The following is a 118,589-nucleotide window of genomic DNA, read 5'->3' as shown; positions in this document are numbered from 1 at the left end:
ATTTAGGTTCTTTGACTTATTTCATTAGTGTTTTATAATTTTCACCTTACAGATCCTGAACATATTTTGTTAGATCTTTATCCATGCACCTTTTCTTGGAGTCATTATATGTGGTATTGAGTTTTTCATTTCAGTTTGCTCATTATCATTACTGTTATAGGGAAATATAATTAATTTTTATATGTTGACCTTGTATCCTGTGCCCTTGCTGGACTCAGTTATTAGTTCTAGCCGGTTTTTTTTTTTTTTTTGTAGATTCATCAGGATTTTCTTCATAAGCAATGTTATCAGTGAATAATGAACATCTTATTTCTTCCTTATGTGTATCCGTTTTATTTCCTTTTCCTGTCTTTGTTCTACTAGCTAGAATTTCCTGTACAATGTTGAATAGAAATGGTGAAAGAGCACACACTTGTTCTTTTTAAAATAAATTTATATATTTTTGGCTGCATTGGGTCTTCATTGCTGCACTCAGGCTTCTCCCTAGTTCTGGCGAGCGGGGGCTACTCTTCGTTGCAGTACACGGGCTTCTCATTGTAGTGGCTTCTCTTGTTGTGGAGCACTGGCTCTAGCATGCGGGTTTCAGTAGCTGTGGCACACGGGCTCAGTAGTTGTGGCTCACAGGCTCTAGAGCACAGGCTCAGTAGTTGTGGCACATGGGCTTAATTGCTCTGTGGCATGTGGGATCTTCCCAGACCAGGGCTCAAACCCATGTCTCCTGCATTAGCAGGTGGATTCTTAACTAGTGCGCCACCAGGGAAGCCCACTTGTCATGTTCTTAATTTTAAGGGGAAAGCGTTCAGTGTTGCTTGACCATTAAATAAGATGATAATGTGGGTTTTTATATAGATGTTTTTTATCTAGTTTGGAAGGTTTCCCTTCTCATTTGCTAAGAGCTTTCATTATGAATAGGTGTTGAATTTTGTCAGATGACTTTTCTACTTCAGTTGATGTGATCATATGACTTTTCTTCTGTAGCCTGTTGATATGATGGATTGTCTGACTGGATTTGAATGTTGAACCAGCCTTGTATTTCTGCAAAGTAATCCCTGCAGTCATGGAATATGGAATATAATGATATATATGTGTGTGTGTGTGTGTGTGTGTCTATATATACATACATTCCTTTTGCCAGTGTTTTGTTGAGAAATTTTATGTGTAAAATCATGAGCATATTGGTCTATATTTTATTTATTTATTTTTGTACTGTTATTGGTATCTGAGTAATACTGGCCTCCCAAAATGAACTAAGAAGTATTCCCCCACCCCGACTCCATCGCCCCCAACTTGGATGAGATTTTGTAGAATTGGTTTTATTTCTTCTCTAAATGTTTGGTAGAATTCTCTGGTGAAACCATTTGGGCCTGGAGATTCCTTTTAATGTAATTTATTAATTGCATCTCATGAGACTATGTAGGGATGTCATTAGTTCTCAAATATTGTAAAGTGAAGTCTCAAGTTGGATATCCTATAATAATTTAAGAACAAGATTATGCTTTAAATAATAGGGCTTGAACACTTTAAAGGACCATGGAGACCCCTTCAATTTAATGATTAGAAAACTGAGGTGCAGAGAAGTCAGGTGACCAGCCCAAGCCCATATTCTCAAGATAAGGGCAGATCCCATCTATTTCTCCTAACTTACTGGACTGCTGCCCATTATACTGCTTATAAAAGCCCTATCAAATTGGCATTGGGGATGTCATTATTTTCAAAAAACATGTTCTCCAGTTTTGATTATCCTTGCTTCCTTCAGGCATGGGTTATTTCGTATTTTGTAACTTAATTTCCAAGCACATCTTTAAATGTTTTCAATCACATCTTCTGTTTCTAATCTCTGTCCTGTTTTATTTCAGTCTCTGTTTTATCACATTCTATGCAAGTTAGAGATTTTTTTTTTATGGTCCTATATATATTGTCAGTTTTATATATATTCAGTTTGTGCTAAAAAGCAAACATCCTGCGTTTGGTGTATGCAGTTCTATATGTATCTGTTAGGTCAGATTTATTCATCTTGGTATATGAACCTAATAGAACCTAACCAATGTTATTCCTGCCTTATAAAAATTAATTACTGAGATAACATTAAAATATTCTAATTTGTTTATAGATTTAACTCTTTATTCTTATAGTAAAATTGTTTTATGTAAATTGAATTGATGTTTAAAATTGTGTACAAATTTTAAAGTATAATATGTCTTCCTGCTATTTTCTTCCTTATATCTATTTTTCAGATACAAATACACATTTTTGTGTTTTTGTTTAATAATTATAAGGTATATATTTTCCAAATTTTTATTTGCTTTATTCCTGTAACATATCTTCGAACTGTGACTTATAAACTGAATATTGCTGGATATTTTTCAACCCACTGAAAACTACTGACTACTAATTCATTTATTCCATATACATTTCCTGTGTGATGCATCTTCCTGTTGTGTGCTTATCTTTACTTCAGTTCTGTGTCTTATATACATTCTTTTAAAAATTTGTGTAGATTATTTACATTCTAAACTTCGCTTTTAGTTGGGAATGTATATACTCCTATTTTATTAATGTTTAAACTAAAAATTATAATGTCTTTAACACAAAAAAGTATAGAGTTAATACCATTACCCTCCTTTTGCACAATGTAAGGGATATTATTGAGTATCGCATGGTAGTTTTATTGTTCTCAACAAGGAGATGTTTTTCATGTTTTACACAGATAATGAATCAATTGTATTGATTCACAGGTGCATCCTTCTCTTGGATCTTCATTCCTTCTGTCACTGCAGACTTTTCACCTGGGATCACTTTTCCTCTGGCCTTAAATGTAACCTTAGGATTCATTTTGTGTGAGTTAGTTTTCTATTATGTTTCTCATATTTCGTGCTCTGTTTTGAAAAACACTTTTGTTGAGTATAGAAATCTATGTTGGTGGTTATTTCTTCAGCACCTTCACATGTCCTTCCACTATGTCCCTGACCCCACTATATGTTAGGTGTGAGTGGAGACGATTTATTTTGTGTTGATAGTTTCCTGGTGTTAAGGAACAGTACTTGAACCTGATACAAAGAACAACACATCCTAGAAATTATAACGGTTAGATGGGCTCAGTAATTAGATGGGGTTTTGAGTTGTTGGAATAATAAAAGGATGACAGTGTAGAATGCATTGGAGAAATAATATGTATCTGGTGACCAGGTTGATGGATTGTGACATAAACTGACTAGATGATTAACAACCCCATTTTCTCTTTCTGGATGCCTGGGAGGACAGCGTGTCTCCACTTTCTTTACAGTTAACTTTGGGACCATGTGAATGAGATGTGGCCAGTTGAATACAGGCAGAATTGATTGTGAATGTGTGTCTTAACTGTTCTTGCATTTGTGCACCATTCTGGGAATCTCCTCAGTGGTTCTAGATTTCACATCTCCCCAGGATTTAGTGCTCCCTTGCGTGCTGTAGGTTCAGGAGATGGGTTGATGGTGTTTTGATGTGGACAGGACCTGATGACCTGAAAAGCCTCTAAGCTTCAGGCTGGGCCATCTCCTGATAACATATTTGTACCTGGGTCTACCTGTCCTGAAGGTCAAGGGGAGGACAGGAGGGGGAGAGGGAGGCCCCAGTTACTGTGAACTAGATGACATGTCATCTTATGTCACAAACATGAAACCATATCAGCTCCACTCTCCACTTAGACCTGAGGGCAGTTAGTCCTGATGTTCTGAAGATCTGAATCATGTGGCCTTATTTGTAATGATGCAACTCTTTGGGCATCATGCCTACCTGTAGTTTAAGAAGCCCTCCTGGACTTCCCTGGTGGTCCAGTGGTTAGGACTCTGTGCTTCCATTGCAGAGGGCTCGGGTTCAATCCTTGGTCGGGCAACTAAGATCCTGCATGGCACTCGGCATAGCCAAAAAAAACAAAAAACAAAAAACCAAAAAAAAAGCTTCCTGCGGTGCTCTTTAAGAAATAATTACATATGCCAAGTAGTACATACAAATGTATGCTTTTATGTAAAGCGTTTAATCAATACCTATGAGGCTACTTGCCAAGTCAAGGAATCATTGCTTTTTCACAAATAACGCCAAGGATCCTGCAAAGAGGTATCCCTGACTTATCCTCCCAAGCCCTGTACGTGAAAGCATTGTGATGTTAATGCTAATGACAGTAATAATAATCGTTCTTATTTACTGAGCATGAACTATGAGATAGGCACTTTTTATGTAAATAACCATGAGGGACTTAGTATTTCCCATTGTAGTCGCAGTAGAGCCATGGTTCTTAAACTTGAATGAGCGGTACCAGGATTCCTTAAAGCAGAGAGTGCTGAGCCCCGTCCCCAGGGTTTCTGATTCTCTATGTCTGGGTGAGGCCCCAGAGCTTGCATTGCCAACAGGTTCCCAGGTCCTGCGGTGGCACGATTAGGGAGGGCGGGGCATTTCCCCCAGGCCTACGGAAATCTGGGCACTTTTCTTTAAAAGGAAGCGAAGCCCCGCCCCGTATTAGGATTCCTGAAGCTAAATTATTTCCCAGTCTCTTCCCGCGGTGTCGCTGGGCCGTCGCCATGGAGAAGGGAAATGGCGCACGCGGGTGGGCACAGGCTGGGCGTTAACTACATTACCCAAAAGCGGATGCCACCTGCGCTGCCGCCCCCAGCGGTGCCGCCCCCAGCGCCGGGCCAATCACGACCCAAGAGGGGGGCGTTTCCTGTGGCTTCGGGGCGGGACTTCCGGTCTCGCCGCAGGAGAACATCCGTCCGTGAGCTGGTGCTGGTTGGACGGCGACCACGTGGACTCGAGCGTTGCACTGGGGCCGCATCTCTAGGGCCGGACGGGGAAGGAGAGCGAGGTGCCGGGGACTATCTCCGCACCTTGTCCGAGCCGTGACGGCCCCAGCCCCGGCTCCTTCACCGTGACACTGTGTCCCCGTCCGTGGGACAGACGACTTTGCTCCTCGTGTTTGCCAGGCCCTACGGGACCTCACGTTTTCCCGGGTCTTCTCATGCGCTCTGTTGACAGGGCCCCCGAAGGCGGCGGCCTGGGCCTTTCGGGCGTTTGACATTTCATAGCGAGGTTCGGAGTGCGACACGCAGCCCGAGGTGACCCCGCCCAGGTCTCCCGCCTCTCAGGGCCCCATTCAGCCCACTGGGTCCCTTGGCGGTGGCAGGTGCGGCAGCACTGATGAATCCGGCGCAGGTGAGTGGAGGGTCACCCAGGGCCACACCCTCATTGTCCCCGCCCCTTGCGATAGCTGATGGTGGTGTCCTGGGACTTTGCCTTTCCTTCTCCCAGTTCTTGGTCGTGGAGTCTCTGGAGGGAGTCACTTGTGGCGCAGGGTACTGAATTCAGGCCAAGGATTATATGCATAGGTTCCTGTACTGGCAACCAAGGGAGTAAATATCAGAACGGTGTCCTAGTGCATGTGCAAATACTCGGTGAGACTGAGTTGGGAGTGATCAGGGAACAGAGCAGCTGGGCAGAAGTCTGGCCTGGAATGGCAGCCCGAGGAGCTAGACCTCCCTTCTGAAAGTTTGGACAGAAGGTGGAGGTGATTTAACACATAATTCATTGGAAAGCTTTCCTCTGGCTGCACAGTGGAGACTGTGGAAGTGAGGGAGGAGGCAGGGAGACCGGGGAGAAGGGTGAATGGACAGCCTTAAGGCCCAAGTCCTGGGAGCTTGTGGGGGAAGGCTGAGCCTAAGTGTAGTTGTGCCTCGGGGGTAGGCTCTGGATGACACCGGGAGGACTGGCTGGCAGGAGAGTGTTTGAGGCCTGTCATGCCATACTCAGCTGAGAGAGTATTTTGTCTGCCCACGTGCCTGGTTTTGCTCTGGGCTGGACACAGTAATCAGAGGGACGTGAGGAGAGAGCAGGCACTAGTGGTGCCAAGTCTGGTATCGCCTCTGAGCTGGGAGGCCGGGGAGGAGAGGGATGGGGTGGGGGGATTAGGTGAGTGGGTAGACTGGGGAGTCCTGTTGTCCGTGAGCTCAACTGTCCCCATCGTGGCAGGGCTGTGTGACCTTCGAGGATGTGTTCGTGTACTTCTCCCGGGAGGAGTGGGAGCTCCTTGAGGAAGCTCAGAGACTCCTGTACCGTGATGTGATGCTGGAGAACTTTGCACTTGTGTCATCACTGGGTAAGTCTCTGTTTTAGTTATGTGTTGCTACATGGCAAATTACTCCAAAGCTTAGTGCATTGGAAAGACAAACATTTATCTCACAGTTGGTTTCGGTCAGGAATCAGGCATATCCTGCTTGGGTACCCCTAGCTCAGGGTCTTTCATGACCTTGCTGGCAAGCTGCCCAGGGCTGCCATCTGATCTGAAAGCTCAACTGGTTAGACTAGTCATTTCCTTGTTGGCTGTTGGCCAGAGCCCTCCCACAGTTTCTTGCCATGTTGTCTTCTCCATAAGCAGGTCACAACAAGGCAGCTGATATCCAAGATAATGAGCAAGAAACAGCATCCAAGATAGAAACTGGTATTTTTATCACCTAATCTCGCAAGTGCCATCTCATCGTTTTTGCCATATTCTATTCATTAGAAAGTAATTTTTAGGTCCAGCCAACACTCAGCAGGAGGGAGTTAACAAGGACATGATTCCCAGTTTCCTGGGCTGGCTTTTGTTTTTCTCAAGGGGCAGTTCTCTCTGTCTCACAGTTCTGTCGTGGCACGGCTTCTTTCCTTGGTTCCCTGGGGTAAGTAGTGTGAGTATCAGGGCTGGGCGATATGCACCACCGCCTCCTTGCCCAGAGCAGCCCCAACCTGTACTGCCCCAAAGCTTTGAGATGAAGAATTGGGGGTGAGAAGTCTTGCAGTCTGCCCCTCTGCCCCAGAGATTCCAGATGACCTGGCCGGTCCTTGGCTAGGTGTCTGTCCAAATCCCTGGCCCAGGTTCTGCCTCCTTCCTCTAATTTTCCAGGGTCTGACATGGAATTGCAGGCACTGATATGGTTACTCCTTGTGGTGAACACTGAGCTCTTCCTGTAAGCCCTCTTCCAAGGTTCTTTTTTTAATATTTAATTATCTTCTCTGCAGAGAGTGTCTCCCTGGGTCAGTGCTGGCCACTCACCAGCTCTTCCTTCCCATTAGGACTTGCGGTTTCCAGGTCTCATGGAGCCACCCAGCTGGAGCCGGAGGGGAGCCCAGGGTGCCTGAGAAGGTAGACGCGGCTCCAGTCACAGCAGAGAATACCTGGAGGAGGCCTAGGCCTGGTGAGCGGAAGGTGCGGGAATCAGGGCTGGCTTCACTTTATTTTATTTTATTATTTATTTATTTATTTATATATATATATATATATTTTTTTTAATTTTTTATTTATTTATGGCTGTGTTGGGTCTTCATTTCTGTGCGAGGGCTCTCTCCAGTTGTGGCAAGCGGGGTGCCACCCTTCATCGCGGTGCGCTGGCCTCTCACTATCGCGGCCTCTCGTTGCCGAGCACAGGCTCCAGACGCGCAGGCTCAGCAATTGTGGCTCACGGGCTAGTTGCTCCGCGGCATGCGGGATCTTCCCAGACCAGGGCTCGAACCCGTGTCCCCTGCATTGGCAGGCAGACTCTCAACCACTGCGCCACCAGGGAAGCCCCTATTTATATTTTTATAAATTTATTTATTTTATTTATTTTTGGCTGTGTTGGGTCTTCGTTGCTGCGGCGAGCGGGGGCTACTCTTTGTTGTGGTGCACGGGCTTCTCCTTGCGGTGGCTTCTCTTGCTGTGGAGCACGGACTTCAGTAGTTGCAGCACGTGGGCTCAGTAGTTGTGGCTCGCAGGCTGTAGAGCGCAGGCTCAGTAGTTGTGGCGCACGGGCTTAGTTGCTCCGCGGCACGTGGGATCTTCCCGGACCAGGGCTCAAACCTGTGTCCCCTTCATTGGCAGGCGGATTCTTAACCACTGCGCCACCAGGGAAGCCCAGGGCTGGCTTCACTTTATACCAGCACTTTGTGCCGCGTCTACTAGTGTTTAGGTGGCCACACCAGTGGCGAACCTTATCCCACTTTTCCTTCCCCAATTTTGATGCCTTGCTCATTTGTCACTTTTACTCTGACCTTAGGTACCTGTTAGTCCCACCCCCCTTTCTAGTAGCACATCTTATCTGCTCTTCTCTTGCTGCTCCATGCGGCACTCTACAGCACTGGGTTTCTTTTAACGTGTCACAAGATGCGTACGTATCCTTAAATTTTCCCTGAACACTAAATGTTCTATCTGGCCAGATTTTTCTGGTCCTGGCTAGACCCTTTTTCATAGCACTCACCTGTCACAAGGAACCAGGAACCTTGCTGGGAGACCATTTGCAAGGTGTGATTCAGAGAGCATGCCTCTCCTGCTCACACTGTACCCCATCCTAGTATCCTCTCCTGCAAGGTTTCCTTCATTCTTTAAGCTTTAGAGGCCCACAGCACACAGCAGCCCTTCCTCATCCTGATTCTGGGTCCCCTGTGATGCCCATAGTCCCATAGACTAGTTGCCAGTTATCTCAGACACACATTTGTTACTGGATGGCATTTGCCACCAACTGAACATGCACTTCACCAGCATTCATCTTCCTTCAGGTTGTTGGCGTGGAGTGGAGGGTGTGGCTGCACCTTCTGAGCAGGGAGTTTCTGCGAGAGTGTCACACACGAGAACTCCCAAGGCACATCCTTCCACCCAAAAGGCTCACCCCTGTGACATGTGTGACCCAGTCTTGAAAGACATTTTTGCACCTGGCTGAGCCACAGGGAACACCATCTGGGCAGCACTCGTACTCCCAACATGTGAATCATGGAGGAGAGACTTCTGGTGTAGTTTAAACCTTTACTGGATGCAGAAGCAGCGGAGTGGAGTCTTCAGAAGGGAAAATCCAGGCCTCGTTTGTGAAGCGCTGCAGATCCAGTGTATCAGAGAAGGACTTCACTTGCAGGGAGGGTCGGAAGAAGTTCTTGGCCAGCTCTGGACTTGGCCAGCACCTGTCCCCTCACAGTGGGGAGAAGCCACACCGGAGTATTGGGAGGTTATTCTCTGCTGTCCTCACTAATAGGCCCTTTTGGGTGTTGGATTCCCGTTAGGCCAGAAAGCACAACCTCAGGCCATAAAGCTTCTTAGCTGCCCTCGTGGAGGGAATGTTGCTCCAGGGTCATTTGACTCTTGGACCCTCTGTTGGGGGCAAACCAGGAAACAATGAGGGCCATTAGAAATGCAGGAAGAACCCAGGGACAGTTTCCCACAAGGAGAGTTTCCTCCGGAGGATGAGCTCTGAACACAATGGTGTGAGGACAGATGATAATCTGCACTCAGGAGTTTTACTAGAGCAATCCTCCGGGAGATGCATGTCATGAACAGAACTCACATGGACCAGGTAAAGCTTCCATGATCTACGCAGGGAGGAATCTCTGCAAGTGTAAGAAATGTGGGAAAGGGTTTAACAAACGTTGACCTGCCTTTCTCAAGAGGGCAGACCTCGGTCAACTCATGAGGATTTATGCTTAGCAGAACCACGTGAGTGCTTCCACTGTGGGAAGGCCTTCAACTGCAGGTCAGAGCTCATGCAGCTACAGCAGATTCACACTAAGGAGAAGACTTATGAATGCAAAGAATGTGGGAAAGTCTCTTGTGTCAGGTCTGTTTTTGTCCCAAATAATATTTCCCACTCCAGAGAAAGTCACTTCGAGTGCGAAGTATGTGGGTAAACCTTTTTCGACAGCTGTTTTTTTCACTCATCACGTGAGGGTTCTCACAGGAGAGGATCCCTGAGTGCAATGAATGTGGAAAAGCCTTCATTCACCCTTTTCTATCTGGCCTAATAGGATCCACAATGGACAAAAACCCTTTGAGTGTAAGAATATCAGAGAGCCTTTCACGACAGCTCTTCCCTGACTCAACACGTGAAGCGTCACACTGAGGAGAAACCCCGTGAATATAGTGAATGTGGACAGTCCTTCAGCCTTCGTTCATCCCTCACCAAGCTGCGAAGTATTCATACTGGGTAGAAACCATATGAGCGTAAGAGATGGGGGAAAGCCTTTCACAAGTGGACTTATTGTGATATCAGAGAACTCATACTGGGGAAAGACCTTTCGAATGTAACTCCTAAGGAAAATCATCTGACCAGAGGAGACGTCTTACTCTGAGAAATTATACCAAAGAGAAACCGTGTAAGTGTCATTGCTGTGAGAAAATCTTCTGAGGCCAATCATCACTTATTGTCATCTAAAGAGTCATACTGGAAATGGACCCATCCTAGGACTTTGCACCTGAGAATTTATAAAGGAGAGAGAACCAGTGACTATTGTGCAATTTCAAAAATCTTCAGCTATAGTTCTACCCTTAGTATACACTGAAAAAGCAACCACAGGAATATTTAAAAGACAAAAACAAGGGAGGAAGAAGAAAAGAAGTAGATGTAACAGGAAGAGAAATGTATTTATGACTTCTTTCTTTCCTGACAAACTTGTGACAATTTATTGGTTGTTTTTTGTTGTTATTGGGTGGCAGGGGCGGAGCAGTGTTTGAGAGGTAAACACCTGAATTACTACATATGCACTCTTCTGCCATGCTGAGCTGGAGAGCTGGACACTTGAGAACAGCCCTGCAAATATTTATTTGTTACAAAATATTGTCTTATGTGAAGCCTTGAATTACGAAGCATTTAAAACTTAAAAGAAATTAGGATACTAAGAATGTTGTTTAAAATGAGATCTAAGGAGATAAGGACACACTTATGAATGGGTACATTTTACTGTACCGCTTAAAACCATTTAAGGCTTCATTTTTATTCTTATTTTTTAATTTATTCATTGATTAATTATTGAGATATAATTGACATATAACGGTGTGTAAGTTTAAGAATGTACAACATATTTATTCGATACATTTATATTGCAGTATGATTGCCATTGTAGCCTTAGCCTCTGTTGTGCCACAGAAGTATCATTTCTTCTAGTGGTGGGAACAAATAAGATCTTGTCTCTTGGCAAGTTTAATGTTTATAATGCTGTTTTGTTGTCTGTAATCCCTGTACTTTATATTACATCTCCAGGAATTATTAGTTGTAAGTAGGTACCCTTAAACATCATCATCTCTCCCATCCCCTCACCCACCCCCAGCCTTTGGTAACCATCATTCTACTGTTTTCCAGTTCAGTTTTTGGCTTTGTTTTGTTTTTTTAGATTCCACATATAAGGGATATTGTACGGTATTTGTCTTTCTCTGTCTGACATATCTCACTTAGCATAACATCCTCAAGGTCCATCTGTGTTGTTGAAAATGGCAGAATTTCCTTTTTTCTCAAGGCAGAGTAGTAGTATTCCATTGTAGGTATATATACATTTTTATCCATTCATCCATTGATGGACACTTAGGTTGTTTCCATATCCTGGCTATTGTGAACTACAATAAACATGGAAGTGCATATATCTCTTTAAAAACCTGTTTTTATTTCCTTTGGAGTTTGGAGTTGGGATTGATTGGGCTTGCAGCCTGTCTCCACCATGCCTATCCCCAACCACATGACCTTGGTCATGTCACTTATCCTTGGGGTTCAGTGTTCTTGTGTGTAAAATGGGAAGATGGACATTGAACTAAAGCTTAGGAAGCAAATTAGAAAGAAGGAAGAGCTTGATGTGGAGACCCCTGAATGATGCAGGACCCCCAGGCAGGGTCGGAGTCGGAGAAGAACATCTCCAGCAAAGGTAACAGCAGGTGTCAAGACAGACTGACAAGAGCATTGTCTGTGCAGGAACCAGTTGACAGTCACCGCAGCCGTAGAGGGGAGAGGGGTGGGCAGTGAAAGCAGGGCAGGGAGAGATGAGGAGTTGGGTTTTGTACTCATGCAGTTTGAGATGCGTGTCAGACATCTAAGAGGAAAGGTTGATCTAGTTGGATGTGCAGTCTGGAGTTCGGGGGTCATTCGTGTCTGCAGGTATGCGGTGCTAGTGCGTCCAGCACCAGGAACGTGTCTGACACCTGTGGTGGAGCAGTGAGGTTTACTGGTGTGCTGCAGTGTGGGTTACCACACCGTGGGAAATGTGGGGCCCTCAGTACGAAGATGTTAGTAACTTTTCTAGGCTCTGGGCTTGTGTTCAGTGATTTGGAGAAGAGTTTAAGGAAATGGAGCTTTGGTCTGAACTGGATGCTGTCAGGAAACGGGGTTGGTTTTATGATCAGATATCCTGAAATTTGTTATTTACAAGGCAGGGGAAGGCAGCGGCACTAAAGCAGCAGCTAGTGGAAGATGGAGCTGTCACTCATGTTACCCAGGAGAGGGGTCTATCTGGTTGTTTGCACAGGACTCTGGTTGTCTGTGCTCAGATATGATGATAGGGTGGTTTTGTCATTGTCTCATTTCATCATGGTCACCGAGTGGCCCTGACTGAGGTTGGTGTTCTGTGAACTTGTTTATATTGTAAAAAATAGTAAATAAAAACCTAGGTTAAATAGAGTCAGGAGGGAATTCCCTGGCGGTCCAGTGGTTAAGACTCGGCACTTTCATTGCCAGGGCCCGGGTTCCATCCCTGGTCTGGGAACTAAGATTCCACAAGCCATGTGGCACAGCACCAAAAAATAAAATAATAAAATAAAACATTAAAAAAAAAAAAAAGAGTCAGGAGACCAGCAGGGGAGATTCTCACACCCGGCAACTGACAGCAGAGCTCAACAGGAAGAAGAAAGACTCCTCCTCTTTCTTGGCAAGGACTCAGCCAGTGAAAAGCCCTCGACTCTTTCTTTACTACAGCCCTCCTAATTTACTTTTTCCCTCTATAAAAGTGTTCTCCTACCTTTGCTGTGCAGGTCCTTGCCTGGTGGCTCGCCATGGTTGCAGACTCCGAGTTACAATTCTCAGCTGACCCTGAGTAAGCCCATCTTTGCTGGAGCAATAGATGGCAGTCTTTCTTTTAGGTGAACAATATTCAACAGGAGAAACTCAGAGTTCAGAGGTGAGTGCCAGACCAGCAGCCTGGCCCCCAGGATCCCCCTGAACTCTGCTTTCCCCCTTCCAGTCATAACCCCTTCCATGGCATCTAATTTAAACCTGTAATACAGATCAGCACCACACACAGAGTTCTAGGCAGAGGGAACATCCTGTGCAGTGATGGGGGTGTGGGAGTGATCCTGGGGCACTTGAGAAATTGAAAGTTCAGTGTAGGGAACTCTGAGGCCAGGGCCTGGGGACTGGTCAGAGAGGCCTCTCAGAGCAGGTGAATTCTGAGTTGGGACAAGCTGAGGGCACAGATATCCCAGCAGACACCCTGTTCCAGGAGTGCCCAGCTGCTTGCAGAGCCTGAGTGGCACTAAGAGGTCCCCTTATGGTGACTGGGCTAGGGCAGAGCAAGGGACATGGGGTCAGCATAGGCAGCCAGAGGGAGGCACATGCAGGGCACACCCAGACACGCCGTGGGACATGTATAGACCAGGAGTGGACTCTACAGCACCATCACACATAGGACTCCCCAAAAATGAATCAGCAGATGTGCACACTCAGACACGTACGTGGGACACAAAATCCTATGCAGATGCACACACAAATTCCCACCAGGACACAAACAGAATAGAGAGGATATATTTATATTAACTAAAGACACACACATGAAAACAGACACAGACATAGAAAGGCACCCAGACACGTGTGCACACAAGTCCCGTACATACCAAGAACAGTGCTCACAGGGACATGCATGGGCAAAAGGCAGATGCACCCATTGGCACAAACATGTACGTGCAGACACAGGGGCACAAGCATGCAGAAAGATTATGGAGACACAGAGAAAGAAACTCCTGGACACACAGAAAGACTACACAGGAGAACACAGAGACAGCAGAAACAGGTACATTGAGAGAGGGCCACATGTACAGAGCCAAAGGTAGACACCTTTGCACAGCCACGTTGACAGATGCAGATGTACAAATGGTCATACATGTATAGGTATAGCCATCCAGAGAGAGACACACAAGAACTCACTCGGTCACATACACACACAATTACACAGGCGTTCCCAAATGCAGATAATCAGATCTGTACACATAGGAATGTAATAATGTTTAACACCTGCTCTTGAGAAGAAAGTGCACACAGATTACATAAGTTCATTACAAACTTTACTGATATAAAGGATGCGTAGCACACAATTTACAAATGATGATAATATATCCAACAGTCTCTATTGTAAATTCCACATGCCAATTAATTCTCACAGTGCTTTCATTAATTTCAGTTTTAACTCTTATGTGTCAAGATTACCATTAAATTTCAACATATGTATATATTACAACCAAGCAACTCCAATTCCAAGCGTATACCCATTAGAAATTAGGGCATTTTTTTTCTCCAAAATATATATACATGAAGGTTTATAACAACTTTATTGATAACAGCCAAGAGGTTGAAACAACTCACTCAACCATAAATGGGAACATGCTTAAACAAATTATGATCTGGTCACATGAATGAGGGTGTAAGAGTGTAGAATGTAGAAGATGAATAAAAAATGGGTGTCTGGTGATCAAATCAATGGATTGTGCTAGAAACTGGCTAGTTGTTCACCAATACTGTTTTCTCCTTCTGGGCACCTAAGAGGACAGTCATGTCCCAGCTTCCCTTACTTAATTTGGGACCATGCAAATAAATTTTGGCCAATGGAAATGGGCAGGAGTGATTGTGAATAATGTGTCTTCAGTTTATCTTCTCATTTATGCTCCTTCCTGGGGTTGCCTCTTTGGGCCTCACTGTTTCCAGTTTTCACACCTCCCCACGAATTATTGCTCCTTTGGGAGCTGAAGAGAAGGAGGACCAGACCTGGTGACCTTGAGCCACTAGATATCAGACTGGACCATGTCATGATCATACATTTGTACCTGGGTCTGCCTGCCCTGGGAGAGGGGAAGGCAGGAGGAGTTTGAGTCTTTGTTCTTGTGAATTAGACATGAACTATGATGTCATCTTGTGAAGTATACCATGATATGAAACTGTGTTAACCCACTGCCCACTTAAGCCTAAGAGCAATTAGTCTTGATAGTTCTACGTTTTCAATCATATGGTCTGTAAAAATGCATCCCTTTGACAACAGACTTACTTGTAGTTTTTGAAAATTTCCTTCATCTAATGTTTAAAAAAAAAAGTAGAATGAACCTACAGGTATACAGGTGTGCTCTATGCAAAATTTTTACCATTATCTGTAACGCTACTTGCTGACTCAGGGAGTGATTGTATTTTCTATTTTAAAAAACGTAATCAGTGATTCTGCAAAGAGGGGCCTCTGACATACTCCTATAGCTGTATATGTGAGAACCTTGTGGAGATGATGAATAATAACAATAATAGCTTGTGTGTATTTAGCACCAGGCCTTGTGCTAAGCATGTTTCATCTCAATTCCTATGAGGTAGGTTGTAGTATTTTCCCATTTTAGTTGTCGTACTTTGGGGGAGGGAGGTGGTCATGACTTTTAATAAGAGCTCCCACCTCTGGGGGGTTTCTGTGTCGGAAGGTGTAGGTTGGATCCGAGAACTTGCATTTTCAGTAAGTTCACAAGTGCTGCTGACCCAATTTTGGGTGGCAAGGAATAGGAGGACCATATGTTACTACCCGAAGACCGCAGGAGAGAGGGATATTAATTGTTCAATTTTTTTTTTTGGCCGGCCCGCGCGGCTTGCGGGATCTTAGTTCCCCCGACCAGGGGTCAAACCCGCGCCCCCTAACTGGAAGCGTGGAGTCCTAACCACTGGACCGCCAGGGAATTCCCTTCATCGTTCAATTTAAATCTCAGTCCCCAAAACTCAAGAGAGGTGAAGCAGTTCTCCCAGCATGAAAGAATGCTCCACCTGCTGGAGACGGCGGAGGACGCGGCGTTGTCACAGGTGACCACGGGAATCTGGGCGCGTCGCCTTTAAGAGGAGCTCTGGCCCTCCGCGACCAAATTTTTCGCCGACCTTCCTCCCTCCACCTAACTCCGCACCGCTGTCGGGGAGAGCCGGAAAGGGGACCCTTATCTGGTTGGATGGAGGACACAAACTCCTTTACCCAGAAGTCTGTGCCCGGCGCATCCGTGCTGCGCCAATGACAGTCCGGTAGATGGGCGTTTCCTGCCGCCCTTGCCGGCAGGGGCGGGACTTCCGGCGTCGCGGCCGTGACGTCTTCTGCTTGCGTCGGGGTTGTCTAGAGTGGCTGTGGAGGTTGGGAGGCCTGGCTGGGGTCCGCCTTCCTTGCGGCTCTTCGGAATCGAACAGGGAAGGACAGTAGAAAGGATAGGACCTCCCTCCGCGTCGTTGTTAGGCTCCATGGTCCCCGTCGTGGGACGGGCCGCCTTGCGCGGAGGTGTCAGTCGGGGCTGCGCTCTTCCCGAGGCCTTCGCACCCGCCCTCCGTCCTTGTCCGCTCCCGGAGGCGGCACCCTGAGCCTGAGCGCCTTATTACAAGGGGGAGCCTGGGGCCCGGAGTGCGACAGTCGTCCCGAGGCCACTCCGCCCAGTGTGGGGTGGGGGTTCGGCTGCTCCCGCAGAGCCCGCTCCAGTCGCCAGCTTCACGACCCGATTCTGCTCAGAGGATCCGATGGCGGCCGCGGCGCTTATGGACCGGGCTCAGGTGAGTGGAGGGTCCCTCAAGCCCTCACCGCCTCAGGTGTAGGGGATGGTGTGTTCTAGGGCTTTCAACACTTCGCCTTCATCGCTCCCTTCTCTTGAGTATAAAGGCGGTGAAGGGCGGTCCTTGACGGTGGATATGTAGCGAGGTTCCCATTCCCAGTGTTGATGGGGTGAGGCGTGAAATGGTTTCCAAGGCCCAGGAGCCAACTGGTACAAACACTTGGAGGTGAGAATGAATTAGGAGTGTTCAGGAAACCGCGGGTCTCTGTTATGTTTGGTGAGGATAGAGAGCAGGCAGTCAGGGATCAGGCCTGGAATGGCAGCCTGAGGAGCTGGGCCTCTTTTCTGGTGGTGGCGGGAGCTATGGAAGGTTTGTAACAGAGAAGGGAGGTGATCTGACATCGGTGTTAACAGGCTTCCTCTTGTAGCAGAGTGGAAAGATTGGGGAAGCCTGAGGGTGGGCAGGGAGACCAGGATGGAGTCTACTGCAATAGTCCAGGTGAGTGTTGATGGTGGGTGGACCAGAGTGGTGGCAGTGGGGGTTAGAGAGGTGTATGGATTTTGTATATGTTTTTAAACTAGGGTCGTTGGAGATTTTCTGATGAGACATAGTGAGATTCTGGGACTCTTCACCTGTCCCTCCCCCTGCACTATGAGTCTGGGGCCCTTAAAGAAGGGGTCCTTTCTAGCCCAGTATCCTGAATCTAAGCCAACAGTTAAATGAAGAGGTTCCTGCTTCTGGTAGCTAATGGGATGAGGACTGCAAGGGTGTATTATACCCAGGAACAGCATGTGCAAATGCTTGGAGGTAAGATTGAGTTGGGAGTCCTCAAGGAACCACAGGTTTTCATTATGTCTGTTGGGAAAAGGGCCAGGAGTCAGACAAGAATGGCAGGCTGAGGAGCTGGGCTTCTATTCTGAGGGTGTTGAAAGACATTGAAGATTTGGAGCAGAAGAGACATGCTCTTAATCGGATCTTAACAGGCTCCCTCTGGCTGCTGTCTAATTGAGAATGGAGTGTGGGTATGAGGGAGGAGCTTACTGCAATAGTCCACATAAGTGTTGATGGTGGCAAAGAAAGTGGAAACTGGGCCCTGAGGACTTGGCATCTTGCTCAGGCACTTGGGTGGCAGTGGTGCCTGTCATAAAGACATGAGTACTTCCTGGATACTGTATGCAGAGTGGCTTCAGGAGTGGGGGTTGCCTTGGAGGTGCATATGGTGTGCGTCAGAAGGTTGTCAGTGTTAATGGAGTGTGGTCCCAGATATGAGGAAAGTGTGGTTCAGAGTGATACATGTTGGGAGGAGTGTGACCTGATGGCCTTAAAGTTGTTTCTGGGTGGCATGTTCTTGAGGATGCCAGCAGGAGAGTGTTTGGTGCCCTTCATGCAAGACCCATAGCTTATATAATATATTTCTGCCGACCTGCCTGGTTCTGCTCTGGGCTGCACACAGCGATCAGAGGGACAGGAGCGAGCAGGCAATAGTGGTGTCAAGGCCTAGTATCGCCTCTGAATTGGGAGGCTGGGGAGGACCAGGGGGTGGGTAGGTTAATGGGTAGACTGGGGAGTCCTGTTGTCTGTGGGCTCAATTGTCCCCATCGTGGCAGGGCTGTGTGACCTTCGAGGATGTGTTCGTGTACTTCTCCCGGGAGGAGTGGGAGGTCCTTGAGGAAGCTCAGAGACTCCTGTACCGTGACGTGATGCTGGAGAACTTTGCACTTGTGGCCTCGTTGGGTAAGTCCCTGTTTCAGTTATCTATTGGTACATGGCAAATTACTCCAAAAGTTAGTGACTTAAAACAATTAAAATGCGTTATATAAGTTTCAGTGCATCAGGAACCTCGCTCGTCACAGCTTACCTGGGTGCTTTTGGCTCAGGGTCTCTCATGAGGTTTCAGTCAAGCTGTCAGCCAAACCTGTGTTCTCATCTGAAGGCCATTCTCAGGAAGAATCCACTTACAAACTCACTCATGTTTTGTGTTTCCAAGATGTAGTTTCTTGCGGCTTGTTGACCTGTGAGCGTTAGTTCCTCACTGGCTGTTGGTTAGAGGCCTCCCTTGGTTCCTTGTCATGGTGGCCTTTCTGTAGTGCACCTCATAACATGTAAGGTGCCTTTTCTGAGCAAGGGAGCAAACGAGAATGTCCAGGATGATAGCTGGTCTTTTTGTAACCTGACCTGGAGAAAATGATCTCATCATTTTTGCCCTATTCTGTTCCTTAGAAATGGGTCAATCAGTCCCGCCTACAGTCAAGGGAAACGGCCTACACAGGCGGGAATACTGGGAGGTAGGCATTCTTGGGGGCCATCGGAGAAGCTGCCTTCCACAGGCCCCCATGCCCGCTCCAGTGTCCTTGGGGTTTGCTTTTTCCCCACTTCCCTTGGGGCAGCTCTTTCAGTCCAGCCAGATCAGTGACTCTTCTCCTTCCTTTCTTTGGTTCCCAGAGTAGGTGCTGTGGGTGCCGAGGCTGGGCCGTGTGTGGTGTCCCCTCCCTCGCTGAGCAGTCCCGACACCTATGCCCAAAGCCTTTCAGGATCGGGTTAGGAGTTCAGGGCTCTTTCAGTCTGCTTCACAGATTCTGCCTGGCTTGGGCACTTCCAGATCCATGATGCCTCTGCGTCCATGTTCTGCCCCTATCCTCTGGCTGAGATTTCCTGGGGCATGACTATGCCAGGAATTGTAGGTACTGACATGGTCACTGCTTGTGGCAGACACAGGGATGTCCCGCCAAATCCTCCTTCAGGTTTTTCTCTCTCTCCTTTTTTAAAAACATTTTCTCTTCTTCTCTGTGGAATGGGTCTATCTGGGCCACCCATCTGCCCTATGATTTCTTTACAACTTCCATCTTCCTGATCACATGTAGTTGCCCAGGTGGAGAGGGACAGGAAGCCTCGGGTGCCTGACAGGGAGCCCTGACTCCAGCCACAGTGAGAGAGGCCAGAGAGGGCCTGGCCCTGCCGCATGGGAGCTGAAAGAGAGCCATCTTAGGGCTGGGTTCACATCGTACCGTCAACCTGCTTTGTGTTCACCAGTGTTTTCTTGCCAAGGCACATAGCAGTACCTCACTTCTCCCTTTCCTTCCCCATTCTCGGCACTTGACGTTTCTCTTCTGTCTTCCATCCCTTGGCTGTTTCCCCACCTCTCTGGCCTCCATGTCTCTCACTCATTCTCCTCTTCTCCGTCCGCAGTGCTCTGCAACATTGGCTACTATAATGTGTCATGAGTTGTGCACGTATCCGTACGTAGTCCTTAAGAACCAGCTACTTACTTGCAATCAGATTTTCCTGGGCCTGGACACAGCTTTCTGCACAAAGCTCACCTGACACAAGCAGCCGAGGCCCTGCTGAAACGCTTTTGTAGAGGAGTGAATTGGAGACCTCGCCTCTACTTCCAGTACTGTCCAACATCATTGTGTCTTTACCCATCGTTAGAGTTCCTTCGTACTGTGACCTTTAGAGGCCCAAGACCGACAGTGGGCCCTTCCTGATCCTGGCTCCCTCATCCTGCCAAAAGCCAGTGGACTCATTCATTGGTGTGTCACACATACATATGTGATGGAGTTGCTGCTTCCCACCAAAGTCAACATGTACTTCACTAGCATTTCTTTGCTTTCAGGTTGTTGGTGTGAATCAGACAATGAGGAGTCCCCTTCTGAGCAGAGCGTTTTTATAGAAGGAGTGTCAGAGGTCAGGACTCCTGAGTCATGTCCATTTATCCAGAAAGCCCAGCCGTGTGAGATATGTGACCCACTCTTGAAAGACAGTTTGCACCTGGCTGAACACCAGGGATCATGCCCTGCACAGAAACGGTACACATGTGACCCCTGTGGGCGAGGATTACTGTTCAATGAAAATTTTTATCAGCACCAGAAGCAATATAGTGGGAAGAATCCTGTCAGAAGGGGTGATGATGGGGCCTCACTTGTGAAGAGCTATGCTGTCCACATGTTAGGGAGACCTTTTACTTGCAGGGAGGAAGGGATGGACTTGCCAGATAGCTCTGGCCTGTTGCAGTACCAAAGCACTTACAATGGAATGAGTCCATGCAGAAGGGCTGAGTTCATGGAGCCTTTTCCACAAAGCTCCAGACTCGGGCGACACCAGGGAGACCATGATGAACTGATGCTTCTCAATTGCAGTGACAATGGAAAAGCCTTCCTGAACACCTTCACTCTCCTTGACAACCAGATAACTCAGGCTGAATTGCGAGCTTTTAGGTGCCTACCATGTGGAAATCTGTCCAAGGAGAAATCAGTTCTTATTCATCACACAAAAATTCATGGTGTAGAAACATCACATGTGTGTAGGGAATGTGGAAAGGCCTTCATTCACCTGTCTCACCTAAAAACCCACCAGAAATTTCACAATGGAAAAAGACAATATACATGCAGTGAATGTGGGAAGGCCTTCAGCCGCAAAGACACGCTTGTACAGCACCAGAGAGTCCACACTGGAGAAAGGTCTTATGACTGCAGCGAATGTGGAAAAGCCTACAGCAGAAGCTCCCACCTTGTTCAGCACCAGAGAATTCACACCGGAGAAAGGCCTTATAAGTGCAGTGAATGTGGAAAAGCCTTTAGCCGTAAAGACACACTTGTTCAGCACCAGAGATTTCATACTGGAGAAAGGCCTTATGAGTGCAGTGAATGTGGGAAATTCTTTAGCCAAAGCTCTCACCTTATTGAGCACTGGAGAATTCACACTGGGGCAAGGCCTTACGAGTGCATAGAATGTGGAAAATTCTTTAGCCATAACTCCAGCCTCATTAAACATAGGAGAGTCCACACAGGAGCAAGGTCTTATGTGTGTGGCAAATGTGGGAAGGCTTTTGGCTGCAAAGACACACTTGTTCAGCACCAGATAATTCACACTGGAGCAAGGCCTTATGAGTGCAGCGAGTGTGGAAAGGCCTTCAGCCGTAAAGACACGCTTGTACAGCACCGGAAAATCCACACCGGAGAAAGGCCTTATGAGTGTGGCGAATGTGGAAAATTCTTTAGCCATAGCTCCAACCTCATTGTGCATCAGAGAATTCACACTGGAGCGAAGCCTTATGAGTGCAGTGAATGTGGGAAATGTTTTAGCCACAACTCCAGCCTCATTCTACACCAGAGGGTTCACAGTGGAGCAAGGCCTTATGTGTGTAGTGAATGTGGAAAAGCCTACATTAGTAGCTCCCACCTTGTTCAGCACAAGAAAGTTCACACTGGAGCGAGGCCTTATGAGTGCAGTGAATGTGGGAAATTCTTTAGCCGCAATTCTAGCCTCATCCTTCACCAGAGGGTTCACACTGGAGAGAAGCCTTACGTGTGCAGTGAATGTGGGAAAGCCTATAGCAGAAGCTCCCATCTTGTTCGGCACCAGAAAGTTCACACGGGCGAAGGGCCTCATGAATGCAACAGCTTTGATGGCCCTTTAGCTGCATCTGTTACACTTGTTTAGCAGCCAGAAAGTTCACACTAGAGAAAGGCCTTATGAATGCAGAAAATGTGCTGTATCCTTGTTCAAGGTATGAGGACTCACACCAGAGAAGAGCTCTGTGAGTGCCCTTTGTGAGGGAGCCAGCAGGTCAACCTTGTACAATCGTACATCCACCCCGGGGAGATTCCCGACAAGTACCACGTAGGTGAGAAGCTCTCATGAGGTGCATTGCACTTCCTCAACTGTCCAGGGCTCTTGACAGTTATATCACTGCCAGTGCCTGTGGTGGAAGCCATCTCATTGCTGTTAAGTTCCCACAGTGTCTGTCAGTTACTCCAATATGCTCAGGAAAGGTGGACCCCTGTGCTGTCTCTCCTGATCCCTCGAGGGGATCGTGAATGTTCTGAGCACACTGAAGGTCCTTATTTCCACCTCCATGACTGGGTACTGAGTGACCATGATCTAGCTCTGGCCGAAAGGATCTGAACTGGAGTCTCCTGGGGATTTCCAGACAAGATTTCTCTTCTTCCTGGACAATGTTGACTGTCACATGATAGCTGTGACTTATTTATCTTGCTCCCAAGTCACCCAACTTTGGAAATCCCTGCCCCATGCTACTCTAGTTTGTGCAGTGATAAAGGCCTGCTGTGGCAGTCTTTACTCACGGGAGGTCAGTTCACTGTGTCTAATGGATTGAGAAAAAATTGGGTTTTGCCGACATGAAGGGAGGAACACCTTTTGTTGGCACCAACTTTATGTGCCTCAGAAGGGACAGCAGGGTGGTAGAGAACAGCTCTCAGTCTAGTCTGGCCTAGTTTGCATTGTTGCCCAAGGCTTGCTAGAAAAGTCTGAAGAGCTTTGTGCACCTAATCCTGTGGCCTAGAAGTCAGGATTTCCTGTGAGCCCAGAGTTCATTCTGAGGAGGGCACAGTTGGTGTGGAAATCTCCCGTGCTTGTGGAAGCAACATGAATTGGGTCCTTTGTTCCTAGGGAATGTCCCATATTCCCCAGCACTTTTGAGGGATTTCTGTCTCCTGGACCTATACAGGAGCCAGTCCCTGATGTCCAGAATCCCATAGGCAACTATCATTGACTGGAAGGCTTTAGCCCTTTAGAGCAAGGTAGGAATCATAGTTGGTACAGAAACACTGAGATAATGGAGTGGGGATGACTGTGGCTAGTGAGAGGATGTGTGTCTGTTCTAACAGTGGCATCTGTAAATGTCCATGCGATTTTGGCTGTATGGCATGAAAGTGTACAGAAATTCTCAGGACCTTCAGACATCTGAGTCTCCTGTGGCCAATGCACTGTCACAGTAAATAATCTAAACGTTTGTGGATTCCTGTACCTCCCTGGGCTGTTGACGTTATGGCCATCACTGCACAGGCAGGAACCCCAGCACTGATGAGAGATCCAGGAATCAGGCTTCTCTGACCCAGCCAACATTTCTAGTGACTGAAGTGGACGTGGACTTCATTGCTGATACTGAGGCAGGGCTCATCCCCCTAAACTGTGGGGAGAGGGATATGCTAGAACCAGAACAGTTGGCCGATGTGACTTTCCAAGAGGAATGGTAAATATGGATTTTCATAGGGAACATTTAGTTCTTAACATCTTCATTAAGGTATGGTGACGTGAAATAAACTGAATATATGAAGTGTAAAACATGTTATGTTTCACCATGTGTAAATACTGATGAGACCACACCATCAAGATAATGGAGATATCCCACACAACCAAAAGATTCCTTGTGTCCCTTTATAATCCTTTCCTCCCAGTCCTTTCTGGCCCCCTTTCCCACAATTCACAAGTAATAGCAAGCATTTTCTAGAATTTCATATAAATAGAATCATATGGTATATACTTTCTGGGGAGTGGGGACTCTGGCATTTTTCAATAACCGTAACTATTTTGAGATTAAGCCATCTTGTTGCATGTATTAATTGTTCATTTGTATTGTTGAGTATTATTCCATTGTATGGATATACCACAGTTGTTTTTTTATCCATTTGCCTGTTAGTGGATGTTTGGGTTATTTCCAGTTTTTGGCTGTTACAAATAAAGCTGCTGTGAAGATTTGCGTATAAGTTATCACTGAATAACATTCCATTGTATGGATGTAACAGTTTGCTTATCCATTCACTGGCTGAAGGACATCTTGATTGCTTCCAAGTTTTGGCAGTTATGAATAAACCTGCAATATGCATTGTGTGTAGGAGGACATAAGTTTGTAGACATAAGATTTCAGTTTGTTTGGTTTCAAGCCAAGGCATGATTTGCTGGGTCATATAGTAAGAGTATATTTAGTTTTGTAAGAAACTGTCTTCCATAGTGGCTGTATCATTTTGCATTCCCACGAGCAGTAGGTGAGAGTTCTGTTGCTCCATGCCTGTCAGCATTTGGTGTTGTCAGTGTTTTCGATTTTTGCCATTCACATAGGTGTGTAGTAACAGTATGTTTTTGTTGCTTTAATTTGCAGTTCCCTAATGACATGATGAATATCTTTTCATGTTCTTTTAACAGTGTCTTTTGCAGAGCAGAACTTTTAAATTTTAGTCAAGTCCAAAATACTCGGTTTTTCTTTCATGGATTGTGGTTTGGTGTTGTATCTAAAAACTCATTGCCAAACCCAAGGTCTTCATTTTCTCCTGTGTTATCTTCTAGGTGTTCTATAGTTTTTTATTTAGGTTTATTATCCATTTTTTGAAAATATTTGTGAAAGGTGTAAGATCTGTGTCTGGGTCACTTTTTTAAAGCCCCATGTGTTGAAAAGACTATCCTTTCTCCATTCCTTTGCCTTTGCTCCCTTTTCAAAGATCACTTGACTATATTAGCGTGGATGTATTTCTAGACTCTCTGTTCCAGTTTTCTTCATTTATTGTGATAATCATTGTGTGGCTGTGGGGGGGTTTTTTCTTGTTGCCTTTTATTTTATTTACATGGTTTATTCCATTAATTGATATTCAAATGTTAAGCCAGCCTTGCCTTTCCTGGGACAAATCCCACTGGATCATGTTGTATAATCCTTTGTATATGTTGCCGAGACAGTTTTCTGATACTTTGTTAATGTATTTTACATCTATATAGATGAATGATAATGAGTTTGTAGATTTGTTTTCTTCTGATACCTCTGTATCACAGGGGTCCCCAACCCCCGGGCCATGGACTGGTACTGGTCCGTGGCCTATTAGGAACCAGGCCGCAAAGCAGGAGGTGAGCTGCGGGAGGGCAGCCGGGGAGCGAAGCTTCATCTGCTGCTCCCCATGGCTCGCGTTGCCGCCTGAACCACCGCCCCCCACAACCCTCCCACCCGGTCGATTGGAAAATTGTCTTCTGCGAAACCAGTCTCTGGTGCCAGAAAGGTTGGGGACTGCTGCTGTATCACAGTAATTCTGATCTCATAGAATAAGTTGGGAAGTGTTTCCTCCTCTATTTTCTGGAAGAGTTTTTGAAGGATCAGTGATATTTCTTTTTTAAATGCTTGCTGGAATTCCTTAGTGAAGGCACCTGAGCCTGGAATTTTCTTGTGAGAAGATTTTCAATAAAAACTACTTAGTATAGTGCTATATACATTCTCTACTTATGTCAGATTTGATCAGTGGTGTCTTTTAGGAATTTGTCCATTTTAACTAAATTGTCTGATTTGGGAGGAATAGGATTGTTTATAATATTCCCTTATGATACTTTTAATTTCTGTAGGGTCAATAGTGTCTTCATTCCTGACTTTGTTAGTTTGTTGTCTTCTTTTTTTGTGAGCCAACCTAGAGTTTTGTCAATTTTGTTGATCTTTTGAAACAACCAACTTTTTTTCTTTCATTGATTTTTAAAAAATTTTTTTCTGTTTTCTGTTTCAGTGTTTTGTTCTAATCTTTATTATTTCCTTTCTTATCCTGGCTTTGGGATTAGTTTGGTCTTATTTTCCAGGTTTCTTAATATGGAATATTACGTTATTGACATCATTCTTCTTTTGTAATAAGCTTTTTTTTTTTAATTTTTTTTTTTGGCTGGGTTGAGTTTTTGTTGCTGAGTGCGGGCTTTCTCTGGTTGCAGCGAGTGGAGGCTACTCTTCGTTGTGGTGCGCGGGCTTCTCACTGTGGTGGCTTCTCTTGTTGTGGAGCACGGGCTCTAGGTGTGCGGGCTTCAGTAGTTGCAGCACGCAGGCTCTAGAGCACAGACTCAGTAGTTGTGGTGCATGGGCTTAGTTGCTCCGGGGCATGTGGGATCTTCCCGGACCAGGGCTTGAACCCGGGTCCCCTGCATTGGCAGGTGGATTCTCAACCACTGGGCCACCAGGGAAGCCCTGTAATAAGCTTTTTAAAGCTATACATTTCCCTCTAATCATTTAATTTAGTTGTAGCATATCAATTTTTTGTATGTAGCATTTTTATCTTCATCTAGTTCAAAATATTTATGTTTGTAACATTTTCCCTGTAATCTCTTCTTTTACCCATAGGATATTTGGCAGTTTAATAACTCTTTCTATTAAATTTGCAGGGATGGTATCACAGAGCAGGAAGAATGCTTTTGCTTTTTCAGTCAATGGCCCAAGTGTTAACTGTTGAAATGGGGAAAATCTGTGGGTTATTTGAAATACCTTCCACTCTTAGGAAGAGATTGAGCTAAGCTGTTGGTGTTTAATGGAGAAAAAATAGCAACCATACCTATCAGGAATTGATGAGGATGACCATCTATAGTTAACTCATCTTGAGGGCTTAAAGGATATGGCAGGTTATTGGGCACTTTTCCTTCCTCAAAGCACCCTGACTGCTCTGATTTGAGGGATTTTCTTTTTTCAAATAATTAATTAATTAATTAATTAGGCTGTTCCGGGCATTTAGTTGCGGCACGCGGGATCTTTGTTGCGGCATGCGGGATCTAATTCCCTGACCAGGGGTCGAACCCGGGCCCCCTGCATAGGGAGCAGGGAGTCCCTGAGGGATTTTCTTTGTCTTGGTTTTTCTTCATAAGATGGGACAACCTTTTTTCCAGTGTCCCTTCTACTTATAATATTTACAAGTGTCCTTGTCAATAGGTGGTTGGTTGGGACGTGGGCCCCTTAGCCCCTGCTGATCTGCAGGGACACATGTTTTCCTCAGATCCTGTCTTGTAGATATGTAGCTGCCAGGTTTTATAGTTCAGCTAAAGGGGCTAATTATTCTAAGTTCTGTTTTTGAATTAGGTCTCCAACTTCAAACTTAACACCACTGGTAAAATGACATGAAACAGCTGCTCTTACATAAGCACCTCTGTGACTCCCAACTGTTGAAATTAGGAATTTTTTCTAGTCTGTCCTGAAAATCTCTTATAGTTTAAAAGTATTTTTGTTTTAATGATTAAATTACTCTACAGTCGATTTTTGTTGTTAATACTTCAGGTATAGCTTTCAGGAGACTTGGACCTACTTTCCTGAACTTTCTATGATCCTCAGGTTTATTATGGAAAGAACTCCCGTCAGTCCCTTCCTGGTCAGTCCAGTCAGCTTTTGCCACCTTTGATTTAGCATCTTAGCTTCCAACCACCATGTACACAAGTTGTGTAAGTTAGGTGACCTTGGTCAGATGTACCCTAAAGAATTCTAAACTTTTTAATGATTACTTGCTTGTCTTATTTGAGTTGAAAAGAATCTTTAGTTATACCTCTTAATTCAGCTCAGGTACAAGGTTTAAATTCTAAAATTTTCTGTATGCCTGACTCATGGCTGGAGTGGATCTTTAGAGATAACTGGCATTTGGGGTTTTATGAGAGTTGGGAAAAGGTGATGAAACTGAGTCCCCCTAAAACCGAGTTCCCCTGCTGAGTTTATGATTAACCTCTCTATCCAAAACTGTGTTCCCTTTCTTGTCCCTTTCTACCTTAATCCTGTGCTAACTGAACACTAATCAACCAGAGTCAGATGACTAAAATTGCCGTTGTTGATAACATCGTTAATGTACAGACAGGGGTGTTTCTCCAGGGCAAGATGAGCTAACAGAACTTCCAGGTCATGGACCACCAGACCAGAGACTCGTAAACAATAGGCATCCTTATTCCTGAAACTATGATTAAGAAACGTCACAAGATGACGATTAACCCCAGCTTCTTTGTTCCTCCCCTCTAAAACCCCCCAACTCAAAGACCCAGTTGCAGTGGGTGTCAGACTTGTCTCTCACTGCCTTGATTGGTGCCCTGCAACAAACCCTTACTTTGCTGCAAACACCCAATGTCAGTTTGGCTTTTGCTCGGTTACAGTAGGGGTTCTGAGCAAGGGAAAGAGTAGGGGGAGAGGTGCTAAGGAGAGAGATCAGAAGGATAAGGGGGTGGAAGCGCTGGATGTGGCACGCTACTGCAGGACAAGGAGAGGGTGGATTTACAGGGGGATGAGTCTCCTTTGTTCCTGCTGAGTTCATCGACTTGCTCATTAGTTTTGGCCAAAGAATCTTCTAGTGATGTAACTTTTATTTCAGAATTTAATTTGGAGTCCTCTGCATACTAAGAAAAAATACTATCCTTCGGGCCTGAGAACTCTTATTTCCTTTATTTTCAAAGATGTCTTACAAATTAACCCTTTTGTTCAAATCAAGTGATCCCCAGAGTGGCCATTGAAGGCTCAAACCATCCTTGGTACAGTTACGCTATTCGGAAACACAGGCACAAGGGACTTCCCTGGTGGTCCAGTGGCTAAGACTCTGCTCCCGGGCTTCCCTGGTGGCGCAGTAGTTAAGAATCTGCCTGCCAATGCAAGTGACACGGGTTTGAGCCCTGGCCCGGGAAGATCCCACATGCCACGGAGCAACTAAGCCCGTGCACCACAACTACTGAGCCTGAGCTCTAGAGCCCTCAAGCCACAACTACTGAGCCCACGTGCCACAACTACTGAAGCCTGTGCGCCTAGAGCCCGTGCTCTGCAACAAGAGAAGCCACCACAATGAGAAGCCCATGCACTGCAACAAAGAGTAGCCCCCGCTCGCCGCAACTAGAGGAAGCCCGCATGCAACAATGAAGACCCAACATAGCCAAAAATAAATAAATAAATAAATTTATTAAAAGACTCCGCGCTCCCAATGCAGGGGACCCGGTTTTGATCCCGGTGCTGCAACTAAAAAGATCACGCATGCTGCAAGTAAGACCTGGCGCAGCCAAATAAATAAAGAAAAAAAAAGAAACACAGGCGCAAGAATTAGGATTGTAACAAGAATATGAAGATTTAGACTTAGACCACCCCAGAGGGCAGGCAGTGATCGGTAGGTATGGAATGCTTGTGGACCTCAGGTCCCTAACCTGATGGTTGGCTCCTCACCAGACAGACCCACCGTGTTCCCCTGGCATGCGGATACCAGAGAGAATGCTCTCTCTAGCTTATAGCCCAGCTCTCAATACAACAATTTTAAGATGGAAGGAGACCTCATTTGGTTTATTGGTAACCTTCAGGAAAGTTTGTCCATGTAGCCTCCAGTACTATGAGAACTGCAAACCCACTGGTCTGTGAGGCTGGCCTGAACAACAGGCTTATAGGGCAGTGCCTGTGTTCTACCCTGTGATTCAACTTCTCGTGAGAAACTACATTTTTAGACAGCACAGGAAAAACAAAAACAACCAGTAACTCAAAGGACATCAAAAAAGGTATGAAAAGGAATAGCCTGATTCACCCAAGTATCTCAACAGGGAACTATCAACAAAATCCAGGTGTCAAACTGAGAACGAAAAGCCAAGAAAATCAACACAGAGCAGAGTTTAGACCTACTGCTGATTTACCACGTCGTCACGGACTCAAGTTGCCCTTGAGCAGCAAGGCACGTGGACATCTGTGGGTACTGCACCTGGTGGAAGGCTAGGGTCTGCGGTGACAGCGTAAACCATATTTCAGTGGGACTTCCACAGTAAACATAATAGGTTGTAACAGCTTCTACAGTGGATACATCCAATTTATCTTGTTCCTTTTGTCCATTGAACGTTGATTAGTAAGACACAGGCTCAACAGTAGTGTGAGCTGGAGGACTGATGATATACAGTGTGGAAGCTCCTTACAACTTCTCCTGTTACTATTTTCCCTTCTTAATCTGAATTTCTCATAACAATTACTTTTTTATTTTTTTTAACAATTACTTTTTCACTTGCTTTAATACTAGTTGAGGAAATCATATAACTCTCATGCTTAACTTTAGTAATGTTGATTTATATCTGTCCATCATTTTCAATATTGAATGAACAATTGTATATCATTCAGAGACCTCAAAGAGGACTTTTACCACATTTAATAAATATCCACTCTTAAGAAAATTCATCACAAAATTTATATTTGCATTTTGCATTTTTATATTCGGTATATACAAAAAATAGATAATAGCAATTTCAGCAAGAAGAGAAAACATTGCCTTTGAAATCTCACGTGTGTGTCAATTTGTCTGTTACAAGTCCAAACTCATAACTGCTAAGAGGTTGAACCGTTGAAAGGTTTTCAAACTTGTGAACTGACAGTGAATTGAACTTGGTATCTGATACAAAAAGAAAAAGAGGGAGGGGGAACTTTCTGTTTGCCTGCCTGCTCTAGTTGTCAGGCAGTCACCTCAAAAAAAGCCAGAGCGGGTCTCATAGGAGCTTTTGGGAAGTCTGGCATTCAGGAATTGGCAGACTTTCAGAAATGGGCATGTTTAATGATTGATGGACTTCCAGGTTTGTTACTCTGCTCACTACTGTTGACTAGGACTTTCAGAAGCAAGGTTGCTATAGTGAGGCACTTACTGATTGGTTGTTACCTAGGGGCTGGGGCTGTCACTGATTGGCTGTCTTTCAGGACTGGGGCCTGAACACTGATAGGCTGAATTCTAGAAGGTTGGGACTATCAATTATTTGTGAATTTTCGGAAGCTTCAGTTTACTGGGATGAGGCTGTTGCTGACTGGCTGGCTTTCACAGGTTATCTGAAGTTATCTCTAAAAAACCATGTTTTCTTGTTCAAGATTTTGGAATTGGGCTAAAGAACAGTCTTTGCCTTCCTGTTATGAAAAATAAACACTTTAATTATTAGTCCCCTCTGTTGTTCTTCCTTAGCCAGACCCTAAGGAGAGACCAGAAGGCATTGTCCAGGAGGTTATTTCTGGGGCTATGTTTATGAGCTAATGTTGCCACTAAGTGATTTAACTGCCAATTACAGTGAGAGAAAAATAGCTCTAACTGCTGAGTTTTTGTAATGTATTGTAAAAAGCTAAGTACAGGATATTTAGGGCGTTCTGACAGTATCAATACAGGATACAGGATGTGTGCTCTATATGCAGAACAGCTGGCAATCCTATTCCTGATGTCTATCATGCACCTACTCTTGGACCTGAATCCTTGTTAGTGCTCATTGAACAGTTGTAGATCAGTAAATACACAACAGCACAACTTCTTTATTCATTTTTACCTCTCTGGCAACTCCTTTTAAATATTGTCTTTACCTCTCCCTCCAAGCTGTTAATGCATCATGTTTTCAAGTATTTAAAAAAATAATCACATTTTGGAACCAAACTCTGAGTGTGGCTAAGGTTTCAGCAAGCCTTGAAGTCTCAGCTTCATTCTCTGACTTCTCAGACTCAGTGACTCTTTTTCAGACTTCATTGATTTCTTACCTTTTTTTCCTCCACTGTCACAGATAAATTTCTCTAGAACCATTTCTGCCACTTTCCTTGAAAACCTATAAAATTATTATTAATAACATTTAGTAATATCCATTTAACAAGTGTTTTCCCAGAGATAATCTCAACTCCCTGTGTATACTGTTGCTGCAATTACAGGTGAAATGACAAACCATTTTCCAGCAAGGAAATGAGATCATAGAATCCCAAACCTTTATGTCAGGAATAAGATGGCCCCTTTGCACACGTGGTCAAATTCTCAGAGAGGCATATGCTGTCCTGGTAGAAGATGGCATGTGATAAGTCCCTCTTCTTTTAGAGAGGTTTCACATTTCTTAAAAGAAATGGAGTAATCTCAGAGTTAATTAATTAATTAATTAATTTATTTAGGCCCTGCTGTGCAGCATGCAAGATCTTAGTTCCCCGACCAGGGATCGAACGCATGCCCCCTGCATTGGGAGCGCGGAATCTTAACCACTGGACTGCCAGGGAAGTCCCAAAATGGTGTATATCTCAGACATGAAGTAATATTATCTTAAATAGCAATGCTGTTGAAACACCATCACTGACTATTCAGGCAGGCAGGATGTTTTCTGTGGGAATCAGGGGCACATCGTCACCCTTTCTAGTGCCTCCAGACATCCCTTCTCCGAGTTCACCATCCTAAGCCCTGTCTGGGGTCTTTTTATATTGCGCTTGAGAGAAGCTACTGAAACTCATGAAAAGCGAGAGTGTACGTGTTTTTGACAAGCAACAAGATAGCCGACAGCTATGAGAGGACGAGAAGTAACATTATGGTATGGTGGATCCCTTTCTATGTGCAGTCTTTGGAAATTTGCTGCGATTCATGCAGTCTGAAATAATGTCTCTAAACATTTCTGTGACTTGCCGTAGACTACACTGCAAGGAAATCTGGGTATAACGCCTTAAAGAGGCAGAGAAGCCCTGCCGGGTTTACAGCCTAAGAACCTCATTTCCCAGAGCCCTTCACTCCCTCGCTTGGCCTTTAGCCACAATCTGGAACTACCAACCTGGAGAAAGTACAGGTAACGCCCGTAGTGGAAACTACTCTACCCACAAGGCTGTGCAGCGGCGACCGCGCACCGAAGAGACTTCTGGGTAATGTAGTTTCCGCTGCTAACACCACCTACTATCTCTCACAGAATGAGTTACTTCCTACCTGGCCTATTAAAAGCCAAGAGGCACCCTCAGGGATACTGGGAAAAGGAGTTCCCTGCTCCAACCATGGGACAGGCCTTGCTTACTCTTAAATCGCACCCAGATTTGGAGAGCAGTCTTGGAAAAGCCCACAAAGATTAGGGACCTGTAATTTCAGACTCTGTGAACTACAGCAAGTTCCCAAATCTACACACCGAAACAGACACACTATATCATGACACTCTATGTCCACACATAGCTGTCAGCTGTCTTGTTGACTGTCAAATAGACTGAAATTTTAGAGGCTGTTTCATGACATTCAATATGCAAGAAAAGACCCCAGACAGGGCATGAGGGAGAATTGGAGACGGGTATCTTTCCTGCCTTGATAATCAGTGATTGCGTTCCAACCTAGCAAACAACACTTTTATTGAAATATTTATTACTCTCTAAGATTTCTTTCAAAATCTGAAGCCTAGCTCTAAAGGACAGCGAATTATCACATGCCATCTCCTGCCGAGATACATCACTGAATATTTAAAGATGGTAGATGATAAATTTTATGTGTATTTTACCACAACAAAATGATTAGTGATTAAAAAATGCGCTAAGAACTTTTATGACACAAAGACATAGCTGAAAGACACAAGAAAAAAGAAGTCAAATAAGAAAAATCTAGAAAGATGTGTCAGTGGAAGCTTGTTTACGAGGCAGATGGTTCAAAATTTTTTTTTTAAACATCTTTATTGAAGTATAATTGCCTTACAATGGTGTGTTAGCTTCTGCTTTATAACAAAGTGAATCAGTTATACATATACAATATGTTCCCATTTCTCTTCCCTCTTGCATCTCCCTCCCTCCCACCCTCCCCATCCCATCCCTCTAGGTGGTCACAAAGCACGGAGCTGATCTCCCTGTGCTATGTGGCTGCTTCCCACTAGCTATCTGTTTTACATTTGGTAGTGTATATATATCCATGACACTCTCTTACCCTGTCACATCTCACCCCACCCCCTCCCCATATCCTCAAGTCCATTCTCTAGTAGGTCTGTGTCTTTATTCCCGTCTTGCCACTAGGTTCTTCATGGCCTTTTTTTTTTTTTTTTCCTTAGATTCCGTATATATGTGTTAGCATACTGTATTTATTTTTCTCTTTGTGACTTACTTCACTCTGTATGACAGACTCTAACTCCATCCACCTCAGTGGAAGCTTGTTTACGAGGCAGATGGTTCAAAATTTTTTTTTTTTAAACATACCTTAATCCTATGTTCTTTTTTTTTTTTTTCCTTAATTTTTATTTATTTATTTATTTATTTATTTATGGCTGTGTTGGGTCTTCGTTTCTGTGCGAGGGTTTTCTCTAGTTGCGGCAAGCGGGGGCCACTCTTCATCGCGGTGCACGGGCCTCTCATTATCGTGGCCTCTCTTGTTGCGGAGCACAGGCTCCAGACGCGCAGGCTCAGTAATTGTGGCTCACGGGCTTAGTTGCTCCGCGGCATGTGGGATCTTCCCAGACCAGGGCTCGAACCCGTGTCCCCTGCATTGACAGGCAGATTCTCAACCACTGCGCCACCAGGGAAGCCCCTCAAAAATTTTTAAGATATTAATTTCCTATGAAACTGAATTTAAATTTACTTAGACTTCACTTTCCCACTTTAAACAACTTTTTCTCAAAGTGCCTGTCAGAACACACAGCTTTACTACATAACAGAGCCTTGTTTATTCTTATATGATGCCATGCTTTTGCACACACAAAAGGGATAACACTAAAAATATATTTATACACTTAGTGAAAGCAGCCATACAAGAGTAACTATAGGATTCCATTTATATAAAATTCTAGAAAATAAAAACTATATTGGGAATTCCCTGGCGGTCCAGGGGTTAGGACTCCGCACTTTCCCTGCTGAGGGCCCGGGTTCAATCCCTGGTCAGGGAACAAGATCCCGCAAGATGCGTGGCACAGCCAAAAAAAAAAAAAAAAAAAACGACGAAAAAAAACTATAATGTCTCCCTAGAGATGGCAGGTTGGCTAGGGCTGAGAGAATACAAAGGGGCCAATGGAAACTCTATGACAGACATGTTCATTATCATGACTTTGGTGATGGTCCCATTACACACACGTGTGAAAATACATCTTACATTTTTAATAAATGCCGTTTATTGTATGTCAGTACCACAATAAAGGTGTTAATAAAATCTAAATCTCTTCCTCTACAAAAATCGTATCTGGCAAGGTAGTATTGACTCCATCAGCACCCTTCCCCATGTCTTGGGTGGGTCAATTCTGATTCCTTCTCAAAACAGAAAGAAGTGCTCACAAATGCTTCAACACGGGGAAGTTATGCTAAGCTAAATAAGCCAGTTACAAAGAGATGAAAAATGTATGATTACACTCATATAAAGTACCCAGAGTAATCAAATTCATAGAGACAGGTCCGATAGAGAGGGCATAGGAAGAGATGTTGTTTAACGGGTATACAGTTTCATTTTTGCAAGATGAAAAGAATTCTGGAGATTAGTTGCACAAATACTTGAATTTTTAAACACACTAAACTGTACAATTAAAAAGGTAGAGGGTAAACTGTTACATGTATTTTGCTACAATCAAAAATGTAAAATGTAAAAAAAAAAATACTATATGAGGATACTGTTAAGGATAGATTAGAGCAGATATTTTGCTGAAGTCTTTCCCCATTTGCAACACTCCCTCTGTTGTGAAATTTTTGGTGCTGAATGAGGTGGAAGTTTTGGCTGAACATATGCCCATATTCACTGTACTTACAAGGTCTTTCTGCATTGTGAAATCTGTGATGTGCAATGGGCCTGACGTTTCACCTAAAGACTTATCCACATTCACTGCACTCAGAAGGCCTTCCTCCAGTGTGAACTCTTGATGTCTAATGAGTGGGGAGCTGTACCAATTTCCCATATTTTCTGTACTCATAAGGCCCACTTCAACATCAACTCATAAGATGCTCCTCCAGTGTAAGGAGTTTGGAGTAGTACCTAAAGAATTTACCATATTCTCTGAACTCATAAGGTTTTTACCACTGTGAATTCTCTGCTCAGTGAGGTTGGAGTTGTATCTAAAGAGTTCGCCACATTAAGGGCACTCATATCGTTTTCACTGTGGATTTTCTGGTGATGTATGAGGTAGGACTTCCTAATGAAGGCCTTCTGACATTTTCTGCACTCATAAGGCCTTTCTCCAGTATGGGTTTTCTGATGCTGAAGAAGTACATTCTTATGGCTAAAGGCTTTCCCACATTCACTGCACTCATAAGGCCTCTCTCCACTGTGAACTCTCTTATGTCTAATGAGTCTGCAGTGGTACCTGAAGCCTTTTCCACATTCACTGCACTCGTAAGACCTTTCTCCAGTGTGATTTTGCCAATGTTTAATAAGCTTGGACTTGTACTTAAAGAATTCCCCACATTCACTGCACTCATAAGGCCTTTCTACAGTATGAATTCTTTGATGTCTAGTGAGTGTGGAGGTGTACCTAAAGAATTTCCCACATTCACTGCACCCATAAGGCCTTTCTCCACTGTGAACTCTCTGATGTTTAATGAATGCAGAGTTGTACCTAAAGAATTTTCCACATTCACTGCACTTATAAGGCCTTTCTCCAGTGTGAACTCTCTGATGTTTAATGAGTGTGGAGTTATACTGAAAGAATTTCCCACATTCACTGCACTTATAAGGCCTTCCTACAATGTGACCTCTCTGATGTCTAATGAATGTGGAGCTGTACATGAAAGATTTCCCACATTCACTGCACTCATAAGGCCTTTCTCCGGTGTGAATTCTCTCATGTCTTACCAGTCTGTAGTTGTATCTAAAGAATTTTCCACATTCTCTGCACTCATAAGGGCTTTCTCCACTGTGAATTCTCTGATGTTTTATGAAGTTAGCGTTGTACTTGAAGAATTCCCTGCATTTGCTGCACTCATAAAGCCTTACTCCAGTGTGGATTTTCTGGTGCTCAACAAGCATCTTTTCTCGGCTAAAGGCTTTCCCACACTGAGTGCACCTGTAATCACTCTGTCCACTACCACAGGCTTCCCTGCACTCAGTGTCCCTGTGTGGCTTCCCCACACTGTGAGGGGCCGGCTGCTGCAGAAGGCCTGTGCTGCCTGGGAAGTCCTTTCTGTCTCTGTTGCATGTCAAGGTCCTCTCTGCCATGTGAACACTGCTGTTGGTCAGAAATGAAGGCTGCCCCTCACCCCTTCTGGAAAGGTTGTCTCTAATCTGCTCCTTCTGCTGCTGGAAAAGGTTTGCCCCACCAAAGTATAGTCCTGGATCAGAGAACATTCCGTCATGCTCAAGCAGCTGCAAAAAGTCTTTCAAGAGTGGGCCATATATCTCACAGGGCTGGGCCTTCCTGGAGGATGGATCTGGCTTTGGAGTCCTGACCAGTGACACTCCTACAGAAACATCTTGCTCAGAAGGTGCCTCCTCATCCTGGGCTCCATGCTGACAACCTGTAAGCCGAGAAATGCTGGTGAAGTGCATGATGATTTTGGTAGGAGGGGCAGCCCCATCAGAAATGACACACCGAAGACTAGAGCCACAGAGAGGAAGGTCTGCTGTGCAGAGATGGACCTGCGTAGCTCCCATGATGCGAGAGCCCTGACAATAGGCAAGGACTGAAGGAAGATTTACTGTCTCAGTCCATTTGGGATGCTATGACAAAATACCACAGACTGGCTGGCTTATAAAGAACAGAAATTTATTTCTCACACTTCTGGAGACTGGAACCCATAGATCAGTCTGCACTCTCCTGGGTCGCAGACTTCTCATAGTGTCCTCACATGGTGGAAGGAGCTAGGAAGCTCTGTGGGGTCCCTTTTATAAGGGCACAAATCTCATTCATGAGGGCTCTGCCCTCATGTCCTAATCACCCCAAAGGCCCCATCTCCTAATACTGTCACCTTAGGCATGAGGTTTTCAACATATGGAACGTGGTGGGGACACAAACAGTCACACCAGAGCAGGGAGGAGAGGCAGGCCTCCAAGTCAACATGGCCAAGGCTACTGGTGACAGGTGAGCACTGTGTCAAAGGCTGTGCCCAGACCTAGAAATACTCGATACAAAAGAAATGCTAAAGTTCAAGGACTATTTAAGGATACATGCAGACGTCACGACATCTTACACACAGGTCAAATGTTGAACACTGCAAAGGGAGCAATGAAACAGAACATGTGACAAGTCACATGTGAGAGTCACAAAAGTGTGGTTGGAGTGTGACAGAAGAAATAAAAATGAAAAGGAAGAAATGAGGTGTGGCACTGGTCCGAGCATCAATCAATGGTGAACACAGGACAGGTTCCCAGCTCTGACATCACACCCTTTCCCAGGACCTCACACCAAGCCCGGGTACTTCTGAGTGTCTCCTGCCATTGATGTAGTAATGGCCACACTAGAAGGTACCCAGAGTCCTCTCCATTGCTCCAGGTGAGCATTAGTATGGCACCTGAAAGAGGTTAGTCCTACGTGAAAGACAGAAAAAGAAGGGGCCAGCACACGTAGACAGAGATCCGACACAGGGCTTCCGGCATTCTAAAATTATAAGAACTTCACAGGGGAGACTAGTAACAATCAGTGGTTCCCCAAATTAGTAACTAGGTTGGTGCTAAAATTCCTGGCACAGGAGGCCCTAAGAAATGTCAGCAAGAGGAAGGGGTAAGGCCTGGCGCAACAAGAGTCCAAGCATCTAGACTGAGGACCCAACCAAGAACAGGCCAGGTCTGAAGGGGTCTCAGACAAAATCTACATTTCTGACTCCTGAGCCCTATCTTGGAAGGACTCGGAGTAGAAGGGATGGGGCTCCCTGGGGAGAAAAATGACACTGTACACACAGTCCAGCCCCTGCACCAACAACACATATGCCAGGAAACCAGGAAAGGAAGCAGCACCCGTGGTCTCAGTGTGGGGAGTACAGAGCTTCCCCCTGGGAAAAGGGAAAGAACAGAGCACAGCCCAGGGCACTGGGTGAGCATGTGGACCTTACCTAGGGAGGTCACAAGTGCAAAGTTCTCCGTCATCACAGCATGGTACAAGTGTCTCTGAGCTTCATCAAGGAGGCCCCACTCCTCCTGGGAGAAATACACAGCCACGTCCTCAAAGACCACACGGTCCTGCCAAAACTGGAAGAGTTTGGTTCATGAACAGCTTCTTGTTTTAACTATATTTTTGTGGTTGCTGTATTTATCTATTTGCCATCCATTAATTACAGGGCTAACCTAATGGCCAAATTTGTTTACATCTCCCTTGCAATCCAGAGCCCATACTCTCAACCAACTCCTTACCTAACTCTCACACACCAGGTCAGTATTTCCCCTGCCCTAAAGCAGCCCAGGGCCAGGTAACAGACAGCTAGGGACAGTTCCCATAGCCCAGGTACACAGAATTATACAAACTAGTCACCCATAAACTTTTCATCCAATCCTCCCTGCATTTCCCTCAAAAGTCTAATAAAGGCTCTGACCTTTGGTGTCCCTTAGCTTGTGCTCACGCCTCCTGACCGAATCTGGTGCTTCTCCAGGTGGCCCTGTTACATAGTGTACCTCCTCCTCTCGGGAAATATAAGTAATAAAACTGTCTTTCAATGTCGTTGGCCTCTCTGTATCACGACTCACTCGCCTCCACAAGTTAAAATCCTGTGGGTGCAATCACTGATGCACTTCCCTTTTCAGGACCTTCAGCCCTCCCCCTACACATCCGTCCCTGCTCAACCTCCTCCTGGACGTCCCACCATGAAAGATATACCAGGTCCCAGTGGCACCAGTGCCTGCTCTCTCCTCATTACCATTGATCACTGTGTCCAGCACACAGCATAAAACACATGGGGGAGGGAGCAGAAAACCACCATCGAGGGTGTGGACCTGCATGCACGGCCCTACCCCTCTCTTGCCACAGTTTCCCTGGGGTCCCCCAGATGTTGACCCTCAGACAAACTCAGACTTGTCCCTGTCCTCAAGTGCCCAGTGCCAGGGCCCAGGGCCAACCATTCACACTCCTCCTTACCTGCATCTCACTCGTTGGACTGCACCTTCCTCATGACTCTAACCCTTCCACAGTGACAGTTCCACAGACAGCCCCAGCCCACACCATAGGCACTTCCTTCACCTCCTTACAGGGCACTCTGCACATGGAATCCAGGCAGTGAATGGAAATGCATCCAGCATTCAACTCAGCCCAGTCCTGTCCCTGAACACCAAAGTCCCCTCGGGCCAGGGCCTGCCCCAAGCCCTGCTTAGATGGTCTCACCACCTGGTCCTGTTTTTTCCTTCCTCCCCAGCCACCCTTCCTATGTGAGACCTCATGACCCCTTAGCCCTCTCCCCCTTCCGTGTTGCACGAACTGTCCCATAAGCAGTCAGCACCTTCTCTCCTCACGTGAAGCCCAGGTACACCGACCTCCCCACCCACACTGTCACTACGCCCTAAGTCTAGCAACTCTCCTAGCTGACCCCATTTCCTCCCTCGACATCCATCTCATGTCTGCTCTGGCCTCAGAAGACTTTCTCAAGCCTACATCCCGCTGTCACGCACAGATAAGGAAACTCTGCTCCCTCATCTGTCTTCGTGATGTGCATCACCACCAGCCAGGTACCCAACCCACAGACTTAGTCCTGAGGCCCTTCATTCTCACTCCTTGTCCTCTAATGGCATCGCCACCATAAACTAGAAATGATGCCGCCTAAAACTTACCTTCAGCTTCATCCTAGTCCACACACCGGCCACTCTGTTGTGGCCGTCTCCATCCTGAATCCGTCCTCTGAACTCCAGCCCTCTGTGTAAAGGTGCCCACTCAACACCTCCCCTTGGGAGTCTCTGGAACATTTGTGGCATGGACAAAAACGGACTCTTCTTATTCCACCTGAACATTCCTCCTAAAGTTGACTTTGCCCGTTTTAGTTGATGAGGCATCCATCCTTCCTAACAAGCCCAGAAACCTGAAGTCATCCCCAATTCTTCCTATCAGCCCACTTCCTTGAGTCCCTCGCTCTCCATTACATAAAACATGGGGAGCTCTAGTTCAAAATACATCCAGAAACCAACCGATCCTCCATCTCAACAACTAACATTCTTGTGTAACACCATCAACACTCACCTGGATTGCTGCAGGAAATCACCCCCCCCCCCCAATATTCCTGCCTTCAGGGTGATAATTGGGATGGGTGAAAGGTAGGACCCCTCCACTCACCTGTACAGGGTCCATAACCATTTCTGCCACTGCCATGGGATCCTGGGAAAGAAGGAAGCCATGAGAAATGGGTAGCATTGTAGGATCCTACAGCTGAGCTGGACCACCACCCCAGCCTTGCCCTGCCCTGGTATAACGGAATCTCAGCCTGACAGTCTAAGTTCAGTTCTTCAGAAAACAGTACTGCCTCTTACTAGCTGAGTGACACCGGAGAAGAACTACGCCTCCCTGAGCCTCAGGGAAAAGAAAATGCTTATAAAGATAAGAATGCTCCCAACCTCATAGGGATCTAATGTAAGGAGAACATACCATGTATCAGCTATGATTGTACATAGGATCAATAGTTTTGTACATATTTTCAGTGCAAGTGAAGTGGCAGAGTTTTGAAACTTAGGGTCTTCATTTTTACTGCTTTTTAAGATTTCAGAGGATGTCATATATAGAACTTTGCATTGTAAGCAAATACCGAGAGGTAAATCAATGCCAAGCCATTTACAAAGTGTTTGCATAAATTTAACTAAGTGAACAGGCTCATTTCTAATTGCCTGTGTGTATGTATTTAGAGGAATATTGATTAATTAGTGTTTAAATTAGTTTTCATACATTCTTAAGTTAATGAGTCATGGGGAGGGGCTGAGCAGGCAGGTCGGCTATTAGTCCATTCAGCACCAGGCCTATCACTAAATAATCCTCAAAACGGAGCTTGTTGGGAACCCTTGACTGAAGCAGTGGATCATCCCTCTTGCCCTGAGAGGTGGAGGTGAGTTGGCAGTGTCCTTGTCTAGGACCCACTGGCTGCACCAGCCTGGCTGAGTGGCCCTGAGGGTTGGCAGAGCCTGCAAGTGGAGAATCCACACCAGCACACACTGCAGGCTCTACAGAAGGAAAGCTCCTTACTCCATCCAGGCCCCCCTTTCTACAGACATAGCCCAGATTCCCTCCTATGTCAGGTCTGCCCTTTTCTGGAGGGAGCATCAGGGATGCCAGCACCAGCCCTCATGCCCTGCCTTCCAACTCTCAGCCCTCCCCTCCCTCACCACAGGGCCCATCTCAAGTAACAATCTTAAGACTCCCTCCTCAATCTGATCCCCAGGCCATGCCCTGGTCCAATCCACACCCTCCATGCCTTTGATATTTCCAACCCTGCCCCCTTCCTCTGCTTCCAGCCTTTATGTTCACCTCCACATATGGTACTTCCATTTGGTGACATCTCCATCTTCATACATGTCAGGATCAACATGTCCAAATACAACTCATGGTCTTCCCCCTGGAACCTGCTCCTCGCGCTGACTTCCTCATCTCCCCACTTTCAGATGTTCAGGCAAAAAAACTTGGATAGTGCTTCATTCCCTACTTTTGCTTACAACCGTACTTTGTGCAGCAGGAAATCCCGTTTACTCCAAGTTTGAGATTTCTCCAGAATCTCATCCCATCTCCCATGTCGCGCTACATTCCTGGCCCAGCCCCTGCTATAATTCTCCTGGGGTCTATCGCGGTGGTCTCCTCAGCAGTCTCCCTGCCTCCATTCGCATCCCGTTCTCCCAATTTTTAACTTCTAACTCTGGACACGGTTTTCCCATCCCCAATCCCTTCACAACCTTCCATGGATTCCCTCTGCTCAGGTTGCCGTTTCAGGTGAGACAACAACTCCCCCTCTGTGCACGACACAAGTGACTCCAGGCTTCCCCAATGCTGCCGACTCCGTAGCACCTGCAAGCCGTGCACCGGGGGCCCCCCGAGGGAACTCTCTCCCTCACCCCAGTCTACGGGCTGAAAGGGGACCCCTCCCAAGGCCGCCGTCTGTTCTGGACTCTGGGGCTGACCAGCAGGGAATTGAACGGGCGCACCACCGGGTGGGGCCCTGGGAGACGCATCACCCACCTGAGCCGGGCTCATCCCTGAGCCTCTCCGCCTGCTTTTTCGCTCGATCACCTCCATGCCCGCCAAGCGACGTTTAAGCCCGGAACTCCTAAACGTCCAGAGAGCCCCCAAACGACAGGAAGGAACTCCGGAAGTCCCGCCCCAGATGATGCGCACGCAACCATCCATCCCTCCTCTAAGCTTTCATTGGCCCAGTTACTGCCGCCGCCGCCGCCGGTCACCGAGCTAATGAAGGCTCAGCAGGCGAACGTTTTCGTCTGCACGCATTCAGGGGCGGGACTTCCATAGGCTTTATGTGGTGGCCGGTTTTCGTGTTTTTTCACCTTTTTCAGGGCATTGAGTCCTGAGTCGGGACCGAAGAGAATGGAACAGGCGAGGAGAGGCGTTGGCCCCGGTGCCCAGAGGCGGCTGTGAGGCCCCCTGAGCCCGTAGTTGACGGCGGTGCCCTCGTTCCCGCCCCGCCCGCCAGGTGTTCCAGCTCCGTTCTTTCCACCGGCCGGTGACCCCGGTGACCGAAGCTGCGCCGATGAGGCCGGCTTAGGTGGGTGCTGCGTCTCCCGGGCCCCAACCCGGCCCGACTCCCGCCTCCGAGTCCTAAATACGGACGGAGGGGCGCCCGCTCGGTTCCCTGCCGGTCAGCCCCAGAGTCCAGAACAGAGGGCGGCCTTGGGAGGGGGGGGGGGTCCCCTTTCAGCCCGTGGACTGGGGTGAGGGAGAGAGTTCCCTCGGGGGCCGACGGTGCACGGCTTGCAGGTGCTACGGAGTCGGCAGCATTGGGGAAACCTGGGGTCGCTTTTGTCGTGGACAGAGGGGGACGAAGTGTCTCACCTGAAACGGCAACCTGAGCAGGTGGAATCCATGGAAGGTTGTGAAGGGATTGGGGATGGGAGAACCGTGTCCAGAGTTAGAAGTTAAAAATTGGGAGAACGGGATGCGAATGGAGGCAGGGAGACTGCTGAGGAGACCACCGCGATAGACCCCAGGAGAATTATGGAAGGGGCTGGGCCAGGAAGGTAGCGCGACATGGGAGATGGGATGAGATTCTGCGTAGATTCATTGATAGAGCCTACAGGACTTTGATGTGCCATGTATAGCTGTGAGCAGAAGTAGGGAGTGAAGGACCATCTCAAGGTTTTGTTTGTTTTTGTTTTGTTTTTGCGGTTTTGGGGGGAAGCAACCACAAGGAGCAGGTTTCAGAAGATAATGAGTTAAATTTTGGATGTGTGACCCTAAGATACCTCAAGGTGGAGACGGCACGTAGGTATGTGGACATGAAGGTCTGGTTGCGGGGGAAGGGGGCTGGACTGAAGCCGTCAAAAGAGTGGAGGGTGTGGACTGAACCGGGGCATGGCCTGGGGATCAGATTGAGGAGGGAGATTTTTAAGGTTGTTATTTCTGATGGTCCCTGTAGTGAGTGTCAGGAGGGCTGAGACTTTGAGTTTGGGGCATTAGGGGTTTCATCATCCCTGATGTTCTCTCCATAAAGGAGCATATCTGGCATAGGAGCTACTCTGGCCTGTGTCTGTAGAAAAGGATACCTGGATGTGATGAATTGCTGGCCTGGATGGAGATGAAGGTGTAAGGTCGTGTAGACTGAGCCCTGCAGGTCAGCTCTGCTCCTAGAGGAGAATCCCTGTGGGACAAAGAAATAGCCAGGTTTGTGGAGCAGATTGGTTCCAGACAAGCACACTGCTGACCCACCTCTTCTACCCCTCAGGGCAAGAGGAATGAGCACTATAGTCAAGGGACTCCTGCAGTGCACTTGAGGGGATCCTTTGCAAACAGGAAACAGGCTTGTTTGCAAAAAGGAAAAGTACCTGACCTGCCTGTTCAAACTCTCCCTACAACTCATTAAATTCAAAATGTATGAAACATACTTACTGATCAAAACATCTGTTAACCAGTATCCTTCTAAATATGTACACGTAGAGGGGCAGTTAGAAATGAAGACATTCAATAAATTAAACATAGGAACACTTTATAAAAAATTGCTTGAAATTTAATTTACCTGTAGTATTGGTAATACTTTAGGTGTTAGCAAATTTAGTAGAATGTTATATATTCCATTTTCTGAAAACCTTAAAAAGAAACAGGAGGGGTGGGATGAGTTGGGAGATTGTGATTGACATATACACACTACTGATACTATGTATAAAATAGATAACTAATGAGAACCTACTGTATAGCACAGGGAACTCTACTCAGTGCTCTGTGGTGACCTAAACGGGAAGGAAATCTAAAGATGGGATATATGTATATGTATAACTGATTCACTTTGCTGTACAGCAGAAACTAACACAACACTGTAAAGCAACTATACTCCAATAAAAACTAATTAAAAAAAAAAAGCAGAAACAATGCAAACCCACATTTTGAAAAACCCAGTCCCTTCATTTGCACTGAAAACATGAAAAATTGTGGATCTTATGTATAGTTACAGCTGACAGGTAGTGTGTCCTCTTATGTTTAATACTACTATCATCCTTATGAGGTAGAAACCATTGTTATCCCTATTTTACAGTGAAGGAATTGAGGCTCAGGGAGGTTCAGTCTTTAAGCAGAGTCACACAGCTGATAATAGTGACACTGAGGTCAGAGAAACAGCATAGACCATCAGGCTGAGACCATTTTGCGCCAGGGCAGGCCAGAGGTGATAGTCTAGCCCAGTCTGTAGACTCCTAACGTGGTTGCCCATTTCTCAGGACCTCCCTCTTCCCACAGGTTCCCATGGCATTTGCAGAAATGCTTATGGACCTGTACAGGTGAATGGAGGATGTGCCAGACCTTCAACCACCCCAGTTATCACCCTGATGGTTCTGCCACTCCCATATGAAGAATGCTGGTGGCCTGAGATTGTTCACCCATCCTTCTCCCTTCCTTGGGTCTGAAGTCCCTGTGGTTTCACCAAGGCCTAGGGTCTTGAACTCAGTCCCAGATTATATGGAGCTGTTCCCATTTCCAACAACTGATGGAGTAAGATGTGGAAGGATGTCGTGGGCACAGGATACAGAATGTCCAGACGACTGGAGGTGAGACTGAGCTGGAATATTCAGGGAACTGCAAGTCTGTTACATGTGATAGGATTATGGGTGGGGGGAGTGAGTGGAGGGTAGGGGCACACAGTTATCAGGTCTCAATTACAACCTGAGGTTTTGGGCCTCTAATCCGAGGGAAGTAGGAGCTAGGGAAGGTTTGAAGCAGAGGAGCCAGGTATTTGACCCAGATTGTAACCGGCTGTGTCTAGCCACGGGAGATACTGTGTGGGAGGGAAGGTAGAGGTAGAGTGACCTGGGGGAAGTGACTGTGGTGGACGTTGGTGGTCGCTGGACAAGAGTCACTGCCGTGGAGGTAGCAGAGCGGTTGCCTTCTCTTTGTGTTCTGAACAGACCTGCCCACATTGAGTGATGTGGAGAGCGTAGGACTGGGAGATGAGATGGAAGGGGGAGTCAGAGGGGACCCCAAGTTTCTGGCTTTCTCTGGAAAGATGTGTTCTGGACACAGTGATCAGTGGAAATAAGGAGAGAGAGTCACTGGTGCCACTGGACCTTGTATCTCTTCCACACTTGGGAAGTGGGGGTGGAGGTTGAGGAGGGAATGGACGTGTCGGGGGAAAGAGTAAAGATCCTGGAGAAATGAGCTGTGCATTGATTGAACCATCCCCATTTTGGTGGGGACTTGTGGTTTTTACACACGTGGCCATACATTTCTCTCAGGAGGAGTGGGGGCTCCTGGATGAGGCTCAGAGACGCCTGTACCACCATGTGATGCTGGAGAACTTTGCACTTCTCTCATGACTAGGTAAGGCCCTCATAACCCTCCCCCCACACCAGTGTCCTGGGCTGGGCTGTTTTTTCCAACCAAACCATGGGTAGTCCTTCCTTCCTTGGTTTCCTAGCATATGTGTGTGGGAGCCATTCCCAGGCTGTGTGCACCGTACTGCCTCTCCCCAAGCAGCCCCATCCCGTGTTGCTCTGAAACCTTGCCTGTCCCTAGTCAAGTTACTCTGTTCAGATGCATGGAGGCCTTCCCCCTTCTTGCTGACGTTTTGGCGGGCCTGCCTGTGGCAGAAATACATGCTTACTACTTGTAGAGACCACTGACTCTGCGAGACCCTCCTCTGTAGTTCTTGCGATTTTTGAATGGGGGCCGTCGTGTGTCGGCTCGCTCTGGGGGCATGCTGTCCACTCCCTTTCCCTGTGTTTCACCTGGGTTGGTCTGTGCCAGGTCCCATAGAAGTGCTCACCATGAGGCAGAGGGAGGGGCCTGGGTGTCTTGACAGGATGGACATTACTCCATCAGTGCCAACAAGAGGTGGCTCTGGAGCTTAGGAGCTGGGAGAGGGTGTGTTGTCAAAGCTGGCTTCAAATCACACTGGAAGCCAGGCCTTTGTCCACCACTGGGTGATGCCAGGGACAGTGGTCACACTTCATTTCTACATTTTCTTTCCCATTGTCATTTCTAATCTTCCAGTCCTCGGCTCCCCTGACTTTTGTAGTCTCCACCTCCTATTTGTTCCTTTGCCGTGCTGTCAACATTTGACCCACACTTAAGCTATTTTGACATTTGCACATATCTTTTTTAATCTAAGTTACAAGTTCCTGTATTTTTTTTATTGAAGTATAATTGATTTACAATGTTGTGTTCATTTCTACTGTACAGCAAAGTGATTCAGTTATACATAGATATACATTCTTTTATTTTTTAATATTCTTTTCCATTATGGTTTATCACAGGATATTGAATATAGTCCCCTGTACTATACAGTAGGACCTTGTTGTTTATCCATCCTATGTATAGTAGCTTACATCTGCTAACCCCAACCTCCCACTCCATCCCTCCTCCAACGCCCTCCCCTTGGCAACCAACAGTCTGTTTTCTATGTCCATGAGTCTGTTTCATAGATATGTTCATTTGTGTCATATTTTAGATTCCACACATAAGTGAAATCATATGGTATTTGTCTTTCTCTTTCCGACTTACTTCACTTAGTATGATAATCTATAGTTGCATGCGTGTTGCTGCAAATGGTATTATTTCGTTCTTTTGTACAGTTGAGCAGTATTCTATTGTATATATGTAGCACATCTTCTTTATACATTCATCTGGCGATGGACATTTAGGTTGCTTCTATGTCCTGGCTATTGTGAATAGTGCTGCTGTGAACATACGGGTGCATGTATCTTTTTGAATTAGAGTTTTATCTGGATATATGCCCAGGAGTGGGATTGCAGGATCATATGGTACTTCTGTTTTTAGTTTTCTGAGGAAGCTCCATAGTATTTTCCAGTGGCAGCACCAACTAACATTCCCACCAATAGTGTAGGAGGGTTCCCTTTTCTCCACAGCCTCTCCAGCATTTGTTATTTGTAGAGTTTTTAATGAATGGCCATTCTATTTGCACATATCTTTAAACAGTCCTTGGATACCAACTACTGTGTCACAATCAGACATCTCTGGTTCTGGACACAACCTTCTACCCAGTACTCACTTCTCACCAGCAGCCATGGCCTTGTGGAAAGCCATTTTCAGAGGAGTGAGCTGGGGACCCTTCTCCTCCCTGCACTGTACCCCTTCCTTGTGTCCTTACCTACTGTCAGGGCTCTCCCATCATCTGAGCTTCCCAGGCGCAGCTCTGCACAGCAGGCCTTCTCACTGGCTCTGGCCCCTGTTGCTTATCAGCAGTCCTATGGATTTATTCGTGGGTGTGGGTGACACACATTTGTGGTGGGGCTGCTCCTCCCACCAGTGTCAACGTGCTTCACCAGCATTTCTCTGGTTTCAGGTTGTTGGCATGGAGCCCAGGATGAGGAGCCATCTTCAGAGCGAGGTGTTTCTATAGAAGTGTCACTGGCCAGGACGCCAAAGCCAGGTCCCTCCATCTGGAACGCCCAGCCCTGTGAGGCGTGCAGCTCACTCTTGAAAGACATTTTGTCCCTTGCTGAGCAGGATGGAATGCACCCTGGGCAAGGACTATACACTTGTGAGGCAAAGCTTTGCCAGCACCAAAAACGTCACATTAGAGAGAAACTTTCCAGAAAGGACAAGGGGAGGCCTTCATTTGTGAAAAACTGCACTGTCCACATGACACAGAGGACCTTCACATGCAGGGAAGGTGGGAAGGACTTCCCAGCCAGCACAGGCCCTCTCCAGCACCGGCCTCCTCATGGTGTGGGAAAGCCACATGGGGACATTGCAGATGGAGAGGCCTTTCAAAATGGGCAAAGTGATTACAAGTGCACTCAGTGTGGGAAAGCCTTCAGCCATAAACATACACTTGTTGACCATGAGAAGATCTACACTGGAGAAAAGCTTTATGAGAATAGGGAATGTGGGAAGGCCTTTCTTAGAAAGTCCCACCACGAGCAGCATCAGAAAGTCAACACTGAGCCTGGGCTTTATGAGCACTCAGAATGTGGACTATTCTTTACAGAAATATCTGGCCTCAGTGACCACCAGAGAATTCACACAAGGCCAAGGCCTTTTGAGTGCAGCCTTCCTTAGACTGTCCCAACTCGTTGGTCACCAGAAAATCCACACTGAAGAAAGACCTTATGGTTGTAGTGAGTGTGGAAAATTCTTTAGGAACTGTTCCACACTCATTAGACACCAGAGAGTTCACACTGGAGAAAGGCCTTTTGAGTGCACTGAATGCGGAGAGCCTTCACCTGCAAACATAGGCTTGTTGAGTACCAGGAAATCCACAGTGGTGAAAAGACTTGAGTGTAGAGCATGTGGGAAAGCTTTCAGCCACAAAGACAAAGTTGTTGAGCACCAGAAAATCCACACTGGAGAAAGGCCTTATGAGTGCAGCGAATGTGGGAAATTCTTTATGGACAGCTCCTCACTCATTATTCATTAGAGAATTCACACTGGACAAAGACCTTATGAATACGGCAAATGTGGAAAAAAATTATTTTAAATTTATTTATTTATTTTTGGCTTCGTTGGGTCTTCGTTGCTGCACGCGGGCTTTCTCTAGTTGCGGGGAGCGGGGGCTACTCTTCGTTGTGTTGCACGGGCTTCTCATTGTGGTGTCTTCTTTTGTTGCCAAGCACGGGCTCTAGGGCGCGCGGGCTTCAATAGTTGCGGCGCACGGGCTCAGTAGTTGTGGCTCGTGGGCTCTAGAGCTCAAGCTCAGTAGTTGTGGCACACAGGCTTAGTTGCTCCACAGCATGTGGCATCTTCCTGGAACAGGGCTCGAACCCGTGTCCCCTGCATTGGCAGGTGGATTTTTAACCACTGCGCCACGAGGGAAGCCCCAAATGTGGAAAATTCTTTAGGTACCACTTCACCCTTATTAGACATCAGAGAAATCATACTGGAGAAAGGCCTTATGAGTGCATCGATGTAGGAAATCCTTTTGTTGCAGCTCCACACTCATTAGACATTGGACAAATCCCACTGGAGAAAGGCCTTATTAGTGCAGCTAATGAGGGAAATTTTTGTAGTAAAACTCCAGAGTCAGTACACACTAGCGAGTTCACGTTGATGTGAGGCCATATAAGAACAGCGAATAAGGGAACATCTTCACATACAACTCTGGTCTTGTTAAACACTGTTGAATTTACACTGGAGAAATGCCTTCTGAGTGCAGTGGATGTTGGAAAGTATATAGCCAAAACTTCCATTCATTTGGCTCCAAAAAGTTCACACCAGAGAAAGAACTTATGAAGGAAGCAAATGGGGAAAGGACTTCAGCCGAAAGTCTGCTCTGATTGGCACTGTGAAGTACATATTATGTACTTCTGGGGTTTTTTTTTTCCCTTCTTATTGTGTTAAAATACACACACATAAAACTTGCCATCTCTTAAGTATTTTAGTGTGCCGTTCAGTACTGTGAGGTACATTCACACTGTTGTGTAACCTAATCTCCAGAGCTCCTCTTGTTTTGCAAAAATGAAACCCTGTACCCATTAAATAACAACTCGTACTCCTCTCCTCCAGCCCCTGGCAACCACTGTTCTCTTCTCTATCTCCTTGAATTTGAGTGCCCTAGCTTCCTCATGTAAGAAGAATCATACAGTTTTCATATTTTTGTGAAGACTTCATTTACCAGAATTTCACATTTCATGTATCACGTGTCCTGTTTCAGCAGTCCCTTCCTTTTTAAGGCTGAGTTATACTTCATTGTATGCATATACCACATCTTTATCCATTCATCTGGTGATGAAGACTTCCCTTGTTTCGATATTTTAGCTGTTGTAAAGAGTGCAGCTGTGAGAACGACTGCACAAATATCTCCTTGAGATCCTGTTTTCAGTTATTTTCAGTGTATAGCCAGAAGTGGAATTCCTGGATCATATGGTCAATTTTTTTTTTTTTTTTATTTTTGGCTGCATTGGGTCTTCATTGCTGCACGCGGCCTTTCTCTAGTTGTGGAGTGCGGCCTTCTCATTGCAGTGGCTTCTCGTTGCGGAGCACCAGCTCTAGGCGCATGGGCTTCAGTAGTTGTGGCTTGCAGGCTCAGTAGTTGTGGCTCACGGGCTCTAGAGCACAGGCTCAGTAGTTGTGGCGCACAGGCTTAGTTGCTCCATGGCATGTGGGATCTTGCGGACCAGGGCTCGAATCCGTGTCCCCTGCATTGGCAGGCAGATTCTTAACCACTGCACCACCAGGGAAGTCCCCAATCTATTTTTAATATTTTGAACTGTTTCCTTTATTGGCTGTACCATTTTATGCTCTCATCAAAGGTCCACAGAGTTCCAGTATCTCCACATCCTCATCGACATAATTTTATTTTCCGTTTCATGTTTAATAGTAGCTATCCTAATGGATGTGAGGTAATATCTCACTGTAGTTTTGTTTATTTTAGTTTACTTTTTCTTTTTTATGGCTGCATCGGGTCTTAGTTGCGGCATGCGGGCTCTTTGTTGTGGCACATGGGCTTCTCTAGTTGTGGCATGCAGATTTTCTCTTCTCTAGTTGTGGCCCGTGGGCTCCTCTCTAGGTGTGGTGTGCAGGTTTTCTGTTCTTTAGTTGTGGCCCGTGGGCTCCAGAGCGTGTGGGCTCTATAGTTGTGCATGCAGGCTCCAGAGCATGTGGGCTCTGTAGTTTGCAGCATGCAGGCTCTCTAGTTGAGGAGCGCGAGCTCAGTAGTTGTGGTGCATGGGCTTAGTTGCCCTTTGGCATGTGGGATCTTAGTTCCCCAACTAGGGATCGAACCTGCATCCCCTGCATTGCAAGGTGGATTCTTTACCATTGGACCACCAGGGAAGTCCCCTCACTGTAGTTTTGTTTAGCATTTCCCTAATGATTAATGATCATGTCTTCTTGGCCATTTGTGTATATTCTTTGTAAAAATCTCTATGTTTACCCCTTTAAAATTTTTCTTATTGGTGAGTTGTAGCAGTTCTTTATATGATCTGGATACTGACCACTTATCAAATATATGATTTGCAAATGCTTTTCTTCCATTCAGTAGCTTGCCGTTTCACTCTGTTGATTGTGTCCTTTGCACAGAAGTTTGTACCTTTATCTATTTTTGCTTTTGTTTCCTATGCTTTTCATGTCAATGCCAAGAAGTTATAAATCCAATGTCATGAAGCTTTTCCCCTATGTCTTCATCTAAGAGTTTTTGAGTTTACATCGTACTGTCAGGTCTTTGTTCATTTTGAGCTCATTTTTGGGTGTGGTGTAAGGTAAGGGTCCAACTTCATTCATTTGAATGCAGATATCCACTGTAATTTGTTGGAGAGACTGTCCTCCTCCCAATTCTCCTTGAATTGTGTTGGCACTCTTGTTGATTATTTGATCAAATATACTGGCTTCCAGTTCTGGGCACTCTGTTCTGTTTCATTGGCCTAAAGTTTTGTGTTTATGGCAGTACCAGTGTTTTGTTTTTGTTTTTTTAAATTTTTATTAGAATATAGTTGATTTACAATGTTGTATTAGTTTCAGGTGTACAGCAAAGTGAATCAGTTATTCGTATACATATATCCACTCTTTTTTAGATTCTTTTCCCATATAGACCATTACAGAGTATTGAGTAGAGTTCCCTGTGCTAGACAGTAGCTCCTTATTAGTTATCTTTCAGTTTTGAGTCCCCGGCTTGATGTTAGTCGTTTCCTCTTTTGGAGCAGCAGCTGATTAAGACCACAACCAATCACTGTCTGTATCAGGCACTCACACTCTGGACACCATCCCTTATGTCCCCGGGCCAGGATACCAGGCAACTGGAGACAGCCTATATGCCCCTGACCCAATGAAATTATTCCAGCTAGGTCATCCACGGGGAGCCTGGGAAACCTAGGTAGCCCCAGAGCACTTGCTATGTATAGGGTGCTCCCTACAGCTCCAGGTTACTTACTGTGTCCCTGTATAACCCGTTGTGTGCCCCGCCTGATGCTCTTGTCTCATCCTAAGCCCTAGGTAACAGAATTCTGCTTTTTATCTACCCAAGTGTCATCAAGAACATTTAAATCTTACAAAACAACTACAAACCCAGAAGACTGTTAAGAATGCAGTGAATGTTGAAAGTTAGTCAGCTATTAGCCTAAACTCAAACAGCACTGGTAAATTTAAATCGGAGAAACATCTTCGGAGTACAGGCAACATGCTGTTTCCTTGTTCTGCGTAATTGCAGAGCGACATTTTGGAGATTAGTCTTTGTGAAAGAGAACTCAGCCATAAATTGAACTTCATGCATCCAGACATCCCAGGAAGATTCTCTTAAGTACCAAGTATATTGGAAGCTTTCATGATAACACCTTGCACTTCCGGACCTGCCTGGAGTCCTTGCCAGAAATAAGTTGTTACCAGTATCTGTTACGTTAGCCTTCCCTCCTCTGCCACACGGCAGCGTGCCGGAGTGGGTATGAATCATCCTTACAGTGCTCGGGGGGCAGGAAGCTACGCTTTCTCCCTTCATCTGGAGGACTCACCCGTCTCTTGACTTTTGGGGTATCTCATTCCCTTCCCACTGATTGTTTTGGGTGGGATATTACCCAGTTCTGGACAAGAGGACTCCAGCTGCCTTCTGCAGGCAGCTTGTGGAGATTTCCCTTCTTCCTGAGTATATTTGATTGACTTGTAATGGTTGGGTTGATTTTTCCACCCTCAGAGTCACCCGACCCAGGACTATAAGCAGAGCTTAGAAGGGTTTGAATTCCGCTCTATCCCCAGAATCAAAGCTCTCAGACACCATGTCCCATGACTCCAAGATTCAACCCTTCTCTCACTCATGAACTCAGGATACCTTTCTGCCATAGCAGCAGAATTGTTTCACTGCATGCACCTGCTTTCACATATGTGTACCATACTTAATGACGAGCTCCTTCCCTGCTCAAGGGCAGGACCCATGTCTCTGTCATCCATGTCATCCCGCTACTCAGAACACAGTGCTTGGTGGGTGGAGCAGCAAGGCCACAGCCGGCCCCTCTGAGTGACCACAGATATGAAGACAAGGCAGAGAAAACTGGATGGTGAGAGAATGAACCCTAGTGGGTCCTTCACCCACTGGGATGCATCTCATACGTCTTGCAGTTTGGGGCCCAGGTCCCTTTATGGGCCACCTTGTCCCAAGGAGCTCCCAGTTATGGAAAGAATAACCCTCTGCTTTGAACCAATAATTGTTTCCTGAGAGTGGATTCTCCGACTCTCATGGATCCCAGGACTCAGATTCATGTACAGCTACAGCTACAACCCAGACAATCATCTTGAGAGGAGATATAAGAGGGTAGTGTCTTCAAAATGCAACTTACTTTCCTACAGAATACAGGAACCACACAAACTATTTCCAAAACATTATAAATTTAGCGGAAAAAATGATTTTTTTTCTGAGAGCTGTGTGTGCAATAACAATATTGGATAAAACACCACATAAAGGGTTCGTGTCCACCTTGGCAACACAAAAGTATTTATTTGATCATATAAAAGGCTCCAAGGAGGGCTCAACTGGACAGTACTTTTTTTAAAACCAAAGGTCATATTGATTATTTCATGCAGCTTTGAAATTCGCCCCAAAGACAGTCCCAAAGGAGGAATTTCAACACACCCTGACTGATAAGAGCATCCTGAGAATAAGACCACAGTAGTAACTGTGAAACCCATACGTGGCTACCTGTATGCATCCTGGTTTGCCTGTTAAAGTTCCAGTCACTTTACAATGCTTCACAGAAACTTTTTTCCCCCTGCAAAAAGCACTATTTTTTTCCATTTGGCCCAAGGCTTGGCGAGGGCTCCAGGGTGGTTAACAAGCTGCCCAGTAGCTTCAGAGAGAGGCTTCAGGGAGAAGCCCTGACCCCAGAGGGGCTCCTCACAGGCCGCTGGGCTCCAGGGGCTCCTAGTGGTGCTTGAGGCTGAGCCTTTGGAAGAGACACTCGCCCAGCCCAGCCTGGGGGCTGGGCAGTCTGCAGAGGTTGGTCAGATGGTCGCCCATCTTCTTGATGAGTTTCACCTGCTCTTCCAGGAAGTGGTTCCAGGAAGTCCAGAGGCGGAGTCTGCGCGGGGAGAATCCAGGGCCTGCGGATCCACAGGGCCTGGTGCGGGTTCTTCTCCGTCAGCCGGGCGGCTTCCATGGCGTCCTGGGCTTTACCCACTGCTCCTGGGACGGCTTCGGCACGTCCTGGAAGCGGGCGCGGCCACTGCACTGCTTTTGCCTTTTCCGGTGAGCTCGAGCCCTCCGGCTTCTCCTCAGCCAGTTCGCCAAACGATGTCTCACGCCCTCGCGAGCTGCTGCGTCGGAGTCGAAAGAGAAGCGCAGAGACGGGTAGGTGTGGGAGAGCGGCAGATGCGCGTTACCAGGCGGGTGACGGCGGCCTCCACCTGGCGGAGTAATGGTGACGAATCTGGGAGCTCATGCTTGGTCGGCAGTACGGAGCTAAGCTCAGAAAATGGTGTGGGCTGGTCCCGGAGGCCGAGGAGAGCTGAGTGGGTGGTTCCAAGGTTGTGACTGGAAAAAAGCTTGGAGGGTGGTCAGAGTCTGGAGGAAGGGGCGTCCCTGGGTCTGTTCTGTCCAAATGCTGTTGAAGTGAGAGACAGATCTGCCGGACGGCCAAGAAACTTTTATAAACTTAAGCAATGAGCTTTCTTTCCCATGTTTGTTTTTCTTAATTTAACTTAGCTATGTGTTTTATTGTCTTTGCTGTAGTTGCAGTTCAGCACATAGAAAATTAGAAACGCCCATCTACTCAGGAGTAAAGGCTTAAAGAACACCAGGAAGAGGAAAGACTTAGGACTCACCTGGGATGGCCACACAGCTACGTGATCATCCTCACCCCTCTGGGTAAAACACAAACCTCCCAAACAATGGCTAACAATCCAGGGAAATAATTCCTCCCTTCCCCCAAACCATCCTTGATCCGCTGTCCCTGAAACTTCCTCAACACATACTGACCCTCCAGTAGAGACCATAACCTCCCCCAACTGTCCCCTTCAGACTGTGAGTCCTGGGCCTTGTTAGCAGGCATTTTGGATATAGTTTTCTGCTACCGGGGCTTGGGCTGCTTGCTTCCATCACGTGACCTTTAGTGTTTACATTCGGTCTTCAAACGTGTGAGACTGCAGGTTGTGGCAAGATGAGCACCCGGCTCCTGTTCTGGCTGCCATCAGCACATCATCAAGCCTGCAGGGATGGTGCTAGGATGGGGAAGAGCAGGGGTTATCTCCCAGCCAGGTTGAGACCACCTGTCACACTCGGTCCATGTGCATGATTGTGTGATCCTGTGTGTATATCCACACACTAGGCTTTTGGGCCTCCCTATCCCATGCTTGTCTCACAAGTCTCCCTGGAGCATTTGTGCATTTGTGTCCTCATACCTGGTGTGGTAGTTCAGCACCTCTCTGTATTCCCACAAGCCTCTCATGTGTGTCACATACACTGGTTGTGTGTCTCATGACTATCACATGTCTTTTCTGTTGTGGACGTGGTGTGATGCATGTGTGTGCGTAGGCTTGTTGAGGGGTGTCAGCATGCAGACCTCATCACAGTGTCTCCAGGATGCCTGTGCATGGGCCTTCAAGTTGTGCTGAGGTGTATCATTATTGTTACCGGACTCAGTGGGTCCTTCCGTTGGGGTGCATAGCCAGTGAACACACCAAGTACTTTCAGTTAAAGCAGAAGCATTTATTACTTGTGACAAGTAAGGAGACAGGGAGATAGCTCTCAAAGCACTGGACTGAAGTATTAAGCCTAGGGGGCATGCATATTCAAGAAAGGGCCGGCATGGAAAAGGTTACTGTAGGTTGCCAAAATCTGCAAGCAAGCAGGCACTGGGTTGCTTGCTCACAGTGTGTTATCTTGTTCACTGGGATTCACCGTAACCTTTTCGGAATGTTGGGTATTTGGAGCTTTCTGCCATGAATGTCCTCCAATCTCTTTTCTTAGAGCACTTCCGTTAGCAAACTTCTAATTCTGAATTCTTTCTCTGTCCCTTTGAGACGTACATAAAGCTTTCGAAAAGCTAAATAATCCTCTTGTCAGTTTTACAACCGTGTAAAAATGTGCTCCCGGGATTTTAATTTATGGAGGTGACTGAGTGAGGACAGGAGAGGCTACTGCCATTGAAAGTTCCCCAAGGAAACGACAGGCACAGCAGGCCATGTAAGGCCACATGAAGCCTGTCACATGCAGGTGTCAGGAAGCAGAGAGGAACTGGGGCTGTGCCTTTATGACCACAGTGGCGGGAAGAACTAGGTAGTGACCTCCACTAGTGGGCAGGAAGCAAAAACACACATGCTATAGCTGGGAATTTGTAACCCGTGGCCATGAGACCCGCTCGGAAGTGGGCCGGGACGGAACGAGGTCGGGCATCCGGGCGGCCGGCAGTGCGCCCTCGCCGGCCAGCGATCCGGATCCGTCCCGCTAATGTTCCCGCCGGTTGTCGGGCGCCATCTGGCGGTCACGTTTATATCGTCCCTTCGCGTCCGGAGCTCGGGCGACGTCTGCAGGGGATGGGATTCGGCCGCGATGCCCGAGGCAGAGTTCCGGGAGGCCGGCGGGGCTGGCGGGATCGTCCGGGTCTGGCCGGGCGGGCGCGCTTCCTGCTCTCTCCGGAGGTTGTACCTGCAGCTTCATAGGGAAGAGGCTGGGGCCCATCCGACCGCCGAGGGGAGCGGGAGGGGGGTCTCCCGGGTCCGGAGGTGGGAACCGGGCCGGGTGGGGATGCTCGAGGGCGTGAGCCGTTCGGCCGCGGGCTCGCATGGTACGCTCTGCAGAGGTTTCTCCGCGGGGTTTTCCAGGGTCCTGAGCCAGAGGCCGGACGGACCAGCTCTGCCCGCGGGCGAACCAGGAGGGCAAGCCGGGCCGCCTCTGCCCCCGGGGTCGGGGGGGAGAAGGGGGGGGCCGTCAGCAGGTTCTGTCATTTTCTTCACAAGGGAATTAGTGATGCAGCCCTGGTCTCCAGCTCTGAAGGGCTTCCCCATTCCTCAAGAGGTAAACATTTCTTCCATCACAGCCAAGGAGTTTTTTTTTTTTTTTTTTTTTTTTTTTTTAAAAAAAAGGTCTGGAGCCACCTCTTTGGAAAGAAAACATCAAGGAAGATGGTGCCTCCGTCTCCCAGTTGCTGCGGTAGGCGTCGGGTCCTACGTCTCCGGTCATAAAGACACAGATGGGAAGTTCTAGGATTGCTTTGGATAAAGGTGAAGAGCTCCTGCAGAGCATCACTCGAATTCCCAGGCACATTTAGGATAAACTAACAAATGGGGCAGTCGAGTCCTCTCACCTGAAGGCAAGTGAGTGTTCATCTTGGCGCTTGCGTTGAATGGGCTCTATCTGCTTGGTGTATCATGAATGGGTGCGATTTCTGTCTTTACAATGTCTTTAGTGGGTTGTCTGTGACGTGCATCACAGTTTAGTTTTGTGCTCGTAGAACAAAGTATGTTTTTTCTCTACTTTGTGGAGAAGGTCTTGTTTTATTATCTCCCCAACATTGGTCACCGTGTCAAACAGTATCAGATCCAGTACAGGTGAAACTGAGAAACGTGGCAAATCCTAAAACACCGCCTATTGCAAGAAGGAGAAGAGTATTTTCTAGTATCAATTCTGTAGGCTAAAGGGGGGATTAATTACAAGTGGCAGGAGAAAACTTTTGGTTTCAGAAGTGTAACCCTGTGCCAATGTTTTTCAAACTCTGCACTTAAAATGCATTTTATTTTTAAGTTGATTATACTTAAACCTTTTTAAAAAGCACAATTACGTTCTGGAATGCGGAAGGACCACCTTCAGGTTGAATAAACTGCTATCCACACTTGCAGAAGTCAGAGAAGCTACTATGAATTAAGGGCTAATGGTCTGTTACAGTGAAAGGATACAGATGAAAAGCAGGAAAGATGGCACAACAGGACAAAGTCATGGAGGGACTACAGTGCCAGTTTCCTGTGCCCTGTCACTTAGGTCTCACAGCATCTGTGGGTGACGATATGAAGTGTACTGCTAGCGGGGGACCTCACACAAGACCTGGTGTTATAGAGGGTTTTCTTAATATGTCACACACAAGGGACACCTGTGTGGCTGAACTTATTCTCTAGCTTCTCTGAATGTCAAACTGCTACAGAAGACCCTAAGGCTCCCCTACCCACTGGTATGTCAAATTATTAGTATAAATTAGCTAGCATGGCACAAGGCCCCGGGTAAATAAACACACTCTTATTAGTCCAAATGTTTCAAGGGCTTAGAAGTTATCTCCCAAGAGTTGGGCCACTCTGCCAAACGTTTCTTTGGAATGAATACAGATTGGACAACTCAGGCCTGTGATGTAATCCTTTATACAGGTCAAGTAAAAATACTCAAAACCTGTACTCCTGTTTTAGCACATGTTGGTATTATCTATGTTCTCAACCTTATTTATGGGCATCTGTATAAGGGAAGTAGTAGAAAGGAGTGCTACAGCATGTGTTCCCAAGTCCACATTGGATGACCTTGAAACCGTGCCCCCATAGGGTTAACAGAAGCTGATGACTAACAACTTCTTGAGCTAGAATTATAGAAAAAGGAACAATAGCATGTCAAAACCCCTCTGCTTGTGAACTGCCTTAATTGGTTAAGCTCACTTGGGTGGGTTTTTTTCCTCCTACGTGCATATGCTCCAAACTTTCTCCCTAGTTGGGCCATGTAGGTTTTCTCTTCTCTAGTTGAGGAGTGGTGGGCTCAGTAGTTGTGGCATGTAGGCTTAGTTGCCCCTCCACATGTGGGATCTTAGTTCCCTGACTAGAGATTGAATCACCCTCATCCCCTACGTGGGAAGGTGGATTCTTTACCACTGGACCAACAGGGAAGCCCCCCAATGTAGATAACACCTCTGATGGGTGGGGTCACTGCAGGAAAGGGGTTTCTTAAGGAACTTGGAGTCAGCTCTTGTCCAGCTATGCGTGAAGAACAGAAGCCTGTAATGCAGATACACCTGCACACACTGAGTAGCCTCACCTTTTCTCTCTGATTGCCCTTTAAACCCCACCTAGGACCACCCTGCCTCTTGGTCCCCTACAGCACCTCACCTCCAGGAAGGTGGTTGTGAGACTTTTTGTCTCCTGGCTTGCTGCCATGTGAGTGAAATTCCTCTCCTGCAAGCTTTGATATCCCAGTGTTTGGCTTCTTGCACCTCTGGTTCAGTAAAATAACCTCCTGTTCACAGTGTGAAACTCCCCACAGTTGGAGTATTCGTACCAGGGAAATTGGCAAACACAACAAGTGGGGGGGGGGGTTGGGTTTTTTTTTTTTTAAAGTAGGTGTCTAGCTAGACTTACAGTAACGGGAAACTACGTTAATAGTGAGGACTAACACGTGGGGTACTAAATGTTTGTTTATTCCATCCAGTAAAGTCACTGAGAAAAATCAAGTTGCAACACATTTCTTTTTATTGTCTCCACAGTAGCTAATAAAGACATTTAATCAAAGAAGACATACACCTGGCAAATGAACACAGGAATGTTCAACATCCTGAATCACTAGGGAAGTGCATCAGACCACAGTGAGGCATGTGTCCACACTTTTAAAACAGGTAATATTCAAAACACTAACCATACCAGCCCACTACTGGTGAGGAACACAGGAGATGGAAGGTTCCCATACTGTTAGAATGCAAAAGGGATACAACCCTATTCATTCATTTTGAAATATGAAACCAGGGGCTTCCGTGGTCCAGGGGTAAGATTTCTCTGTACTTCCACTGCAGGGGCCACAGGTTCGATCCCTGGTTGGGGTAGATGCACCATGGTGTGTGATGTGGCCAAAAAAAAAAAATTAGAATATGAAACATAAAGACCCCGTGACAGTAAGTCAGAAAGTACAACAGCATAGCTCCTGAAAAGCTTCCTACAAACCTCCTACTCACAGGCAGTCTGCACACTAGGGCTGTTCAGATGTATGGCATTCAACTTCTGTTGATGAGTTGCTCACAGAGCCTATTCAGAATGATGTAACTAAGGAGACAGCAGCTCATTTGCTGCTCTCATCTCATTTGAAGGCCTTTCTCCAGTAGGAGGAACTCTGGTGACAGATGAGGTTATAGACCTTTGGCTGAAAGCTTTCTTACATTTGCTGCACTCATATGGTCTTTTTCTGTGGTGTGACCTGTTTGTTTGGTGTTCAGTAAGCTGGGTGCTTTGGCTGAAGAATTCTCCATATTTAGTGCATGCATGTGTTTTTTTCTCCAGTGTGACTGTCTTCATAAGGCCTCTCTCCTGTGTGGACTCTCACGCTCTGCAAGCCTATACATCCAGGGGTAGACTTTCCTACATTCATGGCACTTATAGAGACGTTGACCATTGTGAAACACCACTGTGCAGCCACCATCCTTTTGTGGAGTTACCTGGTGCTGGAGAAGGCTAGAGCTACCAGGGAAATCCTTCCCAGCCTCCTGGCATGTGAAAGAGTTCTTGGATGCATGGACTATGTGGCTCCTCATAAAGGCCTTACCCATGTCTCTTCTAAAGAGTTTCCCTCCACTGTGCTGGTGAAATTTCACACCTGACACACACAGTTTCTGGCCAGGAATTGTTCCCAAGTCTTCAGCTACACACAAACTACTGTCTAAGGCCAGGCAGCACCTCTCCCAGGGATAGGACTTCCAGATGGACAGGTCTGTCTGAAGTATTTATTCGTGGCACTTCTACAGAAAAACATTCTGCTCAGAAGTTATCTCCTTGTGCTCTCTGCTCTGTGCCAACAACCTGAAAGCAGAGAAATGACACAATGATGGGGGGAGTGCACACAGAAATGTGGTACACAGTCACTGGCTTTGGCAGCAAAACACTGTGGGGCACAGGGCATGATCCTGATATAATTTGAACCCTTGATGCCAAATCAATGGAGCCAAGCCCACTTTGAGCCCCTCATGCTGGGGCTTGGAGTCATGTCCACTCTGTCATGTACCCAGGGTTCACCTCCCAGCTCCAGATGGACAACAACACGGGACCTAGAAAATGCAGGTCCTGAGGGAAAGACAGGACAGGTGAGCAGTTACTAGCCCAGGAAAACAACCAATCCCCAAAAAAACCTCAGGAAAGAAAAACAGTATCACAAAATGAACCAGTGACCATGCTGGATCCCAACAATTCCTGGTACAGTCAGGGCCCAGGAAATATCAGCTGGAAGGGGGCAGAACCTGGAGCACAGAGGTGCATAGGTCTACAGAGTCAAATTTAGCAGGGAGTGGCTGAGACTAATGGAACCCACTGAACTAATTCCAAGTCTTATGTCCCAGAAAAACTTCACTGAAAAAACTTCAGAGCTGCTGGTATTGGGGATACTTCTAAAAGGAAGTCATATACACACTCACTCAGCCTTGGCACCAATAACACAGATGAGAGGGAAGCAGTAATAGAGATATGCCCACTGTCTAGCTGTGAAAAAACAGACTTGCCTTTGGAAAAAAGGGAAAGGCAGAGAGACCTGCCCAGGATGCTGATAGGTGGGAGGGCCTTACCCAACGACACAAGTACAGAGGTCTCCAGGATCACATCAGAGGACAGGAATCTCTGCGCCTCATTAAGAAGCTTCCATTCCTCCTGGGAAAAGTACACAGCCACGTCCTCAAAGGTCACAGGGCCCTGTGATGATGGGACAGATTTGTACATAAGCAGCCTCTCTCCCCAGGACCCCATAAGTACTTCTAACCCCAGCCCGTACTCACTCTGGGTTCATCATCCACCCCAGCTCCATGACATAGAGGGCAGTGGGGCCCAATGACTCTTCATGCTTCCTTGATCAGTATGTACAACCCTGAGCAACAACAGGCAGGTGGACAGATAGATACCATCTAATCTGTGAGCCTGCTATGCAGGGCCCTTTCCCTTTCCTCCAAGACAACAGCCTGAGTGTACCCACTATCATGTCTCCCAGACACAAGCAAACTTAGCCCCATCCTTCTCTCTTATACTCCTAGTACTAGGGCCTGGGGCAATTACTTCATACACCTTCCCCACATGCATATTACTCACTGGACCTCCTCATACATGTCTGCCATTCTCAGAACAGAAACCTCGTGCTACCATTCTAACTCTGGCCCCCTTGCTCTCTGTCCTTACCAGTTGTTAACAAAGACCTACAAGTCCTAGAGCACTCCCATCTCAATCACATCCTCAAGCATTTGTATGTATTAGCCCCATTACTAAGACAACCTTTCATGTCTCAGTCCACTGGCTGCCAAAACTGGGAATCTGTCCATAAATCCTAGGTCTACAGACACCAAGTCCACGAAGACACCTGACACCAGTGCAGGGGCCATAATTAATTCTGCTGAATGTGAAACATTAATGAGTGAACCATTTAATATTTCAGGCAAAGACAAATACTCAAGAGAAAAATAAAGCATGTAAAAGAGGGCAGAAAATGTTATAGAGTTGTGCCATAAGGTCATGTGGATACCTTGAGAAAAGGCTGTCCAGAAGTGGGACAAAAAAGTGCAAAGCCTCTCTATCAGAGTCATGCAGCATCCATGAGGCTAGTGTGACTGGAGCCCAGTGAGCCACAAGAATAAGGGATTGTGTTGGGGAGGAAATGGTTCTTCTTCCTTTTCAAACTTTACTTTGGTTATTTTTAAAAAAAACTCCACCTTACATAATCCATAGATTAAATTCTGATTTGGAATTATGCTAACATTATATAATAGGATTCAAGAATATGTACTTTTTATATTTATCCACCATATTCTTTGATATATCCATTTTTTTTCTTTCCATACCTGTTCAGAGAGACTATCTGTAATTTCCTACTAGCTTCTCCAGGGGTAGAGATCATGAACCACAATTTACTGAATTCACATTGAAAATGACTCTGAAAAAAGGGTTTCTTGCCAGAATCAGAGTAAAAGTGCTTGGCCTCCAGCAGTTGGGGATAACTGGGCATCATTGCTGACTCTTTAAACTTAAAAGAACTGCAACAAGCTATAGGACTTGATCTCTAGTCCATCTGCATTGTAGAAACACAGAAATAACCTTCTTGAGTTCTTAACATCTTGCTAGGGATTCACAAAGCATTATAACTTTTTACACTTACAATGATTCATTTTATCACCCTTAAAACAAGTATTTTAACAAGATATCTTAATCATTTATGATTTTCCACTAAAATAAATACTATTCGGGAACTTCCCTGGTGGTCCAGTGGTTAAAAATCTGCCTTCCAATGCAGGGATGCAGGTTTGATCCCTGGTCAGGGAACTAAGATCCCACATACTGTGGTGGGGCAACTGAGCCTGTGTGCTTCAACGAAAGATCCTGTGTGCTGCAACTAAGACCTGACACAGCCAAAAATAAATAAAACAATACATAAGCATTATTTGAAGAGTACAATCACATAGAAGATTAGGCAATCTACCTGAAAAAGAAATCAGAGTAATGATAGTAAAGATGATTCAAAATCTCAGAAAAAGGATGGAAACAGATGGAGAAGATACAAGAAATGTTTAAAAGAAAGGTAGATTTGATGAACAATACAATAACTGAAATGAAAAATACACTAGAGGGATTCAATAGCAGAATAACTAAGGTAGAAGAACGACTAAGTGAGCTGGATGACAGAGTGGTGGAAATAACAACATTTAATGAACCAACATTTGCATTATAAGGGTCCCAGAAGAAGAGATAAGGGAAAGGGCCTGAGAAATATTTGAGGAGATTACAGCCGAAAACATCCCTAACATGGGAAAGGAAACACTCACCTGAGTCCAAGAAGTGCAGAGTTCCATACAGGAGAAACCCAAGGAGAAACACACCAAAACACATATTAATCAAACTGATACAAATTAAACACAAAGGAAAAATATTAAAAGCAACAAGGGCGACTCCCTCTTGCGAAAGCACCAGAATCACAACTGGCTGCTGGACAATCATCGACAGGAAGACACTGGACTTCACCAAGGAGGATACCCCACGTCCAAGGACAGAGGAGAAGCCACAGTGAAACGGTAGGAGGGGTGCAATCAGAGTAAAATCAAACCCCATAACTGCTGGGTGGGTGACTCACAGACTGGTGAACACTTATACCACAGAAGTCCACCCACTGGAGTGAAGGTTCTGAGCCCCACATCAGGCTTCCCAACCTGGGGGGTCCGGCAACGAGAGGAGGAATTGATTGCAGGACTTCGACAGGACTGGGGAAAACAGAGACCCCACTCTTGGAGGGCGCACACGGAATAGTGTGCACATCGGGACCCAGGGGAAGGAGCAGTGACCCTGGGGGAGACTGAACCAGACCTACCTGCTAGTGTTGGAGGGTCTCCTGCAGAGGTGGGGGCTGGCTCTGTTTCACCGTGGGGACAAGGACACTGGCAGCGGAGGTTCTGGGAAGTACTCCTTGGCATGAGCCCTCCCAGAGTCTGCCATTAGCCCCACCAAAGAGCCCAGGTAGGCTCCAGTGTTGGGTTGCCTCAGGCAAAAAAACCAACAGGGAGGGAACCCAGCCCCACCCATCAACAGTTAAGTGGATTAAAGTTTTATGGAGCTCTGACCGCCACAGCAACAGTCAGCTCTACCCACCACTAGAACCTCCCATCAAGCCTCTTAGATAGCCTCAACCACCAGAGGGCAGACAGCAGAAGCAAGAAAAACTACAATCCTGCAGCCTGTGGAACAAAAACCACATTTACAGAAAGATAGACAAGATGAAAAGGCAGAGGGCTATATACCAGATGAAGGAACAAGAAAAAACCCCAGAAAAACAACTAAATGAACTGGAGATAGGCAACCTTCCAGAAAAAGAATTCAGAATAATGATAGTGAAGATGATCCAGGACCTCATAATAAGAATGGAGGCAAAGATCGAGAAGATGCAAGAAATGATTAACAAAGACCTAGAAGAATTAAAGAACAAACAAACAGAGATGACCAATACAATAACTGAAATGAAAACTACACTAGAAGGAATCAATAGCAGAATAACTGAGGCAGAAGAACGGATAAGTGACTTGGAAGACAGAATGGTGGAATTCACTGCTGCGGAACAGACTAAAGAAAAAAGAATGAAAAGAAATGAAGACAGCCTAAGAGACCTCTGGGACAACATTAAACGCAACAACATTCGCATTATAGGGGTCCCAGAAGGGGAAGAGAGAGAGAAAGGGGAAGAGAGAGAGAAAGGACCAGAGAAAATATTTGAAGAGATTATAGTCGAAAACTTCCCTAACATGGGAAAGGAAATAGCCACGCAAGTCCAGGAAGTGCAGAGAGTGCCATACAGGATAAACCCAAGGAGAAACACGCTGAGACACATATTAATCAAAGTGGCAAGAATTAAAGACAAAGAAAAATTATTGAAAGCAGCAAGGGAAAAACAACAAATAACATACAAGGGAACACCCATAAGGTTAACAGCTGATTTCTCAGCAGAAACTCTGCAAGCCAGAAGGGAGTGGCATGATATACTTAAAGTGATGAAAGGGAAGAACCTACAACCAAGATTACTCTACCCAGCAAGGATCTCATTTAGATTTGATGGAGAAATCAAAAGCTTTACAGACAAGCAAAAGCTAAGAGAATTCAGCACCACCAAACCAGCTCTACAACAAATGCTAAAGGAACTTCTCTAAGTGGGAAACACAAGAGAAGAAAAGGACCTACAAAAAAAAGCTCAAAACAATTAAGAAAATGGTCATAGGAACATACATATCGATAATTACCTTAAACGTGAATGGATTAAATGCTGCAACCAAAAGACACAGGCTTGCTGAATGGATACAAAAACAAGACCCATATATATGCTGTCTACAAGAGACCCACTTCAGACCTAGGGACACATACAGACTGAAAGAGAGGGGATGGAAAAAGATATTCCATGCAAATGGAAATCAAAAGAAAGCTGGAGTAGCAATACTCATATCAGATATAATAGACTTTAAAATAAAGAATGTTACAAGAGACAAGGAAGGACACTACATAATGATCAAGGGATCAATCCAAGAAGAAGATATGACAATTAGAAATACATATGCACCCAACATAGGAGCACCTCAATACATAAGGCAACGGCTAACAGCTATAAAAGAGGAAATTGACAGTAACACAATCATAGTGGGGGACTTTAACACCTCACTTACACCAATGGACAGATCATCCAAAATGAAAATAAATAAGGAAACAGAAGCTTTAAATGACACAGACCAGATAGATTTAATTGATATTTATAGGACATTCCATCCAAAAACAGCAGATTACACTTTCTTCTCAAATGCACATGGAACATTCTCCAGGATAGATCACATCTTGGGTCACAAATCAAGTCTCAGTAAATTTAAGAAAATTGAAATCATATCAAGCATCTTTTCTGACCACAATGCTATGAGATTAGAAATGAATTACAGGGAAAAAAACGTAAAAAACACAAACACATGGAGGCTAAACAATACGTTACTAAATAACCAAGAGATCACTGAAGAAATCAAAGAGGAAAGCAAAAAATACCTAGAGACAAACGACAATGAAAACACAACAATCCAAAACGTATGGGATGCAGCAAAGGCAGTTCTAAGAGGGAAGTTTATAGCTATACAAGCCTACCTCAAGAAACAAGAAAAATCTCAAATAAACAATCTAACCCTACACCTAAAGGAACTAGAGAAAGAAGAACAAACAAAACCCAAAGTTAGCAGAAGGAAAGAAATCATAAAGATCAGAGCGGAAATAAATGAAATAGAAACAAAGAAAACAATAGCAAAGATCAATAAAACTAAAAGCTGGTTCTTTGAGAAGACAAACAAAATTGATAAGCCACTAGCCAGACTCATCAAGAAAAAGAGGGAGAGGACTCAAATCAATAAAATCAGAAATGAAAAAGGAGAAGTTACAAGAGACACCACAGAAATACAAAGCATCCTAAGAGACTACTACAAGCAACTTTATGCCAATAAAATGGACAACCTGGAAGAAATAGACAAATTCTTAGAAAGGTATAACCTTCCAAGACTGAACCAGGAAGAAACAGAAAATATGAACAGACCAATCACAAGTAATGAAATTGAAACTGTGATTAAAAATCTTCCAACAAACAAAAGTCCAGGACCAGATGGCTTCACAGGTGAATTCTATCAAACATTTAGAGAAGAGCTAACACCCATCCTTCTCAAACTCTTCCAAAAAATTGCAGAGGAAGGAACACTCCCGAACTCATTCTATGAGGCCACCATCACCCTGATACCAAAACCAGACAAAGACACTACAAAAAAAGAAAATTACAGACCAATATCACTGATGAATATAGATGCAAAAATCCTCAACAAAATACTGGCAAACAGAATCCAACAACACATTAAAAGGATCATACACCACGATCAAGTGGGATTTATCCCAGGGATGCAAGGATTCTTCAATATACGCAAATCAATCAATGTGATACACCATATTAACAAATTGAAGAATAAAAACCATATGATCAACTCAATAGATGCAGAAAAAGCTTTTGACAAAATTCAACACCAATTTATGATAAAAACTCTCCAGAAAGTGGGCATAGAGGGAACCTACCTCAACATAATAAAGGCCATATATGACAAACCCACAGCAAACATCATTCTCAATGGTAAAAAACTGAAAGCATTTCCTCTAAGATCAGGAACGAGACAAGGATGTCCACCCTCACCACTATTATTCAACATAGTTCTGGAAGTCCTAGCCACGGCAATCAGAGAAGAAAAAGAAATAAAAGGAATACAAATTGGAAAAGAAGAAGTAAAACTGTCACTGTTTGCAGATGACATGATACTATACATAGAGAATCCTAAAACTGCCACCAGAAAACTGCTAGAGCTAATTAATGAATATGGTAAAGTTGCAGGATACAAAATTAATGCACAGAAATCTCTTGCATTCCTATACACTAATGATGAAAAATCTGAAAGAGAAATTATGGAAACACTCCCATTTACCACTGCAACAAAAAGAATAAAATACCTAGGAATAAACCTACCTAGGGAGACAAAAGACCTGTATGCAGAAAACTATAAGACCCTGATGAAAGAAATTAAAGATGATACCAACAGATGGAGAGATATATCTTGTTCTTGGATTGGAAGAATCAACATTGTGAAAATGACTATACTACCCAAAGCAATCTACAGATTCAATGCAATCCCTATCAAATTACCAATGGCATTTTTTACGGAGCTAGAACAAATCATCTTAAAATTTGTATGGAGACACAAAAGACCCCGAATAGCCAAAGCAGTCTTGAGGGAAAAAAACGGAGCTGGAGGAATCAGACTCCCTGACTTTAGACTATACTACAAAGATACAGTAATCAAGACAATATGGTACTGGCACAAAAACAGAAACACAGATCAATGGAACAAGATAGAAAGCCCAGAGATAAACCCACGCACCTATGGTCAACTAATCTATGACAAAGGAGGCAAAGATATACAATGGAGAAAAGACAGTCTCTTCAATAAGTGGTGCTGGGAAAACTGGACAGCTACATGTAAAAGAATGAAATTAGAATACTCCCTAACACCATACACAAAAATAAACTCAAAATGGATTAGAGACCTAAATGTAAGACTGGACACTATAAAACTCTTAGAGGAAAACATAGGAAGAACACTCTTTGACATAAATCACAGCAAGATCTTTTTTGATCCACCTCCGAGAGTAATGGAAATAAAAACAAAAATAAACAAATGGGACCTAATGAAACTTCAAAGCTTTTGCACAGCAAAGGAAACCATAAACAAGACGAAAAGACAACCCTCAGAATGGGAGAAAATACTTGCAAACGAATCAACGGACAAAGGATTAATCTCCAAAATATATAAACAGCTCATTCAGCTCAATATTAAAGAAACAAACACCCCAATCCAAAAATGGGCAGAAGACCTAAATAGACATTTCTCCAAAGAAGACATACAGACGGCCACGAAGCACATGAAAAGATGCTCAACATCATTAATTATTAGAGAAATGCAAATCAAAACTACAATGAGGTATCACCTCACACCAGTTAGAATGGGCATCATCAGAAAATCTACAAACAACAAATGCTGGAGAGGGTGTGGAGAAAAGGGAACCCTCTTGCACTGTTGGTGGGAATGTAAATTGATACAGCCACTATGGAGAACAATATGGAGGTTCCTTAAAAAGCTAAAAATAGAATTACCATATGACCCAGCAATCCCACTACTGGGCATATACCCAGAGAAAACCGTAATTCAAAAAGACACATGCACCCCAATGTTCATTGCAGCACTATTTACAATAGCCAGGTCATGGAAGCAACCTAAATGCCCATCAACAGACGAATGCATAAAGAAGATGTGGTACATATATACAATGGAATATTACTCAGCCATAAAAAGGAACGAAATTGAGTCATTTTTTGAGACGTGGATGGATCTAGAGACTGTCATACAGAGTGAAGTAAGTCAGAAAGAGAAAAACAAATATTGTATATTAACGCATGTATGTGGAACCTAGAAAAATGGTACAGATGAGCCGGTTTGCAGGGCAGAAGTTGAGACACAGATGTAGAGAACAGACATATGGACACCAAGGGGGGAAAACTGCGGTGGGGTGGGGATGGTGGTGTGCTGAATTGGGCGATTGGGATTGACATGTATACACTGATGTGTATAAAATTGATGACTAATAAGAACCTGCAGTATAAAAAAACAAACAAACAAAACAACTAATACTAAAAAAAAAAAAAAAAAAAAAGCAACAAGGGCAAAGCAACAAATAACATACAAAGGAATGATAACCATAAGGCTATCAGCTGATTTTTCAACAGAAACTCTGCAGGCCAGAGTGGCACAATATATTTATATTTAAAGTGGTGAAAGGGAAAAAACCTACAACAAACAATACTCTACCCAGCAAGGCTTTCATTCAGATTAGATGGAGAAATTAAAAGCTTTACAGACAGACAAGCAAAAGTAAAGAGAATTCAGCACCACCAGACCAACTTTGCAACAAGTGCTAAAAGAACTTCTCTAGGTGGAAAAGAAAAGGCCACAACTAGAAACAAAAAAATCACAAAAGGGAAAGCTCATCAGTAAAGGCAAACATACAGTAAAAGAAGGAAATCATCCACACAAAAATATGATATCAAAACAGCAACCATGAGGAGAGTACAAATGCAGGAAATGGGAATTGCATTTGAAATTAAGACACCAGCACCTTAAAACAATCCTGTACATATATAGACTGCTATATAAAAACCACATATATGCAGGGGACACAGGTTCGAGCCCTGGTCCGGGAAGATCACACATGTCACGGAGCAAATAAGCCTGTGTGCCACAACTACTGAGCGTGCACTCTAGAGCCCCCGAGCCATAACTACTGAGCCCACGTGCTGCGACTACTGAAGCCCATGTGCCTAGAGCCAATGCTCTGCAATGAGAAGCCATGGAAATGAGAAGCCTGCACACTGCAACGAAGAGTAGCCCCCACTCACCGCAACTAGAGAAAGCCCCCGCACAGCAACAAACACCCAACTCAGCCAAAAAGAAAAACAAAATTAAAAAAACACATGCAGACTGCAAACCAAAAAACTACAATAGGTTCAAAAAAAGAAAAAAAAAATCCCAAACACAACACTAAAGATAATCATCAAACCACAAGAGATGAAATCAAAAGGAAGGGAAGAGAGAAAACCAGACAAAAACAAATTCAAAACAATTAAGAAAATGACAAGAATTCTCTAGCAGTCCAGGGGTTAGAACTCCGTCATTTCAATGCCAAGGGCCTGGATTCCATGCCTGGTTGGGGAACTATGATCCCTCAAGCCATGGGAAGAAAAAAAAAAAAAAAAGAAATTGCCTATATGAAATCCAAAGAAAGCTGGAGTAGCAATACTCATATCAGACAAAATAGACTTTAAGACTGTTACAAGAGACAAAGAAGTACTACACAATGATCAAGGGATCAATCTATAATGCAAAAAAACGCTAACAGCCATAAGAAGAGAAACTGACAGCAACACAATGATGGGGGGACTTTAACACCCCACTTACACCAATGGACAGATCATCCAGACAGAGAATCAATACGGAAAAACAAGCCTTAAATGACACATTAGACACGATAGCCTTAATTGATATTTAAACAGCATTGCATCCAAAAGCAACCGAATACACATTCTTTTCAAGTATACCTAGAACATTCTCCAGGATAGAACACATTCTGGGCCACAAAGAAAACCTTGGCAAATTTAAGATAAGTGAAATCCTATCAAGCACCTTTTCCATACAAGATTAGAAATAAATTACACAACAAACTATTAAAAAAAAAAACACCAACACATGGAGGCTAAACAACATGTTACTAAAAAACAATGGATCACTGAAAACATGAAAGAGAAAATCAAAAACTTACATAGAGACAAAGGATGATGAAAACACACTGATCCAAAACTATGGGATGTAGCAAAAGCAGTTCTAAGAGTGAAGTTTATAACAATACAATCTTTCCTCAGGAAACAAGAAAAATCTTCAATAAACAACCTAACCTTACTTACACCTAAAGCAAATAATAGCAAAGATCAATGAAACTAAAAGCCTGAAGAATCAGGCTCCCTGACTCCAGACTATACTACAAAGTTACAGTAACCAAAACAGTTTGGTACTGGCACAAGAACAGAAATACAGATCAATGGAACAGGATAGATAGAAAGTCAAGAGATAAACCCACACACCTATGGTCACCTAATCTATGACCAAGGAAGCAAGAATGTACAATGGAGAAAAGACAGTCTCTTCAATAAGTGGTGTTAGGAAAACTAGACAGTTACATGTAAAAGAGTGAAATTAGGACACCCACTAACACCATACACAAAAATAAAGTCAAAACTGATTAAAGACCTAAGTGAAGGCCAGACACTATAAAACTCTTAGAGGAAAACATAGGCAGAACACTTTTGACATAAAGTGCAGGAAGATCTTTTTTGACCCACCTCCTAGAGTAAGGAGAATAAAAACAAAAATAAACAAATGGAACCTAATTAACCTTACAAGGTTGTGCACAGCAAAGGAAACCATAAACAAGATGAAAAGACAACCCACAAAATGGGAGAAAGTATTTGCAAACAAAGCAACTGACAAGGGATTAATTTCCAAAATAATCAAACAGTTCATGCAGATCAGTATCAAAAAAAACACAAACAACCCAATCAATAAACTGGCAGAAGACCTAAATAGACATTTCTCCAAAGACATTCAGATGGGCAAAAGCACATGAAAAGATGCTCAACATCACTACTATTAGAGAAATGTAAATAAAAACTATAGTGGGAACCACCTCACACCGGTCAGAATGGCCATCATCAAAAAGTCTACAAATAATAAATGCTGGAGAGGATGTGGAAAAATGGGAACCCTCCTACACTGCTGGTGGGAATGTAAATTGGTACAGCCACTATGGAGAACAGTATAGAGGTTCCTTAAAAAACTAAGTATAGAAGTACCATATAATCCAGCAATCCCACCCCTGTGCATATATCCATAGAAAACCATAATCCAAAAAGATACAAGCAGCACAATGTTTACTGCAGCACTATTTACAACAGCCAAGACATGGAAGCAACTTAAGTGTCCACCGATGGAGGAGTGGATAAAGATATGGTACATATACACACTGGATAAAAAAGCCATAAAAAAGAACAAAATAATGCCATTGGTAGCAACATGGATGGACCTAGAGACTGTCATACTGAGTGAATAAGTCAAACAGAGAAAGACAGATGATGATATCGCTAAAAAACAAAAAATAATAGAAATAAACTTATTTACAAAGCAGAAATAGAGCCACAGGTGTAGAAACAAACTTCTTGTTACTGGGGGAAAGTGGGGAGGGGGGGATAATTTGGGAGACTGGGATTGATATATACACACTACTATATATAACACAGATAACTAATTAGGACTTATTTTATAGCACAGGGAACTCTACTCAGTACTCTGTAATGACCTATATGGGAGAAGACTCTAGAAAAGAATGGATATATGTATATTTATAAGTGATTTACTTTGCTGTACACTTGAAACTAACACAACATTGTAAATCAACTATACTCCAATAAAAATTATTAAAAAAACCCCAAAACCCTCTAAGTGTGTGTATGCTGTAAAACTAAGTTTATGTAATGTATAATAAGTCTGTATCAAAATCTAACAATGGGATAGTTGAAAAATATGTATAATTTCATTCAAAGAACTAAGTTAAAATCAGTAAGAACAAAACAAAATTAAAAAGTGGAAATGTTCATTTAAGTAGAATAATTTTAACATATATGCTAGACAAATGCATGCTGTATATACACAAGAACAGATGGCAGGTATGGCTATAAATACAGAAAGTAGACCAAAAACAAAAAAAAAGAAGAAAAAAGAAACACATAAACAAAGAAGAGCCTTCAACAGGGGAACGTATAAAGACATTTTACTCATATACTCATATCTACAGAATACAGCACAAGAAAGGAAAATGAATGTGTTAGGGAACTGAAACCGCCCACCTTGGCCAGGCACAATGATAACCACTTGCCTGAGTTGTCTCACAACAGGAAGTTCCGATAGAGAGGTGCTGCCTCTGAAAGCTAACTGGGAGAATGTGGGAGGGTCCGAAAGGAGGAGGGAAGAGATGATATGTCCTGCCTACCTCCCAGAATCCCCCTCATGCTGGAATCCATCTTGGCTGAGAGGTGAGTGCACCACCAGAAAGGACCCTGAGTCAGAACAACTGGCCAGAGACAACCCGGAAACTAACCCTGTTACCATAAAAGCGAGACTGCGAGCATCATGGCAGAGCAGTTCTCTTGGGTTCCCTACTGTGTTGCTCTTCACCCAGGCACCCCTTTCCAATAAAGTCTCTTGCTTTGTCAGCATGTGTGTCTCCTTGGACAATTAATTTACGAGTGTTACACAAGTGCCCACTCTCAGGCCCTGCAAGGGGTCTCCCTGAAACCATGCAACTCAGATTGGGACTTTACTTGAGATCACACACCTGGTCTCAGGACTTAATGAACCTCAGGTTCTTGAAGTCTCCTCACAGAAAGAATTCAGTGAGAGACAACGTGATAGGTAAGAAGTGGATTTATTTAGTGAGGAACACGCTCCACAGACAGAGTGTGGGCCATCTCAGAAGGCGAGAGGCCTCAAAATATGACGTGGTTACTTTTTATGTCCTACGTAATTTCACAGGCTGAGTGGGAGGATTATTCCAACTACTTCCCGGGAAGGGGCAGGTATTTCCAGGAATTGGGCCACCACCCACTTTTTGGCCTTTTAGGTTAGCCTTAGAACTGTCAGGGCGCAGGTGGGTGTGTTATTTACATGCTCATGTATTACAATGGGAGTATAATGAGCCTCAAGATCCACTGGAAATCAAATCTTCCGCCATCTTGGACCTAATTGGTTCAAACCTGTTTGTTTTAGTCAAGTCCTATGGATATGTCATTCCTTTAAAGGCTGTGCCCTGCCCCCTTCCCTCCTGTTTCACCTCTTTCTCCCACAAAGGGATAGCCATGAAAAACATGGGTAAAGTCACACCACATTGCGCAAAAGAAGAAAAACACATCATAAAACATATTACATTCATAAAAAAGTTTTGACACGTCAAATAGTTTCCACAGAGTTGGCAAAACTATCAAGAAAAGAAAGGAAATGCTTACTTCAAACAGCAGCCAATACATTAACTTGGTGGGGATGGGGATAATTGTTTTGGAAGAACCCCACAGGCTGCTTCTGAGGTCCTATTTATATAGCAATTTTGGCCTGAGCGGTGAACGGATATTAATCTCAGAGCTTCCTCAACCGCACATTGAAGTTCTCTGCAATTTTTTTCCCCACGCAGGTCATATTTCAAACTTCGAAAAGCCAAGTTTTGGGGGTACAAATAATAACTATAGGACACTAGTAAGAGAACACAGATAAAACACTGCTGAATGAGAAGAGCTGGGGGAGGGCCCGGATGACGCAGCATTTACCTGAATCCGACACATCTGCGCCGGCGCCAGCGGAGTTTGTGGGCGAAGGTGGGGCCCGGGCACTGCGGCACCAACCGCCCAAGACAGAGTCAGGCCGGATGGCGCCCACGCCGAGCCTCAGACGAAGCTCAGAGAAGCGGGCACGGCGCCTTCCTGGCTCCCTGACCTCTGGCCTTCACAGCGTTGCGAAGTTCCCCGCCTGTGAACACAGCCGAGTTTACAAAATAACGACCCCAGTCGACGCCGGAAAAGCCGCCCAGACTCCGTCCTCTAGAACGGAAGTGGCTCTTTCCTGAGCCTTCATTGGCTCAGGGGCGCCCACGAACTGGCGTAGTTTTTTTTCAGGTAATGCAGTTCACAGGCCTCTAGAACCTGGCAAGGGGCGGTGCTCCCCGCCTACAGGAAAAGCCCCGCCTCACTGCCGGGGCTCCTGGGAAGGAGTGTCCTGGAGGCTCTGAGGACGGGGGCGGGGTTTCACGCTTCTTAAAGGAGACGAACCCAGATTTCCATGGAATGTAGTCTTCGCTGATCACAGAGAGACAGCCATAATATTTCAGATGTTTCCAAAACCTACAAAACCAAACGGGCACATGATACCAGGTTGTCACTATGACACAAAGTTCATGCATCCATAGCTGGGGTCTATTAAACATTGTCTTATTGCTCTTCCAAAGGATGTAGGCTAAAGCTTTAGACCTCACCGTGTTAGGTCAGAGTCAAGAGAACAAAGACTCCAGACAGGGGGCCATAGTGAACAATACAGAGGAGGAATGTGGGGTGGCCATAAGCAGGTGGACCATGTGTTGCTTCTCTGGTTCCCTCATTAAAGAGTAGAGCCAGTGATGGTGTCCCATTCAGGGACACCATTTTTGAACATGCATCTGTGAAGAAGCATGTAATGAAATACACCTGCACACACCGATTACCTCACCTTTTCTCTAACTCTGATGGCCTTTCCCCACACCTAAGACCACACTGCCTCTTTATACCTTAAATATCTCAAGCACATCGCCTCCGGGAAGGTGGATCTGAGACTTCTTCCACCTCCTGGCTTAGCTGCCTTCTCCCCTGCAAACCTTGGCATCTCAGCGTTTGGCTTCTTGCGCCTCTGGTGCAGTAAAAACCTCATATTCACTGTTTGGAATTGCCCACAGTTGGAGTATTCATACCAGGGAAATTGGCAAACACAACAATCAAGGTTCGGTTAGTTGTTTTATACGTGTCTAGACTTAAAGTAACGGAGACTATGTTAATAATGAGGACCATACGTGGTGAATAACGATGTAAGCACAAACATTTATTCCACCCAGCGAAGTCACTGAAGAAAAGTCAAGTTCCAACAGATTTTTGCCTTCTCAGTTACTAATAAAAGATATTTTATCAAAGAAGACATACACCTGGCAAATGAACACAAAAATGTTCAACATCATGAATCATTAGGGAAATGCAATCAGACCATAGTGAGACACCTCTACACAATTAAACAGGTAATATTGAAACACTAGCCATATCAACTAAGTACTAGAGAGGAATACAGGAAAACTGGAATGCTCCCATACTGTGAATGGCACACAAAAGGGTATAGTCATTGAATTTTGAATATGAAACCATACGTACATATAAAGAATTTATTAAGCTTATCTGTCGTAGCCAAAATGGATACAAACCACAAAACCCCATCCTTTAACAGATGTATGGATAAACAGTCAGTGGGTGGTATATCCAAACAGTGTATTTTTCAGGAAAAAAAATGAATTATACTTATCAGCAACTTAAATGATTCTCAAAATAGTTATGCATCATGAAAAAGAGACAAATATAAAAGTAAACATTAAGACCCCAATGATATTAAGTGTAGAAAACACTAATTGAATGGGAAAAAAGTATATCAATACTAATTGCCTGGGAGTCCTGGGAGAGATGTCAGAAGGTGGATATGGGAGTGATGGATGTTTGTAATTATGATGATTCTGTGGGTTTACACGTATTAAAACTTAACCAAGCTGTACATTTTAGGTATGTTCAGTTCGATGCATAGCACCTATACAGCTCAATTAAATTTAATAGAAATTGGCTTCACATAAAAATCTGAATCTCCTTTTCAGTAGAACTCTGGCAACCACATGTTAACCCCATCACATCTCCTTGTCTCATGGGAGGGATTCTGTTGTGGTAGCAATGAAGACCGGTGAGCAATGAAAGGTGTTTCCACTTGAGCTATCCAGGAACTGCCTGCGTCCTAAAAACCACATGCCTGGACTACACGATTTCCACTCTTATGACCCATTATCTTTGCTATGCACCAATGGCCTTGAGATAAACAATCTGCAGATGCTACGGAATCCCAAAACCTTTACATTATTCAGCCTGACACTGACTGGGACCTCAGGAGAGAAACCGCTCTGTAGCTCCTGAGAATTTTTGCAAAAACATTATCCTAAACAGGCACAGTCACGGGAACATTCATGGATGCAATTTTAGAATACGTTCATCTCTTTTTGTTTGCTAGTCACTCACTCCCTATTAATTCCCTGTTTCTGTACCAAATATGGTTCCCACCTGATGTCTGTAATCTAACGCTCAGCAACACCAGCCTACCATGTTATGGACATTATGGCACATGGCACTTTTCCAGCTGGACCTAGACAACTTCTTCTCTTGAACAGTACTGGGGTCATGATGTGACATCCCATGTGAAAAAAGAGAACTTATGCAGCTCCAAAAAACACTGGTGGTTCACACAACTGTCCTCATCTCAGGGTGACCTCGGGACCCACCAAAAATTCTAACATCCAGATCACATTAGTCCCACAGAACCCTGTAGTCTACCCCAGGAGGCCTTGGACAACAATTCAAATTAGACCAAAACTGGAGTGAAAACCATTCTCCGCCATGATACTATCCTTACTGACAAAGATTGGAACACCCACAAAAGACGTGGCTTAAACTATAGTCTTTATTTTTTCACAGAGCAGAGCAAATGGAGGCAGATCGTTCCCAAACAGGGTGACCTGGAGCTAGAAACATCCATCGTGAGCATGACATGAGACAATACCACCAAGGAAAGTAAACTTCTGTAAGCTGCCAAGGGAACCCACATTGGGTCACCATGGTCAAATCTGCTTAGGTCCTGTCCTTGACGGAAGAGAATGACAACACCCAAGTGCTCAGGCTATTCATGCTTCCCTCCAGGGGACAGGACAGCACAAAGGTCTACCTACCCTGATCACAGTGCGATGACTGATGCCCCAGGACTGGGATCTGCCACATGGGAGAGGTAAAAAACTTAGTGATATTGAGTCCAAAAAGGGCCTTGCACAGGTTAGAAAGTAGAGCGTAGCTCCTGAAAAGCTTCCTATGAACCCGGTACTCATAGGCAATCTGCACACGAGGGCTGTTCAGATGTATGGCATTCAACTTCCAGTTGATGACTTCCTCAAAGAGTCTATTCAGTATGATGTATTAACTAAGGAGACAGCTCATTCGCTGCTCTCCTCATCTCATTTGAAGGCCCTTCTCCAGTATGAACTTTCTGGTATCGAATAAGGTTAAGACCTTTGGCTGAAAGCTTTCCTACATTTGCTGTACTCATAGGGTCTATCTGAGCTGTGAAGTTTCTAGTGCTCAGAGCAGACCTTTGACAGAAAACCTTTCCACATTTGCTGCACTGATGAGGCCTTTCTGTGGTGTGAGCTTTTCGGTGTTGAGTAAGCTGGATGCTTTGGCTAAATAATTCTCCTCATTCAGAGTTCTCCTCATATGGTTTTCCTCCAATGTGAACTCTGGTGCTTAATAAGAGTAGAGCTTTGACTAAAACACTTTCCACATTCACTGCACTTATAAGGCCTTTCGCCAGTGTGAACTCTCTGGTGCGTAGTGAGAATAGAGTTTTGGCTAAAACATTTCCCACATTCACTGCACTTGTAAGTTTTTGCTCCAGTGTGAATTCTCTGGTGGACCTGAAGGTGGGCCCTTTGCCTAAAGGACTTCCCACATTCACTACACTCATAAGGCCTTTCCCCAGTGTGAATTCTTCTATGTTTAATGAGGCTGGCAATGTACCTAAAGACTTTCCCACATTCACTGCACTCATAAGGCCTCTCTCCAGTGTGGACTCTCTGATGCTGAACAAGCATGCGTTTATAGGTGAAGGCTTTTCTGCATTCTCCACATTCATAAGGTCTCTCTCCAGTGTGGACTCTCTGGTGCTGAACAAGTTTGCTTTTAGTAATGAAGGTTTTCCCACATTCACTGCACTCGTAAGGCTTGGCTCCAGTGTGAATTCTCTGGTGCACAATAAGTTGGGCGTTTTGCCTAAAGAACTTCCCACATTCTCTACACTCATAAGGCCTTTCCCCAGTGTGAATTCTTCTATGTATAACAAGGTTGGAGTTGCATCTAAAGACTCTCCCACATTCACTGCATTCATAAGGCCTTTCTCCAGTGTGGACTCTCTGGTGCTGAGCAAGTCTGTATTTGCGGCAGAAGGCTTTCCCACATTCACTGCACTTGTAACGCTTTTCTCCATTGTGAAAGGCCTCTACAAACTCGGTGTCCTTTTGTGGAGTGACCTGGTGCTGGAGAAGGCCAGAGCTACAAGGGAAATCCTTCCAAGGCTCCTGGAATGTGAAAGACTTCTTGGATGCATGGATGGTGCGGCTCTTCATAAAGGTCTTACCCACGTCTCTTCTAAAGAGTTCCTCTCCACTGTGCTGGTGAAACTGCACACCTGCCCCACAGAGTTTCTGGCCAGGGTTTGTGCCAAGGTCCTCAGCTAGATGCAAACCACCTTCTAAGTACAGGCAGTACCTCTCCCAGGGATAGGACTTCAGGGTGGACAGGTCTGCCTCTGAAGTATTTATTTGTGGCACTTCTACAGAAACACTCTGCTCAGAGGGTGTCTGCTTGTTCTCTGCCATATACCAACACCCTGAAAGCAAAGAAATACGGGTAAACTTGACATAGAATTTTGGTAGAAGGAGGCAGCCCCATCACAAATGTGTGTCTGACACAGAAAGGAATAAATCTATGGGACTGTTTTCAAGACAAGAAGTTGCAGGGAGGTTAGGAAAGCCCTGCTGTACAGTACTGACCCTCTACACATCACAGAACAGGGAGCACTCACCATGCAAATGACAGAAGGATGGGGTGGAATGCATAAAGGAGCTAGGGGTCCACAACTCATTCCTCCAGGAACACTTTTCACTAGGACCTTGGCTGCTGGTGACATGTGTGTGCTATGTGGAAAGCTGTGTCCAGGTCCAGGATAATCTGATTTTCACTGAGTAGCTGGCGTTCAAGGACTATTTTGAGGAGAGGTGCAGACCTCATGAAACATTAAGTGTAGGTGAATAGTGGAAAGCACAGCAGAGCGAGGATGGAGAGGAACAATGAGGAGTGGAAGACAGAGAGGTGAGGGATAATCCTGGGTTGGAAGCCAGAGTAAAAATCACAGGAGGCAAGTGTCAAGGATGGAGGAGAAACAGAAATGAGGTACACAGTCACTGGCCTTGACACCAAAACAGTGTTGGGTACGGGACATGTTCCTGATATGACATGAATCAAACCATGATGTCACTTCCTCCCCCAATGCCAATTACCAGGGCCAGGCCCAATTTGAGCCCCTCTTGCTCTGTCTGGAGTCATGTCCACTCTGTCATGTACCCAGGGTTCTCCTCTCAGCTCCAGCTGGACAACATGGGACCTAGAAGATGCAAGTCCTGAGAGAAAGACATGACAGGTGAACAGTCAGTACTGGCCTGGGGGACAACCAATCCCAAAACAACCTCAGGAAAAAAAATATGTAACAAAAAGAATCTTTGAGATGAGGGTCTCACAGAAACAGCCAAGAAGACCCCACAAGTGCTGACCACATTAAGTCCCAACAATTCCTGGAATGGTGAGGCCCCAAGAAATGTCAGCTGGAAGATGGAAGAGCGTGGAGCACAAAGGTGCATGGGTCTACGGAGTCAACTTAGCAGGGAGTGGCTGAGATTAATGGAACCCACTGAACTAATTCCAAGTCTTATGACCCAGAAAAACTTCACTGAAAAAACTTCAGAGCCGCTGGTATTGGGGATACTTCTGAAAGGAAGTCGTATACACACTCACTCAGCCTTGGCACCAACAACACAGATGAGAGGGAGGCAGTAATAGAGATGTACCCACTGTCTAGCTGTGAAAAAACAGACTTGCCTTTGGAAAAAAGGGGAAAGGCAGAGACCTGTCCAGGATGCTGGGATAGGTGTGAGGGCCTTACCCAATGATGCAACAAGTGCAAAGGTCTCCAGCATCACATCGTGGTACAGGAATCTCTGGGCCTCATCAAGAAGCTTCCACTCCTCCTGGGAAAAGTACACAGCCACGTCCTCAAAGGTCACAGGGCCCTGTGATGACAGGGACAGATGTCTCCATAAGCAGCCTCTCTCCCCAGGACCCCGTAAGTACCCCTAACCCATACTCACTCTGGGTCCATCATCCTCCCCAGCTCCCTAACTTAGAGGGCACTGGTACCGAATAACTCTTCATACTTCCTTGAGCGCTAGGTACAACTCTCAGCAACAATAGGTAGGTAGGTGGACAGATAGATGCCATCTAAGCTGTGGGCTTGGTATGCATGGCCCCCTCCCTCTCCTGCAAGACAACAGCCTCAGTGTCCCCAGGATCATGTCTCCCAGACACAAACAAACTTGGGCTCATCATTCTCTCTTAAACTCCTGGTATGAGGGCCCTGGGGCAATTTGGTCACACACCTTCCCCACATGCATATTACTCACTGGCTAACTCCTTATACATCTGATCCCCATCACCACCACCCGGCCCACAAAACTGGCATGTCTCCTGCCTCCTCACATACCCTCCTGCACATGGCATCAGGAAGTTCCTGCCAATGCAGCAGGATCCCACCGTACCCTAACTCTCCACTGGACTGTTCTGAAGGCTTCCCCACCAGGCCTTGTTCCTGACTTTAACCTCAGTCAAAACATGCAAATCTAAATATGCCTGTTCATGTTCCACCTCTGTATTGCACATTATGTCTCTTCACCAGTTGCAATCTCTGTCCATATAACACCCCTTCAAAATACACACCCATTTGACACACCTTAGGTAAACTCATTTGACATTCTGTCAGAAACTACCCAAGTTCCACCACAAAAGCCTAGTGAGTGCACAGGAGGAAAAATAACCACCAGCCTGACTTTACTATCACTTCACCTCCATTCTGCTTTCCCTCTGCATCAATTTCATGGCCGCTCCCCCATAAAAACCTGAGCCACCTGCTGGACTTTCCCTCCCCCCACCACGTTCCCGCTGATGACGACTCTTCTTGTCTTTGTGACAGCCCCCTCTCTTCCCTTGTCCCCTAATGGCATCCTGAAGCCTCCCCCAGCACTCTAGATCTTCACGTTCAGCCGTCCCCTTGTCTCCTATACTTGGAGTCACTGGAACATCTGAGAATCAAAACAGCCAAAACCCAATTCCTAATATTCTCACGGAAAAGGACTGCTACCACTGACTTCCCCATCTCAGTTGATGGCACTGCCACCCTTCCAGATGCAAAGGGAAAAAAACATTGGAGTCATCCATGAGCCCTCCACATTAGAAAATCTGGTCAGTTCCTACTTTAAAAGCAAATCCAAAAGCCAAGGATTTCTCCTACCTCCTCATGCACCACTTTGGTCCAGCAAGAACTAATGTGCATCTGGATGACTGCAATAGCCTCCTTCATTATCTCCTTGTCTTTCTCTCCCCCAGTCTCTTGTGCACTCCGCAGCCAGGAGTAGCCTCTTAAAACCTAAGTCAAGTCACATTACTTTCCCTCTCTGTTCCAAAAATTCCATGTCTGCCATCATTCTCAGAACAGAAACCTCTTCTCAGGCGACCATTCTAGGTCTAACTCTGGCCCCCTTGCTCTCTGTTCTTACCAGCTGTTAACAAAGACCTACACAAGTCCTAAAACACTCCCATCTCAATCTCATCCTCAAACATTTGTACATATTACCCGCTATACCTAAGACAACCTTTCACATCTCAGTCCACTGGCTGCCAAAAATGGGAATCTGTCCATATAACCTCTGGCCTGGACTTGGAAACCTGGGCTTAGGGTCCCCAGACACCAAGTCCAGGAAGAGTGGCAGCAAAAGACTTCTAGGACACCTGACACTCACCAGTGCAGGGTCCATAAGTGGTTCTGCTGAATGTGGAACCTGTGGGAAGAGCAGGGCCATGTAATATTAATTCCCATCAGCAACATAAACAAAAAAGATTAATGAATGAACCGTTTAATATTTCAGGCGAAGACAAATGTTCAAGAGGAAACTAAAGCATAAAAGAGGGCAGAAAATGTTACAGTTGTACCATACAGTTACAGTTGTACCATAAGGTCATGTGGATATCTTGAGAAAAAGGCTGTACAAAAGTGGGACAAACAAGTGCAAAGCCTCTCTATCAGAGTCATGCCTGGTGTGTTTGAGCAGCATCCACGAAGCTATTATGACTGGAGGCCAGTGAGCCAGAAGAATAAGGGATCGTGTTGGCAAGGAAATAGTGTTGGCAGGTCATAAAGCGCTATTATAGCCCTAAGTCACAAATATCAAAATTAAGTCTCATTTTACGTACAGGTCTGTTTCTGACACTTCCATTTGATTCCCTTCTTCTGTCTATTTCTCCCTTGCCAATATACATTTTTCTCTTCTTGTAGCTTGTAGTTGGTCCTAACATCTGATCAAAAGTTCGTATATTATACTTCCTTTTCCAATTTTACTTGGTTATCTTATAAATTATTGCTTTATATAAAATTTCAGCTTACATAATCCATATACTAAGTTCTGATTAGAAATTATCATAACATTATGGAGACTGGTTCAAGATGGCGGAGTAGAAGGATGTGTGTTCACTGCCTTTTGTGAGAGTACTGGAATTACAACTTACTACTGAACAATTATCGACAGGAAGACACTGGAACTCAGGAAAAAAGATACCCCACATCCAAAGACAAAGCAGAAGCTGCAATGAGACAGTAGGAGAGGGGCAATCACAATAAAATCAAATCCCATAACTGCTGGGTGGGTGAGTCACAAACTGGAGAACACTTACAGCACAGAAGTCCACCCACTGGAGTGAAGGTTCTGAGCCCCAAGTCAGGGTTCCCAACCTTGGGATCTGGCAACAGGAGGAGGAATTCCCAGAGAAACAGACTTTGAAGGCTAGCAGGATTTGACTACAGGACTTCGACAGGACTGGGGGAAACATATACTCCAAGCCTGGAGGGCATACACAAAGTAGTGTGCGCATCAGGACCCAAGGGGAAGGAGTAGTGACTCCATAGGAAACTGAACCAGACCTACCAGCTAGTGTTGGAAGGTATCCTGCAGATGCGGGGGATGGCTGTGGCTCACCACAGGGTCAAGGACAGCAGCAGCAGAAGCTCTGGGAAGTACTCCTTGGCATGAGCCCTCCCAGAGTCCAGCATTAGCCCCATCAAAGAGCCTGTAGCCTCCAGTGCTGTGTCGCCTCAGGCCAAACAACCAACAGGGAGGGAACTCAGTCCCACCCATCAGCAGACAAACCAATTAAAGTTTTACTGAGCAGTGCCCACCAGAGCAACACCCAGCTCTACCCACCACCAGTCGCTCCTATCAGGAAGCTTGCACAAGCCTCTTAGATAGCCTCATCCACCAGAGGGCAGACAGCAGAAGCAAGAAAAACTACAATGTTGCAGCCTGTGGAATGAAAACCACATTCACAGAAAAACAAACAAAATGAAAACGCAGAGGACTATGTACCAGATGAAGAAACAAGATAAAACCTCAGAAAAACAACTAAATGAAGTGGAGATAGGCTAACCTCGGAAAAAGAACGGAGGCAAAGATCAAGAAGATGCAAGAAATGTTTAAAAAGACCTAGAAGAATTAAAGAACAAACAAAACAGAGATGAATAATACAATAACCAAAATGAAAAATATACTAGAAGGAATCAATAGCAGAATAACTGAGGCAGAAGTCACCTGGAAGACAGAATGGTGGAATTCACTGCTGCAGAACAGAGTAAAGAAAAAAGAATGAAAAGAAAAGAAGATAGCCTAAGAGACCACTGGGACAACGTTAAATGCAACAGCATTCGTATTATACAGGTCCCAGAAGCAGAAGAGAGAGACAACGGACCCGAGAAACTATTTGAAGAGATTATAGTCGAAAACTTCCCTAACATGGGAAAGGGAAGAGCCACCCAAGTCTGGGAAGCACAGAGAGTCCCAGGCAGGACAAACCCAAGGAGTAACACGCTGAGACACACAGTAATCAAACTGACAAAAAGAAAGACAAAGAAAAATTATTAAAAGCAACAAGGGAAAAACGACAAATAACATACAAGGGAACTCCCATAAGGTTAACAGCTGATTTCTCAGCAGAAACTCTACAAGCCAGAAGGGAGTGACATGAAATTTAAAGTGATGAAAAGAACCTACAACCAAGATTACTCTACTGGCAAGGATCTCATTTAGATTTGATGGAGAAATCAAAACCTTTACAGACAAGCAAAAGATAAGAGAATTCAGCACCACCAGATCAGCTCTACAACAAATGCTAAAGGAACTTCTCTAAGTGGGAAACACAAGAGAAGAAAAGAACCTACAAAACAAACCCAAAACAATTAACAAAAGGGTAGCAGGAACATCCATATCGGTAATTACCTTAAACGTGAATGGATTAAATGCTCCAACCAAAAGACACAGGCTCGTTGAATGGATACAAAAACAAGACCCATATACATGCTGTCTACAAGAGACCCACTTAAGACCTAGGGACACATAAGACTGAAAGTGAGGGGATGGAAAAAGATGTTCTGTGCAAATGGAAATCAAAAGACAGCTGGAGTAGCAATACTCATATCATATAAAATAAGACTTTAAAATAAAGAATGTTACAAGAGACAAGGAAGGACACTACATAATGACAAAGGGATCAATCCAAGAAGAAGCTATAACAATTATAAATATATATGCACCCAACATAGAAGCAAATCAATACATAAGACAAATGTTAACAGCTATAAAAGAGGAAATTGACAGTAACACGATAATGGTGGGGGACTTTAAGACCTCACTTACATAAATGGACAGATCATCCAGACAGAAAATTAATAAAGAAACACAAGCTTTAAATGACACAATAGACCAGACAGATTTAGTTGATATTTATAGAACATTCCATCCAAAAACAGCAGATTACACTTTCTTCTCAAGTGCACACAGAACATTCTCCAGGATAGATCACATCTTGGGTCACAAATCAAGCCTCAGTAAATTTAAGAAAATTGAAATCATATCAAGCATCTTTTCTGACCACAACGCTATGAGATTAGAAATCAATTACAGGGGATAAAACGTAAAAAACACACACAGAGGCTAAACAGTACGTTACTAAATAACCAAGAGATCACTGAAGAAATCAAAAAATACCTAGAGACAAATGACAATGAAAACACGATGATCCAAAACCTATGGGATACAGCAAAAGCAGTTCTAAGAGGGAAGTTTATAGCAATATAAGCCTACCTCAAGAAACAAGAAAAATCTCAAATAAACAATCTAAACTTACACCTAAAGGAACTAGAGAAAGAAGAACAAACAAAACCCAAAGTTAGCAGAAGGAAAGAAATCATAAAGATCAGAGCAGAAATAAATGAAATAGAAACAAAGAAAACAATAGCAAAGATCAATAAAACTAAAAGCTGGTTCTTTGAGAAGATAAACAAAATTGATAAACCTTTAGCCAAACTCATCAAGAAAAAGAGGGAGAGGAGTGAAATCAATAAAATTAGAAATGAAAAAGGAGAAGTTACAATGGACACCACAGAAGTACAAAGCATCATAAGAGACTACTAAGGGACTTCCCTGGTGGTACAGTGGTTAAGAATCCACCTGCCAATGCAGGGGACACAGGTTCGAGCCCTGCTCTGGGATGATCCCATATACCATGGAGCAACTAAGCCTGTGTGCCACAACTACTGAGCTCACGTGCCACAACTACTGAAGCCTGTGCGCCTAGAGCCCGTGCTCCACAACAGGAGAAGCTGCCACAATGAGAAGCCTGCACACCGCAACGAAGACCCAATGCAGCCAAAAATAAATTAAATAAATAAATAAATTTATTTTTTAAAAAGTTGAAGAATAAAAGCCATCTGATCATCTCAATAGATGCAGAAAAAGCTTTTGACAAAATTCAACACCCATTTACATGATAAAAACTCTCCAGAAAGTGGGCATTGAGGGAACCTACCTCAACATAATAAAGGCCATATATGACAAACCCACAGCAAACATCATTCTCAATGGTGGAAAACTGAAAGCATTTCCTCTAAGATCAGGAACAAGACAAGGATGTCCACTCTCGCCACTATTATTCAACATAGCTCTCGAAGTCGTAGCCATGGCAATCAGAGAAGAAAAAATAAAAGGAATACAAATTGTAAAATAAGAAGTAAAAGTGTCACTGTTTGCAGATGACATGATACTATACATAGAGAATCCTAAAGATGCCACCAGAAAACTACTAGAGCTAATCAATGAATTTGGTAAAGTTACAGGATACAAAATTAATGCACAGAAATCTGTTGCATTCCTATACACTAACAATGAAAGATCAGAAAGAGAAATTAAGGAAACAATCCCATTCACCACTGCAACAAAAAAGAATAAAATACCTAGAAATAAACGTACCAAGGAGGTAAAAGACCTGTACTCAGAAAATTGTAAGACACTGATGAAAGAAATCAAAGATGGGCTTCCCTGGTGGCGCAGTGGTTAAGAATCCACCTGCCAGTGCAGGGGACACGGGTTCGAGCCCTGGTCTGGGAAGATCCCACATGCCGCAGAGCAACTAAGCCCGTGCGCCACAAGTACCGAGCCTGCGCTCTAGAGCCCACAAGCCACAACTACTGAAGCCCGCGTGCCTAGATCCTGTGCTCTGCAACAAGAGAAGCTACCGCAACAAGAAGCCCACGCACTACAACAAAGAGTAGCCCCCGCTCGCAGCAGCTAGAGAAAGCCCGCATGCAGCAACGAAGACCCAACTCAGCCAAAAATTAATTAATTAATTAAAAAAAAAAGAAAGAAAGAAATCGAAGATGACACAGATGGAGAGATATACCATGTTCTTGGATTGGAAGAATCAATATTGTGAAAATGACTATACTACCCAAAGCAATCTACAGATTCAATGCAATCCCTATCAAATTACCAGTGGCATTTTTTACAGAACTAGAACAAAAAGTCCTAAAATCTGTATGGAGACACAAAAGACCCCGAATAGCCAAAGCAGTCTTGAGGGAATAAAATGGAGCTGGAGGAATCAGACTCCCTGACTTTAGACTATACTACAAAGATACAGTAATCAAACCGATATAGTACTGACACAAGAACAGAAATATAGATCAATGGAACAGGACAGAAAACCCAGAGAAAAACTCATGCACCTATGGTCAACTAATCTATGACAAAAGAGGCAAGGATATACAATGGAGAAAAGACAGTCCCTTCAATAACTGGTGCTGGGAAAACTGGACAGCTATATGTAAAGAATGAAATTAGAACACTCCTTAACACCATACACAAAAATAAACTCAAAATGGATTAGAGATCTAAATGTAAGACTGGACACTATAAAACTCTTAGAGGAAAACATAGGAAGACACTCTTTGACATAAATCACAGCAAGACCTTTTTTGATCCACCTCCTAGAGTAATGGAAATAAAAACAAAAATAAACAAATGGGACCTAATGAAAGTTAAAGGCTTTTGCAGAGCAAAGGAAACTACAAACAAGACGAAAAGACAACCCTCAGAATGGGAGAAAATACTTGCAAACGAATCAACGGACAAAGGATTAATCTCCAAGATATATAGACAGTTCATGCAGCTCAATATTAAAAAAACATACAACCCAATCCAAAAATGGGCAGAAGACCTAATTAGACATTTCTCCAAAGACATACAGATGGCCAAGAAGCACATGAAAAGCCGCTCAACATCGCTAATTATTAGAGAAATGGAAATCAAAACTACAATGAGGTATCACCTCACAGCAGTTAGAATGGGCATTATCAGAAAATCTACAAACAACAAATGCTAGAGAGGGTGTGGAGAAAAGGGAACTGTCTTTCACTGTTGGTGGGAATGTAAATTGATACAGCCATATGAAGAACAGTATGGAGGTTCCTTAAAAAGCTAAAAATAGAATTACCATATGACCCAGCAATCCACTACTGGGCATATACCCAGAGAAAATTGTAATTGAAAAAGACACTTGCAGGGACATCCCTGGTGGCACAGTGGTTAAGAATCTGCCTGCCAATGCAGGAGAGAAGGGTTCGAGCCCCGGTCCAGGAAGATTCCACATGCTGTGGAGCAACTAAGCCCGTGCGCCACAACTACTAAGCCTGCACTGTAGAGCCCACAAGCCACAACTACTGAGCCCAAGAGCCACAACTACTGAAGCCCACACACCTAAAGCCCATGCTCTGCAACAAGCAACTGCAATGAGAAGCCCATGCACTGCAATGAAGAGCAGCCCACGCACTGCAATGAAGAGTAGTCCCCGCTTGCTGCAACTAGAGAAAGCCGTGCACAGCAACGAAGACCCAACGTAGCCATACATACATACATACATAAACAAATAAATGACGCATGCGCCCCAATGTTCACTGCAGCACTATTTACAATAGCCAGGTCATGGAAACAACCTAAATGCCCATCAACAGACGACTGGATAAAGAAGATGTGGTACATATATACAATGGAATATTACTCAGCCATAAAAACGAACGAAATTGGGTCATTTGTAGAGACGTGGATGAATCTAGAGACTGTCATACAGAGTGAAGTAAGTCAGAAAGAGAAAAACAAATATTGTATGTTAACACATATATGTGGAACCTAGAAAAATAGTACAGATGAACCAGTCTGCAGGGCAGAAATAAGACACACAGATGTAGAGAACAAACGTATGGACACCAAGGGGGGAAAGTGGCGCGGGGTTGGTGGTGGTGGGATGAATTGGGAGATTGGGATTGACATATAAACACTAATACGTATAAAATAGATAACTAATAAGAACTTACTGTATAAAAAATAAATAAAATTCAAAAATTCAAAAAAAAAAGACACATGCACCCCAATGTTCATTGCAGCACTATTTACAATAGCCAGAACATGGATCCAACCTAAATACCCATCGATGGACGAATGGATAGAGAAGATGTGGTACATACATACAATAGAACATTAGTCAGCCATAGAAAGGAACGAAATGGGGTCACTTGTAGAGACGAGGATGGAACTAGAGACTGTCCTACAGAGTGAAGTAAGTCAGAAAGAGAAAAACAAGTATAGTATATTAACGCATATATGTGGAATCTAGAAAAATGGTACAGATGAACCGGTTTGCAAGGCAGAAATAGACACACAGATGTAGAGAACAAACGTATGGACACCAAGGGGGGGATGTTGGCGGGGGGGAATGAATTGGAAGATTGGGATTGACATATACACACTAGTATGTATAAAATAAATAACTAATAAGAACCTGCTGTACATAAAAAATAATAATAAAACTCAAGAAAATTATTATAACATTATATATAGAATTCAAGAATACATATTTTTAATTTTTATCCATGTTATTTATATATCCTTTTTCTTTCATAAATATTCAGACAGATTATCTGTAATTTCCTACCTGCTTTTTTCTCCTGCAGTAGAGATGGGAACCACCATTTGTTGACTTCACACTGAAAATGAATCTCAGAATTCCCTGGTGGTTCAGAGGTTAAAACTTGGTGCTTTCACTGCCATGGGTTCGATTTCCATCCCTGGTCTGGGAACTAAGATACTGCTAGCTGCGCAGTGTGGCCTAAAAAAAAAAAAAAGAGAGAGAGAGAGAGAGTAACAAGAAGAAAATGGCACCAGAAAATTAATCTGTGATAAAGGGGTTGTTGCTGGCATCAGAGTAAAAGTGCTTGGCCTCCAGCAGTTTGACGTAAGTGGCTGTCAAAGATGACTCCTTAAACTTAAGACAAAGGAAACAACCTATGAGACCTGATCTCTATTCCACCCTCATTATAAAAACATGGAAATATCTTCTTCGGTTCTAAACATCTTGATAAGGATTCCCAGCATTATAACTTTTTATCCTTACAAGGATTCATTTTGTCCCCCTTAAAACAAGTATTTTAACAAGATGTCTTAATCATTTTCTCTTCCAATACCACCAGAGAACGATGATGTAACAGTAAAATAAATACTATTAGCAAAGTACAATCACTGCAAAAGCAGAAACCCTCTAAGTGGCTGTATACTGTAAAACTGTACGTTTACCTAATACATGATGAGTGTGTATAAAAACACAACTACGGCATCGCTAATCATTAGAGAAATGTAAATCAAAACTACAATGAGGTATCACCTCACACCAGTCAGAATGGCCATCATCAAAAAATCTACGCACAATAAATGGTAGAGAGAGTGCGAAAAAAAGGGAACCCTCTTGCACTGTTGGTGGGAATGTAAATTGATACAGCCACTATGGAGAACAGTATGGAGGTTCTTTAAAAAACTAAAAATAGAACTACCATACGACCCAGCAATCCCACTACTGGGCATATACCCTGAGAAAACCATAATTCAAAAAGAGTCATATACCACAATGTTCACTGCAGCGCTATTTACAATAGCCAGGACATGGAAGCAACTTAAGTGTCCATCGACAGATGACTGGATAAAGAAGATGTGGCACATATATACAATGGAATATTACTCAGCCATAAAAAGAAACGAAATTGAGTTATTTGTAGTGAGGTGGATGGACCTAGAGTCTGTCATACAGAGTGAAATCAGAAAGAGAAAAACAAATACCGTATGCTAACACATATATATGGAATCTAAAAAAAAAACAGTTATGAAGAACCTACGGGCAGGACAGGGCAGGACAGGAATAAAGACGCAGACGTAGAGAATGGACTTGAGGACACGGGGAGGGGGAAGGGTAAGCTGGGACGAAGTGAGAGAGTGGCACTGACATATATACACTACCAAATGTAAAACAGATAGCTAGTGGGAAGCAGCCGCATAGCACAGGGAGATCAGCTCGGTGCTTTGTGACCACCTAGAGGGATGGGATAGGGAGGGTGGGAGGGAGACGCAAGAAGGAGGGGATATGGGGATATATGTATACGTATAGCTGATTCACTTTGTTATAAAGCAGAAACCAACACACCATTGTAAAGCAACTATACTCCAATAAAGATGTTAAAAAAAAAATACAACTATGGGATAGATTAAGACTAAGTATAACAATCTCATTCAAGGCACTAAATTAAAATTAGTAACATGGAGCAAAACAAGATCAAAAAGTGGAAATGTCCATTTAAATACAATAATAATTTTAACATATACGCTAAACAAATGTGTGCTTTATATACCCCAGAAAGCAAGGAAGGTATGGCTAGCGTAGCAATGTTTATAATTACAGAAAGGAGACCAAAAAACAAACAAGCAAAAAAAAAAAAACAAAAAAACAAAGAAAGCCTTCAACAGCAGAATTTATAAAGACATTTTACTCATATACTGTATTCACACTATTAGAACACTGCAAAGGAAGGAAAATTAACGGATAGCCATGAAAAAATGGGTAAAGTCACACCATATTGGGCAAATGAATAAAAATACATCATAATACTTATATGATTCCAGTCATAAAAGAGTTTTAAGATAACTGAGCGAAGGTAAACTACAGTCGTCAAATATTTTCCACACAGCTGAAACTATCAGGAAAGGCAAGGAAATGCTTACTTGAAACATCAGACAATACCTTAACTTTTGGGGGATGGGGATAACTTATGGAAGGCACACACAGGCGGCTTCTGGGGTCCTACTTATATCTCATTTCTTGGCTTGAGCAAAGAACGGGTATTAGTAAGAGCTGCTTATTCAACTGAACATGGAAGTTCTCTGCAATTTTTTTTCCCCCACGCACGTCATATTTCAATATTCGGAAAACCAAGGTTTTGGGAAACAAATAAACATAGGACGCTCGTAAGAGAACATTGATAAGAACGAAAATACTGCAGAATGAGAAGAGTTGTCTGAGGGCCCGGAGGGAGCATTTACCTGAATCGCACCCATCGGCGTGGCCGTCCCAGCGGAGTCTGTGGGCAATGGTGGGGCCCGGGCACGGAGGCCCCTCCCGGCCCCGAGACAGAGTCAGGCCGGATGGCGTCCACGCGGAGCCTCAGCCTTTCCTCAGAGCAGCGGACACAGCGCCCTCCTGGCTCCCTTTACCTGGTGCCGACCCAAGGTACCGAAGCGCGCACCAGCGAACAGGTCCGAGTTTAAAAATGTCGCCCGCGGTCGACGCCGGAAGGCCCGCCCAGACACCGCCCCCTAGAACGGAAGTGGCTCTCTCCTGAGCCGTCATTGGTTCAGGGACCCTTACGCGCCGCGCTTTGCCTTCGGGGTAATGTGGTTCACAGCGCTCTACGACCTGTCAAGCGGCAGTGCTCCCCACCTCTGGGAAATTTCCTCCTCACCCTGAGGGTAGCTGGGAAGGAGTGTCCCAAGGCTCTGAGTACTGGCGGGGGTTCACGCTTCTTAAAGGGGACGCACCCAGATATCCGCAGAACCACGCTTCTTAAAGGGGACGCACCCAGATTTCCATGGAATGTAGTCTGCTGATCAGAGAGAGGTACTCAGATATAATAGAGTTATATTCCAATATATATAACCATATATATATAACTAATATATATATATATATAACTATAATAGAGTTATAGTTCAGATGTTCCCCAAACCTAAATAAAACAAATGCGCACATGATACCAGATTGTCACTCAGCCACAAAGTGCATCCATCCATAGTTGGGGTCTAATAAACACTGTCTTATTGCTCTTCCAAAGCATGTAGGCTGATGCTTTAGACTCAATTTATGAGTCTCAGTGTGTTAGGTCAGGGTAAAGAGAGCAAAGACTCCAGACAGGGCCATGGTGGGGAAGACAGAGGAGGGATGTGGGTGGCCAGAAGCAGGTGGATCATGTGCTGTGTCTCTGGTTCCCTCAGAAGAAACGTAGAGCCAGTGACGGTGTCCCATTCAGGGGTGGACACATATTTCTTACTCCACATTTAGATATGTATTCAGTTCTTTTCTAGAATCTAAGATCTACCTATCTCAAAAGAAGAGTGACTTACCGCATGCCATTTTCTCCCTGGACGGTGACTCTATGGTCCCAGTCATAGTTTATTTACAAAGGGGGCATTTGAACCCTGAGGTAAAGGATTGGATTACATGATCCTCTTTCCCTTGCTGGGACAATATAATTTCACCAGCAATTGGCAGTAACAATGCATGGAGAGTTGATATCATCCGTCAGAAAATATTTGTGAAATTTGGAAATTGCTGAAATCTATCATTATTTAATTATTCAAAGTTAGTGGCCAAAATAGCCCTTGGCCATGTGAACAAGGTTAGGCTCTCAGTGCAGTTTCTAGAGACACTGAAGTCTGAGAAGTGAGGGAATGAAGCAGAGCACGTAGTTACACAGGAAACTTGGCTAGCTTGTGGTTATAGCTTTGTAACATGTGATCTATTATTTATTTATTTAAAATTTTTTAATTTAAGTACAGCTGGGAGGGCTATGTAAAGAGAGCAGACAGCTTTGCCAAAAATGCTAAAAAACAAACAGGGCATCTGTAGCATCATATTTACCTCCCTCCTTAAGAAACTCTCATGAAGTGCCTACCCCCATTCCAGGCACTACTTTAGCTGCATCAAGATCAAGAGAGACAAAGACGCCTACCCTCATGAGTTCTGAATTTCCGGTCAAAGGAGATGGACAGTAAAAATTAATGACAACACAGTCAATTACAGAATACATTTATGTGTTTTGAGTGTTTAGCCAAAATTTCAGAAATGAAGACCTGATTGAACTAAACAGGCATTTATTTAGGGCTTGTTATGGACACCCGGGAAACGTAGATGCGAGAAGCACTTGAATTGTTACCTGAACTACAAAATGGAGGAAGCCTATAAAGGCAAAAATGTAAGGCCACAGTTAGTTCCATGAGTTGTTTGTCAAGAATTATAATTGGAGCTGTCAAGAAGTAAGGGTGCTTATAAAGCAAGGATTGGTTAGGGTCAGAAATGGCTATATAGTTATAAGAGGGGAATGTTGAAACTGCAAGGTTGTAGTTAGCAGAAGTTTTAAAAATGTCTAGTGTCTGTTATCAAACTGAACCTGGGCCTGCTCACCTACTTTCTTCTGATTGGTTGCTGGTAAGGTCACAGGGTGATTTTCAGGAATCTTCATCATCAACTTCTGGTTTCCAACCAGTCTCAGGCCTACGTGCTTGTTGTCATCATGTAGTCACCATCCTCCACCTGGCTGGAGGTCTTGTTTCTGCAAAACAACTCAAGAATATGCATCAGATTGTTATCTATAACCTTTCAGAAGGAACTAGAATTCCTGTGAGTATTTTACCACTGAACTATTGTTCCAACTGTCATTACTGTTTTTATTTGACTGCTTTTCCTTTCTTTCTGTACTCTCTCACCTCTCTAGTTAGTAACTACTTGAATCTGCTCTTTGGAGCTCAGGGAAGGCCTAGGAAACTAAAGTCTTTCTCTATGTACAGGAAACAAGGGGGACTTCCCTGGTGGCACAGTGGTTAAGACTCTGTGCTCCCAACGCAGGTGGGCCTGGGTTCGATCCCTGGCCAGGGAACTAGATCCCACATGCATGCCTCAATTAAGAGTTCACATGCCACTACTAAGGAGTTCACCCACCACAACTAAGACCTGACACAACCAAATAAATAAATAAATATTAAAAACAAACAAAAAAAAAGAAACAAGTGGGACAGACTTTTGTACCCAGGAGGGCCCTGCAGGGTCCTGTTCAGTTTCAGAAACAAGGGTACCATGGCTTGCACAGCCTGGTTCAGCTGGGCCTCAGAGGCGCCTCTGTAACGTCTCTTCTTGTGCTTTTCCTCTTGGTCACCTCCGCGTGGACCCAGCGCTCTAGAAGCCCATACAGGTGGGAAAAAGCCAGAGTCCATAACAATGCCATCCCTAAAGGATGCAGGAAGTTCCACTCACCTGGTGTGCACTGCATCTTAAGAGCACTTTGCTAAGCCTTCATTGGCTCAGTCACTACACCTGCAGACTGAAGTGACTTCTGGGTAATACAGTTCCCAAATGAAGCACGTAGATCTCCAAAATGTGATTCTTTTTCATACTTGAAAACACGGGTACTTAACTGCTTAGCAGGGGAGGTGAAGACAATATTTAGACTTGCCAGAAAGGTAAAAATGAATAAAGAAGCTGTACTGTGGTGTGTATTCACTGGCCTAACAAATGTACCACAAGCACCTAAGGAGTTTCAACCACAATAGTAGGTGCATGGGACATATTGGGAATAGGTTGTCAGCTGTTCCGTGTATACAGCACAAGTCCTGTATTTCACAATTTTGTCCAGAGTCCTTTGACTTCGTCAGCACAACATAAACATCCTACATCCCGCTTTTTGCAATGATTTCCAAAACGCCGGCAGTTAGATTTGGACAATGCTTTATGGTTTCTCTCAGGTTTGGCTGAGGGAAGACTAAAAACAGATACTAGCAAATAAAGTGCTTACTTTACATAGTCAGGAAAGGGAAAAGGGTGTTCCTTGGCCACAGTCCAAAGTCATGAACAAATAATCATCGTTTCTAAGAGATAACTTTCGATAAATACATGTGTCCTCAAAATCAGCGGGGTCAATGACAGCCTCAACAGAGAAACTAAGCTTTTAGAAGTTAGCAAATCATTGATAGGGACAAGCTTTTGAAATTTAACCAATCGGTGATAGACTACCGCTCCCCAACCCGAGTCCTGAAAGACAGCCAATCAGTGACAGCTCCAGGCTCCTAAGCAACAGTCAATCAGCAACTACCTCAGTTCCATACCCCAGCTTCTGAAAGTCAGCTGGTCAACAGGAGTGGCCACACTAACACTGCTGAAAGTCCAGAAATCCTTCAACACACACTTCTGAAATTCCTCCATTCCTGAATGACTGGCTCCATAAAAGATAAATGCAGCTCAAGCTTTGTTCTAGGACACTGCCTGACAACTACAGCTCTCCCTCGTATGCATGCATAAGGTCCACATTTTTTGTATAAATATTAAGTTCAATTGATTGTTAACTCAGAAGTTTGCAACCTTTTCAATGGTTCAACATTTGTTTATGGCTTCTTATGAGTTTAGAGTTAATGGCTATGTATAGACGGCAATTTGGGTGGCGATGCAAGGAAAAGAAAAGAGAAGGGCACTGAAACCTTACTGAGGCAACAGGCATATTCATTATGACAACTCTGATGATGGGTTCAATGTCTATACATATGTGAAAATATGTCATGTTGGACACTTTATATAAGTGCAGTTAATCTACATCAATAATCCCTCAATGAAGCTGTTTGGGGAAAACTTTTTCCCATAAAGTGTTAAAATGCTATTCCTTCTAGAATATCAAACAACTGACAAAGCTGTACTGATCATCAGGACCCTCTCCCCACGTCTTACATGAGTCAACTCTGATTCCTTGTCTACAAAACGGGAGAATAATGGAAATATGCCCACTCATGTCACCAAGAATGATGGCTAGGACACAAAAGACCCATCCCTGAAGAAGAGAATCTCCCTTCACTCCCTCATGAGGTTCCTGCCTTGCCATTATGGTTTGAGGGAAACAGCCCAGAGAGACTACAGGGATCCATAAAACCTCTGGCTCTGCTGCTCTGCCAATAAACTGGCTACGGGGACTGGTCTGTAGGTCCCGAGTTCTGTACACTCTCTTTCCACCTGGCCAGTTACTCAGATATTCACAGATGCCCCTTTGGAAGTGGCTTATCCACTCTACTTTGGGGCAGTCTCCACCAGTCCCTATTAATCCAGTCACCATTTCTGTACACAATATTGTTCCCAGCCTGGGCCTTGTTAAGTTTTATGTCCATGGACATAAACCTACATGATTTTTCTTCCTCAGGACACACAGCTCCTAGGTGGGTAACAGGAGACAGCTATCTCTCAATAATGCCATGGAACATCCACGAAGTTCATGGTACTGTCAAATACGTTATTGTTTGCAAACCAACTGCCCCAAGTGACTGCGGAATCACAAATAATATTCACATCCAGGTCAGGAGATCCTGGTGCAGGGGTCCTTCAGACTTTCCTAGGAGGCCTCAAGCAGCAATGCAATTAGGCCAAATCTACACTTAGAGTTGTGCTTTGTCCTCCTGCTATTTCCTTTGGAGCACACAAAGTTGAGAGCCCCAGAACTCTGTACTTTTTATTCTGGCAGAGCCAAATTCTGTTCTCAACCCACAGCATACAGTAAACAGAAACCCAAGAGTAAAGGTGGCTTAGACAATAAGACCTAGGGGAGGGATGGAGTGGGAGGTTGGGGTTAGCAGATGTAAGCTTTTATATACAGAATGGATAAACAACAAGGTCCTACTGTATAGCACAGGGAACTATATTTAATATCCTATGATAGGGGCTTCCCTGGTGGCGCAGTGGTTGAGAGTCTGCCTGACAATGCAGGGGACACGGGTTCGAGCCCTGGTCTGGGAAGATCCCACATGCCACGGAGCAACTAGGCCCGTGAGCCACAATTACTGGGCCTGCGCGTCTGGAGCTTGTGCTCCGCAACAAGAGAGGCCGCGATAGTGAGAGGCCCACGCACCGCGATGAAGAGTGGCCCCCACTTGCTGTAACTAGAGAAAGCCCTCACACAGAAACGAAGACCCAACACAGCCATAAATAAATAAATAAATAAATAAATAAATAAATAAATGGATCATCACGTAACAAAAAAAATCCTATGATAGGGCTTCCCTGGTGGTACAGTGGTTAAGAATCCGCCTACCAATGCAGGGGACACGGGTTCAAGCCCTGGTCTAGGAAGATCCTACAGGCCGCGGAGCAGCTAAGCCCATGCGCCGCAACTACTGAGCCTGTGCTCTAGAGCTCGCAAGCCACAACTACTGAACCCATGTGCCACAACTACTGAAGCCCGCAAGCCTAGAGCCTGTGCTCCGCAACAAGAGAAGCCACCGCAGTGAGAAGCCCGTGCACTGCAGTGAAGAGTAGTCCCCGCTTGCCACAACTAGAGAAAGCCCATGTGCAGCAATGAAGACCCAACACAGACAAAAATAAATAAATAAATTTATTTATTTATTTATTTTTTAAAAAATCCTATGATAAACCATGTGGAAAAAAATATTTGAAAAAAAATACATATATCTGAATCACTTTGCTGTATACCAGTAATAAACACAACATTGCAAATCAACTGTATTTCAATAAAAAAGAAAAAAACAAAGAAAAACACCCAATAATAACTTTACCGCAAAAACCAGCAAGGTGAGCCAGCAGTTCCTAGGGTGGGTAAAATGGAGGCTCGAAAAAATCTGTCAAGAATGTTATAAGACAATCAATAATGACCCTGAAACAAGAGAAACCTCTGTAAGCGGCCAGCCAACAGCAGATGGAGTCCTCTGTCCAAAGTGGGTGATGTCCACACCTGAACAAATCAAAGGGGTGGGCATGAGGTCTCACCAAAGGGCTCAAATGGCTGGCGATACTCCAGAAAAAGCAGAGACTACAGCACCTGTTCTCCCTGCTTTCTAAAAAAATTGAGATATAATTAACATATAACATTTATTAGTTTCAGATGTATAACATAATGATTCAGTATTGGTTTATACTGCAAAATGATCACCACAATAGGTCTACTTCACGTTTTCCTCATAGTTACATAAGTTTTTTATGTTGAGAACTTTTATGATTTACTCTTAGCAAGTTTCAAACACGCAATTCAGTATTACTAACTATAGTGACCATACTCCCTGCCAGCTAATATCAGGAGAGTGGCTTCTATAATACACATGGGCAGTGACATAACTCCAGTGACGGCCCCAGGCAGGTCGGAAAGTGCAAAAGAGTTCACCAGTTTCCCACAAACCTGGCCCTTACCGTGAATCTCCCTAGTGAGAATGTCCGGATGTATGAGATGCAGTTTCTGGGGGTTATCTCCCTCACAGGGGCTAATCTCCAGAACTTTCATCTGTTATTATGTTAAAAAGCCAAGAGCACAGTGGCTGCATGTGTAACGTCTTTCTCCAGTGTGAGCTTCCTGGTGCCGAATGGAGACAGACTAGTGGCTAAAGACTGTCCAACATCTGCCATACTCATAATACCCTGCTGGGTGTGGAGTTGTTCCGTAAGATCAAAAGGTTCTTGATGGTGGAACACATAGCACAATGACACTGGGATACATGAAAGACAGAACTGTTTGTTACTTACAGCTCAGAATGAGAGAAAGACATTAGACAGGGCAACAAAGAGGGCTGAGCCCAGGGACTGGATTAACAGCAAGCTGGAGCTGTGGTGGGCAGTTTATATGTGGCAAGAGTGATGGGATTAGCTAGGTTTCATGAGCTTTCTGTGGCTTGCCTATTTTGAACAATTGTATGGGTTCCAGAACATAGGGGCTATCACTAAATGTCTGACACCTTGGTGTCTGGTAGTCCAGAGTATGAGAGCCTGATAAGGAAAGTGGTTGGGGTTGTGGGCTTCATCAGCTGTTATAGAAGGGGAAAGGACAGTCCTTCTCCGCCAGGGCTTCAAAACTGAGTCAAACCACTTTCAAAAACTTAAAAAGTATATATCAAAATGCTGTGGTATTGACATACACACACATATAGGAGAATGGAATAAAAGCACAGAAACAAACCTTCACATACATGCTCAGATGTTTTAAAAGGGCGCAGAGACCATTCAAAGAGAAATGAGTTTTTTCAGCAGGTGGTGTTGAAAAAACTAGATATCCATACATAAAAGAATGAAGTTGCACCTGCACCTTACATGATATAAGCTTCAAGCTGTACTGGTGTAAAATGGTACAGCTACTATGGAAACAGCCCCTCAGTTCCTCAAGAAATTTACATATTGAAATAATGAGCCAACAATTCTACATCTGGAAACATACATAAAAAGGACAGAAACCAGGGCCTCAAAGAAACATTTGAGCAATTGTGCTTACAACAGCATTATACGCAATAGCCAAATAGTGAAAGCAACCTAAGACCCCACTGATGAAGGGATACAGAAAAAGTAGCATATACATAAAATGGAGTACTACTCACTCAAAAAGGACGGAAATTCTGACACATGCTAGGACGCAGATGAACCTTGAGGACATTGTCTTCAGTGAAATAAGCCAGCCACAAGAGGAGAAAAACTTTATGACTCTTATGTAAGGTACCCAGAGTGGACAAATTCATAGACAGAAAGTAGAATAGCTGTTGTCAGGGGATAAGAGAAGGGGGATGAGGAGTTGCTGTCTAATGGGTTTAGTTTCAGTTTTATAAGATGAAAAGACTTCTGAATATTTGCACAAAAGGTGAATGTGTTATTACTGATGAACTTACAGTTAAATATTGTTAAGACTGTAAATGCTATGTTACAGGCATTTAATCACAATTAAAAAAAAATTTAAACACCTGCAGAGCAGTACTTCCCCGTGCTAAATCAGACTTTTCCCACATTCACTGCGTTTATATGGCTTTTCTCCCATGTGAACTCTCTGATGAACGAGTGTGAAGTGGTCTTTTAACGCACTTCCCACACTGGCTGCACTCATAAGGCATTGGCCTAGTGTGAGCTCTCTGGTGTTCAATGAGGCCAGATCTTTGTGTAAAGAACCCTCCACATCCAAGGTGCTCATATAGCCTCGTTTCAATGTGGATTTTCTGGTGCTGAACCACATGGAATGGTCTGATGAAAGTCTTCCCACTTTCGCTGCAATGGTTTTTCTGGTGCTCAACAAGTATGTGTTCATGGCTAAAGGTTTTACCACATTCACTGCACTTGTAATCATTCTGTCCACTTTCAAAGGTCTCCCTGCCCCCCATGTTGCTGTGTGGCTTCCCTCATGTGAGGGGCCTGGTTCTGGAGAAGGCCTGAACTGGCCGGAAAGTCCTTCTCTCCTGTTCAGCACGTCAAGGTCCTTTCTGCCACATGAAGGCTGCAGTTCTTCACCAATGAAGTCCTCCCTTCATCCCATCTGGGGAGTTTCTTCCTACTCGGCTCCTTTTGGTGCTGGGAAAGACTCACCACACACGTTTACACCTCTTGCTCGGGGTGTGTCCCATCATACTCAGCCAGGCGCAAAATGTCTTTCAAGAGTGGGCCACACATCACATTAAGAATGAGACTTCTGGGACTTCCCTAGGGACGCAGTGGTTAAGAATCCGCCTGCCAATGCAGGGGACATGGGTTCAAGCCCTGGTCCAGGAAGATCCCACATGCCGTGGAGCCACTAAGCCCACGAGCCACAACTACTGAGCCCGGATGCCACAAATAATGAAGCCCATGTGCCTAGAGCCCATGCTCCACAACAAGAGAAGCCACCACAATGAAGAGTAGCCCCTGAGTGTTGCAACTAGAGATAGCCCATGCGCAGCAACGAATACCCGATGCAGCCAAAAATAAAAAGATAAATTAATTAAAAAAAAAAAAAAAAGAATGAGACTTCTGGATGGATGGACCTGGCTTTGGAGTCTTGACCTGTGACTCTATAACTGCATCACCTTGCTCTGAAAGCGCCTCCTCATCCTGGGCTCTGTGTCGACAACCTGGAAGGAGAGAGATGCCAATAAACGTGGCCCCAGCAGAAATGTGTCTCAGACACACCCAGCAGTAAGTCCTTAAGATTGCTGAGATGCGTGGGGCCAGAGCCTGTGTGAGGAAGGCCTGCTGTGCAGAGCTGAGCCTGAGAAGCTCATCTGATGGCAGAGCACAGACGATGGGTAAGAACACGAGGAAGGGTCTTCAACTTACCTTTCAACAAAGCCTGGCTACTGGTGACTGGTGAGCAATGAGTAGAAGGCTGTGTCCAGACCCAGAATGTCTGAATGCATCACAGCAGCTGGGCTACAAGGAGTATTTAAGGACACATGCACATATCCCAACACTTTAAGTGCAGGTCAATGTTGACAGCACTGCAAAGGGAGCAGTGGAAGGGAATGGGTGAGAACCAGAGCCAGAAGTGAAGAGTCAAAACATCAACAGCAGACTTCCCTGGTGGCGCAGTGGTTGAGAACCTGCCTGTCAATGCAGGGGACACCGGTTCGATCCCTGGTCTGGGAAGATCCCACATGCCGCGGAGCAACTAAGCCCATGCGCCACAACTACTGAGCCTGTGCTCTAGAGCCCGTGAGCCACAACTACTGAGCCCGCATGCCACAACTACTGAAGCCTGCGTGCCTAGAGCCCATGCTCTGCAATGAGAAGCCACCACAATGCGAAGCCTGTGCATTGCAACGAAGAGTAGCCCCCACTCACCACAACTAGAGAAAGCCCGCACGCAGCAGCAAAGACCCAACACAGCCAAAAATAAATAAATAAAATAAAATAAACTTATAAAACAAAACAAAACAAAAAACATCAACAGGAAAGTAAAGGTAGAAACTCTTGGACTCTGTCGCTGGTACCACACACTGGAGGATATAGGACACAGGCCTGGTGTGATGGGAACCCAGCTCTGATACCTCACCATTTCCTCACCCCCATACACAAGGGCCACATTCCTTTCAGCCTCCCTTGATGCTACAGGAAAAACATCCACCCTGTCAGGCACCCAGAGCCCTCCTATTGCTCAAGGTGAGCAACCACCTGGGCCTGAGGAGGCCAGTCAAAGAAGAAAGACAGGGAAAGGGAGTGGGCCCCGTCCCATGAGATCACACATTCTAAAATTATAAGGACATTAAAGGAAGGTCTTAAAAGAAACAAGCCAGTGGTCTCCTCAAGTAGTGACCAGGTCAGCATGTGAACATCCTGGCATAAGCAGGCCCCAAATTCTCTCAGCAAAAGACAGTGGAAGGCCTGGGACACCGAGGTTCCATGCTGCTGGACAGAGTCACCCAACCACGGACAGGGAAGGCTGGTGGGATCTTTCACACAAACATCAAGATTTCTGACTCCTGAGCCCTGTCTTACAAGACCTCAGAGCAGCAGGGATGGGACTGCTGGGAGAGAAGGAATACAGTGCACAGAGCCCAGCCCTGGCAGCAACGACACACATGCCAGGAAACCAGGAAAGGAAGCATTACCCATGGTCTCACTGTGGGAAGCTCAGAGGTTTCACTTGGCTTGCTCTGACTCTGGTTTGGTAACAACCTCATATTAACAGCTTGAAACTGCCCAGAGTTGGAGCATTTATACCAGGGAAACTGGCAAACGCAACAATCAAGGGTTGGCTGGGTTTTTTTTTTTTTACTAACTGTCTAGACTTAAAGTAATGGAGACTATGCTAATAATGAGGACTACACATGGTGAGTAATGTCGTGAATAGAAACATTTATTCCACCCAGCAAAGTCACTGAAGAAAAGTCAAGTTCCAGCACATTTATTGTCTTCTTACTCACTAAAAAGAAGACATACACCTGGCAAATGAACACAAAAATGTTCAACATCATGAATCACTAGGGAAATGCAATCAGACCACAGTGAGATACATCTCCACACTTTAAAAACAGATAATATTAAAAATACTGACCATACCAACCTAGTTCTGGTGAGGAATATAGGGGAACTGGAATGCTCCCATACTGTCGATGGGAATGCAAATGGGTACAGTCATTCACTTTAGAATACGAATCCCTATGTTCATATAAAGAATTTTATGTACACGTTCATAGTAAGCTTATCTGTGATAGCCAAACTGGAAACAAACCACAAAACCTCATCCTTTAACAGAGAGATGGATAAACAGTCAAATTGTGGTATATCTAAACAGTACATTTTTCAGATATTAAAAAAATGGTCTCTTCATGGAGACAAATTAGATGATTCTCAATACAATTATGCATTGTGAAAGAACAAAACAAATACAAAAGTAAACATTAAGATCACAGTGATATTAAAAGTCTAGAAAACACTAGCTAATTGAATGGGAAAAAAGTAAATCAAAGGACTTCCCTGGCAGTCCAGGGATTGGAAATCTGTGCTTTCACTGCCACAGCCAAGGTGTAATCCCTGGTTGGGGAACTAAGATCACGCAAACTGTGCAGCATAGCTGGGAAAAAAAAAAAAAAGTAAATCAATACTAGCTACCTGAGAGTCCTGGGAGAGATGTCAGAAGTTGATATGGGAATGATGGATGTTTGTTATTATGATGATGATTCCATGGCTTTAGAAGTATTAAAATTTACCAAGCTGTACATTTTAGGTATGTTTATTTCAATGCACACAAACTATACAGCTCAGCTAAATTTTAATGGGAATTGGTTTCACATAAAAATCTGAACCTCTTTTCTGAATCTCTTTTCAGTAGAACTGTGGCAACCACAGCTCAATTCCATCACCTCTCCTACTCTCATGAGGGGATTCTGTCACAGCAGCAATGAAGACTGGCGAGCAATAAAACGTGTTTCCACTTAAGTTATCCAGGAACTCTGCCTGGGTTCTAAAATTCACATGCCTGAACTACATGATTTCTACTCTCATTCCCCATTGTTTTCACTGTGCAGCAATGGGCTTCAGATAAAAAATTTGCAGACGCTACAGGAATCCTACAACCTTTACGTTATTCAGTCTGACACAGACTGGGGGCTCGGGGGAGAGAAATAGCTCTGTAGCTCCTGAGAATTTCTGCAAAAACCTTATCCTAAACAGCCATAGTCATGGGAACATTCGTGGATGCAGCTTTAGAAAAGGCTCATCCCTTCTTGTTGCTAGTCTCTCACACCCTATTAATTCCCAGAGTGTTTCTGTACCAAATATGGTTCCCTCCTGATATCTGTAATCTAACACTCAGGAACACCAGCTACCACATTGCGGACATCATAGCACACGTGGACATAATGGCACACGGCTCTTTTCCAGCTGGACCTAGAGAACTTTTTCTCTTGAACAGTACTGGAGGCATGATGTGACATCCCATGTGAAAAAGAGAACCATTCATACTGCTCCAAAAATCACTGGTGGTTCTCACAATTGTCCTCATCGCAGGGTGATCTCGGTGCCCACCAAAACTTCTGACATCCAGGTCACAACATTAGTCCCACAGAGCCCTGCAGTCTACCCCAGGAGGCCTTCAACAACAATTCAAATTAGTGGAAACTATTCTCCGCCATGATATTATCCACAGTGAGGTATACAAACTTTGGAACACCCACAAAACCTGTTCCTCTTCATCCTGACAGTCCAATTTGGTTCTCAACATCAGTCTAACAGTGAACAAACCCCAAGATGAAAGGTGGCTTAAATAATAGTCTTTATTATGGCATAGAGCAGAAAAACTGAGGCAGATAATTCCCAAACAGGGTGACTTGGACTTAAATAAAATCCACCGTTAGCATGGTATTAGACAATGCCACCAAAGAAGGCAAACCACTGTGAGCCACCAGGAGAAACTGGACGGGATCCCCATGATCAAAGCTGCTTTGGTCCTGTCATAGGCAGTTGACAGGAACTAAGAGAATGACAAAACCCAAGTGCTCAGGGTATCCATGCTTTTCTACAAGGGATAGGAGAGCACAAAAGCTGACCTACCCTGATCACACTGAGATGACTGATTTCCAGTATTGGGATCTTTCTTAGAGATAAGAAACTCACAGTGACATTAAGTATGGCAAGGGCCCTGCACAGGTTAGAAGTAGAGCATAGCTCCTTAAAAGCTTCCTATGAACCTGGTACTCATAGGCAATCTGCACACTAGGGCTGTTCAGATGTATGGCATTCAACTTCCAGTTGATGACTCCCTCACAGAGCCTATTCAGTATGATGTACTAACTAAGGAGACAGCTCATTCAAAGCTCTCCTCATCTCATTTGAAGGCCTTTCTCCAGTAGGAAGTTTCTGGTGACGAATGAGGTTAGACCTTCTGCTGAAAGCTTTCTTACGTTCACTGTGCTCACAGGATCCATCTGGCCTGTTAAGTTTCTGGTGCTCAGTCAGAGCAGACTCTGACAGAAAAATGTTCCACATTTGCTGTACTGGTGATGCCTTTCTGTAGCATGAGCTTTTTGGTGTTGAGTAAGTTGGGAGTTTTGGCTGAAGAATCCTCCACATACAGTGCACTCATATGGTTTTTCTCCAGTGTGAACTCTGGTGCTTAATGACAGTGGAGTATTGACTAAAATGTTTCCCATATTCAATGCACTTATAAGGCCTTTCCCCAGTGTAAACTCTCTTGTGCAAAACGAGAGTAGTTTGGCTAAATCACTTCCCACACTCACTGCCCTTATAAGTCTTTGCTCCAGTGTGAATTCTCTGGTGTACAATAAGGTTGGAGCTTTGGCTAAAGAACTTCTCCTTTCACTGCGCTCATAAGGCCTTTCTCCAATGTGAATTCACTGGTGCCAAACAAGTGTGAGTGGGTTGCTATTTAAAAGTTTTCCCAGGGGCTTCAACTAAAGATGCCGCAACTAAAGATCCTGCATGCCGCAACAAAGATCAAAGATCCCAGGTGCCGCAACTAAGACCCAGCACAGCTAAATCAATCAACCAATCAATAAATATTAAAAAAAAAAAAGTTTTCCCACATTCACTACACTTATAAGGCTATTTTCCATTGTGGACTCTCTGATGCTTAACAAGTGAGTCTTTGCGACTAAAGGCTTTTCCACATTCACTGCATTCATAAGGCCTTTCTCCAGTGTGGACTCTCCAGTGCCGAACGAGACTGTCTTTATAAATGAAGGTTTTCCCACATTCACTGCATTCATAAGGTCTTTCTCCAGTGTGGACTCTCTGGTGCCGAAAAAGGTTTACTTTAGAAATAAAGGCTTTCCCACATTCACAGCACTTATAAAGCAGTTCTCCAACATGGAGTCTCTGGTGCTGAACAAGTGACTTTTTGTGTCTGAAAGCTTTCCCACATTCACTGCACTTATAAGGCCATTCTCCAGTGTGGACTCTCTGGTGAACAAGTGACTTTTTGTGTCTGAAGGCTTTCCCACATTCACTGCACTTATAAGGCCATTCTCCAGTGTGGACTCTCTGGTGCTTAACAAGTGAATTTTTGTGTTTGTAGGCTTTCCCACATTCGCTACACTTATAAGGCCATTCTCTGGTGTGGACTCTCTGGTGCTGAATGAGCGAGCTTTTCCAGCTGAAGGCTTTCCCACACTCACAGCACTCATAAGGCCTTTCTCCAGTGTGGATTCTCTGGTGCTTAAGAAGTATCCCTTTAAAGCTGAAGGTTTTCCCACATTCACTGCATTCGTAAGGCCTCTTTCCAGTGTGGACACTCGGGTGATGAGCCAGTTTGTGTTTGCAGCTGAAGGCTTTCTCACATACATAGTATTTATAGAGGCTATGTCCATTGTGAAAGGCCTCTGCACACTTGGCGTCCTTTTGTGGAGTGACCTGGTGCTGGAGAAGGCTAGAGCTACCAGGGAAATCCTTCCCAGCCTCCTGGCATGTGAAAGAGTTCTTGGATGCATGGACTATGTGGCTCCTCATAAAGGCCTTACCCATGTCTCTTTTAAAGAGTTTCCCTCCACTGTGCTGGTGAAATTTCACACCTGACACACACGGTTTCTGGCCAGGAATTGTTCCCAGGTCTTCAGCTACACACAAACAACTGTCTAAGGCCAGGCAGCACCTCTCCCAGGGATAGGACTTCCAGATGGACAGGTCTGTCTTTGAAGTATTTATTCGTGGCACTTCTACAGAAACATTATGCTCAGAAGTTATCTCCTTGTGCTCTGCTCCATGCCAACAACCTGAAAGCACAGACATATGGATGAACTTCATGTAGATTTTGGAAGAAGGAGGCGGCCCCATCACAAATATGTGTCTGACGTACCAAGAAATAAATCCATGGGACTATTTTCCAGACAAGGGAGCTGGCAGCATGCTAAGGAAAGGACCTCTGTGCAGCACTGTGCCTCTCCATGTCACAGAACAGGGAGGACTAACCGGGCAAGACACAAGGGTGGTGGGAGCTCACAGAGGAGCCAGGGGTCCACAACTCACTACTCCGGAAACAGTTGACAGGCCTTGGTTGTTGGTGACACTCACGTGCTGTGTGGAAAGCTGTATCCTGGACCAGGAAAATCCGACTGTCACTGAGTAGCTGGTGTAAAAGGAGTATTTTAAAAATAGGTGCAGACCTCATGACACATTAAGTGTAGGCCAATACTGGAGAGCACAGCAGAGTGAGGATGGAGAGGTCCAGTGAGGGGTAACCTTGGGTTGAAAGTCAGAGTAGAAATGAAAGAAGGAGCAAAGTATCATGAATGGGTAGGAAAGATAGAAATGAGAAAAACAGTCACTGTCCTTGGCACCAAAACAGTGCTCAGCACAGGACATGTGCCTGATATGATCTGAACCCAGCCATAATATCACTTCCTCCCCCTGATGCCAATCACCAGGGCCAGGCCCACTCTGAGCCCCCCTAGCTGTGGTTGGAGTCATGTCCACTCTGTCACATACCCAGGGTTCTCCTCCCAGCTCCAGTTGGAGAACAACATGGAACCTAGAAGATGCAACTTCTAAGGGAAAGATAGCACAGGTGAGTGGTCAGTACTGGCCAGGGGAACAACCAATCCCCCCAAAAAAACCTCAGGAAAGAAAAATAATGTCACAAAAATACTTGTTGAGGAGGGTATCATAGAAACAGCCTAGTGGACCCCACAAATAGTGACCATGTTGGTTCACAACAATGCCCGGTATACTCAGGGCCCAGGAAATGTCACCTAAAAGAGAACAGAAGCTGGAGCACAGAGGTGGCATGGGCCTACAGAGTCAACTTAGCTAGGAGTGGCTGAGAATTATGGAACCCACTGAACTAATTCCAAGTTTTTGAAGCAGAAAATCTTCACTGAACAAACCTCAGAGCAGCTGGTATTGGAGCTCCTTGTGAAAGGAGGCAGTCTACACACTCACCCAGCCTTGGCACTTACAGCATAGATGACAAGGAAGCATTAATAGAGATGTGCCCACTGTCTAGCTGTGAAAAGAGCAGACTTCCCCTTGGAAAAAGAAAGAAAGGCAGGGAGCAGCCCAGGATGCTGGGATAGGTGTGAGGGTCTTACCCAATGATGCAACAAGTGCAAAGGTCTCCAGCAACACATCGCGGTACAGGATTCTCTGGGCCTCATCAAGAAGCTTCCATTCCTCCTGGGAAAAGTACACAGCCACGTCCTCAAAGGTCACAGGGCCCTGTGATGATGGGACAGATTTGTACATAAGCAGCCTCTCTCCCCAGGACCCCATAAGTACTTCTAACCCCAGCCCGTACTCACTCTGGGTTCATCATCCACCCCAGCTCCGTGACATAGAGGGCAGTGGGGCCCAATGACTCTTCATGCTTCCTTGATCAGTATGTACAACCCTGAGCAACAACAGGCAGGTGGACAGATAGATACCCTCTAATCTGTGAGCCTGCTATGCAGGACCCTTTCCCTTTCCTCCAAGACAACAGCCTGAGTGTACCCACTATCATGTCTCCCAGACACAAGCAAACTTAGCCCCATCCTTCTCTCTTATACTCCTAGTACTAGGGCCTGGGGCAATTACTTCATACACCTTCCCCACATGCATATTACTTACTGGACCTGCTCATACATCTGATCCCCATCACCACCACCCGGCCCACAAAATTGGCATGTCTCCTGCCTCCTCACATACCCTTCTGCACATGGCATCAGAAAGTGCCTGCCAATGCAACAGGATCCCACCGTACCCCAACTCTCCACTGGTGGTTCCCAGCCCTCTTCTGAAGGCTTTCCCACTAGGCCTTGTTCCTGACTTCTACCTCAGTCACAACACGCAGATCTAAATACGCCTGGTCAGGTTCATTTCCATATAGCACATTATGTCTCTTCACCAGTTACAATCTTTGCCCATATAACACCCATTCGAAATCCACACCCACTTGACACACCTTAGGTAAATTCATCTGACGTTGTGACAAACTCCCCAAGTTCCACCACAAAAGCCTGGTGAGTGCACAGGAAAAGAAATAAGCACCAGCCTGACTTTGCTATTACTTCACCTCCATTTCTGCCTTCCCTCTGCATCAATTTCATGGCCACTCTCCCGTAAAAACCTGGGCCACCTGCTGGACTTTCCCTACCCCCTACCTTCCCGCTGATGACCACTCCTCTTGTCTGTCTTTGTGACAGCCCCCCTCTCTTCCCTTGTTGCCTAATGGCATCCTGAAGCCTTCCCCAGCACTCTAGCGCTGCATGTTCAGCTGTCCACTTTTCTCCTATATTTGGGAGTCACTGGAACATCTGAGACTCAACATGGCTGAAACCCAGTTCACCTGGTGCTTTCACTGCCATGGGCAAGGGTATGATCACTGGCCAGGGAACTAAGATCCCTGCAAGCCACATGGTACAGCCAAAAAAAAAAAAAAAAAAAAAAAAAAGAGGGAGAGAGAGGGAGCAACAAGAAGGAAATGGCACTAGAAAATTAGTTTTGTGATAAAGAGGTTGTGGCTAGAATCATAGTTTGAGATAACTGGACATCACAGATAACTCTTTAAACTTAAGACAAAGGAAACAATCTATAGGACCTGACCTCTATTGCACCCTCATTATATAAACATGGAAATATCTTCTTGGGTTCTAAACATCTTGATAGGGATTCCCAGCCTTATAACTTTTTATTCTTACAATGATTCGTTTTATCCCCTTTAAAAAAGGGATTTTAACAAGATGTCTTAATCATTTTCTCTTCCAATACCACCAGAGAACGATGATGTAACAGTAAAATAAGTACTATTAGAAGAATAAAATCACTGAAAAAGCAAAAACCCTCTAAGTGCCTGTATACTGTAAAACTGTTAAGTCTACCTAATGCACGATGAGTGTGTATGAAAATACAATTATGGGATAGATTAAGAATAAGTATAATCATCTCATTCAAAGAACTAAGTTAAAATTAGTTAACTTGGAGCTAAACAAGATCAAAAAGTGGGAATGTTCATTTAAATATAATAGTAACTTTAAAATACACGTTAGACAAGTGCATTCTTTATATACCCCAGAACACATAGCAGATATGACTGCAATACGAAGTTTATAAATACGAAAGTAGACCAAACAAAAAAGCAAACAAAAAACCATAAACAAAGAAAAGCCTTTTAGAAGAGGATCTATAAAAACATTTTAATCATATAGTAATATCTATAGAATACTTCACAGAAAGGAAAATGAATGGATACTCACGAAAAACATGGGTAAAATAACACCATACTGTGCAAATGAAGAAAAACACAGAATTCTTATATGATTCAATTCATAAAAAATTTTAAAACAAGCAAGCAAAACTAGAATCATCAAATATTTCCCACATGGTTGGCAAAACTATCAAAAAAAGAAAGAAAATGCTTACTTGAAACATCAGCCAGTACATTAATTTTGGGGGGATGCGGATAATTGCTTTGCAAGAACCCCACAGGCGGCTTCTGGGGGTCCTATTTATATCGCATATTTTGACCTGAGCGGTGAATAGATATTAGTTTTAGAGCTTACTGAACTGCACATTGAAGTTCTCTGCAATTTTCTTTTTCCACGCAGGTCATATTTGAAAATTCGGAAAACCAAGGTTTTGGGGAATAAAAATAACTATAGAACGCTGGTAAGAGAACACAGATAAAATAAAACACTGCTGAATGAGAAGAGTTGGGTGAGGGCCCGGATGACGCAGCATTTACCTGAATCCGACACATCTGCGCTGTCGCCGTCGCTAGAGGAGTTTGTGGGCGAAGGTGGGGCCCGAGCACGGGCGCCCCTCCCGGCCCCGAGAGAGAGTCAGGCCAGAGGGCAACCACGCCGAGCCTCAGACCAAGCTCAGAGCAGCAGGCACAGCGCCTTCCGGGCTCCCTGACCTCCGGCCGGCCCTGCGTTGCGAACTTCCCCACCTTCGAACACATCCGAGTTTACAAAATGACCACGGCAGACGCCGGAAAAGCCGCCCAGACGCAGTCCTCTAGCTCGGAAGTGCCTCTTTACTGAGACTTCATTGGTCCAGGGGCGCCGAGGAATGGGCGCAGTGCCTTCAGGGTAATGTAGTTCACAGGCCTCCAGGACCTGGCAAGGGGCAGTGCTCCCCTCCTCCAGGAAAGGTGCCGTCTCTCCGCCAGGGTTGCTGGGAGTGAGGCTCTGAGGAAGGGGGCGAGGTTTCACGCTTCTTAAAATGGACGCACCAGATTTTCATGTAGTCTTTGCTGATCACAGAGAGGTACACGGACATAATATATGAGATGTTCCCAAAACCTACAAAACCAAATGGGCACATGATACCAGGTTGTCATTCAGACACAAAGTGCATCCATCCATAGCTGGGGTCTAATAAACACTGTATTATTGCTCTTCCAATGGATGTAGGCTAAAGCTTTAGACTCCATTTATGAGTTTCACTGTGTTAGGTCAGGGTCAAGAGAGCAGAAACTCCAGACAGGGCCATGGTGGACAATACAAAGGAGGAATGTGGGGCGGCCAGAAGCAGGGGGACAATTTGTTGTTTCTCTGGTTCCCTCAGAAAAAAGTAGAGCCAGTGACGTTGTCCACTTATGGACACCACTTTTGAACATGCATCCGTGAAGAAGCATGTAATGAAACACACCTGTACACACCGATTACCTCGCCTTTTCTCTAACTCTGATTGGCCTTTCCTCACACTTTAGACCACCCTGCCTCTTTATCCCCTAAATATCACAGGCACCTTGCCACCGGGAGGGTGGATCTGAGAATTGTTCTTCTGTGTCCTCACTTGGCTGCCTTGTGAATGAAAATACTCCCCAGCAAACCTTGGCATCTCAGCGTTTGGCTTGCTGTGCCTCCGGTTCAGTAATAACCTCCTACACACAGCTTGAAATTGCCCACAGTTGGAGTATTCATACCAGGGAAATCGGCAAACACAACAATGAAGGGTCGGTTGGCTTTTTTATTAAGTGTCTAGGCTTAAAGTAATAGAAGTATCTTAATAATGAGTATACGTAGTAATAATGTTGTGAGTACAAATACCTATTCCACCCAGCAAAGTCACCAAAGAAAAGTCAAATTCCAACACATTTATTAACTTCTCAGTTACTAATAAGAAAACAAACATTTTGTCAAAGAAGACATACACTTGGCAAATGAACACAAAAATGTTCAACATCATGAATTGTTAGGGAAATGCAATCACACCACAGTGAGATATGTCTCCACGCTTTTAAAACAGGAAATATTCAAACTATTGACCGTACCAACCAAATACTGGTGAGGAACAGAGGGGAACTGGAATGTTCCCATACTGTCGATGGGAATGCATTTGGGTACAGTCATTCATTTTAGAATGAAACCATGTGTTCATATAAAGGATTTTATGTACGTTAATAGTAAGCTTATCTGTGAGAGACCAACTGGAAACCACAAAACGCCATCCTTTAACAGATGAATACCAGTGAAATAATGGTATATCCAAACAGTATATTATCATGAAAAAACCGAATGATTCACATCGGCAACTTAGATGATTCTCAAAGTAACTATGCATGGAGATAAAAAAAGACAAACACAAAAGTAAACATTCAGGCTCCAATGATATTAAAAGTCTAGAAAACACTAACTAATTGAATGGGAGAAAAGTCAGTCAATAGTAGTTGCCTGAAAGTCCCGGGAGAAATGTCAGAAAGTAGATATGGCAGTGACAGATGTTTGTTATGATGATGGTTCCGTGGCTTTACAAGTACTAAAACTTACCAAGCTGTGCATTTTAGGTATGTTCTGTTCAGTGCATACCAACTATACAGCTAATTAAATTTCAATAGAAATTGGCTTCACATAAAAACCTTAATCTCTTTGCTACATCTCCTTTTCAGTAGAACTCTGGCAACCTCACATTAACCCCATCACCTCCCCTTGCCCATGGGAGGGAATCTGTAGCAGTAGCAAAGAAGACTGGTGAGCAGTGAAAGTTGTTTCCACTTAAGTTATCCAGGAACTCTGCCTGGGTACTAAAATTCACATGCCTGGACTACACAACTTCCACTCTCATTCCCCATTGTTTTCACTGTGCAGCAATGGCCTTGAGATAAATTATTTGCAGATGCTGATTCCTAAAACCTTTACATTATTCAGTCTGACACTGACTGGGGGCTCAGGAGGAGAGGAACAGCTCTGGAACTCCTGAGAATTTCTTCAAAAACTTTATCCTAAACAGACACAGTCACTGGAACATTTGTGGATGAAACTTTAGAAAAGGCTCATCCCTTCTTGTTTGCTTGTCTCTCACTCCCTATTAATTCCATGAGTGTTTCTGTACGAAATATGGTTCCCACCTGATGCCTGTAATCTAACACTCAGGAACACCAGCCTACCACTTTGGGCACATATGGCACATGGTCTCTTTTCCAGCTGGACCTAGAGAATTTCTTCTCTTTAACAGTACTGGGGGCATGATGTGACATCCCATGTGAAAAAGAGAACCATTCATGCTGCTCCAAAAATCACTGGTGGGTCTCACAACTGTCCTCATCTCAGGTGACCTCGGGACCCACCAAAAATTCTGACATCCAGAACTCAACATTAGTCCCACAGAGCCCTGCAGTCTACCCTAGGAGGCCTTGGACAACAGATTGGACAGAAACTGGAGTGAAAACTATTCTCTGCCATGACACTATCCTCATTGAGGTATACGAAGTTTGGAACACTCACAAAACCAGTTCCTCATCATCCTGACAGTTCAATATGATTCTCAACACCAGTCTGACAGTGAACAAACCCCAAGATGAAAGGTGGCTTAAATAATAGTCTTCATTATGGTACAGAGCAGAGCAAACTGAGGCAAATAGTTCCCAAACAGAGTGACTTGGACCTTGAAAAACCTATCCTGAGCATGATATGAGACAATGCCACCAAAGAAGTTGAACCTCTGTGAGCCACCAGCAGAACCCAGACTGGATTCCCATGGTCAAAGCTGCTTTGGTCCTGACAGGACCAAAGAGAATGACAACACCCAAGTGCTCAGGCTATTCATGCATTTCTAAGGGGATAAGAGCGCACAAAGATCTACCTACCCTGATCACACTGAGGTGACTGGTGCCAAGAATGGGGATCTACCACTTGGGTGAGGTAAGAAACTCACAGTGACATAAAGTCAGAAAGTACAGCATAGCTCCTTAAAAGCTTCTTACGAACCTGGTACTCATAGGCAATCTGCACACTAGGGCTGTTTAGATGTATGGCATTCAGCTTCCAGCTGATGACTCCCTCACAGAGCCTATTCAGTATGATGTATTAACTAAGGAGACAGCTCATTCGCTGCTCTCATCTCATTTGAAAGCCTTTCTCCAGTATGAACTTTCTGGTGATGAAGGAGGATGAGGTTAGACCTTCAGCTGAAAGCTTTCTTACATTCACTGCACTCATAGGGTTCATCTGGGCTGTTAAGTTTCTGGTGCTCAGTCAGAGCAGACTTTGACAGAAAAATTTTCCACATTTGCTGTACTGGTGATGCCTTTCTGTAGCATGAACTTTTCGGTGTTGAGTAAGCTGGGAGTTTTGGCTGAAGAAATCTCCACATTTATTGCACTCGTGGTTTTTCTCCAATGGGAACTCTGGTGCTTAATAAGAGTAGAGCTTTGGCTAAAACGTTTCCCACATTCACTGCACTTATAAGCCTTTGCTCCAGTGTGAACTCTCTGGTGTGAAATGAGAGTAGAGTTTTGGCTAAAATGCTTCCCACATTCACTGCACTCATAAGTGTTTGCTATAGTGTGAATTCTCTGGTGGACTTTAAGGTGGGAGCTTTGCCTAAAGAACTTTCCACATTCACTACACTCATAAGGCCTTTCCCCAGTGTGAATTCTTCTATGTTTACTGAGGCTGGAAATGTACCTAAAGACTTTTCCACATTCACTGCACTCATAAGGCTTCTCTCCAGTGTGAATTCTCTGGTGCTGAACAAGCTTGCGTTTACAGCTGAAGGCTCTACTGCATTCTCCACATTCATAAGGCCTTTCTCCTGTGTGGACTCTCTGGTGCTGAACAAGTTTGCTTTTAGCGGTGAAGGTTTTCCCACATTCACTACACTCATAAGGCCTTTCCCCAGTGTGAATTCTTCTATGTTTAATGAGGCTGGAAATGTACCTAAAGACTTTTCCACATTCACTGCACTCATAAGGCCTCTCTCCAGTGTGAATTCTCTGGTGCTGAACAAGCATGCGTTTACAGCTGAAGGCTCTACTGCATTCTCCACATTCATAAGGCCTTTCTCCTGTGTGGACTCTCTGGTGCTGAACAAGTTTGCTTTTAGTGGTGAAGGTTTTCCCACATTCACTGCACTCATAAGGCTTGGCTCCAGTGTGAATTCTCTGGTGCACAATAAGTTGAGAGCTTTGGCTAAAGAAC

The 118,589-nt window shown here is 44.6% G+C and overlaps 5 protein-coding genes, 3 long non-coding RNA genes and 1 pseudogene across 19 annotated transcripts in view; 5 read left to right on the top strand and 4 right to left on the bottom strand.

Annotated features, from left to right (window-relative positions):
• Positions 1 to 4,813: 4,813 nt before the first annotated feature.
• Positions 4,814 to 11,119, top strand: LOC118884583. Its single transcript, XR_005017337.1, has 4 exons — positions 4,814 to 5,184; positions 5,998 to 6,124; positions 7,078 to 7,210; positions 8,536 to 11,119. It is a non-coding gene; the product is annotated as an uncharacterized LOC118884583 (long non-coding RNA).
• A 4,997-nt stretch (positions 11,120 to 16,116) lies between these two features.
• On the top strand, positions 16,117 to 23,972 carry LOC118885876 (zinc finger protein 304-like). Its single transcript, XM_036835040.1, has 3 exons — positions 16,117 to 16,535; positions 18,143 to 18,269; positions 20,149 to 23,972. Exons 1-3 carry the CDS (start codon positions 16,503 to 16,505, stop codon positions 21,972 to 21,974), a joined length of 1,986 nt encoding a protein of 661 aa, XP_036690935.1. The 5' UTR covers positions 16,117 to 16,502; the 3' UTR covers positions 21,975 to 23,972.
• A 10,660-nt stretch (positions 23,973 to 34,632) lies between these two features.
• LOC118885793 (zinc finger protein 548-like) lies at positions 34,633 to 42,921 on the bottom strand. 3 transcript variants are annotated; one of them, XM_036834847.1, is made up of 5 exons: positions 42,798 to 42,921; positions 40,917 to 40,958; positions 40,421 to 40,543; positions 38,719 to 38,854; positions 34,633 to 37,188 (listed from the first exon to the last, which is right to left on the bottom strand). In XM_036834847.1, the coding sequence occupies exons 1-5, from the start codon at positions 42,852 to 42,854 to the stop codon at positions 35,738 to 35,740; spliced, it is 1,809 nt and encodes a 602-aa protein (XP_036690742.1). In that variant the 5' UTR covers positions 42,855 to 42,921; the 3' UTR covers positions 34,633 to 35,737. The 3 variants fall into 3 exon arrangements, with proteins under 3 accessions (XP_036690742.1, XP_036690743.1, XP_036690744.1); XM_036834848.1 differs by lacking the exon at positions 40,421 to 40,543; XM_036834849.1 differs by lacking the exon at positions 40,421 to 40,543 and having other exon boundaries at positions 38,719 to 38,803.
• Positions 42,922 to 43,026: 105 nt separating this feature from the next.
• On the top strand, positions 43,027 to 45,820 carry LOC118884695. The gene is made up of 4 exons (XR_005017354.1): positions 43,027 to 43,338; positions 43,972 to 44,058; positions 44,284 to 44,453; positions 45,519 to 45,820. It is a non-coding gene; the product is annotated as an uncharacterized LOC118884695 (long non-coding RNA).
• A 609-nt stretch (positions 45,821 to 46,429) lies between these two features.
• LOC118885351 lies at positions 46,430 to 49,716 on the top strand (annotated as a pseudogene).
• Positions 49,717 to 54,925: 5,209 nt separating this feature from the next.
• LOC118884696 lies at positions 54,926 to 61,468 on the top strand. The gene is made up of 4 exons (XR_005017355.1): positions 54,926 to 55,503; positions 55,885 to 56,019; positions 58,236 to 58,466; positions 61,386 to 61,468. It is a non-coding gene; the product is annotated as an uncharacterized LOC118884696 (long non-coding RNA).
• LOC118884694 (zinc finger protein OZF-like) lies at positions 56,855 to 96,903 on the bottom strand. Of its 8 annotated transcripts, none has more exons than XR_005017347.1 (10): positions 96,442 to 96,903; positions 94,305 to 94,861; positions 91,876 to 92,049; positions 84,309 to 84,347; positions 82,400 to 82,526; positions 81,741 to 81,860; positions 79,362 to 81,070; positions 76,141 to 76,710; positions 62,657 to 62,780; positions 60,576 to 61,901 (listed from the first exon to the last, which is right to left on the bottom strand). XR_005017347.1 is itself a non-coding variant. In XM_036832477.1 (7 exons), the coding sequence occupies exons 4-7, from the start codon at positions 84,321 to 84,323 to the stop codon at positions 79,896 to 79,898; spliced, it is 1,437 nt and encodes a 478-aa protein (XP_036688372.1). In that variant the 5' UTR covers positions 84,324 to 84,347; positions 91,876 to 92,049; positions 94,305 to 94,861; positions 96,442 to 96,903; the 3' UTR covers positions 77,417 to 79,895. The 8 variants fall into 8 exon arrangements, 1 of the variants encoding a protein (XP_036688372.1); XR_005017350.1 differs by having other exon boundaries at positions 60,576 to 60,898; XR_005017353.1 differs by having other exon boundaries at positions 82,400 to 82,484.
• An 11,868-nt stretch (positions 96,904 to 108,771) lies between these two features.
• LOC118885350 (zinc finger protein 211-like) lies at positions 108,772 to 112,128 on the bottom strand (the record flags this gene model as incomplete). Its single annotated transcript, XM_036833972.1, is given in 2 exon segments — positions 108,772 to 109,964; positions 111,279 to 112,128. Coding segments are annotated over 2 exon segments (1,374 nt in total), but the record flags the coding sequence as incomplete, so codon positions are not given.
• Positions 112,129 to 115,252: 3,124 nt separating this feature from the next.
• LOC118884690 (zinc finger protein 17-like) overlaps positions 115,253 to 118,589 on the bottom strand; it is a 10,960-nt gene continuing 7,623 nt past the window's right edge. For all 3 annotated transcript variants that reach the window (XM_036832469.1, XM_036832468.1, XM_036832470.1), the window contains one exon: positions 115,253 to 118,589. This exon is cut by the window's right edge and continues 943 nt beyond it. In XM_036832469.1, the coding sequence (XP_036688364.1) occupies positions 117,641 to 118,589 (949 nt within the window). In that variant the 3' untranslated portion in view covers positions 115,253 to 117,640.

Source organism: Balaenoptera musculus, chromosome 19 (assembly GCF_009873245.2).
Source record: "Balaenoptera musculus isolate JJ_BM4_2016_0621 chromosome 19, mBalMus1.pri.v3, whole genome shotgun sequence".
NCBI classification, from domain to species: domain Eukaryota; kingdom Metazoa; phylum Chordata; class Mammalia; order Artiodactyla; family Balaenopteridae; genus Balaenoptera; species Balaenoptera musculus.
This window is presented reverse-complemented; position numbering and strand designations above follow the sequence as displayed.

What these genes read in the sequence shown, in the direction of transcription:
- LOC118885876 (XM_036835040.1), top strand. Translation starts at nt 16,503, where the DNA reads ATGGCGGCCGCGGCGCTTATGGACCGGGCTCAG. An exon ending in CGCTTATGGACCGGGCTCAG is followed by an intron (nt 16,536 to 18,142) that starts GTGAGTGGAGGG and finishes CCATCGTGGCAG; the next exon opens with GGCTGTGTGACCTTCGAGGA. An exon ending in TGCACTTGTGGCCTCGTTGG is followed by an intron (nt 18,270 to 20,148) that starts GTAAGTCCCTGT and finishes CTTTGCTTTCAG; the next exon opens with GTTGTTGGTGTGAATCAGAC.
- LOC118885793 (XM_036834847.1), bottom strand. Translation starts at nt 42,854, where the DNA reads ATGGAGGTGATCGAGCGAAAAAGCAGGCGGAGAGGCTCAGGGATGAGC. An exon ending in CAGGGATGAGCCCGGCTCAG is followed by an intron (nt 40,959 to 42,797) that starts GTGGGTGATGCG and finishes CTTCTTTCCCAG; the next exon opens with GATCCCATGGCAGTGGCAGA. An exon ending in TGCACTTGTGACCTCCCTAG is followed by an intron (nt 37,189 to 38,718) that starts GTAAGGTCCACA and finishes CTCGGCTTACAG; the next exon opens with GTTGTCAGCATGGAGCCCAG.
- LOC118884694 (XM_036832477.1), bottom strand. An exon ending in TGCACTTGTTGCATCATTGG is followed by an intron (nt 81,861 to 82,399) that starts GTAAGGCCCTCA and finishes TCTTTCTCTCAG; the next exon opens with GACTTGCATCTTCTAGGTCC. An exon ending in TCAAATTGGGCCTGGCCCTG is followed by an intron (nt 81,071 to 81,740) that starts GTAATTGGCATT and finishes CTTTGCTTTCAG; the next exon opens with GGTGTTGGTATATGGCAGAG.